This window comes from Taurulus bubalis (genome assembly GCF_910589615.1).
Source record: "Taurulus bubalis genome assembly, chromosome: 11".
NCBI lineage: Eukaryota > Metazoa > Chordata > Actinopteri > Perciformes > Cottidae > Taurulus > Taurulus bubalis.
The window spans coordinates 13,223,363-13,367,541 of record NC_136599.1 but is presented as its reverse complement, the minus strand read 5'-3'; the positions used below and the strand labels follow the sequence as shown (position 1 = coordinate 13,367,541).

The 144,179-nt window shown below is 41.0% G+C and overlaps 5 protein-coding genes across 5 annotated transcripts; 2 read left to right on the top strand and 3 right to left on the bottom strand.

Moving 5' to 3' along the window:
* Positions 1-6,977: 6,977 nt before the first annotated feature.
* On the bottom strand, positions 6,978-8,474 carry kcna2b (potassium voltage-gated channel, shaker-related subfamily, member 2b; the record flags this gene model as incomplete). The annotated part of the gene is made up of 1 exon (XM_079226187.1): positions 6,978-8,474. The coding sequence occupies one exon, from the start codon at positions 8,472-8,474 to the stop codon at positions 6,978-6,980; it is 1,497 nt and encodes a 498-aa protein (XP_079082313.1).
* A 13,737-nt stretch (positions 8,475-22,211) lies between these two features.
* LOC306743431 (potassium voltage-gated channel subfamily A member 3) lies at positions 22,212-24,005 on the bottom strand (the record flags this gene model as incomplete). The annotated part of the gene is made up of 1 exon (XM_079225938.1): positions 22,212-24,005. The coding sequence occupies exon 1, from the start codon at positions 23,802-23,804 to the stop codon at positions 22,212-22,214; it is 1,593 nt and encodes a 530-aa protein (XP_079082064.1). The 5' UTR covers positions 23,805-24,005.
* A 58,630-nt stretch (positions 24,006-82,635) lies between these two features.
* On the top strand, positions 82,636-100,823 carry ngfa (nerve growth factor a (beta polypeptide)). The gene is made up of 3 exons (XM_079226857.1): positions 82,636-82,745; positions 98,644-98,751; positions 99,552-100,823. Exon 3 carries the CDS (start codon positions 99,563-99,565, stop codon positions 100,463-100,465), a length of 903 nt encoding a protein of 300 aa, XP_079082983.1. The 5' UTR covers positions 82,636-82,745; positions 98,644-98,751; positions 99,552-99,562; the 3' UTR covers positions 100,466-100,823.
* Positions 100,824-105,466: 4,643 nt separating this feature from the next.
* Positions 105,467-115,057, top strand: LOC306743819 (CD9 antigen-like; the record flags this gene model as incomplete). Its single annotated transcript, XM_079226382.1, has 8 exons — positions 105,467-105,535; positions 111,350-111,452; positions 114,029-114,126; positions 114,294-114,368; positions 114,457-114,540; positions 114,652-114,708; positions 114,813-114,896; positions 114,992-115,057. The coding sequence occupies 8 exons, from the start codon at positions 105,467-105,469 to the stop codon at positions 115,055-115,057; spliced, it is 636 nt and encodes a 211-aa protein (XP_079082508.1).
* A 5,924-nt stretch (positions 115,058-120,981) lies between these two features.
* On the bottom strand, positions 120,982-125,296 carry slc25a55b (solute carrier family 25 member 55b). Its single transcript, XM_079226813.1, has 9 exons — positions 125,195-125,296; positions 124,525-124,650; positions 124,263-124,318; positions 123,718-123,808; positions 123,506-123,624; positions 123,217-123,412; positions 122,413-122,570; positions 122,217-122,292; positions 120,982-122,112 (listed from the first exon to the last, which is right to left on the bottom strand). The coding sequence occupies exons 1-9, from the start codon at positions 125,215-125,217 to the stop codon at positions 121,953-121,955; spliced, it is 1,005 nt and encodes a 334-aa protein (XP_079082939.1). The 5' UTR covers positions 125,218-125,296; the 3' UTR covers positions 120,982-121,952.
* Between the last annotated feature and the right edge of the window lie 18,883 nt (positions 125,297-144,179).

Below are 144,179 nucleotides of genomic sequence, written 5' to 3'. Positions count from 1 at the left end.
TATGTTCTTCAGTCCATACTTACTTACACAAGGTTCAGTTTCACCTCTTCAGGTAATTCATGAAAGCTGCAGTGTTAGCAAACATAATTATGTTTGTCTAGACACACTGAGTGTTGCAGGACTGCAAAACCTTACATTTAAAAAATAAAAAAGACAAGCTTTTTGCTCACTGTTACCCATTTATAGGTACTCAGCTTGCAACCTTCAAATGGGGTTGTCACAAGTAACTGAGTCTCTGTATACACTGCTGGTCCTCTTATTATGCAGCAATGTATATACTAAAAAGGAAGCAAAGTGTATTCCTTTACTTCTTTATTTTATCATACAGAGAGTTTTTTTTCTTTAACAATCAAAAATATTTAACATAGGACTACCCCCTAAACTACTGTAAGAAATAACCATCATAGTAAAATGTTACCTTATATCTTCTCAAAACACTATTAGTTATATAGTTAGTCATTTGAAAAAGAAGAAAAAAAGGCCCTCTATTATGCACTCCCCATTTCAACCATCATCATCCCTTCATTTGATGTATATTTTTCAACAAAAACTACTGATCCTACAAACAATCCGGTCCTCCACAATTAAAATGACTGTGAACAATGCACAGTTATTTTAGATATCCCCGTTAAACATAACAGAAAGATGCTGTTAATATAGAGGTTAATATAAGAGGATCCCACTGTTGGGACAGGAGTGATACAAAGGGTTTCCCCTCCTCCTCCATACACACACACGCACACACACACACACACACACACACACGCACACACACACACACACACACACACACACACACACACACACACACACACACACACACACACACCTACACACACACACACACACACACACACACACACACACACACACATACACACACACACACACACACACACAGATACATACAAATGTGCACACAGTACGTATACAGGTTTACCCTATGCAAACGTGTGGGCTATAAATAAAGCTACAGTTGACAGGCTATTAAGTGACTGTGTATTAGATTATAAATCATTTCATTTTTCAATGAAAAAATATTCACAGCATGTGAGGCAATCACTTGGTCAATTAGGTATTGCCTCATACAGCATACAAACACAAATGATCTTGTGTCCATCAAAATGATAGAAATTAGGCAGTCAAACCATTTACCATACCATTTTTTTCGGGCTACTTTAAATCATTAAATAAATGTTGCAGACAAAAACAGGGAACAACCTCACCTACATTGTTAGAGGGTACAACCCGCAGATGTGTGATATTGTTACAGGATGCAGGAATATTGGCTGCCTGGCTGGCTAAAAGAGAACTTGAGCCAAGCTTATGTTTAATACCTAAATAATCAGCAATCAGTGGATCAATACCCATCAGTTATCTGGAAGGATGCCGGGCTACTGTCCTTAGCTGGCATACCGGAACCCAGACAACTGAGGTGGACCGGAGGGAGCATTATACTCCTAATATAAGTCTGAGAGGAGAATCACATCACCCACTGTGCACCACTTTGATGCTTAGTGCTGGTGGAGAGGCAGAGATGGAGAGAGATGAGCACAAGAGAAAATGTGTGGGAAAGGAAATCTGAGAGGGTCAAATAAAAGTGACGGTAAGTGAGATCAAACTCACGCAGCTGCAATATGAGCGCAAGGATAAGACAATTAGAGGAGAGATACACATTTCCATCTCCTGGGGAAGTGTAAAACTCTATGAAATGGCACTGATGCAAAGTTTGTTTGTACTTGTCCCACTTTACGTTGAACCAGGAGTCAAGAGCATTTTGCTCTCCTCCCCCTTCCTCACTTTCTCCTTTGCTGTTTTTATAAATAGAGGCTTAGTCAGGGCATAAGGTCCACTTAAGAAGAGAAGTGGAACATTAAAAACATTGAGGTGAGGGTTCATAGTCCATTCAAATATTCCTTCTTTAATGGACACAAGAGCGGCCGCTCCAGTGATGCGTTGATCAATTTAAATTGTATATGATACCTCTAGGTTTTTCTTTCTCATGAGTTTATAGAGTCTTTGTAGAGCTGCAGGATTGAGTCCCAAAACCTGTAAATGAGTTCAATTCAATGTTTTTTTGTTGTTGAGATGGGTTAGGGTTAGTGGTTAGTGTGACCCTAACTTTGAAGCTTTTAAGTGTCTTAACAAAGGCGATTGTTTACAAGTTGCTAAATGAGACTACAACATGCCATCGCGCCGGCTAGACTGCCTTTACAGCTTTGTTGTGTATACTCATGCTCATGTGCCTGTAGTGTAGTTAGTTTATAGACAGACCTTAGCTTTCTGGACACTTAAAATATGTGTAAGATCATCTCGCTGAACAAAACTTGTTGCTATTATAATAACAACAATAATAATAATAATAATACATTTAATTTATATAGCGCTTATCCAAATGCTCAAAGACGCTTAAGACGTTTATTATGAACTTGTGATTGCCACAGAGCAAAAATTCCAAATCCTGTTGGATTTTTGTCGAGGGAATCAATGGGAAGCTAACTATCGGGGTTGGCCTCGAAAAATATGTCAGCCCTGCACAGCTCTATTTAGCTATAAGAGCACCAAAGAATAATTAGGTATGTTACTAACTCTTTGCTTCAGGGACTTTCCATGTTTTAACACAGTAACTACAGTTGGTTGCTGGATTTCATGTAAACAGTCACTGATTTTGAGTTTGAAGAGTAATGTCAGACATACAAATATTGTAATGGGGAAAAATATAATAGATAAAAAAAATCAGCTGGTTTGGGTTGCCATGATAATATATCATTATGAGACAAACTGATCTGAATCCACTATTACTGTGGACTTGCAAATATGTTCATCTTTTTGCCTAAATCTTCACAAAAGGTCCTTTAGATCACATGATAAAGACACAACAGGAGCTTGAGGTTATAATAAATATGTTATTATTGATATTATGATGATTATTCATAGTAGGTTTATAATTTACAATCATATTGAATGATGAAAGTAATTATCTATAAATATTCTCTATGAATCAGTTTATATTCACTGAAGGTGAAGGGCATGACAAGCATTCAGATCCATGTTTCCTTTCAGTAATAATGGACAGTTTGCTTCATTGTTCAGTCTTTTTCCTTACAATAAAACACATAGGCCTGATACTAAGAGCAGAGACTGCAAAAGCTAAAGACAGGTAGTGAAGAAGCTGAGGGTTATCTAAATCTCATACACACATTATTTGTGTCAAATAGAAAAGTGCCAAACAGTTGAAGACGGTAGAGGACATAAAGTAAGAGGAGGTGGCTGTCTGGGGTTAAATATGTATTAAGACAGTACAGATAGAATCTACTTGACAAAGGCCCTGCGTTTGTATTTTAGTTAAACCTCAGCCCCTGCACCAAGTGGGCCAATGATAACAGTCAAATATAAAAAACATATAGAACAAAACAAACAGTTAATTTCTAGTGTCTGATGACACAAATAAGTTAAAGTTCTCATAGAAATGATATTTCCTTTTTGATTTCTTAATATACTTCCATCCTTAGTCCTTGGAGCATATTAAACCTAAGAGATAATTCACTTACATACAACTTCCGTTTCTTGGATTAATTCAGCAAGCATACACATTTGACTCCCTGCTATACAGGAATCTGTACAAGCTTGTTTTAAAGCTGAAGCTTTAGGCATTTCAAGACATCATTGAAAGCAGCTGTAACTCGTATACATTGTTTACATGGCTACGTGTGTTCACCACCAATAGTTGGCTTGTTCAGTTTGTGGCCTTGAAGTTCAATAGGTGTGTGTCCTCACAGCCGTCGTGACCACCACAGGCAGTGTGTGTGTACACCGGATGTATGTGTCCGGCCTGTGTGAGTGTCCTCTTGTACATGGAGTACAGCAATGATGCAGCAAAGACGTGTTTTCCTTGGTTCAGATGATGCAGATGTGCTGTGATGTTGGTTTCTTCAAGAGAGCGATTTCTGTGTTGACAGAGTGTCACTTCATTAGTGCTTGGTAACGAGAGTGAAAACAACACGAGTTCAGACGACGCTTTCAAGCCACATAAAAGTCACATAGGTGTTCCAGTACACAAGGACAGAAGAATACAAGTACACATCAGATCAAACAGCAAAATAGGGTGTGGGCAGTGTTTATCTCCCTTTCATTATTATATTTCCCTTACCAACTTTTCATCTATTTCCTGCAATCCCCAGTACTTGGCTGATACTGCAACTTATCTCATAAGTCAACACATGCTCAAAGATCTCATCTCTATTGAGTGTGGCAGGACATTCCTTGCAGTTGTCTTTGTTGAATGTACTGTATGCATGTGTTGAAGATATATACAGGCTGTAAACAGTGTGCTAGGATGGAGTAGAATATGCAGAGCACCGGACCTGCAAGAAGACCAATGTTAACTGCTTAAGTCTGAGTCTAAAAGCTCTCTATTTCTCATAATCTCTTTGTCTCTTTCATTTTCTTTGTCACTCACACACGCGCAGACACACACTGCACACTGAGCGTGATGGGCCTATATATCAGAGATAAGCACACTCACACAGTCCCTTGGGGCTTTCTGATGCACTTGGCTGGGAGAAAAGTCTGCCCGACTGACTGTTAGAGTCTGTGCATCAACTGGACTGGCATCAGATACAGTAGTAGCTGTTTTTGTGCTTTCACTATAAGACACAGTTAATGGGTTGTGACTGCAACTGAGTATAAAGGCATTTAGCATTAGTTAACCTCTGAAATGTTGAAACACGTTCTGGAGTAGGGATTTGGACTCTACATCCTCTCAAACCTCCTGTTTCTCTCATGTTGAACCTGTTGTTACTTTCTCCATACATTTACAACAGTAAAAACTACCCGTGGACACGCAACTCTCTCTCGGTAAATAATTCACATGGATTGGGACTCAACAATATTTCAGATAACAATGGCAAGAAGATTGCTTATGCAAAGCATGACATACTTCTAGAGCATACAGCTTTTGCACATATAGTCGCAGTCGAGATATAGTAATATATTGATGCCAATTTGCTTTTTAAATATCATTCATACTAATGCATGCTACAATGAGTAGTTCAAAGGACATGCAGCACTACAATAGCAGAGTAGCTGTTTGATAAAAAGCTGATGAAGGATACATCGCCTCAGTCCTGCATAATGTGGGAACAAATGTGCCAATGGAATGGTTGTTTAAACTGCATGAGTATCACAAAGAAAAACAAATACTGAAAACAACATGAATCTCTTTTACAATTTAGGATACAGCATGCCAAGTGGCAGCACATTTTTCTTTGGGGATCTAATCATAGATGAGATAGTTAATAATTTAACTTGTTCCAGAGGCAGGCAAAGTTCACTAATTTTTAACAATTGTTTAGGATGGTCAGGCTGAGTGGATTTATCAGTTTGATTAGGTAAAAGTTATTTTGCTCTTATTGATAATGAGCGTCATGATATCACAAGTAAGCTAACAGTTGACTCAAAAGCTACCATTGCTTCTTGCCACTTATCCAGCAAATACTTTATTGATCCCTCGGTGAAAATGTGTGTAACACAAAGCTGGCATTAGCGGTATGACAAACCTTAAAGGTGTCATAGATTAATTTTAGTTGATCACTGTGCTCTGTCTTTGGTTGTGGGCCCTTAAAAAACATTTTAAACTGTTAGAATTAATACAGTACCATACAAGTATTTACTGTATATAAAACTAGTTAACTTTCCTGCCATAAACCTTGAACTTGGTTGAATCTATAGTTATAGTTTGTTCCTTAATCTCATTTGATCTATTTCTACATATTTCTACAAACATGGAATGCTATGAAGTCAAGAACAGCAACATGAATGCTGGGCAGTGGTGTTGAATTGAACACTTCTCACTGTACATCTGTTAGAGTGGACCAGGGTGGCAGCTAAAGAGACACTTTAAGGTAAAGTTAAGGAAATTGAGAAAAAGGCACTCACTCAGAATGCCACAGAGAAAACAATCACTATCGTTCTACATCACATATCTTAACTAAAGAAAAATGTAGATGAGAAGCACACATTCATCATATTACAAAAAAAAACATACATCAAATGAATACACATCAATAAATAAACATTCATTCTGTTTACTGAGACATTTTTTTTGTCCACCTGCTAGCCTGCATTGGCTGGAAAAAAAGGCAAAGTCTTGGCGATAGTGTTCTTACTGTAAATCCACTTGAGCTTCATTGAAGAAAAATGGCAGTAAAAAGGTGTGCTATTGTAGTCCGGGAGTACAGCACAGAACCTCATCTATCTGTTGGCCTCTCCAGAATCCTCTAGCTTGTACTGGACATTATCTAAAGAGGGCCAGGAGATGAATGCTCGTGCACTCAGGCTTTCTTCTGAAACAGAGAAAGCAACAAAGGACCATTTGGTCCTAAAGCGTATTAGTGTCGCTCTCTCTCGCTCTTATTGCGCACTTCAGTTTTCCCTTGACAGAAGAGCTGTGATCTTGGTGACTTTGTTTTTCTTTGATTCGGGACCTTGGCAGTTAGAGCGGCAGATTACAGTTGGTCGTGAATGCTGATAATATGGCTTGCTTTTAATCACAAGTAAATAAGTTAGGTTACATTTAAAACTAAATGTCACACTGATCTAAATTGTTGTTATCGTGCATCTTCTCCCAGCGGCAGTTTGAGCAAGAAAGTAGAAACTAGTGGTCCCTTTACACTGTTAATATTGGTTATTACTGGAAAGGCTACTATTTGGCTACTGTTGTGAGCAGGGTGACTACTGTCACAGAGGTAAGACTAACTCCATGCAGACACTGACAATGTCCTAAATAAGACGGGTGGCAACTCTATGATATGCACTGATAGGTCCACAGTATGTGAGACAACAAGAGGTCCTTTTGACTGACCTTTTCTCTAAGTTAAACCCACTCTTCTGCTAAGGTCAATATTGGTCGCCATAAGTTTTTCAATACATGGAGCCACACCATAATTCTCACCTTGCAGACCCGAGTGTAGCTCATATTAAACATCTGTACGCATCTTAGTGTTGTTTATATAGTTAGTGTTGGCCAGTGTACAGTTTCCTGTTTTCATGCCCTCTGGTCTGAAGTCCTCAGTGCTGTGGTTCACAGCCTCCTGGATCTCCACATAGTCAGATTTACTGAGAGTGGACCCACTGCCGCTGCGACCACTCTTCTTCAGATCGTCAGCTGAGCTAGCCTTATTCACACTCGGGCTCAGATACTGTGCCTGTTCCTCGCCCTCTGTCTCTCTGTGGTAGAAGTAGTTGAAGTTTGACACAATAACAGGTACCGGCAGGGCAATAGTTAGCACACCGGCAATTGCGCAGAGAGACCCTACAATCTTTCCTCCGATGGTTGTTGGGACCATGTCTCCATAGCCCACTGTGGTCATGGAAACCACTGCCCACCAAAAGGCCTCAGGGATGCTGCTGAACTGGGAATCTGGCTCGTCTGCTTCTGCGAAGTAGACAGCACTGGAGAAGAGGATCACGCCAATGAACAGGAAGAAGATGAGGAGGCCAAGCTCGCGCATACTGGCCTTCAGAGTCTGGCCCAAGATCTGGAGCCCCTTGGAGTGGCGGGAGAGTTTAAAGATACGAAACACCCTGACAAGACGAATGACCCGGAGAATAGCCAAAGACATAGCCTGCTGGCCTGCCTGGCCGTCCTCTGGCCTCTCTGCTAGCTCTGTACCCAGGGTGATAAAGTAGGGGATGATTGCCACAATATCAATGATGTTCATGATGTTGCCAAAAAATCCAGCTTTACTGGGACAGGCAAAAAACCTAACGAGGAACTCAAAAGAGAACCAGATAATACAGAGGGTCTCCACGATGAAGAAAGGGTCTCTAAAATAAGCTGAGTTGTCATAGATATAGGTGACATTGGACATGGAATCGATTGGATAATACATCTCCTCCTCATCGTTTCGGAAAACTGGCAATGTCTCCAGGCAGAAACTGACAATAGAGATAAGAATCACCATGACAGAGATGATGGCAATGATGCGCGCAGGACCTGAGCTCTCTGGATACTCAAACAGCAGCCACACTTGTCTCTGAAACTCATTCTCTGGCAGAGGCCGCTCCTCTTCCTTTATGAAACCTTCATCCTCCCTGAAGATTTCCATTGCTTCCTCACCCAATTCATAAAACCGGATCTCCTCCGAAAAAATGTCCAGGGTCACGTTAACAGGCCGACGCAGCCTCCCTCCTGATTGGTAATAATACAGAATGGCATCAAAACTCGGTCGATTACGATCAAAAAAGTACTCGTTCCGGAGAGGATCAAAATACCTCATCCTTTTCTTGGGATCCCCCAGCAGCGTCTCAGGAAATTGGGAGATGGTTTTGAGCTGTGTCTCAAAGCGCAAGCCGGAGATGTTGATGACGACCCTCTCGCAGCATTCGTGATCCAGCTCTGGGTCATACAGGTCGTGAGGCTGACCCGGGTGTGCTGCGGCCTCGTCCGAAGGGTCGCTGGTAGCAACCGTCATGCTGGAGGAAGATGGGACCTGCAGGTTTCAGACAGGGTGGGGCCACGTTGGGCCACAGGGAGATAAAGGCCACACACGCTCGTGGGTTCAGGTCCAGGAAGATCTGCCTGCAAACAGCTACAAAACAAAACAAAAAAGCAGAGAAAAACGGCAATGTTATTGTGATAACCACTGTGTTCCAAGTTTTGATAATGAGCATATACAGTATTTCTGAAACAATCAATTTGTTAAATGTAAGAACTGTTGCTGACTAAAACTGTAAGTAATTCCGAGTAATGTTATTCCAAGACCAGGCAAGAGAAGGGCAGTTGAAAATAACAAGCAGGAGACGGGAGGGGTGGGGGGGCTACTTGAGCACATTGGCTCCATAGTGGCTATGTGTATTAGGTTATGAGTTATCCCTCATATGAGAACACTGCAGGATCAATATCCATCCAGTAATACGGTATCAGCTCTCACAGGGTGCAGTTACAACCAACAAATCTGATTACATGCTGAGTGCTCCATACAATCTGTGAGATGAATTTCCTCTGTTTGTATGAGACTAACATTCCCTTCGAAAGCTGGGAAAAAACTTCATCAAATCAATAATCAAATTGTCAGTTTGTTGACAATATAACCTTCAAATTGCATAGGCCACTGCACAAAAGCAACATGATGATGTGTAGTTTCAGAAACTGGACCTATTTCAGGCCACACTATTTTATTTTAAAGACACAACCACATATGTGTGATTTCGTAGTTAAAGCAATAATATCTGAACGAAAAAAAGTCCTACCTATGTGCACTGACGCTTGTGATGCTTGTTTACAATGTGTCCTCTGGTGGTAATGCACCCAGCAGAAGTCAAAAGCAGCTCCTCTCTGCCAGACATATATCGCCCGTAGCTCCGGCTCTGCATCAGCGCGGGAGTGGGAGATGGGACAAGGCGTGAGGATGCAGGAGTTACCTCCTCAGTGACCAGCAGATAGTGACCAGCAGGCTACATGTTGGGATGCAGCTAAGGCTACAGGTTGAAGCTGGTGGGGTGTTTGGCATCAGCAAAATATGACGCCCCTTCTTCAGAACGATACGCTGCCGCCTGCAACAACAATGATAATCCTGTGATATCTGCAGAGACATATTGGGGAAGGGAGGTTGCGGGAGGCGTTGCTGTCAGTATTTATACTCGGTGGAACCCATGGCAGCTCGTCTAAAGCGAAATCACCTGTTTGATCTCCAAACAGGTCCGTAATCCTCCTTTGTTTTTAGCTTGTTAAAATGTTAATGATTTTTAACTTATCTCCACGTAAACTCCACCCTCTTTTTTCTGATGGGGAATATCCATATGAATACACCAATGATGCACATTAGTAACAAATGGAGGCTGAATTTCGCTACCCATGCCATGGAACAACGCAGTCCTCTGAGGGCGTTTTTCACAAGTGCAAACCTATTTCCACCCCTTTTCACCTAAATTGATAACAACACAGCAAGGTTCATGCACTGGGATGTTCAAATATAAAACGACAGTGTGCAGTTGACTGGCAAGCGCGAGTGAGTTAGTTTGGAGTGCAGGTGCTATACATGCTCAAGCCATTTGCAGCCCTCTCCTGTGTGGATCATGGACAGCCACAATAGACTCCATGCACTAAACAAAGCAGCACCGCGTTATCTGTCGGACTACAGCACATATTCAGAAAATGGCATGCAGGAATTCACCCTGGTTCTCTTGGTAGGCAGACGCATGTATTTTTTATCCAGTTGGTCTTCTCTTAAAAGGTGCCTTGGGTTCGTGAGTCCATTCCTTCATAGCTGTCCTTCTTCCCTTCATTTGACTAATCTGTTCAGCGGATGTGTCACCTCATCACGACCAACTGGTTTTGAGTTGCCGCCTCTTCCCATGTCTCTCATATTTCACCGTAATTCACCATAGTGGAGATGCGTGGGCTGCGCCACGGCATCGCAGCGCATACTAAGACCCTCATGCGCGCCTCGCCCCATCGCTCTGCGCTCCCCACTCCCCGACACGCTTGTCCTTTCTGCTCCACATTAAAGGGGAAGCATCCGCCACCACAGGGTGGTAAGGGTTTTCAAAAGAAAGACAAATATAATACGAACGGCATTGTTTTCTTTAAGGACTACTGAAAGTAGAGCAATGCATTGAGGAAATGAGGCATAATGAACCAGCAGCTACCTGTACAAAGTTCCTGCCTGAGCTACTTACCCAATTGAGTCATTTTATCATTATGCTTTTATATCTCAGGATTTGAGCACTTAACTGGGTGCACCGGTCTGAATGGCTGCTGTAAGTGCCTCTGTGTCTGTTTAAGGATGATCTATTTGTGTGCATCCTTGTCTGTGTACTTTGTTGCTTTAGTTTGAAGAATATTACAGTATATGGGCTCATGACAGTAGAACCCACGAGTTGAACTCTACATGTGTGTGGCCCCTGTGAGGTCCTTAATGTACAATAAAAGAATACAAAGGCAGGCTCCAGTAGATTGTCATGTGTCGCTGATTATGCTCTAAGCATTTACAGACCTGCATATATCACTGCCCAGACCTGTTAAGCACATGCAGGCACAAACTCACAGCGGACTGATTCTAACAGCTATTAATGCAATCATGACAAAAATACTGTCAAGTACACCATTTACAGTCATGTTTTCCAGCAGACGGTGTTCCCTGGCTTTTTTCCTCCACTGCTTGAAAGTGGGCCAGGTGATATGTCTTCAGGTAGAGAGCAGGAATCACAAGCACATGAAAGAAAAAATAAACGCAACTCCCTGAAGAATACATGAAGAATTACATGTCCTCCCACATGTGTTCTCCTTTGCTCTGGCATTTCTATTGTCCAAGGACAGGTTGAACATGTTATGCAATCCTTCTCCAATGAAAGTGTCAAAATACTGATTAAGATAATGACCCAACCCCAGAGGGACTGCATCAGTAGCTCACTCTGCACAGAGCTGATGGCTGAAGGTCTCAAGGAGCTATTGACACTTTTACATAAGCACATTGATTGACGGCCAGGGACTGTTAAATCCTTTTCGTCCATGAATGTAAATGAAGAAGGAACAATTCTAAATGGAGGGCAGCTAAGAGCTCAGCCACCAATATCCATTGCTTGCTGTCAGAAGTGTAATGAATCTTCATTTACCTCCACATTCACTTATCTAGAATTATTTAGAATACAGATTAATTTGCAGAATAGGGAATAGGGTGCATATGGGATATTGAGTTAGTTTGGGTTCGGGGGAAAGGCGAGTGATGATGTATGTTTCATTACATTATTATAACTCATTTGCTAAATTCACATCACAGTTCATGTTAGAATTTAGTGTTCATAATCTTAACCACACTCTTTTCTTTAACCTCAACCAACTTGTGTTACTAGCCATGTCCTACCTTATTGATACCTTATATTATATCTGTGATGATATCTTTATCATATCCAAACCATATCTTTAGCTGCCACCCAGGGAAAAAACAGAAAAGGAAACAATAGAATAACACTGGCCTAGAATGTTTTGCAGATACTGCAGGAATATATGTTGGATATTACTAGATATGATCAATCTGTCTTGAGTAGCAGGACATGTACTACAATCCTTCAAAGTAGCTGTAATTAAACCTCTTCTTAAGAAGCCCACTCTTGATCCCGAGGTGTTGGCTAACTATAGACCGATCTCTAACCTTCCCTTCATCTCTAAGATCCTTGAGAAAGTAGTCACAAATCAGATGTGTAACTTTCTACATCACAACAGTTTATTTGAGGATTTTCAGTCAGGATTTAGAAACATCATAACACAGAGACAATACTGGTGAAAATGACTAATGACCTTCTAATTGCATCAGATAAAGGACTTGTCTCTGTACTTGTCTTGTTCGATCTTAGTGCTGCGTTCAACACCATTGACCACCACATTCTATTACTGAGACGAGAACATTTGATTGGTACTAAATGAACTGCACTGGTTTAAGTCCTATTTATGAGATGAATCTACATTTACAAATGTCATCAATATAACCTTGATGAACACCAACATTAGTCACGGAGTTCAACAAGGTTCTGTGCGTGGACCAATTTTATTCACCTTATATATGCTTCTTTTTACCAATATTATCAGAAAACACTCAAAAAACTTGCATTGTTATGCAGATGATTATAGTTATCTTTGGTCAGGACTCGTCCTGTAACTCCCATGTAAAACAAATCTCAAGGACTTTTTTAATCTACGTAACATTTAAAATATCAGGCACATCCTGTCCTCAAGGTGATGCAGAACAATTTGTTCACACATTTGTTACATCAATACTGGATTACTGTAATTCCTTCATCATATTACTCCCGTATTAGATTATCTGCACTGACTCCCTCTGCAATCAAAAATCAAATTGAAAATCCTTCTTCTCACCTACAAAGCCTTAATTGGTGATGCACCATCATATCTTAAGGAGCTCATAGTACCATATTACCCCACTAGAGAGCTGCGCTCACTGAATACGGGGCTACTTGTGGTTCCTAGAGTCTTGTACTCTTCTGTGGAACCAGCTGTGGAACCAGCTTCCACTTCCACAGTCACCTCATTTAGGAGTAGACTTAAGACTTTCCTCTTTGAACGCACTTATAGTTAGGGCTGGCTCAAGTTTGCCCTGGTCCAATATGCTGCTATAGGCCTAGACTGCTGGGGGACATCCTAGGATACACTGAGTTTTTCTCTCTCTCTCTCTCCTCTTCTCCATCTTCTTCTGTAGGAATTCATGTCCCATTAATGCACTTTGGTAACTTAGCTTCTTCCCCGAAGTCTTTGAGCTTTCTCACCTCACAGGTTTACATGAATTGTACTTTTATCTAGACCGTGGTTCTGCCCGACACCACATTATTAATATTATTAATAGCTGCATTGCTTTTAGTATTGCCGATTCCATTACTGCTTTTATTATCAATATTATTCTACCACATCCACTGCTGCTGTTATTATTGGCAGTCATAGCCTTTTCATCATGCCTACTACTTTCATTATATAAATAATATATTATATATGCCATATGCATTGAATGTGTTGTAACTCTGTTATGATGTCCATTCTGTACATGACAGCTAATGCACTTATGTCCATCCTGGGAGAGGGATCCCTCCTATGTTGTTCTCCCTCAAGTTTCTTTCTTTTTTCTCCCTGTTAAAGGTTTTTTGTGGAGAGTTTCTCCTGTTTCGGATGTTCCAGGATGTCATATGTGTACAGATTGTAAAACCCTGGCAAATGTGTGATTTGTGATTTTGGGCTAGCCAAAAATAAATTAAATGTAAGATAAATGTTAGTCCAAAGAGAGCTGTAATTAGCCAGAGAGAGAACCCCTATATCCTGATAGACACAATTTGTGATAAAAAAAAATCTTACTTATATTTAGATTCAGTGTGCCCTACTACTACCTTTATGCTTCGAAATCCACTGCTAATAAAACCACTGAACCAATGAAGTCAAAGAAAAATGACGCTCCTAACACCTCCAGGACTTTGCCTGAGAATCATAACATTTACACCTTTTCTTTGGCATAAATGTAATCCAGTTATAGAATACTGAACAGCCAAACCGGAATGGCTAATAGCTAATACAAGAATACCTTTAATTCTGGCAAAACATAAAAGAATGTTTGCATAAAGAAAGAAAGAAAGTTGTAGCTCACATAATAACTAATTGAATCCAACCAATTTAGATCCTCAATTCTGTTTCCAGTTCCCTCTCACCTTTAGATTGTGCCAAGTGGGACAAATCTACTTGGAGAATAAATTTGTTTTGTATTCGTGACAGCTAACAGTTTCATTGCAAACCCACACAAATTGCTCAGTTGAGATATGTTGTCAGATGATCAGCATATTTGTGTGGCAGTGCGTGAGTCAACACACCTGCACACCTAACATCTTCACCCGTTTCTATGCAGCAGACTATGTGGAAGTGAGACAGGCATGATGAGCGTGAGTAACAGACAGACTGCGGGGGAGGGGCTCTGTCCTGGATGACCTCTGCTGGTGCTGCAGCAGGTGATCACTCACTCACAACACACTCACACAGATATACTGTATTGGCATGTGCATGCAGTCACGACTAGAACATGTGCACACACTGACACACCCATTTAGACAAAGTCATACCGAACCCATGTTTCTTTATAGCTCCAAGACAAGAAACTGTAATTTCACTGTGAACACAACATCCTAATTCTATTCCTAATTACTGTTGTGCGTGTTGCCTCTAAATAGCACTCAGCAACAGGCCTTCTTTTTTGTGACATAAGCTAAGAAACTTAATTACGACATCATTTTTTTTTTTTTGTCCCTTCATCGTTCTTCATTTTCTCTCCTCACTCATCTATCTCCCTGCATGTCTCCCTCTGGGGTCCCTCTATATTTAGAGATTGACCTTGGAAGTTGTCTACCTGCATGTTGAGAGCAGCCAGCCTGATGATGATCACTGCTTTCATGATGAGATATGTCCTCACCTTTGGAGTAGAGTACTCTATTATTGATTCTGGATGTGGTTTAACTTTCTGTTGTTCTCACAGCCTTCGAAAACAAGAAGAAGAAAAAAATCAATGACCCAAATGCTCTGGAGATGTGGCTTAGCTTAGGGAGGAAACTTGGGAGTATATTAATGATATCTATACTGCACGATGCACAGCTGAATATGTTTGCCATATGCAGAGATCTCCTTTACAATGAGGCTTAGCATGCTTTGAAACGTTCATGGAATGATGTGCAGCAGCAGTACTGAAGGGTTTTCTTTCCATACTGCAAGCAGCAGCTAAGTGCTGCCTGTCTAGTCAGTTCAATTAAATCAACAACTAATGCATATGTAGTCTGCTGCCATTTGCTCGGTGGTGTGTGTGTTTTACTTGACTGCAACTTGTGGCAACACTGTGTCTGAGCCAGCCTACCACAGCCTACCAGAGCCCCCTTGAGGACGGCAACACCTGAGCCCACCGTAATGATGGTGACAGGACCAGAGGACGCAAGGGAGGACGAAAAAGGGAGGACAAGGTTGTAATGACATATGAATATGACTATAATGACGTAGAGGAGAAAGTAAGGAGATGAACATAGTCAGCAGGAAATTAAGTTTAAAAGTGTGCAGAAAATGAAAATGAATGAAGGTGACGGACAATAGAGGTGGAGAGGGTAGCAGATAAAGGTTACAGTGACAGAGTGATGAGTCATCCAGTGGAGCACAGCAGCATCTCTTTCTCTCTCTGTTTCACACTATCACCCTCTCCACCATCTGTTTGTTTTGACAGCAAAAACTGAGATAACTGGCAGCAGTTCGCCCCTCCAACAGCTAGAAAAAAAGAAGGGTCTGAATATGCTGCAGATATTGTTTCAAATGTTTTTTATTTGTGGGCCTGTGTGTGTTTTAGTGTGTTTTCATATATTACATATGTCTGAATGGGAAGTCCCACCTTTTCTACTCTGCTTGTGGCTGGGAACTGTAACTGATCAGCCAATCAGCATCCAGAGTGAATCAGAAGCACTAGCAACAGCATCATCACCCTTAGCAACCATCCTTCCCAGCTACCAATGGTATGGCTCTGCTACTGAACAGGGAAATAACACATAACTGAAAGTCACGAATAAAGATGCATTGTAGGTGGCAGGTGTGAGGGAAATTAAAAATGGTTTATTTTCTTTTATCATGTTTTGTATGTTAGGGAATTTGTAATCATTATTGTATTCATTTCAAAAGGGAGGGAGAGTATTCGCTCTCACAATGTTGTCTGGCTTGGCTCAACATCAACGGCAAACAGACACAACTAGCAAACAGCTGGAACATTTAGCAGCTAAAGATACATCCATTTCCCTAAGCAGAGAGTGAATATTACCAGGTGGACACGAACATAGCGAATGCTCCATGTGTTGCTCCTTGCTGTAAATGAACAACGGTTTGCCTTAACAACTTAAAGCTGATCATATGTTGTGTTTCCACTTTGTTTCTGCTGCACCCATGGGCCTCCACAAATAAAATAAAATATGTTATTGGAGGTTTGAAGTCATTCCAACTTCTTAAAGATGTTAGAACATCCTTTCGTCATTAGCTATTGCTGATATTCAGCTCTGCGAACATCTTATGTTGACATCTGTGTGTGTTTGTATGTGTGTGTGTGTGTGTGTGTGTGTGTGTGTGTGTGTGTGTGTGTGTGTGTGTGTGTGTGTGTGTGTGCGTGCATGCATGCGTGCGCATACAATTTGCTGTTGGCATCATCTCCACTTAGACTGCCGGTTAAATGGAGTCACTGCATGGCGAGAGCTAATCTACCTATCTATCTATACCCCCATCCTCTTTCACACACACACACACACACACACACACACACACACACACACACACACACACACACACACACACACACACACACACTTGCCCATGTGCACATAAACACTGATGACATTATTACAGACAGTTTGATACCTTCAGTGCACCTGCAGAGGGTCTGAGTCTGTGCTATACAGTCTCTTCAACTTGCTCAACAACTCTCCCTTGTTGCTATGGAGATCTTCTGGTGTAGCGCCATGGCTGGCGGTGAGCGTTGATGACGTCATAGGTATTTTTGTGATCTCAAAGGCACATATCTTTCACAAACATTTTTGGTAGTAAAGCCAGAGAAAGAAAGAAAAACAAGTAAAGAGCCGGTTAGTTTAAAAGGAGATAAGAGTTTCACTTAATTGTGCTGCACTGATAAACATCTGGAGTATTTAGTCAACAACTATTACCACATTTCCAATATCCTTAAAGAAAGGTGCTTTGGTACTCGTGGACACACAATAGCCTAGAGATGGGGCAGAGTTATTAGCGAGCTGGTGGGCTCACAGGAGCAATAAAGCACACTTGCTCATACACAGGATGACAGTGTGATGGCTGTAAACGTCTGTTAGAATGTTAATATTTACCTCCTGCGGCACAGAGATGATATGAAGTTTTCCACTGGACTCGTACACAGTTCAGTTCTCTTCAGGGTTCAGACATGCAGCATAATGTGTGGCAATAATGTTCTCTTGAAATTGGGGGGGGGGGGGGGTCACCATTTATTTTCCAAATCAAATATAAATCCCTGGTGATGTTGCAGTTATTAAATCTGTCAAATAGAAATATTATATTTTTCAATATTATCTGTCTATTGCATTGATGTTTACAAAAAAAACGCAGTACACTCTCATAAATAATTGGCCCTGTCCTCCTGTGACAGAGAGGTTCCCTGGTTCTGTCTGCTCATCACAATTACGGTGGAGACTTCTGTTAGAGTCTGTTTTTCTGTACCAGCCGCCTAAAGGGCTGCGAGCCAAACACAGTGTTTCACTGGGAAAGGGCTGTCATTGTGTACATGGGAAACACTTATTAAACAGCGACAATTCAACAGCAGTGTCAACAGCTTATTTATGTACGCTAATTGAGAAATTAGATTAACATTGATTGATTACACCATTTATAATGCCACTATTGTATGTCAGTCACAGAATCACATGTTTTAACTGTAGAAGATATCAGATAGATATTCTCCAAAACATAAATTCTCTCAGTAATTGAGTGAAAAAAGACTGCAGCTCCTCTAAAATAAGGACAGCACAACTCAAAATCTCTTTATATGGGTCATGTTTAAGACAGCACAAAATAACACAGAACAAATACTGGCATATGCAGCCTTCCCCTCACATTATTCTGCATCATCCCCAAAAAAACACCAGTGCAAGCTGGGATAAAAGAGAGCCATTCACAGGCACGTGGATTGTGTGTGTGTGTGTGTGTGTGTGTGTGTGTGTGTGTGTGTGTGTGTGTGTGTGTGCACGCGCGTGTGTTTGTGTGCGTGTGTGTTTGTGTGCGTGCGTGTGTGCGTGTGTGTGTATACAGTACGTGCATGTCTCTCTATGTTCTCCATGTGCAGGTCAGGGGATTGGCTACAACTTGTAGATGCATGTAGTAAGGTTTTTTTCTTATTTATTTTTTTACATATTAGCAATACAGAGCACACAGAGCGAACAAAAGGCATATGGCTAACAGTCTTTCATTTGTATCACAGTTTCATATCAGAAAATCACGGTTGGCCTCAGTTGTTGTTGCCACTTTTGACTTGCCGCAAAAGCTGTTTGTCAGTTATTGTTCGTCATGAATATCATTACCAAGAAATATAATAACAGAACGTAAATCTCTGTGTAAAGTCCAGGAATTAAATGTGCTTTGCAGAATTGCTGGCTTTCCTTTTGAAGTTTATATTGAAAGCAGTATGGAGAAACATCAGAGTCCTTAACACAGCTCCAGTTGAATCACTGCCTGAATCACTCTCAATTGTTGATGGTTCCACTCACAGTGTGGTAACTTCAGAAGAAAAGCAGTCAGAAAACTGCAGCTACAAAATGTAAGATATGTTACATATATGTCTGTTTTTTGTCATTGTTGCGATTGCATTTTTAATTCAGTGGTGATCTTCTGGTGGGGAGCTGGTGTGCACTTAGTCCAGGAGGACAGCAGTTGGGAGGAGGGTAAAGGAAGAAAAATGGATCCAGTTAAGTTCTCTCCAAACTCTTGCCAATCTGGCCCAACAGGAAGACTAGAATCATCGTGCTCCTAAAGAGAAAAAGGGTCACTGCAGGTTGATAGGTCATCGATAAAGCCCTTTGAAAGTGATTATCAGTGAGTGTTGAAATTCACCAATGTCACATTTATTTTCCTTATCAAATGGAGTCCGTTTACCTAAATGTGAGGCAGTATAATTGGGTTGTCAGGGGTACCAGGAGGCCTGTGCAGACAAATGGAATGACCTTCACCTGAGAGCGAGAGGGGAGGAAGAAGAGGAGGAGGAGAAAAATAAAGAATTAGCCAGACCCCATTACACAGCTCGCTGTCTTATTAACAACCCAAGGCTGCTCCTCTTCTCCCTGCTTTCTCATGCAAAACTCAAACAAACTGTAAACACTGTCGGTTCAGACGGCGAGGCAGGCACCCTTTGGACAAGACAGTCTCTCTTAACCAAAAGTCCTATAACAAGAAGGGCAACTTTTTACTAGAACTATCCACACCAACATATTTTCCATTCAGCTGTCTTTGAGTGAAGATGTGCATCCTAACTGCTCGCTCGCTGCAATTTGCTCTGTATAAGAGCAACAACTAAATGTCAACCCTGTAGGAGCAGCAGAGGTTAGGAGAGGTAACAGAAACACATGTGAGACTGGATTAAGCTTCAGTGATGCACATTAGCAGAGGGAGGAAGGGTAAAAATAGAAAAGACGAGTGTGCATGGTAAAGTACCCTACTTTGTGTGGCTTTTTTGTGTGTCTCTAATAATCCATCCTGCCCATGAGAATAGCTTCCAGACTGACCAATCCAGTTCAATGCTGAACAAGTAGCTCTCGTCTCCTCCATAATGTATCTTTCTCACCGATCAATAGACCGGTGTTTCTTCTCATGAAACTTTTATGTTACCTAAGAAATGAGCAGGTTATTTAACAGAAGGCCAATATGGAGTTTTTCCCTGAAAATAGATGAAGTCAAGATCAGCGGTCAAAACGGAAAGAAATAATCAATAAATAGGTCATTCATTCTGTGGAACCTCCCACTTTGCCTTCAGGGTAAACCAGCTAATGAGAATGTCCTATTATCACTCAAACAAGACTGGAGAGGTAAACATACAGTAATATTTGTTTGTTTACTCTCTATACACACACACACACACACACACACACACACACACACACACACACACACACACACACACACACACACACACACAAACACACATGCTCGAGAGCACAAGTTCAAGTGCGCACAGTCACACTAAATAGATTCAGAACATGGCTGCTTGACAGATTCCCTAATCCTGCCCTTTTAAAATGGTTTCTCCGTCATCTCGGTTTGAGAGTCAGTGGACCTAGACATTGCAGAGCAGTTTTCAAAGACAAGTGACGAGTGAAAAATGGGGCTTAATCCAAATTCACACACTGAATGTACAATAAAGATGAATGTTATCAGCATGCAAGTGATCATTTACTGCTTTCAGCTAATAAAATACAGAAAATTCCATAATATCCAACAGGTCAAAATGTATTGAACAATGGCGTAGAACCATACACTCTCTGTTTGCTCTCGCTGCCTGTTATCTCATGGTTATTTGACTTCTGTGACTCTTTGATATCAATGACAAAGGAAGACAAATGTCACAAAGCAGGTGAGGAGATGATGGCCATCATTGCGACAAGCTAGGCCTGCTGTTGATGCTCGTATTCTTTTCATAGACCAAGCTCGTTAGCATTGCATATTGTTGGCATTAATACAAGCTAAAGACCAAAACAATTATGTTGTGATATTGAGTAAAAAATTAATGTAGGAATTGTTTGACCTGAACCTGTGAGATGTAACTCAATCTGATACCATTATCAAGATAAAACTGACCTGCCTTAAATGTAAAAAACAAAACTGTAAACAAAAAACACTGGTTTCATGGCTACAGGTAAAAGGGCTATCGTTCATGCTTATTTCGATCCCTTTACGTCTAGCCAGGGGCATGACAGTGCTCTGAACCTACCAGTTGTAGCAGTGGGAGAGCAGCAGCCTCTGCTGGGCGCCCGCAGTAGCGCAGCCAGGACGGCCAAAGAGATCCCAGTCCATTCATACTTCCTCACGCGCTTATCACCTCTGAGTTGTGCCTGCTCCGTTTTGGTTGGGTAACGCATGGTGGCAATTTGTAAACAGACCATCTTACTTCATCTTCTCTTTGTGTCAATGCTAAAGCCACTGAGTGAGCTTGGTGATTGTCGATGATTGGCATGTTTGGTCATGTACTTTACACAGGCAACACGTGATGACAGAACAGTCTTATTAGAGACAGAGGACACGTTTTTTAGACGGGAATCTCCAAAATAAGCTTCCAAGCCACATGGAAGATGTCTGTGGAAACAAATGAGCCATGGCAACGGTGACATGGGGTTACTCGGAAAACACCGTCGCCATGGCGACTGCATCACAGCGGGCAATATTTGAGTCATCCAAAGAGAAAGCTCCATCTTTGATCGCTGTGTGTGTGCGTGAAAGAGGGCTGTGTTCCTCCGCTCTGACGCGAGTCTAGCACCGAGGATGAGACGCTGACAGTCTGCATGCTCCTTTGTTTGTCTGGTGCCGTTTACGCATTAAATAGCTCACTTGGACACTTCATATCAAGGAATTAAACGGGATTATCTTCCGTTGCATGTGGACTAGACTTTAACGCACAATAAATGCATATCACAGAACGGTCTAATTGTAAAAAAAAATATATGCAGAACTGTGTTTTCAGACAATACAATGTGTTTAAACACACATTTTCAAATGATTCTGATATTACACATCGGCTATGACTACGACTCATAACGCATGTTAATACTATGTGTACTCATCTTTCACAGTCATAAAGCTTCTATGTTGTGATACACTATTGGCTATTTCACAATGCACAAGAGGTCAATTTCCTAACTCAGAGAATAATACGCCTAATACTTTAAGGAGCTCTTTCTCTCCGAGTGCGAAAGGAAAAACTAATTACGAATTCAGATCACCGAGATGGAAAATACTGATTATTTTAATGGAGCACAAAGCAGCGTCTCTGACGAGACAGGGGTTGCTCTATCTTTCTTTCTTCCTGTGATGTATCGCAGCTTCCACTATGTGGTGCGCAGCGAAAGCAGCAGCTGTGTTTACACACCACCCCGTCCTGTGTTCAGGGCCATGGCTCTATATTTGGCTACACGTCGGTGAAAATCGTTTTGTTTATGTTCACACAGTTCTGCGAGTTGTTTTGCGTGGTAGTGGGGAAGTTGGGCGGCTGCTTGAACGCGCTGTTGATACCGTGCTCCTCTATCACCATATACTCGCTCTTACTAAGCGAGGAAGAGGAGCGTGTCTTCTTCAGCTCCTCCGTGTCAGTTAGAGGCTGACAGCTGCCCACGTGGAGGTACTGTGCCTGCTCCTCTCCCTCCGTCTCTCGGTGGTAGAAGTAGTTGAAATTTGAGACGATGACAGGTACGGGCAGGGCAATAGTCAACACACCAGCGATGGCGCACAGAGAACCCACAATCTTTCCCCCGATTGTCACGGGGTGCATGTCCCCATACCCCACAGTGGTCATGGTGACAACAGCCCACCAGAATGCGTCCGGGATGCTGCTGAAACCCGACTCTGGGTCATCTGCCTCAGCAAAGTAGACAGCACTTGAGAAGAGGATGACACCGATGAACAAGAAGAAGATAAGCAAGCCCAGCTCACGCATACTAGCCTTCAGAGTCTGTCCTAAAATTTGGAGCCCTTTGGAATGACGCGAGAGTTTGAAGATGCGAAAAACCCGAACAAGCCTGATTACGCGCAGAATGGCTAATGACATGGCCGGCTGTCCGTTTCCTTGCCTCTCTGCCAGCTCTGTGCCCAGAGTGATGAAATACGGAATGATGGCCACAATGTCAATAATGTTCATAATGTCTTTGGAGAACGTGGCTTTACTTGGACAAGCAAAGAAGCGCACCAGCAGCTCGAAGGAGAACCAGATGATGCACAACGTCTCCACAACAAAGAACGGGTCAGAGAAAGGGCTGGTGAAATAGGGGAGTGTGCCATTAATCCCAGGTGCAGTGCCGATCGTATTCTTATCGTCCTTGAACTCAGGCAATGTCTCTAAGCAGAAGATGACAATGGAGATGAGAATGACCAGGACAGACACTATCGCTATGCCCCGCGCGGGACCCGAGCTCTCTGGGTATTCAAAGAGCAGCCACACCTGTCTTTGAAATTCATTCTCTGGCAACGGCCGCTCCTCCTCTTTTATGAAGCCCTCGTCCTCCCTGAATTTCTCCATAGCCTCCTCACCTAGCTCATAGAAGCGGATCTCCTCGGAGAAGATGTCAATGGGCACATTAACGGGTCTTCTGATGCGCCCGCCAGACTGGTAGTAATACAGAATGGCATCAAAGCTGGGTCGGTTTCGATCGAAAAAGTACTCGTTCCTGAGAGGATCAAAGTACCTCATCCTCTTCTTGGGGTCCCCCAGCAGAGTCTCTGGAAACTGGGAGAGAGTCTTCAGTTGCGTCTCGAAGCGTAACCCTGAGATGTTGATGACGACCCTCTCGCAGCATTCGTGATCCGGTTCATATCGGTCCAGAGAGAGGTGGCCAGGGAGAGCCGCCGACTCTTCAAGCATGTTGTCACACGCCACAACAGTCATCACGTCGGCCTCTGTCTCGGTGTATCCGTGGTTCACTAGGTTATCGCCCCGGGTTTGGGTTGCGCTCGGCGGAGGTGATCGCAGGAGGCTGAGGTGGTCGTCCATGCGCGGTTGAAGAGGCATTCAGGGGCGGCCGCCACCACACAGCCGCCACCACAGCCTCTTCTCCTCCACCGTCTCTCTCACTTTCTCCCTGCGCTTCACTTTCACTCTCTACTGTTGCTGTTCCCGCCCACGAGGAAAGAGCTGGGTTTATAAACAGACCATCCACCCGCCCACGGCGCGCCAGTGCTGGGTACCTTTTTCCTGTCCTCCACCAATCACAGGACGCAGCGATATACACAAGAAGAGACTGGCGTCATTCAACACCATCGTTTGGGCGTGCCCGCCTGCATTTGCCCCCTCTCCGTCTTGTAGACACGCGCTCAAGCACCCACACAACAGTCATATTGAAACAAGGTCATTGCCCACAGATGAGGCGTTTTCAAATAGGCTACTCATACATATATCAGAGCCTTAATTCTTTTCCGGGACAGTCTTAAAAGACACACCAGCATCACGTGTGACCCTTTGTTAGACATTATATTTTCTTCATCACAGAAACATATTTGGGTGTGCGATGGTTAATTAAATACGTTTGGAAGTGGACTATTGCACTTAACTCTGTCGTTAGTTTATTAATTACGCACAAAGAAATGATGGTGGAACAGACAGGCATCCATCTGAAACAAGTTGCCCATAATGCCCATAATTAAGGCCTGCGTCCCAACGTTGTAGCGAAGAAGAGCAAACAAGCAGCAGTGATTGTAAAGGAGAAGAGAGAGGTCAAGTAAAAATAATATCAAATGTATCATATACTACACACATTTGAAAAAACAAGTGTATGAGCTAAATACATACACATTTAACATGACATCGCGGGACATACACTCTTCACATGCACACTAGTGCCATGTCAAATGTAAAGGGCTAATATTGTGAATGTCAGAAGGGATGCAGTGCACTGGTCCTATGACAGATGTGATCAGATATAATCATACGGGAGAGAGGGAGAGAGGGGGGGGGGAGAGAGAGAGGGGGGTAATAATCCTTGCCTCTCCCATCCCTGACCCTTTTTTTTACTGTCTCGGATTATCATGTGCCCTTTAGCTTTTACAACCGTCGTTTTGAATGCCATGATATTCAGCCTTAAAAGATACAAGAATCCCCAAATGTGTCATTATGATACATGACAAATAAATGAATATGATGCATGTCATTATAGCAAAATTAAAAAGAGTGTGATGATTCTTCACAAGCAGTTTGGGGAGGTTTCAATTACACAACTGACCACAACATATGTCTTGGTGACACAATGTTGTTGCTCCAGTTATCTCTTCTAATTGCTCAATTTAGTTGGCAGACATTTATATTTTGGTTGCAGGGACTTTCAGCCCCTTGGGGTTGCTGTCCGAGGTGCTGAACAAAAAAAAAAAGTGAAAGTTTGCCGGAGACCACAAATTCTCACCTGCAGGTGAGAACAATTTAATTGATTAAGTCAACCTGAATGGAAGGAGCCAAACCATTACAGTACACTAGAAGTTGATGGAGAAGACTTGTATAGCCGCTAGCTGCTGCATCTGTATAGTCAAGATGATCATAAACACGGTGCTCATGAATTAATTGAAGAAAAAATAAAATAAACTGTGTTTTTTATTTTTATTTCCATTTTGATCAGAGTATTATAATGTTTCACTAAAGCTTAGAAGTGCTCTGAAAAAATAAAAGTGCTTTAGTGGCTCCACTTTTTTTAAGGTCCTGGGGGGGGAGGAGGTGGGGGGGGTCTAGTGGCCTAGGGTTTAACACTCCGACTACAAACTAACATAATTGCTGTACATGTGTAGATTGTTCCTTTATGATACCACATGTGCACTTGATCACCTGCATGGAGAGGTTGTAGAGAGGGATTTCCTCAATACTTAAATTTGAGGCAACACATTTTCACAAGGTTGGAGACAACAAGGACAATTCCCCAAAGTGAGGACATTGTGCTGGTTCTCACTTTTAAGTTGTCCATTTCCCATTTTACCTTCTACATTCTTAATACACCACAGTGCATGCTCATACGACATATCAACAAGTGGAGGGAAGAGAATATCAGAGAGAGTATCGGAGGAAAGAGACCTCAGACTGATTGTGAGGGATGATCGTTTGCTGCTCATGAACATCTGCTTCCTCCAGATTAAATTAAATGAGCATCGAATGACTGGACTAATCTGAGAGACGTTTCCCATCAACATGGGCAATGTGTGGCACCCATCTTTACACATGCAGCCACATCCACACCCAAAAACGTGTGCTTTAGTAGTTAGTATATTGCATTTACGAACTACTTTTACTATTACTATTTTAATGACCCTGGAGTGTAAATTTACAACATTGCCACAGTGTCTTCTGTTTCAACCACAAAATTAAAAGGTAATAAATAAATAAGCCCAGAACAAATAGTTACAGCATGAGAAACAGCATAATATTTTAACAACGTTAGCCATTAAGTTTAATTACTTGTACTTTACATTTTCTATTCAACTATATTTTATAGGGGTATATTACACTTGCTTTTCCACTACATTATTTTTATCTATAGCTACTAGCTACTTTTCAGTATACTTAAAGGGGACATATAAGGAAAATCTCCTATATTCACTGTGTATGCAAACATTTGTGTATTTGGAGTTCCTATACCAACAAACAAACTGTGAAAGAAGAAAAACCCTGTAAGTTTTCAAAAAAAGGCAAAGGTGCACCCAGAGATTGTATATAAGAACTGGATGTAGTCATTGTGAATGCCGTTTTGAAGCTTTGAAGCTTTGGCCATTTGGCCTTAGCCATCATGGATTACGGCCATTGCCATCTTGGCTTTTTGCAAACGGTAAATGTAAGTTATATTTGGAATGCATTCTGGAATGGAGGAGTGACGTAGAGACACCGTTTGGGGCTCTGTTAATAGTGGTGACTGTGACCTGTCAAGCACAGTAAGGTCACCCTAAAGCATACTCCGCTTTATGGTCAATTTTAAACTAAATGTGACAATAATCTCCCAAAATGAACATCATGCTGTATTGAAGAAGAATTGAAACTAGTAATTGAGACTGTACACTCATGTTTACCATGTTTACTGAAGTAATACATTAATTGAAAAGTAGGGTAATTTTCTCATAGACTTCCATACAATCAGAGTTCCCCTCTAAGACGAAAATAATGCATATTTAAGGGACGTCCGCATTGGCTTTGTCAGAACCAGACGGTTGCTGCCTGGGTGCACCCAGACGGAGCTTTTATTTATTTTTATTAAATAGAAGAAATACAGAGGACAACATTTAAATTAGCTACATTACAAATTGCAGTGACAGATCCCCTCTGACAGTAACTCTGCTAAATTCAGTGTAGAATCTGTTTTCCTATTGAGGCCACATTGAAGCTGTCTTGTATTAAAAGGGCCAGTCGGTCCACAGGGAGAGAGCTCAGAGACTGCCAAAGGACCTTTTAATGTGGTTTTGACTCTCCATTTTAAATATAGGACCCCCCCCCCAACTCCCGTAATAACCTCCGAAATTAGGCTACCTTGTACATTTCACTTGAATGCCTCAAACTGGAATGTGGCTGACTGAACGGCATTGAAACAGGCCCAAAGAGCATGTGAGGGGGAAGTGGGTCATTTTGCAGAAAGAACAGCTCAGCTGGCTGAGGTCATAGACATCTGGTTGCATTTGAGAAAATAGGCTGGTTTGGATCTTCTGCAAGGGATGCACAGCAGCATCCATTCACACAGTTCCTGGAAAAAGGGTGAAGGTAATGTCTTTAAGAGAAAACTAAGGGTGTGGATCATGTATCTGGCAAACGTCTGCCGATCAGCATTTATATGTGGTGTTACTGCTTTGACCTCACACGTAGCAGGTTTTGCATTAGATTCTCTCAAAAAGCATTTGATCACAGGCCATTGGCATAGGAAATGTTAACATTTGCTCCATTACCACCGACCCACCATTGCAACTGTAATGGAACATTTATTTTTCCTGTTGCTTGTGATATTTGTTTTCCTTGTATCTAAGTAGGCTATGCTACTGCCCATCCAGCCGAGTCAATGATTCTTCAGTTTCTTTCCTCTTAGGGTTTCTTCACAATGAGTCCCATATTGATCCCAATTTCCTTGAGCACTAATTGTACTAGTGGAACATATTTGCCTCTTATAGCATAACACATACAATATAGTGGCTCTGCAAGGCTGTATTTAGGTACAGCGATGCTTTGAGCTGAATGCTAACGTCAGCATGCAGACATACTCGCATGACATATATTCTGATGTCCAGAAGGTATAATGTTTACAATGGTCATCATCTTGGTTTAGCATTTTAGCTATAACACTGTTGGTACCAAACACAAAGTACACCTGAGGCTAATGGGTACATTATGTCATTAGTTTGCAAGTGGGACAAATTAAGATTTTGACCTGTGGGTGGCACTAGAGAAAAAGTCAGCAGATCAACAAAGCCGGTAGAATTAATTATCTGGGAAGCATGAATGTCTGTAGTACGTTGTGTGCCAACCCATCCAGTGGATGTTGAGATATCCCACAAGATATGTGAAAACTCTCATGTGCTTGTGGCGGTGGAAAAAGCACACGGTCACCAACGTCAGTAGAATTCAGTCATGAGTGTACAACATTTCATGGCAATCAATCCAATAGAGATATTTCAGTTACGGCCGGAGTGATAAACAGACAGACATTAGCGTAACAAAAAAAGTAATAACAAGTGTTTTTGCAATTATAAAGGATACTAATCAAATGGTAATGGCATGCCTGATTCTGTGTGAATCCAACAGATGAGCTTTATATGATGGGAACATTTTGTGGAGGTTGTCATGGTGCAGAGACATACCGGATGTCTGTGTGGCTCTGGAAATAAATGTCACTTGATCACATCTCTCTTGAGCTGTGGAGAAAGTGCTTCTCTGATTAGGGAGAGGCCGACTAACGTCAAAGAAAGAGACAGACAGACATCTTTTATTCACTAGGGAACAGTGGTAAGAGTCTAATTCATATGGTGTCTGAGTCATGCCATGCATTTTCTAATCATTCTACTTTTACAAGCAATGTCTTCCTGTTACTTAGCCAGTGACATGCCCTCAACCGTCCAACATCCTCTTCCTATCCACATACACAGACCGCAAAAGCACACAGGGTTACTGTAATCTGAATATTCACAAATGAAGGGGAGGCCCATATGGACATGGATGAATTAATCAACTGTTTATATTAGCATAACTATAGATATTAGGGCCAGAGTGCAGCTGCACAGGACAGAGGAGGCAGACAGGAGGAGATGCAGAGAGGGAGCGAGGACATGCAGGGCCATCTGTAGAGCAAAGCCTGACTGGCAAGGTACTGCTGTAACCCCAGCAACAGAGCGAGGGATGTGGGGAGAGAAAGGAGCACGGCTGGCCGTGGCACTCGGTTATTGTCTGAACCTGACGATCATGTCTGCATGCTGAGTGGAGAAAAAAAGATGAACAAACAGTGTGCGTAAGTGACAGCATCAGTCTTTGCTTGTTTTCACTTTTTCTCTGTCTTGAAGTGGACTTTCCCACTTAAAGACCATGTGCTGCTTTTGGGTGGCAATGATCCAGGAAAGGTTTCTGGACAGTTCCAGCATGACTGGAGTGAAACAAATGTGAAGATGTAGCAGTAGGCAAAACGTATACATAATAAATAGAGTTCCACCAGACCATATCAGTTGCAGCAGCAAGTGAGTGGGGGCTTCCCTGCGTCACACACCAACCATCAGTTCCATTTAGATACAGATGACTGAAGTTGCTTGAACTGAGGACTGAATGAGTTATATTGTAGCTATGGAGACCAGGCAGGACTTTGATGAATTACAAGGCCTTATAAATGTTTATGATTTGGAGTGTTTGTCTCTGGGTTCTGCCCTGGATTAGTGACCCAATCTTTCTCAGTCTGGAAAGTCAGAATGAATAACCGTCACAACCATGAGAACAGCTGCTGAATAATTGCATTACCCGACAGTCACTTCCCTTGTCAGTTTATAACATATAACCCAGAGTGTTCTTTCCCTTGGTGACAAATCTGCAAAGAGCTGGGGAAGCCATGTTCGTGGGAGTCTCGGGATTAGAAAAGCATTAATGTGAAAGCCCCAACCTCCTCCCTTGTCTCCACGCTGATATTGTTCGCACTTTAATGTGTCACATCATCTTCTCTTCTCTCCATGTCTCTCACTTCCACTCATTCCTTTCCACACCGTATAGTCTTTTTCTCATCTGCCTGACTTTTTAACGTTCTGGTCCTCAAGCATAATCGTGCATCTGCATCCCTTTATTTTAATTGTCCTTATTTTCCTGAGAATAAATGATACAAATACACAATAGTTTTCAAAGCTACGAAAAACACTCAGAAAGGCTCTCCATTTTTCTCTCTGTCAAAAACAAATTATATATAAACGAAAGACACACTGTTTGCTGCATATAACACCATATATTAATGTAGATCAAATTAATTAATGTCCAACCTGGTTGCAGCGAACAAAATCAATGAGGCTACAATTTATACTCCCACACAATAAACAAACCTTATATTTACAAATTATACCCCAAACCCAAAGTCCCAAATGTCCTTTATTAAACTTAAATAGTCCGATGATGAATAAATCCCAGAGGCCATAAATACAATTAACAGGTGGAACGTGGCGACCCGCCGCTGGTCAGTAATCTGTAGAACCCTCGGTACCTAACAACGATCCGCTTAGCTGGTGGTTTCTTGAAGCCAGTGAAGTTTCCCGATGTATAAACCACAATGTTCCTTTGCTGTACACGCAAATAAACACAAACACATTTCCCAATCACAACTGCCATACACCAAGATAGACTTAGACGATCATTACAACCACACACTTCACTTCAGGCACCGAAAACCAATTAAAGAAAACATTGACTTCAAGACAAAGGAAGTGCAAAAGTGCCAACTCAAAGATATACATATGCTGCATATAACAGCACACTAGTGCTATACTGTTTCACTACTCTGACAGACATTCATGTACCATTTCTACAAAACGCATTAAGTCCAAAAATTGCAGATCCAGCAAGTGCAGATATGCTCCAGAAGAGCAGTTGAGTCATTATGGATAAACAAGAAGGAGGCATGTGTCAATACGTTTTTTTTAAATTGTTTTTTATTGTTACTAATGAGGAGAGAACGCATGTGGCCGGATAGAGATAAAGTGCTGCATCAAGCATCTTTTTTCAGATTACTCCAACTAATTTGTGTGGCTGCTCCGAGCACTTCTATTTTAAAATCTCTGAGTTTTTGAAAAACGCACCAGTGTCGTCACTGTGGATGCTCCCAAGCAACCTGCCAGCACTTTTCTGCCAGAAAAAAACTATGACCATGAGAATCCAAATATTTCATGGCAATCCATTCAACAGCTGTCAAGATATTTCAGTCTGTACTAAAGTGGTAGACCGACAGACGTACAACCGGCAAACAGACATTGCCAAGCAGAAAGATATGATAGCTACAAAAACACACATTCTGCTACTTTCAATGCAACAACCGTGTGAGACTAATCTGTGGCCCTCTTTCCCACCTTGCCTTGTTCATGAAGTAATAGCATCAGTAGGTGGAGGGGTTGCTTCACGCAATATGAATGGAAGCTAGCTGAAGTATAAATGCATGATAGAGGACTTCAGGGAGGGATAACATCCATTGTAGGCCACCCATCAGCACCATTTCCATATTGCTCGTCGGTGGCTTTCTCCCGCTGTGTATTTTACAAATAGATGAAAAGGGAAAAGGAAGGTGTTTGGTCCTCTGGATGTGTGTGTGGTGTGTGCTTGAGTGATACCATGGGAGGTCTAATATATTTTCAAAGACTGCCTGGACTCCACAGAAGCCATATGTCATTAATAGAACACACACACGCACACACACACACACACACACACACACACACACACACACACACACACACACACACACACACACACACACACACACACACACACACACACCACACATGCTGGAGCTCTGGCCGTATCCTTGTTAAGTGGGCCAACCTCAAAAGCAACTGTGTGAACATGCACATTTCTCCTTTTTGTTTTGTTTCCTTCCACTCTTTACCTCTTAACATCACTATATATGAATCTTGTGTCGTCTATGTTTGCAGTATGCTGCCAATTTCTTAATCATCAGAGCTCAGCAGTACATCTTGTGAATTCATGTGAGTGTGTGTAGAGGACATTTCAGGAAGCCATGCAATAATTGGTAGTCCCCTTGAGCACAAGGCCAAGCAGGAAACTCTACTCGTGCAAATTCAGCAAATTTGGTTATGACAGTTTACTTTCATTAACATATTACAAGACGCGTGGCAAGTTAGCTTCCTCCCCAGTCAATATCTAAAGAGCAAGGCAAGCTTCTTTGTAAAGAAAATGAAGAAAATCAAGAAAACCCACAGTGAAGTGATTCAAAGGATGTAGAAATAATAAAATTAATAATAATAAATGTAATGCATACTCAGTCACAACCTACATGTTATTAGAATATTGTAACAAACATGACATCTGCTATAATTTACAACTTGTGATAAGATGAGCAGTCAGCTTAGTCTGTTGTTGCATGTTTCTTGCTGCATAATCATCACGTTTGCTTGGAAATTCTGAACCTTTCGCTCTCTGTATGTTGCTGTTGTTGCCCTGCACACCTTGTGAGGATAATATCCGTTGGGCCTTGCAATAGCAAGCAGCATGGTTTCTGTCCTGCTGCCAGATGCTTAACGGGAGGAAAGTTTCCTGTCTTCTACTATAAGAGAATAACTTTACAGGATTCAGGATGGGGATTTTTCCAGCTAGTCCAGTGGCTCATTGTTTGACTTAACAAGGCAGACACATCTGCCCTACTGCTTCCCTGCAGAAACATCTGCACTCACACAAGGACCCTTGTGTTCCACAAAAAGCATACACATTTGTTCTCACGGTTGATGGGTTTGTAGAAGTGTTTACGTAGGAATATGTTGGATCAATCTACTAGTAATATCCAGATTGATTGAAATGTTAAAACATAATACGGAATTCATCAACTAGAATAATAAATAGTGTTAACTTAAGCATCAGTCATCTGCACGCCCTTCAGTTTCCAAAGTGACTGTTACTCCTTTTGTTTAGTACTAACATTCCATATACGCCCCATATATATTCCATATACGCCCCATATATATTCCATATACGCCCCATATATATATATATATATATGTATATATATATATATATATATATATATATATATATATATATATATATATATATATATATATATATATATATATATATATACATATATACATATATATATGTATATCAACTGGTTGCAATTCTTTTTTAAACAATAATAATAAAACAAATATATATATATATATATATATATATATATATATATATATATATATATATATATATATATATATATTATTATTATTATTATTATTATTACGACGATGAAACGATACGATTTAATTTAGAAAAGTGAGTAAAAAATGTATTCGGCTCTATAGGTGTTGAAATATATGATTTAAGATTACTAATCTCAAATCATATAGATTTATTTTTATTATTATAATAATAATATAACAAATATATATATATATATATTTATATTTGTTATATTATTATTATAAAAAAAATTGCAACCAGTTGATATATATATTTATTTACTTATTTGACACAAATATAACACGTACATACATGATGTACATACCTAGGTTGCAAATTAACCATGAACATGAAATATCAGAGAAAACAACCAGCATTAAATATGTCTGTATCAATAACCTAGAATAGACTATATTGTTTTACTGTGTAGTATGGCCGAGATCAAACACACAGTTCACTTGACTGGAGTACATTTTTTCACAAATACAGTGTCATCATATAAAACAACATCCTATCATTGATAGGAAATGATAGGATTATATAAAAAAAAAAACTGCACACACCATCTTGTAAAAGTTTGCAGAAGAAAAAAAAGTGTATAATGAATTTATGTTTATATCCAAACTATTATGCTAAAAAACAAAGCAGACCTTCATCGAAAAATGGTTCAGGTCAACCAAAAGAAAGTTTTATGAGCATTTTCATGGTGTCCGATTTTACTAGAGGGTGTTGGGTTGAGTTGGGTGTGAAGGGCAAGTAGTTTGGGACGATGCTGTCCAAATAGTATACACTTGCTATTAGCCTGTATATAGACTGTAATATACATACAAATTGTGAAAATAATTTGTACATTTTCAGTATTTGTTTCTTTATGTCATGGGCATCCTAAGGGCAGACATCTCTTTGTTCTGACAACAAAAATGCTTCCTGGAAAGCAGTATCTAATGCATTCAGGATGGGGTTGAAGACTGTATCCATAGAATCTTGTCCACAAATACAGCAGGCAACTGTTGAGTAAGGTCAGGCTTGCTGGTACTCCAATACAGGTGACATGCATGGTCTAATGTCTCACTTGCTTGATTAGCCATGTGATTCACCAACTCAATTAAAGCCCTGAAGTGATAAAGAGAATAATCAGAATAGGAGGGCACACTGTAAAAGCTACTTTACTGACATTGACACTAAAGGTCTACTCAAAATATGTATACGCAATCACAAATGACTGACCATTTACCAGCTTCCTGACTACTTGACTGGAATGCCTTTAATATTGCAAACAGTGATATAGATGTGTTTGCACTATTAAAAGGTGCAAATCAATTAATGTGCTCCAGGGATGTTTCTTTCCTTCTGAAGTTTGCTGTTCTTGATTTGAAAAGCACAAGATGTGTAAAACAGCTCTCTCTACTGGCAAAGACTAAAAATAATAATGATAAGTACCAGCAATACCACAAATAACCATTTCTTTCACCAAGAACAAAGGCCAGGCAGTGCACAATGCATGATGTTTAGAGACTGCCTCAGCTGTTTGAACCCATGTCTGAACATGGACACATATACTATGCTGCCTGTGTAAATCCATCTCTGCAAGTAAAAGAGAATATATAATTTACTGATATTTTATCAATATTAGTATTAGGATTATCTACAGTGTCAGCATCCTCTTTTACTCTTTCTTCATCAGATTTCAGCTGACATTTATATACACATATGATGTGCAACTGATACCTTCAGTTTCGAAACTACTTATCAGTTTAAAAAGGCTTCTGGCAGGATCTCAGTATCAGTTAAACATCCATTAAACACAACAGTATGGCGTTGGCTGAAATACTCACTCAGTTCTAAATGTCTCCTCTTTTAATAAATAAAATAACGCAGACAATTACATTGTGACATCAGTTCGTACAATTGAAGGCGAAAAATCTATGAATGTGCTGCAGTCTTTATTTCTCATCACAGGTGGAAAACAGTAAAGCCCAAATCATATTTTAATAATAGAAAATTACAATAGCAAGACAACTTACAAAAACAATAATCATCATCCTTTATGATTCAAATAAACATCTAATCAAATGCATTAGTATAAAGATTTTAAAGACAGGTCGCTACATGTCACAATATTCATAACCTAAAGCTAATATATTATGTAATGGCCATTCCATTTCTTTGGTTCTTTGTTGTCTGATAGTTAAGTCATACTTATTGATGAGACTATGCTAGCCTGTCCTTACACTAATTAAATGAATATGAATGTTTATCAAGCCAACAGTCTAAATTCAGATGAATCCCTTTCTTTGGTGTCAGAACAGGGAAGGAAACAAGTACATCGATGGCATTCAGGTGCTCAATACACTAATAAATATACATTCATGTGTAATTAGGGTGATGACAATGACATACACACATGTAATACCTACTTTGAAATAACGGCTGGGTTCTTTTGTCCAGGAAATTCCATTTAGCTCCATTACAGTACAGACTGGAGGCACAGAACCATATAGAGCTCTTGTAGCCATTTGCTCTGTATGATGAAAACATTTCACTCCCACCTTATTCAACAAAGGTTTAGCTCACAAAAGACATCACAACTTGTTGCAAAATATTAATTATTAAAAATACTTAACTCCACTCAATCAAAGCTAAACTTCGCACAGATACTCTTAACATATAGCGCTATGTTATATATTCAATTAAGATATAGCAAATATAGTCACGATAAGGAAATACAACTATTAATTATTATTATTTTGCTAAATATATCAGATATATTATATATATAATATATCGGATTTTCAGAAAACAGGACTTAATGCCATACGGTTCAAACGGTGCCATGTGGTTTCTTCATGTCATGTGAAACTTTATACTTCAATAGTAAGGACCGACATCTCTTTGCTCCGACTGGTGTTCATTGACCGTGTGCCAGTGTGAGACCCAGGAACCTCTTCCTCGAAGGCAGACTCCAAAACATTCATATTGGAGTTGTGGACTTTATCCTTGAAATCTTGGCCAATGAACACATACAGCAGAGGGTTCAGGCAACTGTTGAGATAGATCAGGCCGTTGGATATATAGAGTACGATAGTGAGGATTAGGTTTAATGTTTCATTTCTATAAAACAGGATATGCAGCACCTCCAATAAAGCCATGATTTGAAAAGGAGCCCAGCACAGGAAGAAAGTGGTGATAACTGCAGTGATGATCTTGAAGGGGCGACTTGAGTGGCTGGCCAGGGTGCGGTTTCCTCTGATGCGATGGATTATCACAGCATAACAGGAGACAATAACAGTGAAGGGGACAACAAATCCCAGGAGGAAGCGGCTGATGAGCATGGCCTGATGATGAAACTGTCGCCCAATCAAAGACGCCGTTTCGTAGTTGTAGGAACAGGTGATATATGTATTGTTATATGATGACCTAGTGTCCATGAACACAAAGTGTGGAATGCTGAGAATCAGAGCCAGAACCCAAACCCCCAGACTCACACAGTATGCCTTGCGTACATTTCGGTGGTTCTTGGTCCAGACGGGCCACACCACAGACACTAATCTGTCCACACTGATCACCATCAGAATGTAGACGCTGGCAATCATGTTCATAACGGTTAAGCTATTCACTTTGCACATGAACTTGCCAAAAGGCCAGTGGAAACTCAAAGCTCCGTAGCTCACACTCAGGGATAGAAGTGCTGTGAAGAGGAAGTCGGCCACAGCGAGGTTGAGGAACCAAACTGTGTTAACTGTTTTCTTCATCTTGAACCCGGTCACCCAGATAACCACTCCATTCCCGAGCACACCAAGAACAACGATCAGGGAGTAAACAACGAGTGCCAAGATTTGAAGAGACTTGCCCAAAGAGACATTATTTCCAGATATACCTGTTGTATTGATGTGATAGGAAGGGGTAGCATTCATCTCCATCACTGTTTTGATCCCTGCAATGGCAACATGAAGAAACAGTATAAATATTTTCCTTTTTTCTTTTTCATAGATCTATAACGACGCAATAGACTACTCTTTGACAAAACTCACATTTACATTTACCAAGGGTGTGCCACAAGGATCCATTTTGTGCCCTCTTCTGTTCACTATTTGTGAATATACATTTGAGTATAAAATTAATCTTTAGATTTAGATTATACAGTTTTATACTGTGATGCTGATCCTGTCTCTGGTTTAATGAACTGCAAGATGAAAGTATTAATCTTAAAATAGCACCTTATTTTATGTAGGTGCATTCAACAAATCTTTGAAATTCACATAGCAAAATAGTTTTAAAACAATAAGTGATGAACGTAATTTCCACGAGACCAAGTTCATGACATTCTCGAGATTAAAAGTCAAAGAATGCAATAACATGGGATTGGCCAGTTCACAAAATACCAATATGTTGACATCTGGCTTAATGAAAAAAACGAGTCCATTCCATCCCGTTTTGCTCAACTTTCAGGTGTGGTAATAACGATCATTCAGTATGACAAGATGGTTAATCGACCCTACTATTCTCAAGAGCCCTGAACCAGAACCAGATTGGGAAAAACTGCGCTTGCTGTTTGTGTTACGTCTTGTTAAATGATAAGAATACAAACAGTTCCCCTCTGCAACTGTAAGACCTTTCAGACAATAACCGTCATCTTGTCTGACTGTTTCTGACCCTGAAACTTGTTTCCAGTCAGTGTTATTTTGTGTATCTATTATTCTACCAAAATGAACACGGCGTTGTTGCGGACAAATCAACATTGATGCATAGAAAAGGAACATATTTTGATGACCAAAAGTTTAAGTTCTTTTTAAGTCACCCACAAAAGCACCAAGCTCTCTGATAGAAGCGGTTTAGTCAATATGCTATACATTATTTATAATGCTGTATTATATCATTAAGGGTAATGGACCAAATCAGATTATTTTTGTGTCATATTTCCCTTTAACAAACTCGTCGGTTTAATCTCACACAAAAAACATGAAATTCTGAGAAGAAACGATACCTTTCTTGGTCGAGGGTGAGTCCGTGGCAGAAGTAACCAAATTGACAGATGAAAATCTTAGAAATGTGATGTCAGTCACGCCACTGCGCGTCGAGGAGGAGCTACAGCTGGCACGCAATCAGATCTCTTTTTTATTTTACATCTCTTGTCAAGACATTTAAACTATAAGTAAAGTGCAATTAAAATGTTTTCACAATTGCTCAAACAAAAATGTGTCTTCATTGATATGAGCAACTCCAGTATAGTACATTACACTGAGCAATCTTGTCAGTGCTGCTTTGCATTGACTGAGGACCGTTTCTGGTTAAGAGATAAAGATTAAGTTTGCATCAGGGAAGTTGCACAAATCTTGGTCGATCCTGTTTTTACACATAATCTGTATCCTTTAAACATTTTTGAAAGAGGCCCACCAATGTCACGACAGTTTGGCATTTCTAATTTCTAAGTGCTCAAAATTTAAGGAACTACAAAATGTGTCTGCAAACAGTTCGGGCATCACTGCTAATGATAATCATACTGACACCATGACATAAAACACACTAAAAATTATAATGTCTCTTTATTCTGTTGACATTTGTAGACATCTGTAGACACAATTCAAGAGTTCAATTAGTTTTTATTGTAAATAGTAGACTTATTCTCTTTCGGATCAAGCTATTGCACTTGACAGGGGGACTGTGTACTCCGACAGAATGGCAGACTCCGGTAAGAAGAAGGGAGACGGCCTGTGTTACATCTGCTCCTGCAAAATCGGAAGTGTGAAATTAACTCGTATAGTGTTAACACTATGGCAGTATGTATATAATCCACTCGGGTTCAGAGTTAAATTTACACTTTCGATAGTGTTAATATTTTAACTATTTCGTAGTGTTAATATGTAACACTCACAGTGTAGTCTTATGACACATGAAAATGTATTTTTAACAATACATTGTGTATTTGTGTCTACATGAGTTTAAATGTGTTCACCCTAAAGACGTAACAGTGAACAACTACAACAAATCAATGAAACACATTTTTCCATTTATTCAGAAAATATATTCCAAGCACCATGGACACAACTTAACTACATACCATATACACATTTACGAAGAAAATAATTATACATTTTATTGGCTCTCATCTTTACCATAAACACTTTGTAAGTCAAGTCTTTGATTACATCTTTCTCATCACTTTCACACACTTCGTAGGCATGGAAATGCTCACAGAAATGGTCAACCACAAGCTTGTTCACTTCAAAGTAGATAACACTGTTGACTAAAAATATCTTATTTTTTCTGCAAAACCCCCAGGCAACTTTCTCGAGATAAGGAGTTATTAAACATATCTCAAGTGTTATAAGTTACAGGCTATAGGTCTATATAACATCATGAAATGAATTAAACTACACTGAGACAGTGTTGCCAACTTGGAGACTTTGTCGCTAGATCTGGCGACTTTCCAAACCCTCTTGGAGACTTTTTTTGTGAAAAGCGACGAGCGACAAATCTAGAGACTTTTTTGTGTGTAAAAAAGAAAAAGAAAGGATCCTCAGCGAGCAGCGGGTGCTGCCGTGGGCCTCCTCCGCCGTCCCAAAGCACTCACAGGAGCCGACAGAGTCGCAGCAGCGGCAGAGAGGAGAGACCCACACGTCTCCGCGTCCAGACTAAAAATTAATCGCGCAAAGCCGCCGCTGATCTTGCCCTGGCTGGATGTAAATGTTTCTTCCCTGTTACACTAAAATAAATGACCTCAGACACCTTGTCCACTGTGTGTGCCTCTCTGTGACATCAGCTAAACATATAGTCATCATGTTTCAGTCTAAAGGTGCCGCGAAACTAGCAGCGCTCGAGACCACAGTGCCGCGAAGCTAGTAACATTAGTTAGTGCTCGAGATACCGCGACACAAGCAGTGCTCAAGACAGCAGTGACACAATTAATTAAACCCCTTTTTAGACCCCTTAATTAAAAATATTTAACATGCTCGCTAGCCAGCGAGCATGTTAACCTAAACGTGTGTTAGCTAGCTAGCTATTAGCCACCCGCTTCAATGACAAATAAATCACGTTACACCATGCACACTTGAATACAGCTAAACAACCCGCATAAGTAAATATATTCCGTTCTTACCTCCTGACATGAAAGAATACTACATATTATTTCTGGATATGTTTCCACTGTCACCGTCAGTTTAAGAAGTAAGACCGCGATAAAACCGGATGTGTAGATATTGTAAGCGAAGTGGGTGTATCAGCAGGAATAAATCAGTCCAACACGTTCTGGGTTTTCCTCATAACTTTAGTTAACAACTCCACAATCCAACAGCACCGCCAAGTGCACGTCTTTTCGCTCCCTATCTCTTCTTCTCCCCCTCACTTTACCCTTTCACCTCCAGACGCCCAAACAGCGCCGACTAGTGGTTATAACTAATACATGTAATTAAGTTTACATCATACAATTTCACTCTTACAATATTATAAAAAATATGTTTTCTTTGTGTCCAGTATTATTTTTCCCTTCATCATTCTTTCTTACCTCTTGCCCACCACTCACTCATTCATCAGACTCATCTTCCTTCCATCTTCTTTCATCCCCCCATCACTGGCCACTCTGAAAGGTGTTGCCTTGATAAATTATTCAGTTTTGGCATTTAGAAATCTCTGCCCTTGTGAACAGAGAGCACACATTTAAATGTGTGTGTCATCTAAACTATCACCTCAGCATGTGTTATATCCTCTCCCCCACCAAGAGATGCCTTATTATGTTTTTTCCCCTATAGACTTTGTGGTCGTGTCGTGTGGTATTTTTTCTAAATGAAAGGAATGCTGTTTCTTTCAAAAGAGAATTGAATATAATGTTCAAATTAGTACAATGATCACTAACACAAATATGTTAATTAGAGAAATTGATTAAAGACTCGCATTTCTTAAAAAAGTACAAAAAAGTACAAAAAAGAAACAGCAGTTTGTCCAGGAGCGTGGACAGTGGTCCTGAGAGCAGTGATACAATTTTAATTGTTGGACACAATTTTAATAAGGGGGTACTTTTGCAAAACATCAACCAATTAAATGTCAGTAAGGAACTGAGTCCTTTTTCCAGAAGCAATTCTGAAAAACAGTAACAAGAGAGGCACATCTGTAAGCAGTGGAAATACAAGGACAGGAAGGCCTGGCACTAATTACAGTAAAACGAGAATATTGGAGGAAATCGTATTTCCAAATGGATTGTTTAAAAGTGGAACATTTTGACAGTTAATTCCCACCTCACATAGTTGTCATGCAACTTGAGTTTTACTGGAGAACAAACTCTTCTAAATTATTCCACGAATGTCTCTCCCGCTTGCTCACTAAATCACTTCATCCTAATGACTGTTAAATAATTTGCTGTCACTGCTTTGTTAGTTTTGCATCTAAAGATTGTTTCATGAAGAAAGAACAAACTTTTAAAAGGATCTCGTCACTGCTCTTTTTGTCATTTACTGCATTGTGATTCGGTGAATCGGTGCTCGTTAATAAGACACACAAGCTCTCTGTTCCCTACCGTGAGAGAGGACAATGTGATGAAATAACTAACCCAATTTCTTGCAGCTCCCAATAAAAGTGTGCATATATGATTATACCAAGCATACACACACATGCACACATGCACAGTGACACACACACTTTCACATGAGCACACATATGATTAGTGTCAGCAGTTTAATGATTCATCCCTGTATAAGTATGGGGAGATAGAGAAAATGTCTTTGGATGGATCCAGGCTGCACTAAAGACAATACTTTACGAACCAAGTAACTCAAATCATTGGAGAGACGGGCACTTCTATAAAAATGTAAAAACTTTCAAAACAGTCTAAAAACTTAATGTAAGGTAATGAGTCCTGCATACTATTTTAGTAAGTGGCATCAAACTAAGATTACAAAGTCAGTACATCTGTGCTTTTCACCCACCTCTGGTGAATCAAAGACCTCTGTCCTGGGACACTGTGCTATTTATATTCAGAGGGAAGAGAAGGTAGGAGAAGAGAAGAGAAGAGAAGAGAAGAGAAGAGAAGAGATGAGAAAAGAAGAGAAGAGAAGATAAAAGAAGAGAAGAGAAAAGAAGAGAAGAGACAAGCTATAAAGGTAAAATAAGTACTGAGGGTATTTTTGTTTCGTCTTCCCCTTCAGAAGAGAGGGCAAAGGGCTAATAGCACTGAGACTGCAGGAGGCCTGAGCAACTGGAGGAATCAGAGCAAATAAAAACTGCACAAAGACCCACGGAGACCGGCATAGACATGCATGCTGTAGAGACACTCACTCACCACAGACCTCCCCAGCTATCCACTTTGACAGATGACTTCCTCGGGCGTCTAGGGGATGCGAGACAGTGTGAATTGAATTTCAGGGTGGGGGAGGGAACGCACACATACTAATGCACAGAAGTGCACACTCACACACATGGCCCATAAACAGAATGACATTGGCACCATTAAGTCTAAATTACATTATTGGTGCCCTCAATCTACATAAGGCCGAGCATCATTTTGTCCCCCAAATGCCTCTCCATCCTTCCTCCATTTTTCATTCTCGTCTCCTCCATCTTTAAATGCACTCACCACTCATCCACTTTTTTGGGACTTATCCTGGATGTATTTTGTGTGTTCTCTTTCGCATGGGTGTAATTGTTTGGTGCATCCATAGATGTTCATATCAGTGTATATCCTGAGGGAAGACACTTGTTTTGCAATATAAAAAAGCAATCTGCGACACAGGGGAACGGAAGTTGCAGAAACCATGATTGTTCTTGGGGAAGTAATTTCAGACTCATGTGGCGTAAGGAGGCCTCAGAGTAGTAATTTTGATTCAATTTACATAATCACACTTTGGCTAAAGGACTCCATCGGTGAGCATGTAGGTTACATGAGCGAATACAGCTGGGAGAAAGATAATTCATGTGAGGCTAACTGGATGTACAGGGGATTGGAGACTCATGTACGGTCTCCGTCCTCATCCTGCAGCAAGTTATTGTTGCAAATGGAGCTACAAGTCAAAGTGTATTAATTTTTACACACAGGGTTTTTTATTCATATGCTTTTCTTTTTATATTTTGGTTGGCTCTAAATATATGCTAAACCAATCTCATGCTGTGCGTATAGATAGCAAGACATTCCACCAACCATTACTTGTGTCATTAGAACGCAATTTGGGCTTTTTGTGTGTCATTTGTGTATTACAGTGGCAGGCCGTGCAAAACCTACCTAGGCCTGCTTTCTGATATCGTATACATACATATGCGCATGACGTGTATTTGTGAAAAACAATTACATTATAAAATAGATATGACTTTTCATTATTAAAAAAAAAAAAAATACAAAATGTAATTATAAAATAGCTATAACTTTGTGATTCTGTTTAGGCCAGCAGAGAATGCTTAGCAGGCCCTGACGGCCCGCCAATTATGTATTGGTTGATGTTATGTTAATACAACACGAGATGAGGAGATGAAGTGTGATTTTGTTGAGGCGGTCGTTCCATTAAACTGCTGACTCTCCTCTGGCCTGCAATGGCCTTTAGCTTAGCAACAATGCCTGATAGAGGTATGTTAATAATGTAACAGACAGGGGAAAAAGCTGCCAATCAAAGAGATTCAGTCCCCATTGCACTGAGTGAATTATTCACAACATGCACTGATTAGAACAGAGAGAGAAAGCGAGAAAAAGAAGCTGACAAAAGGTGTGGAGAGTTTGACAAAGGAGTGTGATGTCACTCGGGAGGAGAGACAGACAGAGAGGAAAAAAGAAAGGTATTCTCCGGTTTTGTAACTCAGGGGTTGAAAAGAGCAGTGGATTGTGGCTCATTTCAAACCGCTAAAGACGAAACAACATTAGTGTTGAATGCTCTCCTGGAACATAGTGCGCTGCCTCTTTTATGACTCATTATGTAGAAAACTGCTAAAAATATAACTTCTGGTTTTACATGCTGATGTATGCCTTTAAACCTTTCCTTGACTGTCCTATCACTTTTTATCTGATTCAGTTACAAATGCCACAAGATTTTCTCTTCTGATCACCTCTCTATTTGACTCTGTCTCCCTCCCTCCCTCCCTCCCTCCCTCCCTCCCACACACACACACACACACACACAGCTTCCTGCCTTTACAATTAGCAAAGCCTGAAACACAACGCTTCCCGGCAAACCTTCACTCATTTTGATGCAATTAGCAACTTTAATACATTGTTTAATGTATAAATATAGCCTTTATTACTTCATATGTAGCAAATTGCAATGCAGGGATGGAAAGAAGCTGATAATTAGAAGCCTGTGGAATAAAAGGAAATGTGCTACATAATCATTTACATGTGCGTGCACACAAGACAGACATGCGGGAACACACACACGTTTTTCATGAGCAGAGGTGAATTCAGCTCAAAGTTCACAGAGTTCTTTTGATTGTCAGATCTTCAGGAATGCTCCAGTATGAGTTAGAAACAATGGAGAGGAGTATATTTCTATCAGGAAAAAATTATTTGCATTGTTTTTAATATTTCCTGCAAAATTGTCCCTAAATGTATTTCTAACTTCTGGGTTCAACGGTTTGATTCTGATTTGTTTATTTTGATTTGCGGTGCAAAAACCTGAATAAGGTCAATACAAATGAGTAAGTTATGAATGATCCAACCAGGTTCACCAGCTTTTACCTTTCTGGCTCTGCACAGTCTGAAAACACACCAGTTTAAATGTGCAGCAGTGGTAAACCAACCAACCAGATTTTCCTTCATGACCCAGTTTACTGTTTTTCCAGGATTGTGGGCGATGCGACCCTCCGTGATGTAGCCCTGTTGGATGAAACATCATTTTTCCACATGCCGGGTGTGTGGGGGTGAGTGTGTGTTAGTGAGAGATAGAAAGAGTGTGTGTGTGTGTGTGTGTGTGTGTGTGTGTGTGTGTGTGTGTGTGTGTGTGCGCGCGCGCGTGGTAAGACACTGCTCAGCTTTGTTTTTGTCATGATTACACATGGTGGAATAACACTTCAGGCAACCAGATGGAGTCTCTCTGTAAAAGAGCTACACCCTCAAGTTAATCTTTGAAGTTGACCATTTATTGACTGTATGAATCGACATACTGCACAACAGCGAAACTGGCTATCAAGCAGCCTTCATTTGAATAAAAGCTTAGAAAAACACATCACTAAAATAATTGGATGCGCAAGAAGAGGCCATGTGATGAACCACTTGATGGGGATGTGTCCAACAACAATGTTGTGTTTTGCAAGACCAAAAACAGTATTAGTACTTGACTGGGTTGTCTTGTCACTTTTTTCTTGTCTTTTTTCTACACAGGAAGCTTAACCTCAACATCTGTGGGAGGTAAACATTTGCTAGTCTTTATTTGGCGTGTATAGCTGCATCTCTATTTGTTAATAGTTCCATAATCCGTCACAGTGTTCATGTTCAAGCATTGTCTTTTAATTTATGTTGGATCGGTGAAGTTTAAATTGGAAACGTGTCTTCTCTGCAAAAAATGATTGCCTGTGGTAAAGTGTTTGTTTGCATTTCAAAAGTACATAAACATGTAATTTCTCAGTTTCACAAATGGTTACTGAGGTAGCTTTGATGAAACCTGAAACAGCTTTTACTTCGTGTTCACCCGTCCAGCCTCGAGCAGAATACCCTTCCGCGGTGGAATATGACCTTGATTACACTAGGAAATCGGAATACGTTCCCCAAAACCTCACAACCACAAAACAACCAAACAGTATAATAAGTCACCCAGCAACACGAGATCCGACCGTCCCACACGGCCCGGTTCTCGAGAGAGGGACTGCCTGGGTTATCCTAGGATTTCGGTTCGGATGCTATCGAACTACCAATAATTGATAAATGAATGACAAACTCGTCCAAGAGAATTTAATACTTATTAAACCCGCTCTCTGCCCGTAAACGCCCAGCGGTGTCTAGCGGGCAGTCAGAGGTCAACCAGTCACCGTAACTCTCTCTCTCTCTAGTTCATTGCAACAAATATGTGGCTGTTATGTAAGTGTGTCCTGTATCTTTATCAGTATGTGAAGCCTTGATGGATTAACCTCATGCTTACCTCGGGGGCTGTCGGGGCGCCGACGTGGAGCTCTGCCTCTGGCTCTTTGATGGCTCGGTGCCAAGAATTGAGGAAATCAAAGAAATGGGCTACGAACGCGCGGACTTGATTTAAACTTTGATATCACTCAATATTTATTTCACCAAAGAGAAAAGGATTCACCAGTTACAAATGCAACTTCAAAAAGTACTTAGAAGAAAACTGAGAGGATAGGAGAACTGAGGCTCTACTGAAAGTACGGAGAAACCTAAAGCTTTACCTACACCAAAGTATCGCTATGTCTGATCACCTAACTCGCTCGAACGCAACTGCTCAAAAACTTCTTATTCTCTTCCAAATTTCAACTCGGACATCCCTTAATTTTAGAGGGGCTGAAGCCCTGAGCTTTCTTGCACCCCCGCTCTTTCCTGTGTTACTTCTCCTTTTCTCACCTGCAGTTTTATCAGCCTGGTTTCCGCTCATCCTCTCAGTCCTCACACATACACATGTTACAAATCAACTTTTTATCATCACTTTAATACAAAGGTCATTGAAGAGTCACCATAGTTTAATTTTCTAATCATATTTAACTTTTGCCAAGCATTGATATGTCAAGAGTATCTCCCCAGTATACCGTACTCTTAGGCAAAATTGGATCACGGTCTCCCCCAGACCCTCTCCTCGTTGACCCGGAGCATCACTAGATTATAGCATTATATATCATATTAAGGAAAATAAAACAAATACCCATCGCTTTTACCCTGTAAAGAGAATCAAACCTTTCTGGTCACGAGAACACACGTTCCTGTGACCCCTGTGACCCTTTAACCTCCATCCATCCATCCATTATCAGCCGCTTATCCGGGGTCGGGTCGCGGTGGCAGCAGGTTCAGCAGGCCGACCCAGGCTTCCCTCTCACCCGCAACACTTTCCAGCTCATTCTGGGGGATCCCGAGGCGTTCCAAGGCCAGCCGGGAGATATAATCCCTCCAGCGTGTCCTCGGTCTTCCCCGGGGTCTCCTACCAGTTGGACGTGCCTGGAAAACCTCTAATGGGAGGCGTCCAGGAGGCATCCTGACTAGATGCCCGAACCACCTCAGCTGACTCCTTTCGACACGAAGGAGCAGCGACTCGACTCCAAGCTCCCTCCTGATGTCCGAGCTCCTTACCCTATCTCTAAGGGTGAGCCCGGCCACCCTGCGGAGGAAGCTCATTTCGGCCGCTTGTATTCGAGATCTCGTTCTTTCGGTCACGACCCAGAGTTCGGTCACCCTTTAACCTAAACGTCTAATTTATGGCCCTCTGACCCCTGTGAGGATCCGGTGGGTCAGCTTCTCCGCCGCCTGGTTTACTAACGGGTCAAATCAGACCTGCCACGTTGTGCAACGTCTCACCGTTGCACATCTCAACGGCCTGTTCCCTCTCGCCTGTATTCCAACACCCTCTCTTGTGAACTCGATCAACGCCAACCCCCGACCAGGTCCCCTCCTCCCTCTCTCGCTCGCTCCTACATCTCCTCTTCGTTATGGCTCTGCACTAATCTATACTTTTGCCTCCGGCCTCACAGTATCCTTTTGACCTTTAAACCCTTAAAATGCCACACAACAGCTTCAGAGTACAGACAAGAAAGACACATGTCCTTTGTCCTTTGCTTAACAGTATTTTGGGATTGTGCATAAACTAAATTATATAAAACCCTTCTCACTTTGTGGAGAACACTGTAATAAAGTGAATACAAGAGCAATACGATCAGTGCAACAAGTACTTAGTTTACGCCCAATGTTTTCCAACAGACATATTTAGCAGATCGTCTTACTCGGATGGGTTTGGGCAGATGTAACACAGTCTTTCTCAAAGGTTTTGTTGCAGTATATTTGATCATGATAAAGATGCACTTTGCCGTTGCGGCTGCAGTCTGGAAACCAGCATGTTCCGTCATCTTATTACGTATGAAGCAGCATTAGTCATTTCCCTCTAAGCCAAGGAGCCAGTGTTTTAGATAAAATACCCTTAATTAGATGAGATAGTCTGTAAAGCCACAGCCGCTTGCTCATTACTCAAGTACCTGCACTCCTGTTACATAGAGAGCACATTTACAGGAAAGCCAGATGTTGGGTAACACATAATAAAGTGATAAGAGGCTCAACTAGTGAAAGAGGGAAACTGACACAATGGGTGGCGTCTATGTGTATATTCACTGCGGGCCTGAGACAGTAACCCTCTCACTAAACTATTCCGACATTATCTTAAAGAGACTCCAGAGAGATCAGCATTTGTAGTTAGTGCTGCCCTAAACAACAAACTGGCAACTCACACTCCACTTCCTAAACAGATCATTTAAACATTGAAGCAGAATATGGCACGACACTAAAACAGACATGCTGAGTCTACTCAGATTCATTCTTGGGGTTCAAGAAGAAGATCTAGGGCTTCATAAACCACAAAGGCTCAGACTAACTCTCAGTGGAAAACAGTGGCTGGAAAAAAATAATTGGGCAACAATCTACCTAAAATCGACACGACCACTGCTGCCCCATGGTGGTCTGTACTGGGAACTGAACGGAGAACCAACAGTAAAGACATTAAGTGGAACATTTTGCACATGCTTCACATCATAAAAACACAAGAGAAAAGTAGAAGCAATAAGGTACAACAAAATGAAGACATTATAAAAGGAGGGCGGAAAGGTAAAGTGAAGGGAGTATATCGTTTTTTTAAAGAACTGAAAGAAAAGAGATATAGCGGGAGACAGCCCGCCTTTGTACTCCAGTACAAAAGAGCAGACAAAGAACCATGGACACCTGATCACCAAGGCCTTGGACCAGAGAGAGAGAGAGAGCCCGCAGGAATAAAGAGAGAGACGGACGAGGGCATGGGGTGCATTTGAGTATATGTGTGTGTCTGTGCAAGTGTGTGTGTGTTTTATCTGGGGAAGGGGTGAAAGCCAAGAAACAGGTCCCCATTGTGCAGTATGGGGTAATGAGGGAGGTAATGAGGGTTTGGGTTTCCAGAGCTGCCCAACAAGTGCACCAGGCTGCTCCTGAGAGAGCCAGGGGATCGAGAGAGCAGAGGAGGGGTGGTGGGTATCAATGAAGATAGGGGAGCTTGATCTAGATAGCAGTCAACAGCCGTCTGTCTCAAACTACCACACAAGGATGTGGCTTTTGATCATGAAAGATAATGGATGATTATGATTTGATAAGTTGAAGCATGTTAAATATTACTAATTGCATATTTCTGTAAAATCTAAAAAAATAATATTTCCTGCAAATAATGTTGCTACTTTGGGTTTGATTGGCATATTAGTTTTAGTTTCGCTTCACTGTAGTATTATAAATGACCAGCTGGGGGCACCAAACAACACTTATGCGACAATGTTTCATCCCAAGCTCTGCAAATATTATAGTTATCATATTATGGACTATTCATTGATTTACCACCATAGTTAAGCATACATGTGCAGACACAGACACTTCTATACTATATTTTACACCATTATAAAGTCATGCACTCAACAATGTACTAAAAGCATCAAAAGTACTTACGATGGAGCAGAACAGGATTTTTGTTAGTGATGCATTAACTTGTGAGCAGCCTGTCACTGCTGTCGATGATTGAGGTGAAGCTCATTTTAAGAACTTTATATACCCTGTTGGCTACTTAAACCTTGCAATGCACTACACAAACTCATCATATATGTTTTGAGGAAAACTGCACCCGCCAAGTAACTAGTAACTAGCTGTCATGTACATGTAGTGGAGTGAAAAGTACACTCTGAAAGTTACAAAGAATGAAAACACAAAGTATAGGTGAAAGTACCCAGACAAATGTGTAAATGTACTCAATTATTTTCCACCACTGCTAAAACCAATACCTAATTAGAATTTTAACCGTAAAAATATGAGAACTAGCCAAATTGTTCTCACTTTCGAAAATGTCTTAAGATTTAATATTTGTTTGTCCTCATAAATAAATGTAGATAGAAACCAGCCATGTATTGTATTCTCATTGTACGTACAGGAGGTGACACGAGGAATGCAAATATGCCATGGTTGAATTGAACAAACGCGAATGTGACGGGGTCTTAGGGGAAGGGGGAATGGAAGGGAGCCTACAATGCCACCTGGGGACTTGCACCCCAAGAAATATCCATTTAACAACCCTAAGAGTCAGTTTAGGATTCGCTAAGGACACAGATTCATAACCGATATTGGGCCGGAGACGTGTTTTATTCAATTGTCCAAAAGTTTATTTCAGGAATTAAAAGAATACATATTCTACCGTAAAAGCCACAACATGCAAAATCAAATCACAGCAAAACCAGAACAGCAAAATAAACTTAAAATAGATAAAATGAATGAAGCAAAACAACTAAAGCAAAATAGATAAAATGAATGAAGCAAAACAACTAAAGCCAAACAAAGACAGAGCAAAACAAAACAGATGCACAACAAAACAGCAGCAGGAGAACCTACAAATGATAAACAAAAGGTTAACGACCTGCTGCAACATACAATTTAAGATTCCAATTACTTAAAATAACTGAACGTAAACTCATCACGAGCCACCACAGGACCAAGAGTGAATGAGGCTATGCCAACAGGTGCCTTTATAGTGGCATTGATTGGGCTGGCTCCTCCCCAAAGGCTGCGTTCAAACCCTTCTCTGGGGAGTGTTCCCCACTGCAATCTACCCCCTAATATTTTAATCGTCGTCCCGGCGATTGGGACCTACTGCCAGGGCCTAAAAGGGACAGAAACACTAGGCACAGGTACCCTTGAGTTTGTAGCCTCCATCGACCTCCTCCCGGCTGTCTGTGGTAGGTGATGGGGGTTAGGATGCCTCCCGGCATTGGTGCGTGTGGTCCTTCTGGATGGCTCCACGTTATCTGGAACAGCCTCGACGGCACCCGGTAGTCGATTTGTCTGGACATCGACTGGTGCAGCAGTCTGTCCAGGGACCAGCGCAAACCATTCACCATCTAACGACTCATCCATGGGAGGGGGTTCAGTCTCTTGGGGAGGCACACTAGGACAGTTAACCACACCAGCCAGTTTACTTTTGATTAGTGAACGGTGGACATGTTTTACCTTCTGAGGGTCGTTCATCGGGGCAATGGTGTACACTGACCCTCCAACTGCTGGGGCCCTTCAGCACTTTGTAGTCCACCGAGCTCCAGATGTCTGCAATTTTATGACGGCCTCTGACGCCAACATCCCGGAGATAGACTAACTGACCTTCCTGCAGGGGAATGTCTCGCACACGTTGGTCATAGTGCTTCTTACGCTGAGCAGCTGCAGCCTCGAGGTGCATGGAAGCACCCTCAAAAGCATGTCGTAGCCGGGTTTGGTGTTCCACAATCCAGTCATGAGTGCTACCAGCTACAGGTTCCTGAACTCGGCCCAAAAGGAAATCGACAAGTAACTGAGGGTCTTGCCCAAACATTAAGAAAAATGGAGACTCACCGGTGGACTGGTGTGCTGTGGTGTTGTAGGAGAAAGTCACTTGTGGTAGGTAGCACGACCAATCCCTCTTCTTGGTAACTGGCAGGGTGCGTAGGAGGTTATGTAGAGTGCGGTTGAACCGCTCACATTGGCCATTACCAGTTGGATGGTAGGGAGTGGTGTGGCTTTTCTCAATGCTTTACATACTGCAAAGCTGTTGGATGAGATGGCTCTCAAAATTCCTGCCCTGGTCAGAGTGGATACGACTTGGCACACCAAACTTGCAGAACCACTCATTGACCAGCACCTTGGCCAATGTGGAGGCCCGTTGGTCGTGTGTTGGGACTGCCTGAGTGTACTTTGAAAAGACATCAGTCATGACCAGGACATATTCCATCCCATTCGTCGACGGCTCCAGCATTGTAAAGTCAACAGCAAGGATTTGATTTGGGCGAGAAGCTAACAAATGGCCCATGTAGGCGCAGGCAGCCGGTTGAGTGTTTTTAGCTACCTGACAACGCTCACACTCCAGACACCATTGTTTAATGTCATGGTGCATTCCAGGCCAGTAGCACCGCTGATGGACCAAATCAGTTGTCCGTTCTCTGCCTTGATGTCCATGTTAATGATGTAGCTGATGAAGACCTGACTCTTGAGCAACATGGGTAGTACCAACTGGAGGACCTCTTCTCCCTTGGGGCGGCAGACTCTGCGATAAAGCACCCCATCTTGTTCCTCCATCCGGTCCCACTGTCTGACCAGCACAAGAGCTTCCTTGGAGGCCTGGCGTCGTTCAGCTGCATCAGGGCCCTTCCTTCTGATCCAAAACCCCAGGAATTCCTTGATGATCGGGTTTGCTTCCTGTAAAGCACATAGGTCAGAACGAGTGTGGCAGGGGAAAACTGAGATGGTGGCCTGTGTAGCCTGATTAGTTCCAATAGCCCGCTGGAGCGATTCTGGAACTTGGATGCCAGAGGCCGCACAATCCAATGCACTGACTGGGTGCTGCCGGGAAAAGGCATCTGCATTCTGATTACATCAACCGGGCCTATACTTGATGGTGAAATCAAATGCAGCGAGTTGTGAAGCCCAACGCTGTTCCGTGGCACCCAGCTTTGCTGTGGAGAGATGACTTAACGGGTTATTGTCCGTATACACCACACATTTCTGTCCCAGAAGGTAATCTCTGAATTTTTCAGTCATGGCCCATTTGAGGGCCAAAAACTCCAATTTCATAGAGCTGTAGTTGGTCATGTTGCGCTCTGTAGGCTTAAGGCCACGGCTTGCATAAGCTATGGGTCGAACCTTACCATCCTGTTCTTGTGAGAGCACAGCACCTAGTCCACTGTAGCTGGCATCAACCTCTAGGATGAACGGTAAAGTGAAGTTAGCATAGGTCAAGACTGGCGAAGCCATCAACCTACTTTTAAGGCCCTCAAAGCTTTGCTCACACTCATCCGTCCATGCAGGAGGTAGACTTTTTCCGACTTCCGTGATTTGGAGCCAGTCAGTTCAGCAACAAGGCGGTGCAGTGGGGCAGCAAGCTTGGCAAACCCTTCAACAAAACGTCGGTAGTAGCTTGCAAATCCTAAGAAGGAACGCAACTCAGACCCATGGTTAGGTCGCATCCACTTTGAGACCGCTTCAATCTTGCAAGGGTCTGTGGACACTCCATCCTTGGATATGATGTGACCCAAGTATCTCACCTCTGGTCTGAAGAAGGAGCACTTTTCCAACTTGGCTTTGAGGCCCTCCTGCTGCAGACGGCCCAGCACGGCTTCTAGACGCTCTACGCTACAGTGGAAGAGAAAACAATATCATCCAAGTACAGCAACAACGACTGACAGTGCTGGTCTCCAAAGATCCTCACCATTAATCTCTGGAAGGTGCTTGGGGCATTGCACAACCCAAATGGCATCCGGTTCCACTCAAACAGCCCAAAGGGAGTGCAGAATGCAGTCTTCATTTTGTCCTTTTCTGCGACTGGTACTTGGTTGTACCCAGCGGCCAGGTGCAGAGTCGAGAACCAGCGGGCCCCTGACAAGGTGTCAAGGGACTCTTCAATACGGGGCAATGGGAATGAGTCCTTGCAGGTCTTGCTGTTCAAGAGCCGATAGTCCACGCACAGACGAAGGATGGCAGCCTTCTTCTTCACCAGCACAATGGGAGAGGCGAAAGGGCTACTACTTTCCGGGATAACCTGTGCCTCAAGGAGCTGGTGAATGTGAGTCTTTGCTGCCTCATACTCTGACGGAGGAATGCGTCTATACCTTTGACGTACAGGTACCTCATCCACTACCAGAATTTCATGGGAAATGAGATTAGTACAACCTATGTCTCCCTCATGGGCAGAAAAGACACCACTGTACTTGTGTAGTAAGGACCTGACCTGACATTGCTCCTGATCATTGAGTGCTGCTAGATCTGATGCCGCAATCCTTACCTGCACTGAACTGGTTACAGTCTGGGAGGAAACTGTGGCTGATATCTCTCCCTCTTCAAGACCTGCGGGTAAACTCACCAGGTGAGCCTGACTCAAGGTACCCAAAACAGTGCGAGGGTAAAGTACAACATCCTGGGTCCCTACATTTACAATGGGGATATAAACAGTACCTTGTATTACACGGACTAGCGCTGGGGATGCTAGTAACCCTGAAGGTAAGCCATTGCTAAGGGGCTCAAACAAAGCATAATCTGCCAGGTGCTGTTGGGAGCATGTGGCTGCCACCAATTTCATGGCACCCCCCGGGACTCTGCAGACCCTACCTCCCTTCACTTTTACACGACCTGAGCGATCAGGAGGGACGTTAGCCTGGACTTGGTGACACTGCTGGAGAGCTTGCTGAATTGGGGTTGGAGCCTGCAACACAGAGGGTAAGTTAAAGAGTGCAGGGCCATGCTGTACAAACAACTCCCATTAACACTCCCTGAGAATGTTCATTCCTAGTACACCCGGAACCGCCGGCAAACTGTGTGGAGGATCCCTGACCACCAACACTCCCCGCTTTGTAATAACTTTATCACAAAGCCGCACATCCAACTCAAAAGTAGCCTACATAGGGTATTGCTAGCCCATTAGCAGCACTTAACCTCAACCAGCTGCAAGAACGAAGTTTTTCTGTGCCCCAGGGTACAAAATGCTGTACAAAGAAACTCTCCGTTATGGTAGAGACCATTGACCCCGTGTCAACGAGACATGGAACCCAGACCCCACCCATTAACACGGTAATGTTTGGGCAAGCTGACACCAAATTTTGAGGATCTACTGCGGACTCCGAGCCGGGTGAGCCCCCATCTGAACTTTGGTTCACTGGTTGAGGGTGAAAGTTTCCCTGGTTTTGAGGGCAGGGCCTATCAATAGAATTGGTGTAAACTGCTAGAGAGGTCGGCTGGGGCAAGGCAGCAACGTATTCTCCTTTACATTCTCTAGCAAAGTGACCAGGCTGTTGGCACCTCCTACATATGACAGTGTTCATGCGAGGCTTCAACTGAGTTCTAGGGGCATTGCTAAGGGCTGCAAGACTTCTGGTAAGCTGACTCAACTGCTCTTGCTGATTCCTTAGGATTTCCTTTAGTTCACCTAGCTCAGACCCAACAGAGGAGTTACCTGCCTTGCCATAACCAGGATGGCCTCCCTGAGCCGAGTGCTGAAAAACAAATGCTGTAGGGACAGAGTTACTTCTACTCCTCCCACCCCCTGGCATCCCTTCATGTTCCCACCTAATGGCCTCACTCCGGACCTCTATCAAGGTGGTCATGGGGTGGCTCCGGACAAACTGCTTGAGTTCTCTGCGTAGGTAACAATCAGACACATGTTCAACAAATTGGTCTCTGAGTAACACATTTTTGTTCATTGACCCAGGTGGAGCTCTTTTGACAACCTTATCCATTAGATGCATGAGAGCATGAGAAAATTCTTGTAGAGTTTCCCCCTCTTGTTTTCTGGAAAAGAACTCTTCCTGCAAAGACCCATATGACCTATCACACCCATACAATTCCTGCAGTATAGCCAGAACCTGGTCAGGATCTTCCCTTACCTCCCGAGACCTGTATTTAACCTCTTCCCTTGCGTCCCCCTCTAAATGAAAAGTGCTTTTTCAGCTGATGACAGATGACGAGCAAGTATACAAGACTGGACCTCTTCAACCCATTCAACAATGCTGAGACCTGTCCTACCCCGGAACGTGGGGCACTTCCTGTCTCTAGGAAGATATATCAGTCTCTCGGTTACTGGAGCATTGACTGAAGGGCGCCCAGGGGTGGTAGGACTTGATGTGGCGCTGGTCCCAGGCTGGTTGACGTCCCGCTCCTGACGCATCAATCGATTCTCAGCTTGCAGCTGGGCGATCAAGTCTTTTAGCTGGGAGAGTTCCTACTCCATAAGGGAACCGTGCAGAGGAGAAGAGTAGTACTGGCTTGTCTTTCGGGATCTGACCAGGCCCTGCTGCTGTTTTGCTCACACCTCGTACAAATTGAATAAACCAACTGGAATACGTTTAAAAAAATAAAACTACACGTCTCCGCCTTCACAGTATCCTGCCGACAACGCCAGAATGTGACGGGGTCTTGGGGAAGGGGGAATGGAAGGGAGCCTACAACGCCACCTGGGGACTTGCACCCCAAGAAATATCCGTTTAACAACCCTAAGAGTCAGTTTAGGATTCGCTAAGGACACAGATTCATAACCGATATTGGGCCGGAGACGTGTTTTATTCAATTGTCCAAAAGTTTATTTCAGGAATTAAAAGAATACATATTCTACCGTAAAAGCCACAACATGCAAAATCAAATCACAGCGAAACCCATGCAAAACCAGAACAGCAAAATAAACTTAAAATAGATAAAATGAATGAAGCAAAACAACTAAAGCCAAACAGAGACAGAGCAAAACCAAGGCAAAACAGATGCACAACAAAACAGCAGCAGGAGAACCTACAAATGATAAACAAAAGGTTAAAAAGGTTAACGACCTGCTGCAACATACAATTTAAGATTCCAATTACTTAAAATAACTGAACATAAACTCACCACGAGCCACCACAGGACCAAGAGTGAATGAGGCCATGCCAACAGGTGCCTTTATAGTGGCATTGATTGGGCTGGCTCCTCCCCAAAGGCTGCGTTCACAAACCCTTCTCTGGGGAGTGTTCCCCACTACACACACAAGCATATCTAAACACTTAATTACTTTATTGTGTACATTTGTACTTTAACAGACAGAGCTGGAACTTCCTCTTCCCCTTTAATAGCTAAACAACAGCTATAATACAAACAGTATATTTTGCCTAATCTGACAAGCTAAAATCCATGGTGGGAAAAAAAAGACACATTAATAGGTAGGTGAGGAGAGATTGACTGTGTAATATATGTGTACTGTCTGTATGTATACAGAGTGAACTAGAGAGCTGTCATCTTTAGGAACAAGCCAGTCAGCCCAGCTGGCTGGGAAATAATGGAACATTCAACAGCAGCACTGAATACAGATACAGAGGTTAATCTGACCTTTAGTGAAATCAGTTCAGCCACGTGAATTCTGTAGAGACTCTTTATGGCTTTAAAGTCTCTCTCGTCTCTGGGCCCTGAAGGTGTATGTCTTAAAGAGCTTTACAAACCCAGCTTTACAAGCGTTTGTCCAGAGACATAAATACCACCCGATTCATCTCTGTGTGTGTATCCATCAGAGCTGTAAAGCTTTGGATGTCACCTTGTCATCCCCCGGCTTGGTTGTCTGACTGTGTAAACTCAGGAGACTGACACCGAGACTTGGGCAGAACAAGCTAGCAAGTGGAATGTAAGCATTTGGGAAATGTGAGAACTTGTCTGGGACTTGCACTCTGTGTGCAGTCTGCAGCACTACTATGGTCTTTGCTTGCATGTGTGAGTAGTCTTAAACCTTGAAGTATACCTGAATTGTTTTTTTTACAGAGATTTTAGTTGCTCCTGAATTATGAACATAAGCCAGCAGTGATCCTGGAGGAGTCTGCTCACCCAGTGTAAAAACTAAACATGACAGTTTTCTTATATCATCGTACAGTAAACCCCAGCTCCCTCTCTTGCTACATTTGTATTCATATGTTCAAGATTAAAAAGGAGGAAACACCGTACGAATGTGGCCTGGGTTAGAAAGAGGTGGTACAAAAGAAGGTAACACTCTTAGGTTATCTGGCATCTTGCCATATCATTTTCCATTGCACTACTTCTAAGAAGACTGTGCGAGTGGGCAATTAATTATATCGTGGGGACTAAATACGTGCACGTCATCACATGTGGAGACTCGTCTTCCATATGGGAACAAGAATCCAGTCCAGTAACTATTTAGTTCAGTCTTAGGTTTTATATCTGCTTGTGTGTGTGCTTCATCTTTGTGTGGACTAATTTGAGTTTGAAACCTCAACAGAGAGGACATTTTTAGCAACAGTAGAACTCTGATCATGTCAGTGTCAGTTGGTTAGTCCACCACTTTGGTAGAGACTAAAACATTTCAACAACCATTACATGGAAGGTATACTATCTTTTCACAGCATTCTTGGTCCCCAGAGGGTGAATCTTAATGACTTTGGCTCAATCACTTTGTGGTTTTGTGTGAAATGGCTCAACAATTATTGGCTAGATATGACATTTGATACAGACATGCATGGCTTCCAAAGGTTAAATAGTTGATTTATCGAGTGCTATCAGGCCAAAATCTAAATGTGTTCAATACTTTGGTTTATGACTAAATATATGCAGAACTAATAACATTCCTATTCCTATAATAATAAAGACAACTGTTACCATTCTGTGGTAGTCTACAACTGCATATCAGCGTCCACACACGTACATTATATTTCCACAGCGTACAACTCCTACAGTGTAGAACAACAATGTACCTCCACAAAAACACAAACAAAATATGATCCGTCTGTATCTCGTCATTCACCACAGCTATAATTTGGAATGAAACATGCCACTGTAATTGAAAACAAAACAATAACTAAATTACAGTGTAGACTATCAGAACCATTAGCAGAAAGATTTTTAAAGTCCCAGAACACCAATCTGAAAACAATTAGTGGGGGCGGCAGAGAGACTAGAACAGAAACACACATTTCAATATGTGGGTTTGTAGCTTTTTGGCCGCCATCCATACCACCTATATTCCCCCGATGGCTTTCATTGTAACTCCAAGCAAAGCCCAACTGATTGACTTTGAGCTATGAGGCTGACTGGCCAGAAAGACTTTAGGGGTTTATGTTGGTTCAGCTTGATCAAAAGGAATTGATTTACTATCAATTTTCTGCGTAAAATTCATTGTGCAGAGATGTGAACCTTTTCCCAAGTTGCATATTACCTTGTTTTTTGCTCTTTGAATGCATTCCTAGAATGACCCTATACTGTGATATCCATGATTAGCCAATACGCTCCAGATGTGTATGCAAGTTGAGCTTCGCCACAAAATATTAGCGAAAGAGAAGACGGCAGCCTCCCTGTCAGCCTATTAGCTCTTAAATATACCCCCGACACTTAAAGTACACACCAGCAGCCACTGCACAGCTCCTAGTTGTAAATTCCCTTCCTTCTCTCTCTCTCATTCTTTTCTTCACACACACTGTTTGGCCCAGGTCCCAGTCATGCTACACCTCCATTAAGGGTCCTTTTTGGCAGTGGGGCTGCCTTTTGAATGCCTGCGTCCTGTTTGATCCCATCTTAGATTTCAAAGGGAGACACCTAATCCCCCACCCTGGGTGAGGTGGGTGCGGTAGGAGAGGGGTGGGCATGGGGAAGGACAGTGGGCAGGTAGTACGTTGTTTGTAATAGATGGGTATCGGCAGAATCCTGGTCCCCTCTCTCTGCCTTTCTTCCAAGGATCGCGTTTCAATGAAAAGGTAAAGCTGGACAGGCGGTCAGGTGGGCTGGGGTTGAGCTTGTGGTCTACTCGTATGTCAAATCCTCGACATGAGGGGCCTCATCTATGAACTGCAGAGTTGTGTGTGTAAACAGTAGCCTACCTGCCCCCGGTTCCACGCTTAAGATTTTTCAATTACTTCTTGCGCTTGAGAATGTGTGTACATTAAGAACCGCTCCTGACCATGCATATGAACAAGCCGTTCATGGTAGACAAGCGTATGTGTATATTAATTCCTAAATCACAGACACAAACCATATTATTAGACTATAGTTGGATAGGATTTAGCCCTCTACTCAATGTTGCTGCAATGCACCTTCATTGGTTGGTTTTGTGTAAATGGTGAGACATTCTTTTTAGCTGTTTTTAATTCACTTAATGTTCATGTTTTAATTGATTACTCCATTTGGGTTTTATGCGTAGTTTTATGCGTAACTTTACATTTGTTTATTTATTTTTTGTGCTGATGTTTGTGTATTACATGGTTCTAGTAGTCCTATTTGGAGTTATTATTGCATGTATTTGTTTTTTGCCATTTCCTGTTCATTTGGATTGCATATGAAGAAAAAGACAAGGAACAGACAGGGAGGAGAGACACAAGGTTGGCCAGAGATACTGGACAGTTCCAAACACCACAGAGTTAAAGAAGTTCTGTTGACGGTAGACAGAGCGGAAATAAGGCCCGAGACGAGGTACCGAACGGACAACCGTGGACGAGTCAGAAGTGATGCTATAAGCTTAGAAAAAGCAAGTGACCAAGAGAACGACACTTTTGTGAGTGAGCCCACATTTGTGTGTACCCGCGACTGAGGGTGCTCCCTTCTCTTCTGCAGCAGCCGCAGCATTTTGAGTGAGGAGGGGCAGCAGGACTGTGGTGAGGACGAGACGCAGAGGATCCGAAACCAGAGAAGCCAAACTGGACAACGGTCGCACGGAACCCCCTGCTGTTGCCCCCGGGAACATGAGGAGAACACTGTCCTTCCTGAACAATTGTATGACCCAGAGACATTCTAGTATCGCCATTACTAGGAGAGTATTTGTGTTTCGCATTACTGTCTATTGTTGTTATTTAACTGGGTACATTGTTAAACCCTTGTTTTAGCTAGAGTTTTATCAATTAAGTGGCTTCTTTTTTTTAATTCCGTGGTATTATATTTACTTTAAATTAATTATTTGAAGTCCTTCTAAAACTTCTCATTAGCTTCATAATATGAATGTGATATAACATGAGCACACAATTTCCTGCTAAAGTTGGATGCACTTTGGTTTTCACATGACTGCTTCTCATCACATTTCGTCACAAGCTTTATTTCTGGACAAGCCTCTTAAAAAGGTGATTCCTATTCATGTAAATGTTAAGGAAAATATTCTGCCTCATTTGTCTTTATCTTTTTTAGTTGCTGCATGTTATAGTATAGTGTTTTAGCAGAGGGGCATGGCTCATTTACATTAAGAATTCCAGAGACGATTGGATGTACAATATGCATGTGTGAGTTATGATCGCTCATCGGTGTGTGCACTCGTGCTAAATACCAACTTAATTGAGTAGAGGCAGTTCAGATTTTGAACTCGTTTGACGCACGTTTTGATAAATGAGGTCCCAGGTTTAGGTTGAGACATTAGGTTCTGATTTTCAGTCCACAGTAAACATCATATTTGCAGCTTTTCTCTCAATCATTACTTCTGCATCTGTTGCTGCAGCTTTTCTTCTTATACTGTGCATTTGTTTTTCTCAACAATTTCTCATTGCGTGTGAAAAGTGTTTTTAATGAAATTCTTGAGTTGGCGGAAGGTCATGTTGAACCTGTTATAAACATGGACCCCGGGGACATAATGTATTTTGGAGCAATGGTAGGAATTTTTACAGTTCAAACACAGGCCCCATCGCCTTCCAAGCAGGTGGAATTTCTGCCAGCAGATGCGGCTGTTTTGCACTCAGGCTTTATGACTGTGAAAGGACTACCTTGGCCCTGATTGTTGACACAAGGCAGTAATCTGAAGTTCTGGCTTCATCGGTCTGACATGTAAACTGATTATTAACACTTGTTTGCTCAGCCACAAACACAAATTGTGTGTAATCATACAGCATACACATTACAACATATATTCGACTGTACCCATCAGAAGTTGAAGTGTTTATTATGTTGTTTTGACGTTAACATTCAGAAGTTTAAGTCAGAGTGAAACACCACAATAGTTAATAAAAACTGAAAGCAAATCATGAAATTCGAATGGAAATGTTTATCTCAGAAGCATAAACCTGTCTTTCCCTGCCTTATAAAGCAATGGTGAAACCTTGTCACGTGCAATGATGAAGGCACATCCACTGGTGCAAAGCTTACTGTTCTAATAAACTGAACTCAATGATCTTTTAAGGACCGACAAGAGTACCGATTAGAGTCTTAAAGAAATCCCTAAAATTACCTTGATTTGTGCTTTTAGCTTAGTATACACCAAAGAAAGTCCTCCAATAATTGAAATTGAGACAGAAGTCATAATATTCTATATGCAGAGACATTTTCGCCATTGTTAAGAGTTGTACGTTTTTTTGTCTGGAAAAAGGTTTCTGAGAACCTGAAGAACTACAATTACTTTTGACTTTAATCCCCCACGCATCCATAAAACCTCTGGACTGCAATCAAGTGGAAAACCTCTGATGCAAGCTGATTTGTGCACATGTGCGTGAGTAAAAAGTAAATCATGCACGGTCAGACCCAGAGGTGTTTCTGGGCCAGGTTGCACGACTTTGTCACAGAGTCAGAGACTGTAAACATGCACCTGTGTCTGGAGCTGTGCCTGTAATGTGCACATAGCTCAAGTCAAAAGAAGAAAATAAAAAAGCGGATTTTTACCTTGGTTTTAAATTTCATCAATATGTGTAGCACATAAGCTGGCTTTACATATTTCATTTTGCAACAAGCAGCCATGTTAAGAAATGGTTAAGAAAGTGGCTTTCTCCCAGAGCAGAATGTTGGGATCTGTGGTGGTCCATATCCTTTTCTTTATGAGGTAAAGTAATGAAGCACACAGCAGCCATGTGAGACCTTTACAACATGGGTTTAGTCATCAGCAGCTAACACCTTCCATTTGTATGCATGTAATGAAGCATGCTTGCAGAAAATCATGTGCAAACACATACGCATATTTATAGCTCTTAGAGGTTGAGAAAGTTCACACAGTAGACACATAATGTTACAACAATTAACTTGAACTCCCACCGAGCAAATGTAATCTATCCATTTCAAGTTATTACATCACCATCAGTCATTTACATTGTGCTCAAGCGTTCTGGTTTTGGCAGTAAATCTTCACTGTATTTTCATATGTAGTACCCACAAAGCAGTGGGGTTTTATACAGTTCTGCTTATTTAGCTAAACTGTGCAGTAATGCCATTACTGTGGCGAAGCAGGCACGCCTTGTAGCTCCTTACAAGACCCCCCTCTGTCGTTAGCATTGTAGTATAGTCTATCACTGATTGTAACGCCTAAAAGCCTTATGGTAAAGCATGACAGCCTGCACATTCACTATTGTAGTGTTAAAAACATTGAGACACAGTGTGGGTTAATAAAAGCATGATCAGCAATAAGGAAAAACAGATCTGTCTCTCTTTTTGGAGTTTTATGGTGCTGCATAATCATGCCTTGTAAACCGTTTATTCATGCAATGAAAAGGTAATGAGCCACGCTGAACAAAGAGCAAGGTGGGGTTCTTTTTTTTTCCAAAACAAATCTCATAATTTGTCATTATGGACCATGTTTAAATTCACTTTAGCCATCCAAGCCCTCGTCTCCCCTCATCTCCAGCCACATTCCTCCAGATTGGAGCGGGTGTGTTTTAGTCTGCGCTCCAAGTTCTTGTGCAACTTCAACATATCACCTGGATTATCTGAAGTCAAATTGGCTTTCTGGATATAGTCGGTGGAAAATTCAGCTGTGACAAAAGCCATTTGATTTAGATCAAAAGGGAAAACAGTAGCCTAGCCTCCCTCCCCCTCCCTCAGCGCCGACCCATGTTATGGTTTCCAAATTGAAACTCAAGCCCACAAAATGTCATACAGTAATACAATGCAGTGTGCTGGCCATGCTGTGCTCAGCATATGTGGGCAGGATTGTTTTACTAGAGTCCAATGTTTTATTTAGCATGCGTCAGTTGTTTGTATGTGTGTGTGTGTGTGTGTGTGTGTGTGTGTGTGTGTGTGTGTGTGTGTGTGTGTGTGCGTGCGTGCGTGCGTGCGTGCGTGTGTGTGTGTGTCATGAGGGCATGCACCCCTGTGTTTAAAGGAACATGAAGGAACAATCAACAGTCTATTACAAATGTGATTGATGAACTTTGGCAGATTACTGCAGTTGAAACGTGTGTGTGTGTGTGTGTGTGTGTGTGTGTGTGTGTGTGTGTGTGTGTGTGTGTGTGTGTGTGTGTGTGTGTGTAAGCACATGTCTGTGTATCCATATGTGGATGATATTTTATTCAGTAGATGTCACTGCCCCTGGTCACACTCATCTGAACATGAAGACACACAGATGAAACCCCAAACCTGGGCTTGGATGGCTCTCTTGTAATAACCCTGACATCATTAAAAATAAAGGGGGGAACAGGACAATTACCACCTATTAGAGTCAGTCTACATTGAGGACACAGCCATGGCTGGTGGTTGGAAAATCTTCTGCATAGACAGATTTTATTTTAAATTGTTTCATGAAAGTAATTTTGGAAAATGTCCTAAGCTATCGAGGTCAGTATAACAGGACAGGACAACTGAGTAAATATGGTGAAAATCTGAAAATGTGATTCTCCCTTCTCATAAATAAAATTAATGTAAGATGTATGCCATGCATGTGTTTTACAAGCACATTCTTCCCCAACATGTTGATCAGCATAATCAAAGCAGGAATCCTCCAGTGAGCTGACTTCAGAGGAGGGGGGAAGTATTTGGTCTGAAATCTGTGCTCTCTGGCCAAAACCCTACTCAGAGATGAATATCTGGGTTACATTAGCTCCGATCTTTGTTTATCTCATCGTCCACTTCAAAATTGACTGTGATGGATGCTTGTCTCTGGATACATATACCTCTTTGGGTGTGTTAGGTGTCTTATGTTTCACTCTTATCATACTTTTGCCTTTCACCCTTGTACTCTTTTCCTAACCTCATTTATACTTCCTTTAACTTGATAACTTATTATGCATTAATGTATGTTGTCACTCTTCATCTTTAGTCAAACTCAAGGTTTGTGCAGCCAGATTATGACATTGACACTGGAAAGCCATTAATGCAGGCTCACAGAGCTCTGTATACACCTTTACAACCCCTCAAATGTAAACACTTTAACGATTCTTAGCTTACTTCCTATGTAGTGTTTGGTGGCAGGAAGTATACTGGACCTTTCTGGGTCTTTCTAGCAACACAGTTCCACTGAAAAGGTCCGTAAGCAAAAGCAGTAGTGGTCCAACGATGGCGTTTCAGTCCACTCAGAGCATGAATTCCACATTTACGATAAGACTGGAGTGCTTTTACCAGAGTAGGGAATACTTAACATGCTGTCTGAGTTATTTCTCAAGACTCCAGCATGCCTGGGTTTCTGACATGGTTACAACTTAGCTATATGGCACTGGTCGTATCCAAGGACCCCAATTTCACCCTTGTAAAAATGTAAATCATGAGAAGGAAACATGCACACAACCCTCTCTCATCGGCTTCACGGTCATGGATAAACACCTTTGACTCTTTTAATTTGGTCAATAAGTCTAATCTATAGGCATTGACATAATATATGTGCCAGTGTCTGGTAACAATGAGTTACCCACTCAATATGTATGACAGCACTTAGTAGACTTTGTTAAAATGTTTGCCTCTGGGAACATTGTGGCAGTGATTTTCCATGACTGTCTACCCAACCGCAGACATCAGGAATATGCTTCCATACTTGTACGAGTGTGAGGCAGAGTCATAAACACATGTTAATGGCTATGGACACCTGCAAATACTTCACTGTAGGGCCTCTTTCTCACACACATATCTGTCCTGTAAGCTGCTAAAATCACATCTGCGTCTGTCAGAGTGGGTGTACGTAGTGAAAGTTGGTGGTTTTCCATTTGATTATCTCTTTGTGAGTCATTTCCATGTGTGCAAGCTCTCTTTTTCTCTCTCTCACACACACACACACAGACACACACAAATCCCTCCTGCAGACTAGCGATGGAGACCACCTGGTCACAATCAGTCAGGGCCAGGGGTTAAAATCATTGTGTCTTTAGTGTGGTGGAAAAGGCTCATGAAGGGATTGGCAAGGCAGGAAGGAGGATTGAGTTGGACTTGACAAAGTGTGATGCAACCACACTTACCAGGCCTGAACACCTTCAAAATGCATTCATCTGCATTTGTCAAACCTACCTCTGAAACTTGACAGGCGCTCGACCATAACGGATGTGGTTACTGTGTCATGCTAGCTTAAATACGGAAGTACTGTAAAACCATACTTTCAAGTCTTGCATTTCTCTGATGTATTACAAAAGAAATAGCTTCGAACAGGAAGGAATTGTCTGGCTCAAAACGGGACAGATAACACATTTAATAAAAGAGCTATATGTTTCCTGTAAGAGAAACTGGGCCACGGGAAAAAGTGAACTGGCCACCAGGCTGTCTGGTATTTACTGTCACGGTTTGGCACAAAGGCAACAGGGAATGGACCCAAATGCTGATAGACACCTGGGAGCAGAGACTGATAAACAGTGCTTTTATTAAACAAATATCCAAAACAAAACTTACAAAGTAGGGCAGTCTAAAATGTGTAACTGAAAATCCAACAAGCAAACCACAACAGGAAAAACAACACAAAACAGGTTCAGATAATTCAGCGGTGCACACAGCATACGAACATAGCAGACGAACCAACACAGCGACCGTGGAACAGAGGGTTTAAACACACTGGGGAGCTGTAGATGATTAGACACAGGTGGATTCAATCAAGGCAGGCGGCAGACAATTGCAATGGCGGGAAAACACACAAAGGCAGGAAGTGAAGTGAGCACAGGGAGGCAGGGAACTTCAAAATAAAGCAGAAAACAAACTTAACCAAAACCAAGATTGCGACCCTTTTCAAACCTTTGACATATTACAGCAGACCTTTTACTCAGGAAGTAACGCTAACTTCACAGCGTATGGTATCTGCTACCATTGCACACTATTGAGCCCAGGTAATCATCCGCAGCTGTCTATAAACACACCGAGACCGAAACATTTGGGATTCTTTAAGATTTTTGTTTTAACCAGAGTAAGCCAGCAGATTGACACTGACAAAAGCAGACGGTAGAACAAAAGATGGCAACTATTGGGTTGATCCAAACAGCAGCAGCAATTTTCTGCCACCTCTGGCCTGTAGTGAGGCTCCGCCCCGCTTTACAGCGCAATATGTCAACCTCTCGTTAAAAGCTGGAGCTCGTCAAGAAAAGAAGAAAAACAGACTGTCTTGAGTAACATGTTTTCTTTTTGCAGCTCTGTGATACTGTACGCACTTTTAAGTTAGGACAAGTGCCAAAGGAGTCCATACGGTTTCCTGCAGAGCGTGGAATGTTTTTGACAGCACCTGCCTCGCACCATTTATCTCCATCTACACACTGAAGCAAGCTGATTATGTGTGTAGTTTGCACCCTGATTGTCTTAGAGTTGCTGTGTGTGTGTGTGTGTGTGTGTGTGTGTGTGTGTGTGTGTGTGTGTGTGTGTGTGTGTGTACCTGTAGACACTTAACCGTAAATGTGCTTTCTAAACAGTTTGACAGCGCAGGCCCATTACTCCGTTTTTGTTTGCCCACTTCAACTTCAGCACTCAGTGTGGTTTCAGAAGTAGCTGGAAGTCGTTGGCTTAAAATAGCTGTCAGTCTCTGTGTTTAATCCTGCACTTACATACTCCACTCTGCCAGACGCAGACTCAGTGCCATCTCTGATGTGGTGAAATCAATCAGTGAGATTGTCAGCTGGTTTTAATGGTCGCCTTGTTTCTGTGCCATGTCATTCTTTCCCAAAAAGTTGAATTTTGTCTGTGTCCCGTCTCTCACTCTCTGTCTCTATCTTTATATCTTCCTTTCTCTCCTAGATCTGTTTTCCAGTCAAGATGTAAACCAGAGCCGGTCCCGACGGCAACACACAAGATGAGGTTGGTGCTACAATAAGCATCTCTTAACAAACAAAGAAATAAGTGTGAAAGCTAAGGCTGTTCACTGTGCCCCGGCCCTCCGCCCGACATGTGGCCGACACTCTGCAGACCCTCGACCTGGCAGCAGGAATACGTGAGATCATCAAGGACTACCAGGACGTATTACAAACAGGACATTTGTCATTCAGACACTGTTTTGTCAGGTTGATATGGGCTGAACTTCATTGACTCTTTTCTGTCTTTGGTGGCTACAAATTTGGTTCCTTGAAATATAGCTCCCAGTTTTTCATCGAATTAAGATGTTTAAATATGTCTATACAACATCATGAGACTGTTCACCCCCATTAATTGAGAAGCCAGATGTGAATTTGACCTGACTGACTGACTTTTGCTCTTTTAATGTGTTTTATTTCTGCTGTTATACGTGCAAGCTTCTTGGTTGCCACACTATCTGCAACCAGAATTTACCCAAGGAGATCATGAAATTAGGACTACAATCTTGTATCTTGTTCATGTTTTGAGACCACGGTTAAAGACGCTGAAGCTTATTTCATCTCATCCCACCAAAGTGGATTTTGGATCTGACTTCCAGTTTTGGCCAACAGGGTGTGCTTGGGCAAGACTGAATGATTAACTAGTGTCTGGGCTGCTGCTGAAGAGTTGACCCTGTGCTCCGATCTCCCCAGCAATGAAATAAAAAGAATAAAGAACCACGGATATTGTTTTCACAATTAAAACCACAAGCTTTTTGAAGGTTTCTCAGCCGACAGAAGCAACACTTTCCTATTGTGTTTCTAAATGGGATGTTGTGCTGAGTTTGATTGAGTTTACGCGTCACCTGATAAAAGTAGGTCAGGAGAGACTTCTGGTTTGTCCACGTCTCTATTGTACACCAAGCTACTGGTGTTGATGATGTCATATAAATACATGACTCATGCCAGAACATTGTTATTGATCATCGCACTTCCCATTTCCATCGCTCTCTTTCACACGCAGACATGTGCACGTGGGCGTGTACTAGAGGCATGTGTTGTATGTGGCTTGGTTCATGGTGATGTCATTTTACAAACATTCAGCACTGCATGCTTGTCAAGATTGAGGAGATGAAAGCACAGGAAGTTGGTAAGACACTTTAAATCTTTTCCACAGGCAGAAAGGCTCGACTCTAGAATTACATGCACGATAACACATTCTTACCCAGATTGCTCTTCATATTCTGTGCTCTTCAGCGCATACCTAAAACAGAAGCTATACAGGCATGCAACAAACTCATGGTGAACTCTAGGCGACTGCATAGTCGAGTTAGACTGGTCTATTGACATCTGGAGCATTGCAAAAATCCTCATTTCCATATACAAATTCATATAAAGCCAAGATTGACGGTTAAGCATTGCGGTGCTTCTTACTATTTCTGTCTCACTTGTTCATTGCTGTTTAGATGTGGTAAAGTTTGTATGGGTGGAAAGTGACAGTTGTGAAATACAGCTTTGCAGTTGGTGGAGGATTGGTTTAGTCATTTTGGTGCTTGGTGTGGTCACATGATGAGGTTTATGAATGGAGTGAAGAGACATCTTTATGGCTCTGAGACCCTCTCTCGCCGCTAGACAACAATAAACACCAGAAGAACTCAGAGCAGCAGACCAATGGAAGTATGGATTTGAAGGTGTGCGTTTTGCCACCTCCACTAAGACTAGACTACATCTGAAGAACACATTTTGAAACGGCATCCATTGCTCAACAAGTTAGCTGAGCTTCTCGTCCCTTTCTCTGAACTCTAAGGGGTTGAGTGATAAAGTAAAGACCTTCTATCACCGAATCAAGCAAGACGCGGTCTTCATCTAATAAGAATGTTTTCTATGGCAAAGAGCGAGTGGAAAAACGCAGCAGCAATTACTGTGAAAGTTAAGCTTGGCCATAAACGCGGGCTGGAAATGCTTACTGCAACATTCAGCAGTGTAACACGGTAAGCACCTTCATTGCACAGACACAGGATATTGAAATCTCTTTGGCTTCCATAATGAAATGATTATGAAACAGTCCCCATCTGAGAGTGAAGTGACTGAGCTCTGCGCCGAATGGAGAATGAAGCCATTCCATCTTTTCCCAGTTAAAGAGGCTTAGAGAGCAGTCATCTAACTCCAGTGACCTGCGTTGATTAGAGAAGTGTCTGGCATGGAGGCAAGGTGTGTCTGCCAAGCTTCAACCACCCAAGAACAGTGCACACGCACTCTTTTTTTTTTTAAAGCATATGCATAAAAGCTGACTGTATGAAAACATAACCACTCCCCTAATTTGGGAAATTCTAACCTCAAATGAAAACCGCAGCCTCAGTAAGCCCTCTGGGTTCCACATCATTTCCAGTTATTCAGGATCAATTAGCAGCTTCATTCCATTCTACTGACGTTTCCTTCAATCTACGTGGGATGTCATGGGGTGAGCAGCATCTTGTGAACATTTTTAGTGATAGTCATGAACGTTGATCAGTATTTTCTTCAGCACAAAGCAGACTGTTGTATTTTACCACTGTTTCTATTCTGCTGGGATGACAATTGTTTATAAGATATATTCAAATTATATCAAACCATAAAGACGGTATAATTGCAGGGGGGATATCTCACTTATCCGCCATCTTTTCCAAGACACTTTTCTTTCTTTGTTTTATCATTTAATTATTGTTTGCCATTCAGCCCTTTAAAAACTGTATGAGCGTTTGATCCTGCCATTTCCACCCGTAGAGAAGCACAGAAAATATCTCAAGGAAGAAAAGAAAATAAACATCAGGCAAATGTGTTTCAAATGGAACATCTGTCCAGATTTGCCTCCATGTCAAATGAGATGTCAAGTACAATAAAAAAAACTCAGAAGAAAGTTTTTCTCAGAGGATGAAAAAGGAAAAAAATATATTTTGATGTTATCACTTAGCTTTATGTACCCAGGGAGTTCTTTTAGTAGACAATTAGACACCAATTTCCTCTCATAAGGCTCAGTTTCCTAGACGGTGACCCGAGATAACTGCAGTCAGAGTAGATTTGAATGTTGTGAGTACTTTGGCCAGAAGGTGAGACCTTTTTTAAATATAAAAGACATTGGGTGTTCAATATTACTTTGAAAAGAACTGAATGTTGTCTGAAGGGACCCCATTTTATTCAAAGGTTATTATTTAGAAATTGCTATGTTCTAACAGAGAACATCCCATAGCTGCCTTCCACTTGAATACAGCTAGATTTTAAAAGGAAGATTCAGAAGAATACATCAAATCATGACTTATTTGTATGGTTTTTGGCCATGATTTCTATTGGTTTGGATAACATGGTGCGCACCAAAGTTGAATCACCACAATTAAGTTTGACAGAGCAAACAAACGAGTGGTCAGATGATCAGACATTTTACTATAAAAGGGAGTGCCGTGTAGCCTTTGCAGCAATTTGGACAAGCGACACATTCAAGATGAATGAAGTTTGAAGTAACAAGTGAACAGTGTTCTGTGCAGTAGCAAGAGTGGGGTTTCAGGGTTCTGCAGGCTGAGTCGAGCATGTCGCCTGCAGTGGACCGTTCATTTTTGCTGCTGGATGCTTTGCAAGCATCAAAACCGGCTCTGAACGAGCACTGCACCAGTTAATTAATTAAGTCAAACTGATAATAAACCCACCAAAGATTGTGGTTGTGTGTGTGCGTGTGTGTGTGTGTGTGTGTGTGTGTGTGTGTGTGTGTGTGTCTCTCAAGAACGGTTCAACCCATTATGCATTAATAAGAATTAATCATTGGGATCACCACGAGTGATTCAAAAATAATCAGGAAATATAAAACTAATGAGTCATTCAGTAATGTCTGTCTTCAATTTTCCTCGCTCTTTTATATTGCACTTTGGCTCAGCGATGCTTGGAGCCAGATGCGAAGATGCTCACAAAGACAATACTAACACGCTGATGTATATCAGGACAACTACGCTAAAAAGTCTGTCAAGTGCAACTAAGCAGTTGTATTCTTTCTAGGCCCTTTCGAGGCCCATGCATCATGTGCATCAGCTCTGTGGCAAAGCATTTACCTTCTGATAAGAGCCACAACTTCTATACAGGCAACATCAAGGGTAAACCCAGCTTTTGTAAATGTATATATATGTTAATTGTGTTATAAAGCAATCTGATTGATTGATTAATTAATTAATTAATTAATTAATTAATATATGAAACACAACTTTTTGGGTGCACCTAAATTCCTGTGGTGGAGCATCGGTGCAAGCAGTGTATAAAGTTAGTCCCGAGCCCTGATAATGTTTCCGAAGTTTACCATCTTAGTGTCGTGTGTGAGCGTGCCATCAACTGCTAAGTAGCACTACAAGAAAAGGGGATGTTTCAGACTGGCTGCAAAACATATTTGAGACTTATTAGTTTCTAGACTCTGGTGATTTTGTCTTTTATTTATCAAATATATTTTGCAGTATATGCCTTAGTCTTATTCTTCATGATTTGTTCTCAACGTTGCAATGCTGCAAGATGTTCTCCATGCTCCACCTTCTGTCACGGCCCGTCTGTAGTGTTGTGAAACTGGCTTTTACCAGACATATTGTTCATTGCTCTCTCACTCCATACGTACAACCTTCACCGTGGAGCGGTAATGGCTTTAGCAGATGCAGTTTTGAAGCAGCAGATAGCTTCTGTGTGGCAGTTGATGTGTTCTGGTTTTTTGTTTATGGCTGTAACTAAGCCCTGTAGGCCAGCTCCAGCCCTGCTGTCTGTCAGATGTCTGCTGCAAGCTGCCACACACAGACCATACTGTGCCAGTGGTTTTGCACAATCAATCTAGTAACCCCTCCGCTATACGAAAACTTACTGTAAAGAAATCTATTTCCCAATTAATGAAAAGTGGTGCTGGAACACAATTTGCTTGGAATGAAGGTCTGACAACAGAGCTTAGTCATACAGCTGCCACATGAATTGCATTTAAATGCTATGATGTGTGGTAACTCAACAGTAAAAAACTAATGATTATGAAAAAACATTAATGTTATTAAAAGTTGTCAGAAATTAGACAATTGGTAATACTGTATGGATAACAAAAAGTTCAGATTTCAGATTCTAAGAAAGCACTCGCTACACACCATCCATCCATGTCCAACCTCTATGTGCGATATAAAAAAGAGCTTTGACAAAATAACACAATAAAATATAGCTGCGTGCTTCGGGAAGTGAATGGAACAAACTGAAAGTGTAAGCAGATGTTAGATATGTCTTCTAAATACGAAAAAACACTGGTATGTTACTTTAAAATTATACAGATTAACTTTTAACACACATACTGACATTCTGAATTATAATATTTGCACGAATCTGCAAGAGGACTGGAAGAGGAAGCTTACACTTTTCCTGATTTCAGAAGACGACTTATGCAATAGAGGAGTTTATTCTTCTGTTCAAAACATTCAAGAGGTATTTGAAGTGCGTGTTCCTAAAGCAGAAGAAACAAGTGCATCAAACCAAAGAGTTCGGAGGAAATCGTACTATTACTGATCCCACTGTTTATATCAGTAATTTATACGTCCAGGGACTTTCCAGTAAACTCTGTGTTGGATCTAAACAAATCACAAAAATGGTCTTGAAGACTTACACAAGCTTGGTCATGGTAGATCTGGTGTGTGTCCCTCTTGTGTGCCTGAATTATTTGTCCCTTCCCAGTTCGTTAGTGGTTCCACAGCAAGTTGGTGAGCTAATTTCCATTACATGTCACGCGTAATGCTGGTATTTCAAATCTAATCCCCTTGCAAACTCTGTCTGACACTGATGTATTTTTGTCTAAGCATCCCAAAGGATAGCTCAGGACAATGGAACGGGCCTAAAAGCGTATAAAACCTTGAGATCAAACGCACAGTTTAGTTTCAATATGTTTGTGTGAATGACGAAAGCCACTCAACTCTTGTGCAATCCCATTCTTCCCAGGCTCATTACTTGCTTTATAAAACAAAGTTTGGTGATTCTCACTTGTTTACACGTGTCTTCCCAATAAGTCATTGCTTTTTACTTCTGGTGATTGCATTTCTGTTAAAAAAATATCATACAATAGCATCACAAATGTTTGTTTACCACAGACAGATTTTTAATAATCCAAACTCCAATGGAAGAGTGCCACAGGCTTTTTTGCCAAGGGAACCAGTGCAACTTCAGGGTTGGCCGACAGAAATACGTTGTCCCTGCAGCACTGTATACTAAGTCAGATTTGTGTTTGGTCAAAAAGACCATAAGATATGAGTTGAGTTTACCAAGGTTTCTGGTAAATACCGGTGGCTTTTTAGACCATTTTGTAACAAAAATGTCAGCTGCTTAGATTTCCAGATTAATCTTATCGTCATTACTGCATGTACTTGAATTTTCTGCATCTGGTGAACAGGAAGGATGATGCTCGGAGTTACCAGAAACTGCAATAGACCAGACATGTTAGTTTGTTATAAAATTGGATACAAGTAACTGATTACTTAGTGCACCTTTAAAGTAGAGCACCTTGGATGCGAGATTGCAGAGGGAATGGCACATCACAGACTGGGAGTGTTTTGACTGTTAGAGGTGTGAGGTCATGCCTGGAGGTTTGCGGGGGCGGTAACGGAGCTTTTCCTAAAGAGTGTGATCTCAAATAAAGCATACCACTCTTGTTTTCTCTCTGTTGCATGCCAACTATGTACAGTAATCAGCCTTAAGGTGTTCACCAGCTTTTACCTGTTTGCAAATGAGTTAGTCAGCGCTGGAAACACCCTGGGATCTCCATGGTTGCCATGGTTGCCATACAATAACTATATCTGGCGGGTGTAAACAGGTAGGTTCCCAATTATGGAAGTTTCCTGCCCTTTAACCCTAAAACCCTAACGTTACAAACCATCACTAACGTTGGGTATATTTTACCCAATAAAAAATACTTCTCATCAAAATATATTAAAATACAACAATACATGGCAAATTGAAGTACCCTCCTTTTATTTTACACTATAGAACTTCTTATAAAACGGAAAACAGGTATCATGGGGCTACCCTAAAAAAAGCTCAAAATCGGGTGAAAAATTAGGGAATTGTCAATGAAACGTGATTCAAAATAAAGATAAGAGAGCTATGAACTTGTTCTTTGGTCGAGCCGTTCCTGGGACATGTTAGCCTTGTCCTGTGAAGGAAAAGTCTACCTTCAATGGTAAAACCCATCCGAAATGTTTTCACCCTCTATTACTAACATCGGGTGAAAATCACCTGAACATATGCCTGTTGAAAAAAACAGGAATTTGAGCAGAGAGCCACCTCAATACCTTCAATAATGTCAATGAGCAGCCCGACGCTACACAAGGACCCACACAACTCAGACAAAAGCAACACAATGAAAATGACGTAACCACAATTGCACGGGTAAAAATCACCCAACGTTAGTGTTCTAGGGTTAAGGGACGTTCTTTTTTATTTAGCCTGTAATCACTGATGTACAGCAACATATTGGGGTGCAATGGGGATGCAACTTATTGTTAATTGTGTCTTTGGTTGTCATGCCAGATACCTATTGACCCTTACAACAAAGACACACTCAAACACCTATTTCATGCTTACACAAGAAAAACACAACTTCACAGGTTGTGTTTGGACCTGTGCATGTGTGTGTGTATATATATATATATATATATATATATATATATATATATATATATATATATATATATATATATATGCAAGAGTGTACATGTTGACCTGGTTTAACCCTTTAAAAAGACCCTGTGGTGTTTCCAAGGAGTAAAGCCAAGCCAGCTGCTTCTTTGTTTCTCTCCCAGGTGTCTCTCTAAACTCACCCCTCACCACTTCCTGCCTTCCTTCCTTCCTTCACCTCCCCTTCTCACCCTTTACAATTCACCTTAACCCCCTGCCTCAACCCTCTTATCCAACTCAGAATTAGTTCATGTCTTCCCTCCAAACACCTTATTCGTTTGATTGAAAACACAGATGTGCGATTCCATATGATAAACATTTTACATACAGTTGCATCCAGTTGTCATCGATGTTTCGCAGCTTCTTCAGTATCCCTAATCACGCAATAGGTGTGGCCATATTATAACTGCATAGAGATTAGATGGTGATTGGTTGGTGACGGCCAACATGAAAGCTGGAATTATAGTATGGCTTATGAACAGCATATGGCTGGCTTAACACGGTCAGTCATCAAATGTGTCAGAAAGCTCCTAAAACTATGTTCACATACAACTAAATTGCATTCTCAAACACTTTTCAAGGGAAACTTTTTGTTTCTCCCGCATTACAATTACAGCTTTTAACATTGTGAATTGACACTACACAATTAAAATACAACAAAAGTACGTATAGTGAGTAAGAGATCATGGTGTGGCTTTAAATAAGAAAGTTTGTTACATAACTTTGTTTACATATGTAAGGTTGAGCGTTAATCAAATGTCAAAATAAACATTGACTTAAACAATTATAAATTATATGGGACATAAACAGCAGTCTCCCGGGTAAAAGGCATGTGTTTAGTTGACCCATCCATCCAATCTGACCTTTTTCCCATGCATAATGTGTTTTGTAATCTGGGAGAACACAAGTTTCTCTCGAAAGGAAACGTACAAAGCCCTTTCGTTGTATGGGAACATCATTTTTAACAGGCTAGGCTGCTCTGTAGTATTGTTACTAAATGCTGATGCTGTTATATTTAACAGTATAAATATATATTTACAACTTGGGAACAAAGAAAGCATTAACAAAATTATTAGTTGTTGATTTCACAGTGTACCAAGTATTATTTAAGGTGTCCTATGCCATGTTAATGACAGTATGTCTCCTTGATAAATTTAAATTATCATTATAGATCAAATAAATGTCACCTAATGACAACAGTCATAAACATTCTGGCAGTTCATCCATTGTTCTGGCAGTTTTACTTAAACTGTTATGTTGCCAGGAAGCATTTATGACCCTACATAAAAATCACAATGTTACACCTGCACAGTCATCTGGCAACGTAAACTGATTAGTATGTAAGAGGCAACACTTGTTAATTAGCAATACTAAAAATACCAAATAAGCAGTCTTGCAACAGCCAGAAGAAACTTGACAACAATGCAAAGTATTTCATGGGCAATGAAACATGGAATATTTATTGGGTTCTTAAGACATGATTGACTAAAAAATAAATGTGCCTTTCAGCTTCATCAGACATGGAAGGATATTAACACTCATATGAAATGTAGCACCTGGTGCACAAGAGGAAGCTGCATCAGTAGTGGAAAAAAGAGGTGCGTTGAAAGGTTTAATGAAATGAACAAAGAGGAATGTTGACTGCTTTTTCACAGGCCGCTTGCTTTTCTGCTGCTTATTTTAGAAAGTCCAACTGTACACGAGCATAACATGACAAGACATTAAGTTGGGAGTCATATTAAATTCCTATTTGCTCCAATAAAATAGCCAATCAAAATAAGTTTGAATTTATTCATCCATGCAGTTGGATTATTAATGTGATTGTATAAGGGTTTGTTTTTTAACTTATTTTCCCCGGTCGCATGTCAAGGGCAATCTCCCAACAACATGATCTGGCTTATTCACATTGTGGCATTGTGAAAACTGACTTTATTTTCTTTGAACATTGGAAATTATACTTGAACAGGACATTTATTATAGCGATCTCAATCCTTACTATACAGAGGTGCAAAAGTGCAGCTCTCCTGTCAGGTGTTTCTGAATGGGCCACTGCTGTATTGTGTGATTAAATGAACACAACCCACAATTCGCAAACCTATGAGTAAGCCATGCAATTGCATCAGATACACTCTTGTTTATTTTATGCAGAGGTCTGCATCAGCTTTGTGCATGCACACATCTCAGCTCATCTCATTACCTTTAGCACAAACAGTAACAATAAAGATGATATGATGAACATCAAGCAACATTGGAGCAAAATTTAGATGCATTTGAAGTTGTGTTTGTGTCCATTTGTTGTGTCTAAATCCAATTTTCACTATTCTTTTAGTTCTGGTCTGGTCTCCAACACCTGAACAAAAACTACGACTGCTCAACTGTTAAATACTCTGCCATGTCGTACAGTCCGGCACTGATCAGTGCGGTGAAATAAAGATACGTTGCGATTTTTATAAATAGTTTCAATGGTTGTCTCTTGTTTTTATTTTGTGTTTGTTGGCAACAGCACCAAAGAAGCAGGTACTTGCTTGAGCTTGCAGTCATTAGTGCTACGTTAATGACCCCAACAATTGAATGGAAAATTCTTTGACAAATTGAGGGGAAATAATTATCAGTGTAGCGTGATGTGTCGCCATTAGATGACATGTTCTTATGTGTGCCGGGGTAGGATGTGAGTCACAGAAATGGTTTCTGAGACCTTTTGGCTCATATCTATGGAATTTGCATTATAGTGGTAAACATATTCCTTTAAAAAAGTAGAGAAATGAAGGGAGGAACTGATGTAAGTTGGATTTAGTCAAAAATCATGAATGATTTCCAATATACAAACACTATCTTTGGAATGACTGTTTGATTGCTGCTAGAGAGTTGACCACAGATTAGATTTAGAAATGTGATTGAGGACGCGAGCCAAATGATTTCCTGCTCATAGCATGGTTCCATTTTGTGGCATTTACTACCCATGGGAGATGTATGCAACTCCATGCCTGCTCTAATACTTTTGAGCGTTTATGAAAAGCATTAATGGCTCTTTTCTATTATTGTTTTAAATCACGCTGTGTGGGTGATATACTGTATGTACTTTAGAGGGATTTCCAACCGCAACGATGTGTTTTGAGGCAGAGATCTAAGTCTACACTTCTATGAGTTGTGAGCTGTGAAGCAACAGACCCTGAGGCCAGGGCTCCATTACAGGGCACAATGCCCTCTGTGTGTGAGAAACAGCCAAGCGCTAAACAACTTTTCTATAGAGTTGGGCTATTCTGACGGGGTAACCATGAATCTATTGTCTCATAATGACTATAATGCTGACAAATGATTTAGATTAGCCTTTTCAGACACTACAACAGTCATATCTGAAATCCCCAACATATCTTCTTCTTGTTTTATCTATTCTTTACAAGCAACATCCTGACCAGTTTAACAGGTTGGAGATTAGGAGATGAAATGCATGGATTAACTTGAATTTGAAATTGTTTTAATTATTAGGGTCATACAACAATAACAGAGTCTATATCAGCGTCCAGCAATGGGATGCACAAAAGCATATGATTTTAAGATTATAGACGCTCTCATCCCATAACTTTGGCACAGACCCAGATACGAAATTAACACAAGATGGTAGATTCAACATTTTGCCAAAATCTCTGGGAACGGGTTGCAGTAGCAGTGGGGTATGTCACAGAAACAATGGTGAGAGAGGCTAAAGGTTAATACAGTTACTTATCCAGCACACAGAACCACCGCAACAGAAACAGGCACGCATAAACACACACAGGGACTTTTGGTTTAATGAAGTGCTCTGTTTCCTCTGAGAGGAGATTAGGATTGAAAGATAAACTGTGGGAACAACCCGGAAAACTATTCAGCTTGTGGCAAACGTCTTGATGTCACGTGAGCAACTGGTGGACATAAGTAAGTGCATCTCTATGAAGGTTCAGGTATGTTTTGCTGTTACTCTGAATCCATCTGTACATCCTGTGCATGGTGCTCTCAGTGTGTCTGGTGTGAGGCCGGCTGTTTGCTAGCCTGTTTACACCGCATGGTGGGACAATGGCGGGATTCTGCCCAGCAAGGCCGTGGGAGGAAGAGGACAGAAGAGTCAATGAGTGAAGAGGCTTCTGGGATGCGTCAGCGCAAGGCCATGATGAGGGTGTAGGAGGACGAGCCCTCTAACTCAACAATGCGCGGAGGAACAGCCATTCAGTCATCTCGCAGGATGACACGCACATGCATACAGCCATGAGCACACACAGTCAACAAAAGGTGCAGGTGAAACTAGGCCATTCATCCACCTTCCTCGAGATATATGGGTAGCCGGGCCAGAAACCCTCAATCAATGACTGATTCTTTGGTGCTGGTCATTAAGGAAAAGAAAAGATGAGCGCTATGGGAAATGTTAAAGGAGAGATGAGTCATCAATCATTGAGTAGAGTCTGATCAATGCTTTAGCAAATAAGAAAAGAAACGTCATGCAGAGTGCTTTTTGCACAATCTTATGCCCATTAACAGGAATAAAATGTCATGTCAGATGCATCAGGCTAATGAAGGAGTTTCATAATGTGTGCTTTTACGTTCATTCTGCAGGAACCTTTTGCTCAAATCATATCCTTTACAAAAGTGTCATTTAGTTAAAGGAAATTATAAGGTGGCTTATGTGACCATGCTGGAAGTAACGCTGTGACAACGTTGTTAGTCTGGACGGCGTTATCTTCTATTCCTCGCGTATGACGGCCATGAGACGGTCAGAAGTGCATGCTCACATACATTGGTGACTGGACAGGCTACTTAAAAAAAATTGTAAAAAACCCTGATCAGTCACTTAACTAAAAGGTCAGTTAAAAAAATTAATACATACACACAATTTCTCTTATACCCCTAGCTCTATCTTCATACAGTTTATTTGCCCAGGTTTTGAAATACCTTGTTTGTTGAATGAAATGTTATTGTGGCGTTAAAAAGAAATGAACATTTTCTTTTAAAGAAATTAAAGTTTTGGGTGAACTGACCCTTTTGGCTTGATAACCTAGATTACTGTGAATCTTATTAAACAGAGTGATGGTCAAATTCAGAGACGCATGACATCATTCCTTTTAGATGAATGGGGTTGTGCGCTTCAATAAGTGCATGTGTCTGTTTCAGCAGGCCTGTGCAGCACCTTTGTGCCAGGGAAAAACCTGTCCGACCGCTTCCTTCAGATATCACTGATATACATATCAAGCGTGGCTAAGGATTAGCCTGTTGTTAAGAGCTTGGAAGAAAAAAGTGTTTGTGTTTGGATGTGGATTTACTGGTGACCTACGGCAGAAGAGGATTACATGGTTTCAAACCATGCAAATTATGAAGATTATGTATTGTATGTATTGTGCAGAATGCATCTCTATAATTATGCACTGGGTGGTAGAATCAGAACAATACGTCAGGTCTTTGCAGGTATTCACTGGAATTTATAGAGTTGTAAATTGGAGACCACACATTAGGGCTGGATTGTGAATCCCTGTAACAGCATATTTTACAGCACCAAACCCTGACACAACCACAAACAGCTTCATAGGAAGGGTGTGTTTTTATTCGTTTGTCATAATTGCATCTCCCTGATATACATGTTATAAATTGCAGAAATAAGTATCTACAAAGTTAAAATACAAAACCAAAAAGGTTAAAAAACATTCAGAACCTAATCCTGAATCTACTTAGACAAGAACTTAACTTAGGTTAGGAAACCTCATCAGCAGTGCAGTTATTTTTTTCAAACTCATGCACACGGATCCTCCGAAGCAGCCGCGGTGGGATAATGCCTGAAACATGAGGATATTGGTGCACTCTTGACCTCTCTAGCCTCCCAGCCCAAAACGCTCACCCTTCCTCAGCATTTCTCACCCTTAACCAACCCGTGTAGGGTGCAAGGTCAGGGTTCACTGTCTGGGGGGTTTCCCCTTTCAGGCTCAGCCTTAATAACAAGGGCCAAAGCAGTTTTGACAGCGACAAGCTTGTGTGCGCACGCACGAAACACACACACACACACACACACACACACACACACACACACACACACACACACACATGTTGCCCACAGAAAGCCTAAAAACAACCCAACCAGGTTCAGAAAATGCTCACTTGGGTTTGAAGGCCTCAATGGGGTTCAATATTCTGGAGCAAAGAGAGACCCCTCTTAAGTTTCCCCCTGTGTTATTTCTTCCAGGACACATTTGCACACAATCATTCTCATTAACGGCAGCTCAACTCAAAAGTAAAATAATTTCTATTTTCGCAAGAGAAGGAGAAAAGGGATGACACTGACACGCAATCCCCCCCCTCCTCCCCTTCCCCCCGTCTGTCTGTCTGTCTGTCGGAGCAGAGGGGTGGGATGGCTATCTGCTCAGCGCCAGGGGCTCTGACAACGATACGGTTCAGGTCAGAGAGAAGCTGTGAAAGAGAGAAACGCATAGAACCAGAAAGAGGGTGAGAAGGCAAGACAGAGAGACATGAAAATAAAGATGCATAAACAAGAGAGGGAAAGAAATGTCAGAAAAGGACTGTTGTGATACTGGAGCCTGGAGGCCCTGCTGAATGCAGGGTGTGGCTGATCTCTGCCCAGAGTTAGGGGATATCGTAGTTGCATGGTTTGACTTTGCTTGTTGCTCCATCTACCAATTTCTCTAATTAGCCATTGACAAGTAATAGGGGCTGAATTTCTGGCTGCAACAGACCATCACAGTTCTATTCATGTAGCTACATGAATTTCATTGGACTGTAGACAAAGTCTGAATTGCAAAAGAATGAAGATTATTTACAATATAAAATGGTATTATTTATAAATGGTAGTGTACTACATTTCTGAAATGGTGGACCAATGACATTGAGGGTTTAACCACATGCATGGCAGAGGCACGTTGTTATCTACGTACGTATGACAAGATAGAAATTACTCAGGCGTGGAACAACAAAAAAAGCTGTCACTGCACAGGTCAAGCTGTTGGTGACGTCAAGTCTAAAATGAAAAGTAGTTGAATCATCCCAGAGTGAAAGTTTATTTCCACAGATTTGCGCAAAAGAGACCAACATGAATGGAGAGGATGAATAACAGCAGCTAGTTGCAAATTATGAGCAGCTGTACATTTTTTTTCTTTTTTGTCACAGACTATGTGCAGTAGGCACTAGGACCTGCCGTGAGCCATACAGGAGGGAGGGAGCAGCTTTGGGACTCCTCTTACTAAACTTTTAGAACAATCCATTTCCCAAAGAGTGTAGGAGGGAGACAGACAGAAGTGAATGGCACAAGACCTGGATTCACAGCTTTGAAAGCAGGAGCAGGATTTGGAGATTGGGATAATTCTGCCCTTGGCCTGGAGAGAGTGAGGTGGAATATAGCAGAGTCCATCTGGAAGTGTTCACTCACTGGGAGAGCAGAGAGGCAGTAACAGGGTGGTGAGTCCTACCTTATTCTTTTAAAACTCTAATTAAACATGGTGTTATTATGTGGGGTGTGTGTGTGTTTGCATATATGACAGACAAACAGAGAGACAGAAGAGAGAGAGAAGAGGAGAAGTTTTCTCCATACCTGTCATTAAGTGAAAGTGGAGCTTCTGAATTGAGATTGAGCTCAGCAGCAGCCAGTTAACTTCTCTGTTGGAGGGTGAACATTTCAGCTGACTACCACACACACACACACACACACACACACACACACACACACACACACACACACACACACACACACACACACACACACACACACACACAAACACAGGAGGTAGTAAGACAAGTTTAGATGGGTAATAAAACGTAAGTTTGTGCTGGCTCAGTACTTTCAAAATGTTCAGTCAAACAGTAGTTTTCCAGGTATACACAGATGGAGAGAGGGAATGGAAGAGGAGAAGATGTATGGTGGAACAGAGAATAGAGGTGAAGACTGCAAAAAAGGGGTTCTCCAAACTTCAATGGGGACCAGTTCACTGTTCAGAAAACTCCTGGGACATCAGGTTACCTTTATTCTTTCGCTCCCCTTTTTTCCTGTCTGTCTGTGTGTCTCTCTCTCTCCCCCTCTTTTTCTATCTGTCTCTCTCCGCTCATGTTACACAACCCTTAAAGGACTTGTAGATTCTGATGAGCTCCAATGTTTGACATGAAGTATGTGCTGCTGAGGTTATCCTCACGTCTGGGTGGGGCCCGGTGATTGTATGGGTGTGCAGCTGATCAATGTTTTACACTTCAATATGCAAATGTGTGTGTACATGCAAGCAAGCGTGTGTACTAAACACAGACCTCACGCCCGCCACTCCTACCAGGGAATTCCTGTTGGGCTTTGACAGGAGGAATGTCACCGCGGACCAACGTTTACACATACAAACAAACATCACAAACACCAACGGCTTCAATAGTGTCCTATTGACAATAATTTGGCCAGCCACGTTAAACCTTGTGTTATTATAGCATTGTTGTGTGTGTGTGTGTGTGTGTGTGTTTGTGTGGGTACATCTGCGTTGGTTAAAAAAGCGTTCAGCGTAGGCAAAAGAGTAAAGCTCTCTTTTAAGAGAAAGGTGCTACGTCCTGACAAAATAAAAATATTCAAAATTGTTTACGAGCTTCAATTTTGCTGCCAGTGTGTGCAGTGCGGGAGCCGACTGTGTTTTCATCACCTCTCTGTTGATCCATAGAGGAAGAGGAAGGAGAACACAGTCTGGCTATATATCTTACATGACATTCAGTTAACGTGTCCATGTGGTTAAACACGGGATAACTCAGAGCGCATTCTCTTAAAGCTCAACCGAAATGAAATTGCAGAGATCTTTGTGGCCTTCTATAGATTATCTTTATAATTTACATGTTCTGTCCCAAAAGAATGCCAAAGGGGAGGAAATTACATTTTCTATTGTAGGTCTCATGAAGGCCCCCCCTGGTTTTGCACATTAAATTAAACCACACGTAGAAGGAGAATGTTCTCATATAAAGCCAATCAGAACGGTTCATTGTTATGGTTCTGTCATAGTTGTTACAGTTACTGACAGTAGCCTGAAACACGGCCAACAATAGATGCGTGAATGGTAAACCACACCAAATATATAGTACGATTAACCACAAAGCCTCAAATATGGGAGAGCAGACAACAGAGAAAAATTCCACTTTCTAACAGCCTGTGGCCGAGATTGTAATCTACAGTAGAGCATTGCTGTTTGCAATCTATGCTGCTCCACTGCTGGCTCACGGGTGACTCACGTCAATCATGAAGAATGATCCAGAAGCTTCAGACTAAAAGGGCTTATGTGATAGCGCTTTAGTGTCAGTTTCAACCCCTTTATTCCATATTGATGTTACAGGATTTTAAGTTGCAATAAGGGATGATATCTGTATCTTTGGCTGGAGCTTAAAATAGAAATGGTTGGCCTCTAAATATTCGTCAAACCTAGAAGAACTCCCAATGGCAAAAACAGTGTGTGTGTGTGTGTGTGTGTGTGTGTGTGTGTGTGTGTGTGTGTGTGCGCATGCGTGTGTGCGTGCGTGCGTGCGTGCGTGTGTGTGTGTGTGTGTGTGTGTGTGTGTGTGCAGGGCAGATGGACACTGCTGTTTTCCCATGCAGACAAAGATGTCTGATTATTCATGACCCTCTCAGGTTTCCCTTTGAAGCTGAATTACAGCTTTCCCTATGTTAGAACCTGTGTGCATGTACGTAGATACAGTGTGTGAGTGTGCGAGAGATAAAAAGGTGATACATTACAATTAGTTCAATATTTGAACTCAGACCATGGGTTGTTTTCTATGTAACATTTACCCAAACAGAAATATTGAATGGTTGACCAATACAGGGTCCAAACAACCCATTCTTATTGGGTAAAGTTGAGCCAGTATTGGATCAGTTGACCCTGTGATTTTGAGTGTGAAGTAAAGTAAATCGTCAACCAACTAAAGTGGGATGTAGCGACTGAGTTTTAAATGGAAATTATCCATTAATTCATGAATGAGGCCATCAGGAGACCGGTGTTTGTGTCCCAAAGTGTTGAGTTATTCAGTTATATGCAAGTGATGTTTGTGACACATTTTCCGTCCTTATGTTCTGTTGCGATGTTGTTTACTTAGTTTACGTACTTATTTTAAGCACAGCCATGATGAAATTCATAAAACCAAGTAAGTAATTTTGTTGCCGAAACTTAACTGTAGCCTTTCCAATGTAACAACAGCAAAAAGTGACCCTTCCCACAAGCTCAGGTTTTATCTCAAGACTCAGAGTTCATGACAAATGCATATGCCTTAATACATAGTTAGTAACATCGGTGCGTTAATACATTGATTAATTAGAATCCTATCCGTGTCTAACAAATTATCATACAATTGCAGATATGTGATGACTAGTAGTTGTGCTTGTTCAAAAACGGCTCAATGGTCAACGCATCACACAGTCAGATTTCCAGATGTATTTGGATTCAACTGTGGCTTTGTTCAGTGCTCTCCAGTGTGGGGACTCAATACAATGCCATCAACTCAACAGGCATTCAAATTATACACAGTTTATGACAGAAAGAAGAAGCTCAACCCTCTGCCACAAAGGATGGAATAACTGAGTGCTGTATAGGACACCTGGGCAGGGGAGAGGCTGCGACAGCACACCTGGACAGTCAATTTAATTGCGTCTACTTAACCTGAGGGGCTAAAACCAACCACACTAACCTATAAACACAAATATTGTTAAAATGATCTTCTTTCACCCAATCACAGGCCTCCAATATCCCAAACATGTTTGCTCTCGTAACTCCTGTTGTGAAGCCCGAATGCACTGAGGTGGATTTTGTGCGTTAAGGCATCCTTACATAAAATAAGCATTTGCATTGTGGCATTTATTCAGCAAGTTCATCATTCCCTACAGTTTATCCATCTTTACGCTGTAAAGCATTAGGATTGTTCCTTTTATCACAGCCTAACATAGGCCGCTCTAAAATAGAACACCGATTTAGACCAGTAAGGATTGGAATTATGTGACGTGATTTAAAAGTCATGTAAAATTACATTATTAATGATGTCGTGGAAAAAGTGTCCGATAATGCCACACATTTGACCCAGGCCCAAAAAACAAATCGTTATCCGCATACCACTGTTTGATTTGACTATTGTTACAAAAAAATCCATGCTTAATGGCAAAAAAAAACAATCCAACGTAATAAAGGTTTGTTCACTTCACACAGAAACAGGATGCATAGTGTCTTATCAGGTCGCAAAGTTCCCTTATGGAATATGAATTAATTAACTACTTTGTACTTTGTTTGTTTTTTACAAAAGTACAAAAGTTTGTATGCATCTCTGAACAGACTTAATTTTATTATTGATTACATACTTTTTGTAATGTTGCATCATAGCCTCATGCTGTAAGGCTTTGTGTGCCACAGTCGTATGTCAATCAATCATTTCAAGTCACATTTTTCTCCAAATAAAAGAAAATGTCCAATCGGCTTGCTTGACGGAGCATCTTTTCAAACCTAACAGACAGTTTATGTTTGCCATTATCTAGCGTTAAATGCATGCATTTACCTGAACAACAAAGCGTATTAGGGAAAATAATGATCTCTCTCTCTCTCTTTGTGAGAAATAGGTGATGTTTAAACATCCCGAACAAAACTTCCCTTTTTGGAAAAAATGAGAAGATGATCATTTCTGCTTCAAATTGTAAACCCAGACTCGTTTGGGTCACTAGAGCTGTGGCCCGGCACAGGTCAGTGCAAAGACTTGGCTGAGAACATCTGGTGTGGAGTGAACCAGCTGAAGTGTTCCGTCGGAAACCAGTGGGAGAGGTAAGAGGTCAGAGTTGGGAGGAGGGGGTTACGTCTGTGTTAGTTGAGCAAAACGGGGATCTGCAGGTCGCCGCAGGTCAGGGTCCTAAACCGTGTTGCACTGGAGCAATGTGGAAAACACAGAAACCTGACGTCACTCCTCCAGAGCTGCAGTAATTCTTGTTGACGGTTCCTTTACAAACATCTTCTCACAATGTTTGGGAGAAAATGTATTCAACAGAAATCACAACTAACACTGTTTGACATTTGCAACGTACAGGGTTTGAACAGAATTGTGGTCAGACATGATTCTTTTGTCCCCGCACCTTTTCCCCTCATATGGACCTGGTTTTCAGCACGATACAAAATCAAGATAATCCACTCCGGTGTTTGGACTTCTCTATACATTGAAAATTGAATCAAGGACTTTTAATGCAAGTCAGTCTTTGTGTTGCAGATCTGATTTCCACAGGTGCTCCATCAAAAGGGTTGTTTGCCTGTGTCTGCCTGTTCTATGTCTCCACACGTGTGTGTGTGTGTGTGTGTGTGTGGGTGTGTGTGTGTGTGTGTGTGTGTGTACACGATAGATACAAAAAATTACAACTAAATGTGCAGACATGCTTGCTCATTCCACATTAAATGCCTCTATGACTTTTAGTTATGGCTCTCTCTCCTCTCATGCATGTGCTTGCAGCCCAAACACACAGTAGCCGATAAATCACCAAATTACCACGGCTGTTCTTAGAGTTAGAATAACAGGGTTGTGGTCTTAATCTGTTGACTCAGTGCATGTCTGATGTTTTGAACCGTTTCACTGAAACCACTTTTTATATGCGCTTGTGTGTACTTTTGGATTGAAGTGATGACACCATTTCACTCTCACTTTCCTTCCCCTTTATCCACATTGTTTGTCTATAGCTTGTCCGGACATGAAACTCTCCGTTGTTGCCATCAACAGAAGAAGAATACGTGATCCTTTCAAATGTTTGAATTCACTCCAAAGCCTCACAATTACCAGCTGCTATCAGATGCTTTATTATAAATTTAAAAAATACCATATAATACTAATCTAATCTTTACTTTCAATTTCCCCAGGGTGATCAAGTTTACTCGAACAAAGAAAGTACAAACAAAGCAGATACATAAACCACACCAGCATTGGAGATACTCAAACACACTCACTTTCTCCCCCAAGGATACAAGTAAAACCACTTTTATGCACTTATTTGGATTATGCTGATTTGGGAATGCAAAGTATGCAGGAGAAAGAGTCACTGGCTAGTCATAACAGACTGGTCTTCCACACAATGAGCAGAAATTCATAAATCTTTTAGTTGTTTTAGCAAGACAGGATCCTCAAAACTACAGAGGTGTGAAGGACTTTACAAGCCGTTTTATCCACCACCGCTTTCAAACAATCTGCTTTATGTGTCATCAAGTTATTGTTTTGTTAGAACTCGAGGATTAATGGTGTATCATGAGGAGTTTTGGGGAGGATGACGCTGTAGGAAGCAATTTCTCTCTGCTGGATTACGCCTGTGCATCCAACTCAAGCAAATATTAATTCATCTGAAGCCCCGCCGCTACGGGTCACATGCACACATGCAGTTGTGCTGGAAAGTAGTCTCTCCATCTCTTTCACCATAACTCTGGTCACACGCTGAACATGGCATGCTGCTAACAGACAGAGGATGGGCCTGGGAGGTCCCAAGCAGACAGGTGGTTGACATCAGCAGAGGGGGAAGAGAGAGAGGGAGGGCGCCATGGACTGAGGAAGGAGAGAGAGACAGAGAGACAGAGAGAGATGATGGAAGGATGTTCAGACCACACAGAATAGAAAAAAAGGCCAAGGGGTCAAGTCTTTAGTGAGAGGGGTGAGACTGTAATCAAACAAATGCTAGAAGTGACGACAAGATCGCATTTTTCCCTCTCTTCAGAGGATTCAGTACAGTCCTGACAAGGCCATATTTAACAAGAAGTGGATTGTTTTGTTTGAATAAATGGAGAACATAGCTTGGACACAAGTGGTTCTAGTAATAGTAGCATGCTCATCATGACAATACTAACATGCTGATGTTAAGCAGATATGTTTACCATGTTAGCGCTCAGATATGAGCATGCTAATAGTAACTAATCAGCAGTAATCCAAAGGTACAGCAGGGGCCAACAGAAATGTAGTTTGTGGCATTTGGTTAAAAACATAAATATAAAGATATTTCACATTCAAGAACATCTGTCCTCTAAAGACCATACATGTCTGCACAAAAATCACTGAGCCATGCCGCTCGCAAGACTTAAGAAACCTGAGGTTCGTATATGGTTCTTTTTTTACGTCTTTATTTTATTCAAGTAGTCGTATGAACCCCAAATGAGTTATATTACTTGTATTATTTTATATCATTTTTTTCAGAATTTATTTGTGAATAAAATGTATATTTAAAAAAACAAAAACTTTTTTAACATATTTTGATCATAACTATTAATGTCCAGCATGATCTGTGCTAGATTTCCCCCCCAAAAAGTAGCCAAACTTTTACAAACTCCATGGTTCAGGCCCTTATCAACATCCAAAATATTAATAGGACACCTTTTTGGAGGTGTCCTATGAGTAGGGACCTAAATAATCAGAATATGCAACAAAAACCACTGTAAAACCAAGCTTTGATATATTGGGAAGGTGTTTTAGTCAAAAAAAACTGTGTCGTTCGGTTCAAAAATAGAAAGGTTACTTGTTTTATGACAATACATTGTCTCACCAGAGGCTGCTGGGTATTACAATTTGCATAAGCTTTCCCCCTTGCTGTGTGAGGTGTTTCTAGAAATGTGGGGGGTACACGTAAGTCACAGGAAGCGGATTTGTGAGACAGAGAAGAAGAAAAAGAAACCTCCGGCCGATTTGTGATTTTACAGGTACTAATATTGAGTTCATAAGGATTTTGATTACTTTGTTAGACTCCCACAAGCCTGTACGATTACTGAGATGTGTTTGTTAGGGAAATCCGACTTTGTAAAGGGTATTTATCATGGATTTAGTGAAACCTTACGGCCACCGCGGCAAGCTGACGGAGCAGCAGTATAGTCGGCGGAGTTTACGTAAATACTTAAACTTAACAGTTACTTTAATCATGTTTTACACCATATGTATCTTCTCACAAGATTTGTGGAACTGTAGAACTTTAAATGAAGTTAAACAACGATGTGGTTCTGGAGATAATTAAGGAAACGTTCAAACAAAATAAAATAAAAATTGTCCGAAAACAGGCACAGCGGTGCTGCTTTGCCTTGCTAAAAAGGTTAAATATAACGGCATAAATCAGGATTTGAGGTTACCGCAAAGATGCTGACAAGTTATGCATGATAGCTCTTTAAAGCCAAATGGCAGCAGGTCGTAGTCCTACAAGTGAGATATTTACCCATTTTACTTCAGTATCCTGGAGTGAGATATTTAATCTTTACGTGCTTCAGGAGCTGCGGTGCTGGCCGGCAACTCTTTGCCCCAAACAACCGGGCCAAAAGAAAATTGAATTAAGTTTAATAAATGAAATCCATGTTGCAACAATTTAAAGTGAGAGGCAAAGCTCAACATTTTCCTGCAGCCTAGCACTTTCACTATTCCTCTCAAATACAGTTGAGACTTTCATGTTAATTTAGCCCATAATCACACAACTTCTCTCATGTATTAGCTCTCCTCCCCAGCCATGTCTGATGCAACATATACCCAATTTGCGTCTATGGGCCAACACCCATGCTCATGGCATCAGACGCATAGCACAAGTGGGGCATAATGGAAAAACTTGGGTGTCTGAGTTAGTACATCCGTCTCTTTTCATTACTCCCACGTTTCATTTCATGTTCTGTCGCAAATTTACCTGCGTGACTCACTCACGATAGCTTTGTTTAGCTGCCGGGACGGCATGCAGTCAGAGTGTCACATGCAAATCTGTACGCTCGATTTCGTCGAGGTTACGAGCTGTTAAAGACGCATTCAGAGCAAATATATCAGATCGTAAGACGAGTCAAATCAAACTCAAGGTAATGAATCGAATGACTCACCAACATTATTCAGTGATCTTTATCAGACACACAACTGAGATTTATTTCACCTGATCGGTGTTTGGGATTTCAATCACATGCATGCTGATATACTGTCGGGTGGATTAGTATGAATATGAGTGAACCTCTGCTTGGACAACATAGATGCTTTTGAAGTTTTTGCTTCGGTGGATGCCCTCGGAGAAAATAAGCAACATGAGCTAGAGCACCTCTGAGCCAGATGGTTTTCTGCCTGCTGAAGCAGGAGAAATGTTGTTTTCTGTTAAAGTTATTGGGAGTAAAGACACATCAATGAAACGCCATGTGTCTCTTACTCCTCAAATCTTTGCAACTCCCCATAGCCTTAATTCCTCCCTCCTTCCCCATCCTTGAACTCCTCTTTGTCTCCAGTTCTGCTCCCCTACAACCTTGTACTTCCATGCTCTGCTTCTTTGTATCACATGCTCCTTTATTTGCCAAATTCCCAAGACATCTCATTGCCCATATGTACTACGCCCCCAATTACTTGTTGCCTCTCCCCATCCCTTGATGTCTCCGATTCCTTTCTCTCCATCCCTTCCGTCTCCATCTCTGTCTGTGGCCAGACATGCATTCCTTCCTCTGGTCCTCCTCGTCTCAGTGCTCCACTGTGGGATGTTAGATTCTCACCAGGACAGGGGAGTGATTACCACGGCCATGCCAAAAGATTAACCACTTGTCATGAGAAGATTGTTGAATGTCAAGGTCATAAAAACTAGGGGTCTGGAAAACATGTTAATCATTGTGTTCATCCAGCTTCTAAGGCCTGGAGGACTGGCCTCCCACGTCTGTTGGTCTAGCATAGGGAGAGGGTGGGTCGACTGGGGATGGGCCCGGTTGTAGGGGGCGGTTTCTCTGGCTGCAGTTTTGCCTCATTACTAAAATAAGAACCGTATGCCTGGAGTTCTGCTGGGGTCCAAGACAGCAGCCGAGAGTAAATAATACAACATCATACCACTGACATTTTGTGAGGAACTGAAAGTAGAATTAAGACTGTCAGCTGATGTGTCACAAAGATCAAAGTTAACTTTATTATAGAAAAATGCCTCCTCTAATAATGTGTATATGATACGGCTCTGCCATTCACCAAAAGTAAAAATATGTTATACTTTGATCGGAGTTGTGCTGACCTTTGTGGGCACAGCCAATGGTTGTTGGCCACTGCTTGGACTGAAAGATGGCCGAAAAACGTATCACTCGTTTCTGAATTTCCACTGTTTGAGTCTCTGAAACGGAGCGATCTGCTGCTAGCAACATTGGCATTGTAGCATCATTGTTTACAGCTAAGAGTGCCGACCAATGTGGAACACAAAGCACAATATCCTTAATTTTCCGCTGCAATGTGAATATGCCTTGTGATATAAATTCACAATACTTCAAGCCAATTGTCTATACATTGCTACGAACACGCTCACTGATATTGCCATTGAGGCTTTTATTAAATACATTTTAATTATTTTCTATGAAAGCACAACATATTCACCTGTTCATGAACATCTACAGAAACATCTGTATTACATAACAGGCAGTTTGTTTCTAGGAACGAGCTAGAAACCACATTATTAAACAAAACAAATGATATTCCTTTGTGTACAAAGCACTGCATTGTTTCAGTTTCAATTTTATATTTGCTACTTATCCCTTTCTTCCAAATGCAATTAGTGCTGAATTTTGCCCTCAGCTAAAATGTTGTTTATTTTGGATTCCTTCACAAAACACCACAAGGATTCAATCTTTCTATTATGATGAATCACTGTTCAACTGTAGCACAATATGTGACAACAGGGAAAATGCTTGGGTTACATTGTAGTCACGTCTCTGCTTTGTCTCAGGGTTGCCCTTGCAAATAAGAAAAAAATAAACCCTGCAAATACTGTGCCAAGAGCCAACTTAAAAGTTTTACCACATGTTGCATTTCTGAAGACGTGCAAAGTCTCAGCTGAAAAGTAGATAAAAGCCAGAGAGATACAGTTTATGCCAAGCTTAAAGTCTGTGCTTCCTGGAACTGTGTTTCAGTATCCTGGAAGGGAATAGGAGCCTTGTCAATGTTGAGAAAGCAAGGCATTAAGAGTGTATGTTGACTTAAAATTCACATACATAATGCATGTTATTGCACCTATTGTCTGACAGGTGTGTGGGACAAATTTAGATGGCATAAAATAATAATATGCAGACATCCACGTCCAATAGTTTGAATTATGCCATTTCCAAAGACAAATTCCTTCTATGCTAATTTAATCCCATTGTTTACATTTTTGGCACGTCTTTCGAGACATACTTTTAGAGCTTCTGAAGCAGTAGCCAATTATTTGTAGCCCACAAATGTCTCAGATCGATAGAGCCAAGTTTAAATACCTGGGGAAGGGTGTTAAAATCCACAGTGAGACAGTCTATGGATATGAGCAGAAAATGGTTGTGTAATTTTCCCAAAACACAAGGAAATGATAAGAGAGAATCCACAAGAGCAGTGCTCTGCACCTGCATGCATACTCTTGCTCAGGGTTGAAATCTGTTAATCCTATTGCTAGACACAGAAACGGCCATGTATCCAGGAAGTTACCTCTGGCTTTTAAGCATGAGAGAGAGAAAAAGAAGATTAGATTCCAGGAGCAGAAAGGGGTATGAGCCTGGATAAATGAGAGAGACAGGCTGACAGACAGAAAGAACCAGAGAAAGTCACAAAACAGCAGGATGAAGACATTGGCTCATTGCCAAAGTCTGTTCCTTTTTAGTTTCCACTTGGCTCCCTACTTTCCTGATATTGTCAAGATGCCCTGAATACAGATACACACACACACACACACACACACACACACACACACACACACACACACACACACACACACACACACACACACATACACATACATATAGATATACACACCTAAGTTGAATATAAGGTCAGTCTTTTGAAGGATACTTGTTTCTTCGAGAAAGTTGGAAACACATTTTACCTGCGTGCTGAACACGCTGGGCATATTTTATTACAGCACCCAATAAAAGCATGAAGCTAATACAAGCTGATGTCAATAACTGCACATTACATTCCATATTGTAGCAGTGGGTTAGTTCATTCTATAACAGTAAATGTTCTTGTATTCTGCATATCTTGCATCATTTGTCATCGCACTGCGGAGTCAAGTGCTTTAACAGGTTATGTGTGCCTGTCACTCTCTCTCTGTGTCCTGAGGCCAGAGCAGCAGAGTCTTACTGTTTGAAGTATCCCCAATGGACAACAGTTTCACTGGTTCTCACGGCAAAGTTATTTTAAACATAAAGATGAGGGGAAAGGACAGGGCAGATCATCGCTGCTACTCAGATTAAAACTATCCCATTTCTAAAATCTGACCTTGTATTTTTTCTGCTAACCTAGAATTAAATCTACGGGCTGGTTTTGAACAGTAGCACTAACAGGCTCCTTTACCTGTATCCACAGTATTATCTGCCGTGTTTTGATGAGATTTAGAACAATTCGTCGTTACCATCCTCATTTAAAGCCACACTCTGTTGCAACATGCACAGTTGGAAATACTCAGTGATGCAAGTGAAATTGACCTCAAGGAAATATAAGAATAATCTATAGATGATATAAGAAGTGGACGTAATTATCGTGACGTCACCCATCAGTTTGTGGACAGCTGTTTTGAAGCCTTGAGTTTGTCAATTTGTTTGTTACCATCTTGGATTACGGCCGTCGTGGTGGCTTTTTGCAACCAGTGAACAGAATTGACCATATTTAGACTGCGGAGGAGGGACGTAGAGGTGCTGTATACGGCTCTGGTAGTGGTAGCGGACATCAGGCGTCCTTGGTTTAATTTACACAATTTGACTGCTATGTATTAGCATTAAAAGGTGCAATTATATTGAAATGTTTTAAACCACAGAATGACTGGAATGTCCTGCTCGTGGTTGCACAGAAACACTTGAAAAAAAATGGTTCTGCAATGGCTGCGTAACATACAATTAAGCAGAATTATAAGCATTGCGCCATTTAAATGTTGCATTGAAAGATTTTTCGGAAGGCAAAAAAAAGGGATTTTAAAGTTACAATTTTACTGCGTATCAAAGATACGAGGCTTTTGAAGTGGTTCCCAAGCTTCTCAAGAGTAACTTCATTGCACTTTTAACAGATTTTGCGTGACAAAAACTTGATTGATTGCAGTATTTTGGCTGTTGTATTAGTTTCACGAGTGGAACATTCTCCAGATTCTACAAGCATTGATTAACGAGTTTACACACCATTTATTTAGAGCAATTAAATATGTCTTGGATGCATGTGAAAAATGAAAAGAGAGCAGGTTGACCTGGCAGTGGTCCCTCTGTGATAATCATTTCCTGTGGATGACAGCAGGAGGAACTGGACTACACTGACTTGATGAGAGACATTGTTTACCTTGCTCTGTTTTCCTCTGCATCACTTTCCCGCCATCTCTGCAGCTGTCAGTCTCTCTCTCTCACCCCCTCATAATCGGATGCTGTTGTCATCGCTCCGATGGAGAGATGCGGGTTTGTTCGAGAGAACTGTTGACGTGCCACTCCTGCACATCTTTTAACAAGTACTTGTATCTAATGACTCTTGTATCACAGAGATAGGAAGAAACCCACTCTAAATGTAAACTAATCTCTGATTGATGGCAGGCAACACTCTCCTAAACTGCTCATGTTTTGTCCCACCTGCCTTGTTGCCATTGTACTCACACTCAACACACTGTACTGTAACCACATGCTGCATGCAATGTGGCAGCTTGTAGGTACCAGAGTTTGATCAATGAAGCATCTTGTGGACTGGCACACTAAATGAAAATGTGTTGCTGGCAAACACATTGTCAGTACCAGTAAATGTGGGCTGGTCTCCACTGCCGTGGGCAAAGTAATTAGTCTCCGTCTGAAGTGTTTTCCTCTCTTGCTGCCCAATGATTAGTATTCCAGGTCACGACCTCGAGGCGACGTGACGCATCTCTTCATTCCACATACTTCTATCAACTTTGGCAATCTTGTTAACCAGGTAGTGTCGTGTGGTGCCTTGAACACTCATTCCATGTAGCATTTGAAAGTGATGCATGACTCAACAACAGAGATGTTCTTGATTTACAGTTTGGCTGGGGAATCAGCCTGTTGTGAGAAAGGGAACCTTCTTACAGCAGGGGACACTCCAGCAAGCCGCATGAGGCCATTTTACAACGTCTCTTCTCATAAACATCCTCCTTGGTGCAAACTGTACAAGGCATGAATCATAAAAGGATATCCAACAACTGCTTTGTTTATGCCAATGTGTATTAATACAGTATGTTCAGTGTCTGGAAATATGAACCATATTGTGTCTGTCATTTCTGTGGTATTTGCTTAAACGGCTTGGAATACCTTTGTCATTTTTTGGCTGGTACATACGAGTAGAACTGGCTCCAACTTGTCAGGGTATCTCCCATGTGCATTTGAGAGATTTATTTTTCTGTCTGGACACTAAAGAGTAAAACAATTTACTGTCCTGTGCACGTCAAAGTGCGAGGAGCCTCACACAGAACTCTGAGACATCCTGTTTTATCAGTACCATATGGCCCCCTGTTTGATATAGGATGTACACTTGCATGTAAAATCCATTGCACCATCTCATCAAACATTTCCTATTCCACGCCCACTCATCCCCCAAAATAACTTCTGCAAAATGTATGGAGCAAAACCCGCAAACCCATACCACAAACAAACAACATTGGGAACATGTCTAAGCACTGTTCACTGAAAACCACAGGAGCATCTCACAAGCATGAATGTGTGTTATATTGGATACAATATTTGTGTGAGGGGGTCAGAGGGATTGCCAGACAGATTGTGATCCAGTGCTGAAGTAAACCCATAAGTCAAAAGGTGCTTTCTAAACCGCTCTGACCCCTGTGCTCCTACGCTGCAGTGTTTACGCTGGCTCCACTGGCATTAAACACGAGCCACATATTTTTAACATTAGAATCCTCCAGGCTCACCCTGGGCCATGTAAATAGTGAGCTGCCCGTCAGCCGGGATCAATCAACTCCCTGCTTGTTTGGACCAGCTCCATATGTGTGTGAGTGTGTAGGCGTGCATGTGTATGATTGTGTTTATTGAAGCCAAAAGATATCACTCGAAAGTCTCAAACGATGGCCCTCTCCAACTTCCCAAAAACTATTTTTAAAGTATCCGTGAACATATATCACAACAGGATATATGTGTAAAGCTGAATGCCATCTTAAAAATCGTATCCAGTAACCATAGTTATATTTAAATGTGGTGGGGTAAAAGTAAGGTATGGAAAAGAAGCACAAACAAACATTGAACATTCAAGTACAAGTTTCTTAAAATACAGTACATGTACACATTACTATAGTTTATCTCTACCACTACTGTTTAGACTAACAAGTACTCTTGGTTTGTGAGAAAATAACTGAAAAGGGATACAAGATGCAACATTTCTCTTCTGCATCAGAGTTTCTATTTCGGATGGGAACAGGGTCAGTGGCATCCTGATATTTCTCATCTGCCTGTCCGTTGTCTTTGATTTGTGGTCGATGCAGGCAACACTGACCTCTTCTGGTTGTTATGTGCTGCACTCTGAGGATTTCAATGCAAGTCATAAATCTAAAAGACCCGAGGGCCACAAAAGATTAAATAAAAAATTAGACCTTCGTAAACATGGCCATGATTCCCTTCCTATGTTTTTTGTTGGTACATATTCAGACAGGAAACTCTGTCTCTCTCTCTCTGTCTCTCTCTCACAACAAGGTTGTAAAAATTAAACGTTGTGGTATTCCAACAACGTACCAGCAAGGTGAGTTTTACAGAACATTGGAGATATGTTACAAATACCGGCAGTCCAGTTTCAACACACTTCAGTGTGATCTACTGAGTGTTTGTGAAAGTGTGTGTGTTCATACACATCAATGCAAACATGTGCACGTGTGTCTGAGGAAGATGATGCATGTTGAAGGACTTAACGGTCAAAAAACATCAGTGTGTATGTACATGTACATATATATATATCAGTGTGTATGTACATGTACATATATATATATATATATATATATATATATATATATATATATATATATATATATATATATATATATAAATGGAGGTGTGAAATGCTGCACATTTCAATGTATGGAAAGTCTAAACTTTTCGAGTTAAACATGGTGAGTGTGTGTGTACTTTGTATGAGATAAGGTCAGACTGGTAAATTGTGTATGCCTGTGATAGCATAGGCTGTCTGGTGGAATGTATGAGTGAGTACTTTACTCACTATTTTAGCACTTGTTGGAACTGAACAGTAAGTCTCAAAAGAAGAATACGATTTGTCCAATGTGCCATCTCAAGGATCAAAAATTAAGTTTCAGTTTTGTTTTCGGTTGTCGGTAACCAGTTTGAGTAAAATATCAAAAACACACAACATAGAATCCACTGCTGCATATGAAAGGCTGATTCGTGAATCAATGTGTTTAATTAAGTATTTTGTCTGTATTTGTGCGTTACAGAGCCGTAGTTCAGGGGGTCCAGATGGCAGGCATGAGGGGCCCGGCCTGCACTGGAGTCTGGCTCTAGAGTCCACAGGGGCTCCCACTTCAACTGGACACATTCCACAGGTAGGCTACACACAAACACTCAGCATAGCAACACACAAAGCATTTGTTTCTCAGCTATAGAACAGATTCTGCAGGTAATATAGTTGGCAACGTATACTCTATGGATCATATAAAAAGCATGCAAATAAATACACATGCATTGCAAATCAAACCAACACTGCATTAGAGATTTCAAATGAATACTCAGACTCAGCAGCACAGTAAAGTAAACAGCCAGCAATACATCAGCTGCAAGCAGCTAATAATGAATGAATGAATTAATTATAAACTGACTCTTGACCAGCACCAGCACAGCCAGCCAAGCTCAATCGAGAAATAACCAACAACTAGACCTTGATAGTAACAGGTTATAATGCCCGCGCTGTGCACCTGCATGAATTTGATTGGACGTCATAGTCTCGAGTCTCTTCTGTGTGAATGAGCCAATCATTTTGGTGCAGATTGCAAACACCTGATGCCAATCAGCCAGTACAAGCCCGACTTTGGTGCTCTGCTTCGTTAAGTTTGTTAAAGATAAAGCCCATCTCAGGTCTTCAGAGCCATAAGAAATGTTATAAAATTGCGTATTTTAACTGACAAAGTCTTAAAAGTTAAATAGCAAATCTTCACATTTGAGCTTGTGATTGTGTTCGCAATTTTTTTTTTGCATATACTTGCTTTTTATTCACTTTTTCAATACGTAAAAACATAAACAAACAACCAGTAAGATGTGAAACACTTAAGTTATTCTTTCTTCTTTCAATGTATGCAAGACATATAGCACAATATCTGAACGTGTTTCCCCTTTGTGCTCGTGTCAGGACGTGTGCCCATGAGGTCGTCACCACTGGTCCTGCTCCTCCTGATCGGCGTCCAGGCTGTACAGAACATGGGAGGTGGATTGGCCCGGTGCGCCGGGGCAGCCAACCACAAAGTCGGACAGCAGACATCAGCCAATCACAGAGCAGGACAGCAGCAGACAGCAGCGGGGGACCACCTCTCTGAACACCATTCTTCACAAGAGCATCATAGGACCAGCCTCCACAGGACCAAGAGGCCCCATCGGGCAGCTTCATACACCCAGGATAGGAGTCCTGTCGTCAGGCAATCTACGTCGGACTCCCCCCCAGATCCCTTCAACCCAGTAGTGGATCCCAAACTCTTCTCCAAGAGACGTTACCGCTCCTCGCCCCGTGTTGTCTTCAGCGAGGTGGCCCCATCACACGATGCCCTGGAAGGTGAGGGCTATGACATTGAAGGGGTGAGGGGGGTGAGGGTGAGACGCAGAGCCGGATCGCATACCATGCACCGAGGAGAGTACTCAGTGTGTGACAGCATAAATACCTGGGTGGGCAACCTGACACGAGCCACAGACATAGCTGGGAATGAGGTGAGAGTGCTGCCCAATGTCACAATCAACAACGTGGTGAAGAAACAGTTCTTCTATGAGACTACCTGCCGGTCCCCAACGCACAGAGGCTCCGGGACTGCAAACGGGGGAAAGCCAGGGGGAAAGCCAGGGGGACGAGGTGGCAAACAGGGGTCCAGATCGGGCACCTCGGGCTGTCTCGGCATCGACAGTCGCCACTGGAACTCCTACTGCACCAACACACACATATTCGTGAGCGCCCTGACCATCTTCAAGGAACGGACAGCCTGGCGTTTCATCCGCATCAACGCTGCATGTGTGTGTGTTCTCAGCAGGAAGTCTTGGGCGGGACGACTAGGGCACTGACTGGGGGGGATGACTCCTGACCACGGAACAATGAACCAAGCACACACATTTCTACTAAACAGCCACTGCAGCTTTATTGCCAATACTGTAATCCTCTTCCCCACCTCCAAACACACACACATGTACACACACATATACACACAGAAACAGCTTCATCTATCCAACCCTTTGGCCCCTGACCCTACCTCAGTCTGAGAAGTCCTGGTTGTTTTAAGTTATGAGGACTGCATGTCATATTTATAGTTTATACAGTAAAATATGAACATATATACAGTATGTGTATATATACAAAATGAATTTAAGCTTTTAATGTTGTTGTTATTTTTGTGTTGTTCAAGCTGTTATTTATTAAACACCTCAGTACTTGCCTGGTTTCTTGTTTCAGTTTAAGATAGTGTTGATGTTCATTTTTTTTCTTATCAATATTTTCATATTAATATTGAATTAAATGACCATTTAAAATATGAAAGAGGTCGGTTGCAGTGACAAAACTCGCACAGAATTATTACTCAACTGTGCGGTTCCCCTAAACAATAGATGGATTCTTATCTTTCAGCTCGTGGTTTGGGTTTTATGACCGACAACTTTACCTTTTTGGTTCAGTCTCATCGCTCGTATAAGCATTGTTCAGTGAAAAGGTCTGATACAATACCTGCCCAGCACCAGACAGCAGACAAACTTATACTAGCTGGTGGAGCATTTACCAGCTAAACAGCCATATAATTCCCTAACCTATAGTTAGTTAACTCTTCATAACATTTAACAAACACAAAAGGTTGTCAAATCTCATATCAGTGTTTATTGGGTGGAAAACTGGTGTCCGTGAGGGCTGTGAGCATATAATTCACTGATGTTTCAGGCTTATCAAACTATTCAGTAACCCCTCTTTCCCTTTTTTGTTATGTTTCTCTACTCACTCATTCAGGTTATGACTCTAATTTGACACAAATGTGTAGAGATGTAAAGATGTAGAGTGAAAATAAGGCCAGTGCAGGGCACCCAAGATGAATTGATATCACTCAGATTCCATCCAACGCAATATAAAACTATGTGATGGTTTGGTAAAGAGTGTTTTGTAACACATGGTGATTGTACTATTCCGTACCATATATGTATACAGTTTATGTAAACATATACACTACCGTTCAAAAGTTTGGAACTTAGAAATGTCCTTATTTTTCAAAGAAAAACACTGTTTTTTTCAATGAAGATAGCATTAAATTAATCAGAAATACACTCTACATTGTTAATGTGGTAAATGACTATTCCAGGTGCAAACGTCTGGTTTTGAATGAAATATCTACATAGGTGTATAGAGGCCCATTTCCAGCAACTATCACTCCAGTGTTCTAATGGTACATTGTGTTTGCTCATCGCATAGAAGACTAACGGATGATTAGAAAACCCTTAAAAACCCTTGTGGAATTATGTTAGCAAAGCTTAAAACAGTTATGGTGGTGAGAGAAGCTATACAACTGGCCTTCCTTTGAGCTAGTTGAGTATCTGGAGCATCACATTTGTGGGTCGATTACACTCTCAAAATGGCCAGAAAAAGATAACTTTCATGTGAAAATCGCCAGTCTATTCTTGTTCTTGTTGAAAAGAAGGCTATTCCATGCGAGAAATTATGAAGAAACTGAAAATGTGTCTGGGTGACCCCAAACTTTTGAACGGTAGTGTATATATATATAAATATATATTTATTTATTTTCATATATTTATTTATATATACATATACTGTATAGATCATGTATATACGTTACAGAAGATATATGTGTATATAACTCCGCCCCATTGACAATAATTAGCTGTGGGCCTTTATTGACTCCCTTTTAGTGGTAATTTAATAATCAAAAGTACATTTCGGAAAATGTACAAAATGTGCGAAAATCTGACACGTCCTGCAAGACAGAAACATATTAATGGTAACTTAGCTCACACAGTAACACCCACTGTGTAATTACATGTAATAATAATAAACGTAGCTCCCACAAACCAACTGACACAGTAAATATGAGATGCTCAGGGTCTCATCTCTACCAACACACAAATCAAGAATATGCTACTCTCCCGTGGTGAAGTTAAAAAACACCTTATACATGTTGAAATGACCAGAAGAGAAAAATAAGGAATGGTGAGACTGACAGTGTTCTCTCTCTCTCTCTCTCTCTCTCTCTCTCTCTCTCTCTCTCTCTCTCTCTCTCTCTCTCTCTCTCTCTCTCTCTCTCTGCTTTCCTCTCACTGAGAGTTGGATTCTGCAGCTCTCCTCACATCATCAGCCTCCCCAGGTTCCTGCTGTTCTCTCACCTTCACTAATGCTGCAGCTTCAAAGATCCTACACGATGCTATTCAGATCTGGTTGCGTTGCCAGGAAACCACCCTGCAGCAAGACTGTATGATCAAAGATTTTTCAGAAGGTGACCTCGGATAACCTCTCACTTTGGCAGAAGCTGCGAATGGGGCGGTGTTGTTTCTTCACGCATTTACAGTTTTCTCTCAGTTTTGCCGCAGTAGCTGTGAAATTAGAAAATACAGGAACATGCACGTAAGAGAAAAAGATGAAGTTCTTGCTGCAAAATCTATTATTTCTAAATTGTTTCCAAGTCAAGTAAGCAAACCGTGACGTGGATGAATAAACAGTGAATACACAGCACTCTCTGTCAAAGAGCCTTTAAACAGCAGCTTCTCATTTGGAAAACCCTGCATTTGTAACACTCAGTTCCCAGAATATAAATCAAGAGCACAGCTGCTCAGGTGACTTTCACCAAAAATACATTTCAATGTCTGCTACGTGACCAGTAGATGGTGGTGTGCTGCAACAGATAGAAATCTCTCCTACTGCAAAAGGCTCCTGCCACTTTGTTGTTGTATTAACTGATCGAAGCAGCACGATCAAGGCACACTTACAGTAGCCAACACAATAGTTTACATTTGGCTGAGTCACAATAGAAAACATTTTCATTGTAAAAGAGCAGAGCTATACGCCAACCCCAAGATGGACCTGTTTAGGCATCATGTGGCGCCTGTCTTTTTTCATGGGGGTCATGACCTGCACGCATTTTTCTTGTTCACATGTTGAGAACCACTCAGCAACTGACCCACTGGCGGCCAACAACAACCAACAAGCGGGGACACAGTGCTCTTGTCCCAGCCTTTCCTCTTTCACGTCCAAGCTAAACCTCATCTGTTTTCTCTCTGTCCTGCACAATTCACAGCGCAAAGTATTGCTGTTCTGAGAGTCTTAGATGGCTCGGTCCATGTGTGTGAAAAGAGCCACATGTTGATGATTATTCACATAAATTCATCATCTCAGTATTTATCCTAGCCAGTCTCTCCCTCGCTCTCTGTCGCGTCATTCCTGTCTGGCTTTTTCTTCCCTCTAGCATTAAGCTTGGCAGACCATTTTGTTCCTCTATAAGGACATTTTCTAACCAGTGCCTAATTTCCAAGTGATAAATGAACTACTCTTTGGACGTTGCCCCTGCTCTCCATGGTTGTGGGGGAAATATTTATATTGAACATGGTGTTGCTGCTGAGTTGCATGCTCCCAGCCACAGATGACACTGAGGGAAGACATCAGGTCTACTCTTTCCAGTCCACTTATACTAGACTTAGTTTGTATTTTAGCTGATTCTTTGCCCAAGTTTAGGCAACATATTAAGGAATAAGAGGTCAATTGTGCTTCAAATTAAGTGAAATATGAATAATTCAGTGGGTCATGTGACTTTTAGTGTGATGTCTCTTTTTGTCCATAAAAAGCATGACCTTCAGCTCCCAATATCTATCCATTGAGAATTAGTCAACTATTGATGAATGATTAGCCAGTTTGCTTTTTAAAACTCTTTGACACTTTTATAATGCCACCAACAGCTAGTTTGTATGAACAGGAAATACTTGGGTAAGGTTGTTTTGCTGTTTCAGTTATGAAATGCCTCAATTTATCACCCTATTATGATATATCTTGTAAAAGGAAATTGAGTATATCCTTTTGGTCAAATGATGTGATTACAACACAAACCAACTAATGTCTTCACAGAGGCTGGGCTTTCCCTTGTTGCTTTGTGCAGGAGGTTTGACTTTGCAGTAATTCTGTCATATAATAGGCTGTTTTCCATCTTCATATGTGCAGGATGACATTTGTTATTATTTTCTTAATATGTCTTAATCTAAAATATGCATGTGAAAAATAGCCCACTATATATCACAGTAAAAGACATGCTGTAACTAATGTCATCCTGGCTGACAAATATCTCAAGGTTTACTATCTTTGCTGAAGGGTAAAGGTCAATTGATACAGGGCTTCCATTTGAACTGTTTTACAGTTGGGGCAATAAATCACAATTTTAACTACTTCTTAATCGTTGGCATACCTGTATTGAAGGTGTGTAAGGATAATGGGTGGGTGTGCTTCAGAAACAAATTATGATGGTAATACACTGTTTACAAAACAACTAATAGTCCTTTGCAATTATTATGGGAGTAAGACATGTATGGTGAAACACACGTAGAAGAACACAACACAAACTCCCTAACTATTAACTAATGGGTCAACACACACCCATTTTAAGAATATTAGCACAGTGATAGTGATATCAGCACAGTGATAGTATAAGTGTTTCTGGTTTTCCTATTGTGTTGCTAAATATAATTCAAATACAAAAACGCCATGATTAACACAAAGTAAATATCAGTGTATGGGTAAATGGTGGGTTTTTGTTGCAGGGCAACATTTGGCAACATTTGCCAAGTCCTCATCGTGTAGTCTCGGTACCCCTTTCAGTTCCCCTCTACATTGTTGAAAGGGGCGGTCTGGAAAGAGTCTGAGATCCTGCGGTGTGTGTGTGTGTGAGTGAGAGAGGGAGGGGAGGGAAGGGGGCACTTCTCGATACACAAGTGTTGTGACCGGGGTGGACCGTCATTGTCACACTGCGCGTAGCCAACACAACCGTCAGAGCATTTTTCGGGGATAAAGGCAAACAAAACAAAAAACATCCAGCCGAAATGTCGAAGGTGGAAGGAGGAATGAGATGTGTCAAATACCTTTTGTTCGTGTTCAACTTCATCTTCTGGGTAAGTGCTCGCTGGGTATGTAAGTGCATTTGTGGCGACGGGATGCGAGGCGTGCGTAAAAGAACCCGGGGCAAGTGCAGCAGTGTGCAGACTACTCACTCTGCACAGCTGACATAGTTATTTCAGTACCTGTGCTTAGATTGTTTTCGGTGTTTGCTTCCATCCTTGTGTGTGCGTTATTTAGTTGCTGTGCGTCCCCGGCGTGGGTTTACCACGCGTGGTGTCGGAAACGGTGACAGCCAGAGAGGTTTTTAGTTTTGGCTCACGGGGTTCCAATCAGATTTTCCACAAGGGAAAAACCCGACCTTATTTCCCCGGTGAAGTGTGTTTTTGAAAGGAAGTCTGAATGAAAAGACGGAGAGGGAGAGAGATTGAGAGAAAGTATGAAAAACAAACTCAGCACATAAAGAAAGAGAGCTGATTGATAACATGATTCGAGCACAAGATCCACCCAGCTGCTGGTCTTTTTTAGAAAGCAGCACTTAGGCACTCAGAAGGAGGCACAAGAGAGTCACTGTACTCAAGACAACTGTCAGGTGGATGTGAAAGGTGCGCGTGTGTTTGTGTGTCCTGCACACATGTTTTGCACATGTCCTTTCATAAACCCTGCCATCCTTTTTAAGTCCATTAAATGCATACTATAAATGAACACAACCACTGTTCTCACTCCTCAGAGGGAACACTCCTTTGTGTGCGTGTGTGTGTGAGAGAGAAAGATTTTCCAACAAGCATCTGTGGAGTGGATCAGGCACTGAGTGCAGCGTGAATGGATCCATTGTGACAGCGGGACAATAGCATAACTTCAGTGTGCTGCTCCTGCCTGGATAAGCATCAGGCCTGCCGGAGCCTTTATGCAGCGACCCCACCGGTCCAATCATTAAGTTATTCTATCTCCCTTTACCACTATGGTTGTTGCTGAAATCTCCTTTTTTCAGTACATCTGACTGAATGTGGGCACTTGCAGAGACAGGGAGACGACAGAAAGATGGAAAAAGATGATGAATGACTGCCTGACAGACATGTTCATGAAAAACAGAGAAAGGAAGACACATTTGATAGGAGAGAAAAGGGTCATTGGGAGATTGAGAGGGATATTAAATGTGCGTGTGTGTGCGCTCACATGGCAAAAGCAGGACAGCTGACCCAGATAAAGATAGAAAGTCAGATCAGTATGAGGATAGCGGGATTTTGTGTGTGTGTGTGTGTGTGTGTGTGTGTGTGTGTGTGTGTGTGTGTGTGTGTGTGTGTGTGTGTGTGTGACATCTCGCACAGGACCATAGAAACACTAATACGGGAATTTTTTGGTGTTGACTGCATACAAGTTCTGCACATTCCCTGCACTTTTTCAGCTGCGAATGAACAGTGATCACTCTCTATTCATAATCACTGCATCCCAATCCCCCCTCTGTTGATGATGGAGTGAGAGATGATGAGAAGAGTGTGTGTGTGGAGGAAGGGCAGATATGTTATGTTTCCCTTCAAACCCCCTCCATGAGCCCTGAGTGGACAGAAGAGCAGAGACAGGACGGTGGCTCTTCAACACATTTACTGTAGTGAAACGTGCTGTGAGACGTGCTGACACACTTAAAACACAATGATGTTTTTAGCTGAATAAAGATGAGTGCCATACAACCATCGTCATCTAACACACAGAACATGCTCATAAATCAACACGTACAAAGTGGCTATGTGTTTATGAATCTCGCTGACTCATGTCACAGCATAGTGAGATTCCTGCAGGGCTCCAATACTAAACCGTCAATGTAATGCAGGACACACTCTTGTGTAAGTTACGCTGATAGCTCCAAATACCAGAGTGACAACAGAACATCAATACCTTGCTGGCTTGTCTGTAGTTCAGTGCCCTATTTAGTCAAAAAGCCTGGGAGGTTAACAGTGAGGGCCAAGCGTTACTTACTAGTGATGTTGTGTTCTTTCTACCAATCAACAACAGCCAATATGACACAGTTTGGGGCTGAGCCCTCTTGTCTGTATGAACCATTTCATTATTTGATCCAAGTTAAAAGGTTATTGTTTTTTCTAATACTGTTATTGTAAAGCCAACATCTTAACTCTCTGGGAGAGTTCAGAGGGCTGAAATGATCAACCTTGTCTCCAAAATTAGAATTCGATACATCTAAACAGCATTTTTAATTATCTTTTGAAGGAAACGTTTTCTCCCTTATTACCATCACAGTTTTGGGGCAAGTTCATGTCTTGGACTTGCCCAAATCAAACAGCTAAAATGTAAACTTTAATGTTGAGTGAATTAAGATATTGTTTTTAATCAAGAAGGTAAGATCAAAAGGATTGGAAGATGTATTTCTCTGATGCAAGAAATCATTTCACTTCCAAAATTGAAACACAGTGTGGATACTTATTGTAAAATGCATTGACTTCAAAATCAGTATTGACAGTATATATATATATATATATATATATATATATATATATATATATATATATATTTATATATATATTGTCCCAACATTCAGCCCGACAAACTGTCACACCTGCTAGAGCAGAACAGATGCAGACGCAGAGACTTGCAGATTCAGCGACGATATTTTGATACAACAAAAAAAAGCTTACAGAAAAGGTTCCAAATGTCAGGCAGGGACAAATGGGAAAAAAAAAACAGGTAGCACAAGGCCCCAAACGGGAACGATGAAATGAAGACGATCTGACATAAGATAATGGGAGCACAGAGACTAAATACACAAGGAAAGGAGGCAGATAACAAGAAACAGGGCGGGGCAAACTGAAAGGGGAAACAAACTAAAACCAAAATCAAAACCTTAGGACCACGACACAAACACTTTAGTCTGCATTGTGAAGGTTGCCGTGTGCCACCACACTCCCCCACCCTTGCCCCGTGGCAGAGTACAATGGGATTTACTCCACCCATAATGATCCCCCTCCTATTTACACTTTCCTTCTGCCATCATTTGTAATGTGTGCTTGCATATGTTTTCACAAACATATGCCAGACAGAAGACTATTTTTGACGAGCTTAAATCACTCACCAATTACTGCTGGGTTTAAAGAAGTAGTCCACAGATGTTTAGCTTTTGTTTACCGCTTTTGTTATAATTGTTTTTCCTGAAAATAAGGTCTAACCTAGAAAGTGGATCATGCATCAGACTGTGTCTGACTAAGACCACAGCCCTCTGACAGCTCAGCCCCTGTTTCCATGGAAATTCCCCTCACAAAAACACAATTTAACTGCACTGTTAAAAAGTAGGCCTTGTTCCTGTAAAATAACCTCAATAAAGCTACGACAGTAAGATTTTTATCCCTGTCTAGAAATATCCAGTCATAAAACTACGAAGGTGTAATCGGATAAGAGGACGTACGTTGAGTCTGCTATTCTCCCTTCCCTCCGTGTTTTAGATATAGACTATACAGGGCCTGTATAGGCCACAGGTGGGAGTTTCAACTTTGTCTCTGAATAAGATGCTTCTGTCTTCTGTGTCCACAGGCAAAGAAAACAGATGACGGGTCGTCTAACAACTTACACTCTCTTTTCCTTTCCCTCTTCCCTTCTTTCATTGTGTATCTGTTTCCCTCCCATTGGGCGCCAAAACGTATAGTCACAGGGAGACAGTGGCTCTTTGTCCTTTGGGTGAGGAGGGAGGGGGGCAGATTAGGTGGGGTATAGGGGGAGGGGGAGTACGTGGAGATAAATCAGGGGGCGGGGTGGTAGATTTGAGAGGCAGAGGGGCCTAAAGAAGGGAGGGCAGGGGTGTGTCTGGTGTCAGACGGGTAATGATGGCAGACTAAGTGGTGGGGGGTAAAGCAGGGGGTATGTAAGCAGTGAGGGGGTTAATGGGACCTTTGGGATGACTGAGTGCCAGAGTTGAGAATGTACTTAAGATGTCAGCAACTGCCTGCAGTGTTGGATGCATTTTTCTAAAATGAGACCTTTCAGTCCATCCAATGCCTCTGGTTTTGAAGAAGCCTTTTTAAATGAAGCCATAATAATAATGAGGTTCGGGTGAGCTCTGAGCAGCTGTGAAACAACCATCTGCTCGTCCGACACCACTAACACGACTTAGCTTGGGACAACAGCGACACTTGTATCCACACAATACAGTGGGCAGCAGTCTTCGCCTCACACCTCCAACAATGCCATCGCACCATCAGGTGCTCCGACAAATACCGAGTTAAATAGATCCAGAGCCCCTCGTCACACTAATCCCGCCTGGTTCAGTAAGTCTACATATCTGCAGCCTTCACTTTAATGTGCTTTATCACTTTGGATTTGCTAATCCTGAAGCCCCAAGGGCTCAGCTGTCCCATACATCACCACGCACAACACTAAATCTTTAGTTTTGGAGGAAGCCTGCTTCCCAACACCTGTCTTATTCCGATGCTTTACAACTGAGCTACTGGCTTTACTTCAGGCCAACACTGGACCTGGAGTGGAGGAAATGAGTGTAGAAAGTGAGGAATAGAAGATAAAGACTGAAACAAGAGAAATTGTGCAGGTTTTTTAAGTGGATTTGAGTGGACAGATGTGGAATATTTTGTTTTTGTCTGAACCTGGTTTTCTCTAAATAAATTAACCTAACGGAGCCAGAGGACACGGAAACAAACAGTCTCCATAAATTCTGATATCTAGGACACAGCGGGACCATGTGACAAGCACTCCTTAATACTCTCCATTTAGACAAATCATTTCATTTCTCCTCACACACACACATGGACACACTGTTGTTTTGAAGCTCAACTCGGAAGGTTTTTAGACGGCATAATCCTCAGGGGGCATGGGCTCAGTGATTTAAAACCTCTCAGTATTGATCCATCAATGGTGCGCCCACCACAGTCTCTGCCCTTGAGAGCATCTCAGATCTCATGAAAACAAAGCGTTTACTTCAAGGTCTTCTGACCACTTAGAGAATCAAAGTTTTGTTGTTGTCGGAGTGAGTTTGCAAGAGCATTGCAGGGAGTATGATTTAGTTCAATGTATGTTGATGGTGGTTTAGATGAAGGAAACTATGAGCCACATGGAGCCACATTTCCAAACAAACAGGCTCTCCTGTTTAAGCTCAAGGTGCCGCACTGCTGCCCACAGCCAAGCGGGTCATTTTCTTCCTACGGGGACGCCAAAAATCATGGAAGTTATTTTTCAAAGATACATAAGTTACATTTCGATGGGATCGGGAAAACACATAGGGGATTTCCCCATGATACTGATAAATATTCAATGCTGTTGGTTGGCCTATTTAGCCTAATTTTAGCCTATCAACTCTTACAGAGATTATACTCTCCTATACTATACTAAGTGCAAAGGGTGGAGGGTCGGAGTGGAAAATCCACAGCATAATTTGCTTTATGTGGAAAATCCCATTGAGGGAGAGCAAAAGAACAAGCCCTTAGAAGGCCTGAAAATCATGGACTTCTTCTCTTGTTTGGATGAAAAGAGTAATATATATTAGTATCTGAAAAATCCAAATGCGGCTGGATTGTTTTTTTCCCCCTACTCTCCTTCGCCATTTTCGACAGCGCAGACTTCTGTGATCGGGGATGTTTCTCAGAACACATCACACATCTTAAAGAATGCTGAAACAAAGAAAATGTATTTTCTACTTTACTGACTGTAATGAGGACCGTCTGCAACCATGTGACATTTCAGTGATTATTACATCTGTACTTGGTGTTTATTAGGATTCAGTTACCATTAAAGCTGCAGTCTCGATAGTGCTTGAGTGTGGCATTTGTCTCCAGAGGTCCTGTATTTGTTGTTTTATGCATTTTGTCTGAAATAAGTGGTGATTATGCAGCTTATTACAAGTCCTTCTCTCTCTACAGTTGATGGGATCCTTTGTTCTGGCAGTGGGACTGTGGCTGCGCTTTGATCCAGAAACTGTGTCTCTTCTCAATGGTGACAAGGCTCCAGACACTTTCTTCATTGGTGAGTACAATAACACACCTCAGGTAATCTCCACAGCCAATGTATACACGCAGTGTAGGTGTAGGTATTGTTGTTGCGACTAATTATAGATTTTTAAATTGTTTTTAAGTTTATGTTGCTCAGAAACCACTCTAAATGGGTCATGGAAAGTCCAGTTGTTTCACTTTAAAGTATCAGCAGTAAGACTTTTATGTTGTTATTAGACACACATTCGTACCATACAAGGTATTAAAATGTCATATTTCTCGCTTCTGTCATTCTCAGTCTGGAAAGGGGCAGTAAATATGTTTGATCAGACATTTTAATAAAACTCCTTTTGCCTGTGAATGAAGGTCTGTTTCGGTATTCCTCCACAGGCCTCCATGCACATCACACACACACACACACACACACACACACACACACACACACACACACACACACACACACACACACACACACACACACACACACAAATACACACTCCACAAGCATATATAAAAGCCCACACACGCACCGAAATTGTGTTGAAGGGGAAACTACTGAGTGCTTCTACGCAAGTCAGGCTTATTGTGTGTGTGAATGCCAAAGTGTTGTGAGTGTCATAGTGTGATGGGCGTCTCCCCAAGTTGGCCATGAACGGTGAAACGTCCGAATGCAACATGCTCTTGGGCTTTTTTGTATTATTAGGCGTGTGTCTGCTTCTTTCGAGCTGGAGATGAGTGTGAATAACAGGAAAGCACTGCTGTACATAGAGCTTAACTGCATGATGGTAAACCACAGGGCTGCTAACCACCTTACAATCAGTCACCCTGCCTAGATGGAAAGAGACGGAGGAGGAGGAGGAGGAGGAGGAGGAGACAGTTTAAAGAGCATTTGGAAGAAGTAAATCATAGAAACAGATGGGATCCATGGCAAAGATTTAAAGGAAAAACAAGATGGGACGTCAATTGAAATGACAAAGCAAGAGGAAACGAAAGAGGTGTTTAGCTTTCCTGTGTAGGACTGTCCTACACATCCTCTCTCTGATCACTACAATCAGTGTGATACTTCTGATAATGTCAGTTATTTTCTAACAATCTCCAGACTAAACTAGTTTAGAACAGTAATTTTGGTGAGTTATTTTCTTACAGAAGCCTTTTTAAGACATTTACTTTCCTTTTTCTGTGTTTGTATGAAAACTAGGACTCAGGTGTGTGTGTGTGTGTGTGTGTGTGTGTGTGTGTGTGTGTGTGTGTGTGTGTGTGTGTGTGTGTGTGTGCGTGTGTGGTTTGACTTGATGGGTGGCTTCTTGAAGTCAGGTGCTCTGAGGGTATAGAGCTGCACATGGCTTTGACAGTGAGTGTGCTGTCCCCGCAGACACAGCTGAGAGCGCTCAACAGTTTCTATGGACACAAAACTCCTCTTTTCTTTTGACTTTGAGATGACGCATTAAAATACATGACAAACAACTTCAGGCTGACCGATTGTGGACGCAGCAGCATCCCTTGTCACCAGCTGCGATAAGTTAAAAGCTGATAAGCAGGAAATCTGATTGTTAGATACCTTAAAGATGGAGCCAGAGATTCTGGAGGAGTGTTAATATTTGAATTCAACATACAAAGAAAGTCATCCCACCATATTTACTGTTCCTCTCTCTCTCCCACTGCCTTTCTCTCTCTATATCCGTGGAACATATTCGTGGAACAGTCATGTGCACGACCACAAACGACCCTGTCGCTGATTGGCTTGGTCCAAGCCACTTTGTTTGTCAATGTATTATTTTTCAGTGCACACACACAGAACAGTCGCACTGTGTCATACTCTGAATTTGACAAAACATGTATTGGATTAAAATCACTGACTGCAACTTTAAGGCTTCACCTAAACTCCTTTCTAACAAACAAAAGAAATGACGCTTCCAACTCAATTATTGTTTCACATTAAGTCTTTTTGTTGACACATCAGGATACTATGAACGGTCTTCCTCTCCTTTTTCCACCTGAGCGTGTATCACCGAGGGGCTGACTCCTCCTTTCTCACCCCATCCTCTGCAAAGAGGTCGCCTGGCAACAGACCCCACCTGTATGAGTGCAGAACCAATCTGTTTCCCCAATGAGTGGGTTAATGGGAGATCAGGGTCCCACATAGAGCTCCCCCTGAATAAGGCTGTTGGCAACAAGGCTGTTTACAAGGCATCTCAAATGAGGACACAATTAAAAGGCACAATTAGTGGGTCCACTCCTAAAAAAAAGAATCTAGGAAGCACAGAAATAGCACAGTCTTAAGTCTGAGCTTGTCTGCTCACTGATCTAGATAGTGACTGTTCCAACTTGCATTTATAGATCTATGCTGCCCCCTGCTGGTGCTTCTGTAGATTATAATTGCCAGATGAACTAGATGGGGAAAGCTGAGCATTTTAACAGATGTTGAGGGGAATCAAACCATTTTTACCAGCCCGTTTAAGATGGAATATCTTAATGATGTTGATGAATAGAGTGTATCAAATTAAAAAGTATTCTGATGGTTGATTACCAAATTACTTAAACAAATAAAAAAATGTTACCTGCATTTTTTGGTTTATCATTACATCAGTGTCTTTTCCCCTGTTCCTCCAGGTGTCTACATCCTGATCAGTGCTGGCAGTATGGTGATGTTGGTTGGCTTCTTTGGCTGTTGTGGAGCCGTTCGGGAATCTCAATGCCTGCTAGGTTCAGTGAGTACACATGCATACATACCACAAGAGTACACATGCATACATACCACAAGAGCAACATCTGAACGGAAATGTTTTTGTCCTAGTTGTCTTCAATTATCTTTAAGCAGAAATATAGTTCACCGTCCTATTTATTGTCTCTTTATTGTTTCTGTGGCTTTCTTCAGTTCTTTGCCTGTCTGTTGATCATCTTCGGTGCGGAGGTGGCAGCAGGGGTGTTTGGATTCTTAAACAAAGACAAGGTACATTTCATATTTGATCGCTTGAGTGGTGAATTGAGTTTAATGAATCCTAATGGCGCCACATCATTCACTGTCCGCTATCACACAGATTATCAAAGACGTTCAGACCTTCTACACAACAACCTACAATGAAAACTATAACAGCACATTGATCACCTCATACCAGAAAGTAGTAAGTATACAATTAAATATCTAGAGTAACACTATGTTCCTAATGCATACAAAATACATTGTAAAAATGTGTTGCTTTTACATCACATTATGTTTTTCTTCCCACTTTCAGCTAAACTGTTGTGGGACCATAGAACGCCCATGCCCTGATCCCCCAACAGATACTAAGGTGAGATTTGATTCTACCCCTTAATGAATGAGTCACGGCGTCGTACACAATCCTGGTTCAATACAACTCGACACTGCTTGATTCCTCTTATTTTTGGTCTGCAGGACTGTGAGACAGGCATCAAAGAGTTCTTCAACAGTAAACTCTACATCATTGGATACGTGGGCATCGGCATCGCTGGAGTCATGGTGAGTCAGCATCTGAGAAGACTTGAAAAAGAACGCAGATATATGCACATTGTGAGCAAGAATGATTTTGCTCAAAATCTGTTTCCCCTCAACAGATCATTGGGATGATCTTCAGTATGGTGCTGTGTTGTGCCATTCGCAACACCAGGGAGGTCATCTAAGCTGAACCCTTGACCTCTACCTCTTCTGTCTCCCAGCCCCAAAAGACTGTACATCCTTCAGATCAAACGTCAATCGTATTCCATCATTCATCCAGGGACCCAGGAAATAGATCATGTTCAAAAATATCCTTTCCACCATGGTGCTCAAACCAGCTCTCCTGGCCTGATTTTCCACTATCTTCTCTTTGTTTATTATTTGCACTCACAAGCAAAGTAGCACTCCTATCTTCCATAACATTCTGATAAGACTAAAACAGCAGGATCAGTGTGATTTCTGATGTTGACCTGACAGTCTGTCAAATAGTTTTCCTCCTCGTGGCCATTTGGTCACCATTATAAATTTCCACCCACATACTGTCGCAGTAGTGTCAATGCTTTTTCACACAGCCTTGCCACTGACCCCTCGACTGTGGGAAACTTGAGCCCCGAGAGAGCAAACCCAAGAGGTGAAAGCAATGTTGTGTTACATGAGATCACAGCCTTAAACAAAGGTTGGCTGGAATCTCAGAGGGAATCCTGATTGGTGGAATCAGAAGGGGGGGTGTCAAGAGGGAATGGCTAGTGAATGTTTAGGGAATGCATCTATAATGCAGCTCCAGTGCTCTTAAACACACACACACATACAGTATTCACTCTGTGTGAACTTAACAATTAACATAGATGTGTCTCTACAAGAAAAATCTGCAGTTATCTTAAAGGAACAGTTCAACATCTTGGAGAATACACATATTCAATTTGTTGTTGAGAGTTAGTTGAGGAGATTGAAGCCAGCAGTTGTTTGGCTTAGTTTAGCTGTAGCTCATATTTGTTTTAAATAAATGAGTGGTATTGATCTTCTCATCTCACTCTTGGCAAGAATGTAAATAAGTATATTTCCTGACTATTCCTTTACATTTTAGGCCATTTACAACAAATCATGCATACTTATATATGTTGTAAACAATGCAGGTATGTGGTGGATTACAAGCCTCAAAAGCTGCCTGCAAAATCTAAAGCGCACACCATCTGAACTAAAAAACACATTTTATTTTTCAGCCCGAAGAAAATGCTCCTCACATATAAATGCTCTCTTACATAAGAGAGTATCCTTGAGTCTCTGTCGACTGTATATATCACGATCATGTGGATGTTTACAGGCTAAATATATGCGAGCCAACAAAAGGCAGTCGGGCTGTGAAATTGGGTTATTCAAACCAGTAGGATCTCTCCCCACCTCCATCTTCTTTCCCCTCTGTGCCTTACAAGTACACCACCCACAACAAAACAAAAACTGAGAAATGTATTCCTCTCATCTCTTCAACCTCAGCAGATAAGAGGTTTGGAGAGACATACCCGACCTCCAATAACTTCCATGCATCCAGGTTCACTCAGGCCACTGTTAATTCTGTATTTTTATTTGTGGATGATGTCATAGTCCCTATTTAACAAGCTATGTGTAGATAGAAGCTTGCAATAGTTGTATAATGTTCATGTAGTCATGACAGTGTTTGCAATAGTCAAAGCAAATCCACACAACTAGCAGCTTCTTAATGTGCCTTTCTTTGATAACAAGCTATCTGAACAACGGGCTGTCAGAACGTAGCAAAAGATTGTAGCAGAAATGTACATATGTTTGTAGAGTTGGACTGCAAGTAATTGTCACACACATTCGACTTGCCATTATTGTTTTGGTGTGTCACACTTCTTATCTGCCAAGAGAGCTGGAGTGGTGGAAGCAACAACTTCTCTGCCAACTATTTCAAAGGCCTCTTGGTCATTTTTTGTACATTTCAGTGTAATATGACACAAGTGAGGAAACAAAAAAGTTTTTTTTTTCCCACTACAGCAGGCGGCGTTTACTCTGAGAGACACAACAGAGTCACTAGCCTGTTACTTCACAGGCTCTGTGGAGTTAAATTAGAATGAATTAGGAACAGTTAAGTGGGACTCAATCCACAAAGCTGTGGTATTTGTTTGAACAAATCTGGGAATGTAATGTACTGTGCACATAAAAAGACAGTGCACACAGTCGAGCCTTTCGTAGTTGATTGTGTGTTAATTTATTTTGATACCATTCCAGGCTTCTCAGGAAGATAGTTGTTTGAAGTTTAATAAAGCTTTTAAAGTTTACAATGTTTCCTGTGTCTTATTTTATCACAGAGGTTTACAATTTCTGATAGTTTATAGTTTTTTCCTGTTATATTTAAATCTAGTAATCTTTCACAGGAACTGACACAAGAACAGATTAGTTATTAGTAAAGTGATGAGACTCTAGTGATGCAGTTGTTTGCATGACTTTGTGAATAAAAAGACAAAAGAGCTCTTTGTAGTTGTTCCAGATTTAAGGGGGTTGTGTGTTTTTCTTGGCAAAACTATGCAGATAACTCCAGAAAGCTGCTTATTAGACAAGGTTGGTAAAATAATCTAAATAGTAGAGTTCGTCACCAAAGGCATGTCAAACTCCATTACACATGCAGCCTTAGTCACATACTCATCTGACTGAATCCACACTCGGTCTTCCAAAACTGAAATAAAACCTCCACACCTGACAGAATGTAATTTATACCGGTTGATACCTTCATCGGATCGGATCTGAAAGTGGTGCATTGTTTTATTTACCCTCAGCATTAATGTGGAAAGGCATAAGAGGAAGATATTTTTCTTTCAATTATTGGTTACTGAAAACAAAAATATATCCACATCAACACACATGAATTAATCAGTTAAATATTAAGTAGCTTTCCAAATATAGTGGGCCTACTGTCAAGGTATTAGAAGGAAACATGTGATCCCCAGGAAAGCCAGTACTACTTAACTGTAGCACATAAATATACAGTACGAGGAATAGTGTGCTAGAGATGCAAGAATGAGTTATATTTAATTGCATTGCTTTTAAACAGCCTGTGGTCCAAAATGATGTGGTCCACGCATGTGTTTCATATCAGTTTCACCTTTCTGCGCTTGAGCTGAAAGGGCAGCTGAATATTTAGTTATGCCTGTGATGTGACAGAGGCTCCAGGACTCCCCAGAGTCGAGTTACCCCAACATTGCAGCATGAGCATTTCTCTCAAGCGTATCCATGCATGTGTAGAGAAGCAGGGGGAAAAAAGTATTACACTGTCTACAGTCAACTTCTGCCGCTATTTCCTACAGCCCTACCTGAGAATGCAAGACTGAATTTGCAATTCTTCAGGCTGCACACATTCCACAAATAACACAACACTGTATTCATAAATATTTATTCAGCATTTAGAAATGTATTTACATCCGTAAGTCAATTAATGAAGTTATTACAATTAACTTAAAAAGTAATCATATGTCCTCGAAACTGGTTAAAACACTTTTGAACATGTTGACATCTCAATTGAAGTTTAATTTGGAAAATTTTAAGACAAATGAAAAATACAGGATACATATTTACATAAAACTGACCCATGACATTGTCCCCTTTTTAACCCCAAGCCCCGCGGCGCCCATTATCGGACAAGAAAAGAGACGAATAAGCAGAGGTGTCAAGTAACGAAGTACAAATACTTCGTTACCTTACTTAAGTAGACATTTTGGGTATCTATACTTTACTGGAGTATTTATTTTTCAGACGACTTTTGACTTCTACTCCTTACATTTTCACGCAAATATCTGTACTTTCTACTCCCTACATTTTAAAAATAGCCTCGTTACTATTTCATTTTGGTTTGTTTTCACTCCGGCTTGTCATCGTTCAAAAACACACACACAAAAAACCTCTCCGCCCCGTTGCCCACGGGATAAGTGCGCGCGCACACAGGTGAGCACTGATATGTGACAACACAGGTTGTCACATATTACAAAAGTACAAAGTACACGATATAAAACTAAGTCATTAATAAATACATGGACAAATGCCTGTACTTTCGCGTAAATGGTTACGGTACGCCGTTAACAGGTTACGCTTACGCATGCGCGATTTGACGCGACGCCGTGAGCTCCGTGAGCTCGTCTTTTCCTGCTGTTGCGTTTCTCAAAATAAAAAAACAGATCTAAGCTCAATATTGAGCATAAATTGAGAGATTCCGTATCAAATCTACAACCCCGTTTATAACATGTGTGTAGTGGAAAGCAGCTCACTGCAGCCACTAATACTGATACAACCTGATGGCTCACATATCTGCACTCATTCTGTTTTGTTTGGCAATTTTTTTTTAAAGCTTATTGTTTTTCCACAATGAGCTATTTAGTAGTAACTAAATATGGGGTTTTTTTTGCACAGATAGAACTTACACAAAACATTGTCTGATGGGGCAATCTGATTTACTTGAAAGTGATTGCAATTGTCTTTATTCTGTTATTTATAAAAGCACAGATGAGTCACACAATTATGTTATTTACAGAAAAAGTTTGAGAACCACAGCTTTAAGTGTTTGTGTCGGAGTCGCCGCCGCCGCCTATTTTGCACTATTACAATACTTATAGGCAACTAGTTATCATGTCTTCCGCTCCATGAAACGCATGTTAATGCTCAGTAGTACACATATGTTACTTTAATGTATTTGCATTGTAATAAAATGTGATCATTTTCAATGGGCATATATGCAGCTGAAACGGGTAGCCAAGTGCATCCCACATTTTTCAACATAACATTTTAAAATATTATAGTCATTATGGCCTATAGAAAAATTATTGTTTTGGGGGGAGGTGGGGTAGTGCACTACAGGCCCCTGAGACGCGGCTTAAGAGTTTGTCCTGAATGGAAAAAATTCCCCTTACATTATTTTCACTTTTATACTTTTAAGTAGTTTTGAAACCAGTACTTTTACACTTTTATTTAAGTAAAAAGCTTGATTTGATACTTCAACTTTTACAGAAGTATTTTTAAACCCTAGTATCTAGACTTCTACTTAAGTAATGAATGTGAATACTTTTGACACCTCTGCGAATAAGTCAAGTGACGTTACCTAAAGGATCTCAGGAACCAAAACGTTGATTAACTTCATTTAAATTGCTGAAATACAGTAAAGCCTTGTGGGAAGAGTTCTATCGGCTCAGAAAAAATTAAACTTAAGTACGTTAAGTTTATGTAACTACATTAACCCTGTAACCTCGGCGTCACTTCCGGACGGCGGCCGTAACCGTAACGTTTCACCAGATCGTTAATAAGTACACTTTACAAAGTCAGATTTCAATAACAGCTACCTCTTTGTAAACCTTTGAGCTTGTAGGAGTCTAATAAAGCATGATATATCATTGTGTGCAGTATATTAGTATCTGAAAAATCCAAATGCGGCCGGATTGTTTTTTTCCCCCTACTCTCCTTCGCCGTTTTCGACAGCACAGGCTTCTGTGATCGGGGGAGGTTTCTTAGAACACGTCACAGCTAGATACCCAGCATGCACCAAACCGACTATGTTTCGGCATAAAGGTAAATAAGGTAAATAAAATTTACATTTTTGAACCGAACGATACAGTTTTTTGACTGAAACTCCTACGTAACACCCCAAGGCTTTGTTTTATTTTCCAATTCTTTAGGTCATTATCTTTACAAAGATTGGTCTTACAACTCTGTAGGTTGTTGTTTAGGCCTTGGGGACTTGGGGTTCAAAAGGTTAAGAGGGTGAGTGCAGCCCAAAATTGCTTTCCGTTCTGGTTCTTAATACATGAAACACTCGTGTGGGCTCCTGTATCTCCAACAGACAAGAAAACCTGACCAGTCACGAACAACCAATATCAACGAGGAGAAGGTGGCTATTTATAGGTCATGATACACCTTTTCCAGAAGACTTGGTCCCAAAAGCATATCAAATCACATTAATAAAGTCCTGTCCCTCATCAGACCAGTTTACCACCATCTAGTCTGACTCAGATGTAGATTGTGGGTATAAGTCAATCATTGGCTGCCTATTTCAGCCAGCGTTCTCTCTCTATCCATCGCTGCATTCTGTGCTTAGTGCTGCCCAAGACAATTGTGATTTGTTTGAAACACAAGCCAGAGTGTTTTTCCCAAGAGCAGAATATTAATGTGTGGAGCCAGAACACAGCGAAAGGTCTGGCGAGACCAAACATCATTTACTTAAAGCAGGTCTCCAAAGTTAACTGCAGAAGGCCTTATTTAGTTGCAGACTTCCAGCCTGCTTGTTACATAAAGTATTTTTTTCAGCTGCCAGAGAGAGATTGCCCACAGTGTCCATCAACAAACCTCACCTCAACAACATTGTCCTGTAAAAGAAACACCAGGAAGCACCGACACACAGCTTCAGTTTAGTGACCAACTATGAAGCAGTGTAGATAGAGAGAATGGGCAAACAATTCCATAACACAGGAAATCCCTCCTTGCAACAGTAATTCGTTCAACACATGATTCCTGTATGGCATACAGGAAGTCCAGATGTTCATTCAGTCTAAAGCTGTGACCTTTTAAATAATCAGTTTTCCAGATCTTTTCCAAACCAGGTTGTTCATCGGAAAACACCTGACAATTATTTATCAACTTCCATCTGCTTTACACTACATACATAGACAGGGATCAACATCCATGGCCTAGTTTCACATGTAACCCTTTAAAACAGGATTGAAGTTATTCAAGTAATGTTTAAATATGCTGCCTTTGTTATTACATAGTAGACGGTCCCTTGCACTGTACGGTCTCTTTTGCAACACCATGTAACAGTCGTTAGACCTAGTGGTCTCCAAGATGGGGCAGTTGGAGGAGATATGCAGGCTAGGGAAGGGCAATGGGCATAATGAGGGATAGGAAATACAAGTTTCAATCTCTTAAATTAGACCAAGTCATGCTAAAGGCAAATAAAATGGCATCTCTCAGGTCCCTTTAGCGTTTTTATCTGAAAGAAAGTACACAGTAATAGAGAACTAGGTCCATGGCTATGCCCAGTGCATAGCTGCCTGTAATTTAATAAGGGGGCAGACAGTGTAAACAGCTTCTTTATGCAGAGTAGATGTTGTAGGGTGTGTACCCAAGCAGGCACTCTCCAACCCCTACAAAGTACACAACCTGTACAATGCCAAAGAGTGGGGCAATAACTAGGGCCCGGCAACCTGCACCCTTGAGGAACGCGCCAGGACCCTCCTTTCTCAGGATCTTTCTGCAATTGAGGAGAGTGTGCAGGGTTAGTGTGTAACCGGTGCCATTTATGCAAACCCTGTGGAAGGAAAGGCATTATGTTTGATGACTGTATGACTTATTTACCTGACGCAGTCCACCACTCCATTGTAGGTTTCCTCGTTAGCTCCTTTTTTGAGTGATTGTAGCCTTGTCTTGACCACTGCACAAGACATGCAAAGCACATTAGTTGAGAATGTATACAAATCTATGACACAAAATTAAAATTTCAGTTCATAATATTTATATCTGACCAGATATCTGCATAGATTGAGTCACTGACCGTCACAAGGGCTGACAGTCACAGCAGCGATGGATCCAGCCAGGCAGCCAGACATGAAGGACCAATAAAATGGCACAGATGGGTCTTCAGATGAACGCTGGCCCAGCTGGTGCAGATGTGCAAAAAGAGGAAAATACACAACGGAGAACGGGATGTCTCTAAAAAGGCAACAAAATAAGCACGTTAGCCACATTAAGAGACTGTTGACAAAAGATGTAAAACCAGTTGAAGCTGCGGTTAGTAACTTAAATAAAAATACATTTGTCACATTTATTTAAACTGTCACTATATCCTGACAGCAGTACATTAGAGAAATAATCTGTTCCTTTGCCACCATTGAGTGCTCCTAATGGCATTTGCAGGAATTAAGTGCCCGAAGAAAAACAACCAGTGAGAGCCGATGAGTCTCTAACGCATATCTCATGAACCGATCAAACTGTGAAACTGATAAAGAAGAATCAAGATTATTTTACTGCAATGCCTATTTCTCTTCTAAAATGTTTTCAGAAACACATTTAACTGTACGGTTTAGCTGCAAAATGAGAAGCGCTCTGTGGGCGGTGCTTGGTTTTGGCTCGACTGTTTAACATGGCGGACAATTTTACAGCTCAACAGTACACGTTTATTTGTGTTATATATCAGGTTGCTTCAGGCAGAGGAACCTGATATTTTTCACAGATTATCTGTCTCATGTACTACTGCCAGAATATACTGACAGTTTGAGCAAATATGAAAAAAACGTTATTTGTATTATGGTTATCAGCTGTGGCTTTAAGGCAGAGCAAGCATGAAGTCCCATCTGACCTCATCAATGTGGCTCCGAGTCCCCTGTACAGTCCCGTCACTCCTTTGGTCCTCAGCAGCTCTCTGGTGATCTGTGTGGCGGACACTCGCATGACCTGAGGCGCAGGGCTGGTGTTGTAGGAACGGCTCAAAACAGCGCTGGTCCCCCCCATCTTCAGAGTCGTTACTACACTAGGCACCACCCTCTGCTGGGCCGCTGGCAGATAGAGGAAATATTGGAACTGTTTTCACCAGGACATAAAGAGTATATCAAAGCATTATTTGATGCTGCTGATTTACTTGTAATTACCTAGCCTGCCAGCATCCTGCAACTGGATCTTGAGCATCTCCATGGGTGTGGTGATAATGACCTGGCACATTCCTGCACAGCATCCTGCCAACATCTCCCTAAACACCGTCAATCTGCCACTGAAGACACATGCACAGAGTTTAAAAAAAGAAAAAGGGAATCACATTGCCCTACATTGCCCTACATTGCCCTTTTTCCGTGGTACTACTCACCCATCTTTGCTCAACTGGTGACGGAAGAAGTCATTAGCAGCCAGTTTGATGGCCTTCTCAGGCACTACCAGGGTGAGATTTACTGCTGCGCCTGCAATAACAAGCATTGACAAATTGAATACTAATTAACCATTGATGCAGCAAGACTACTGTCATAGAATTTAATTCCACATTACAGAGGTTGTCAATCAGATAAAGCGGCAATGGTTTATGTGAGGTATGTCCATTGCTTCAGTGGAGTGAGTTGTGATTATGTGATCGCCATCTTACATGATGAACCCTTGATTAACCGATATACATGGAATTTGATCCAAGCACTAAGTCATGAAACAGCATGGAGGATGAAAAAAATAATTAAAGAAACTTGGCATTAGAAAAGTATCCTTCTTTGGGAGTCAGATGAAATTGGTCGGTTTGGTTTCGACCAATCAAAGTGTATCACAGGTCTCAAAAACAAATGTGATATCCTTGATATTCTATTCAAGAAAACTACCTAGGAACATCTAAAAACGTCAGTATGGTATGGACAATGCGACTAGTCTTACCTCTGTACATGCCAAAGTAGCCTTCTGATTTAACTGTCTTTATTAGGCAATCCATCCTGAAGGAGAAAATACAGCGACATTGATAGTTATGCAAATTATTTAAAGGATACCCTTATGTTTATACATAATATAATTTAAGAAGTATGAATAAAATACAATCAAGGCTTGTAAAATGTTAACCTCAGAGTCTTCATACAAGGAGATAGTTGTCAAATGATGTGTGGTAGGTAATTATTAAGGTAGGGGCTGGTGTGGCTCTTACATGTTCTTGTAAAGTTGCTGCCCGCTGCGTTGGTTCTGTAGGCGGGTCTTGGCCAGATCGATTGGAAACACACAGGTGACTCCTACCATGCCTGCAATCCCTCCATTAATCAGTTTAGCTGGGAGGCTGGTTAAGGACAAGTCAGAGCAGACACGTGCATAACAATCATTCCCTTTGTCACAACATTTCTATACATCTATTGAGTAAAGGTGTGGCATTGTCAAGTTATGTTACAAAACCCACTGAAACTGAACTGAAGAAGTACGAGGATTTGGTAATCTAAAAACAGAAAATTAAGGACATCATCTCCATAAGAAAGTAATTTATGAGGCCATTTAAGAGTGTGTATGTGTGTATTCCATTTGTGAGACATTAGCATTGCAACACAACTTGGTACAGAGTGACTGCCTCTGGGAATCTGCTCATCCAAAAATAACTTGTTGACAGAGTAAACATACACATACTGTATGTGCAGAAGGCATTACACACCCTCAGGCTTCTATGGTTTGTCAGATTAGCTGGAGAGAAACAGGCCAAACTAGAACTGTTTTATATTACATTAATGCAGTTAAAATATCAAAACAAACTATTTTTCTCTTTGAGTAGCATACATACTGTATCATGCTGGAGGGTTTGCCATTTTGTCCTAATGGACAGAGCAGGTTCATACCTAATCTGCTGTTGCTGGGCCATGGTTCTTGGTTGTTGTGAGTGCAAAAGATGGTCCGCACAGAAGGAGGCAGCAAAGGAAAAGCAGGCTGAGAGTCCCTGAGAGACACTAAGCAAGGCAGGAGTAGAAAGAATGTCAGTCTTATATAGAGAGAGAGGCAAGTTCAGCCCCGAAGATCAAGAGATACATTTCACTTTACTCTCCACCCACTGGACCGCCAGCCAAGAACTGGAGCCAGGGTCCGTCATCACCCTACGAAATCAAACCACAAGCCAACTAACTCCCAGGGATGCATCTTGTGAGGGAAGTTGGCAACAAGTCCTCTGTCCAAAGCCTCATGATAACAAAACTAAACATTTATGGATTGGGTTGAAATAAAAAGAATGTCAAAATGTTATTAAACTTGGAGCAGTCAAATGACTTGGGCTAAGGGGAGTCAGACAAGTTAGATGATAAGGCTTTGGCTATGCAAAAGGTGCTGCCATACAATGTCTTGTTAGTTTAAATTATGTATAGAGACACATTTATTGTCATTTATAGTAAGATTCAGAATCAAATCCACATCTACGCTCGAAATAATAAAGATCTTCAAAATGAAACTCGAAAACTGAAGAGCGAGTTTTCTTTCGAACCTTTACCTTTTTGCTTATTTGCCTAAATATGGGTCAGATTGAGCTCGAACGCACCTGAAGTGGTCTTTTTGTTTCACAAAGCCATTCTGTAACATATGATTTCGGGGCATATGGTACTTTGGTAAAACATTCAAATATATAAATTGAATAAAAGGCGTATGTTTGGACAATAATATGAATACTCAAAGATGCTTTGGAATCATTTGCCCACTGATGAGAGGAGCTACCATGCAAGGTGCCACATCAGGCCTATCTAACATTCATATACCGTAGGCACAGCTACGAGAGCAAATTAGGGTCTTGCTCAAGGACACATCGACATGGTTAGCGGAGCCAGGGATTGAACCGCGATCCTCTGATTGAAGGACGACCCCTGCTCACCACTAAGCCACAGTCACCCTGATGTTGAGTGCTAGCACCAATTTATGCAATCACATGTTAATTGAAAATTGGTGGATCTAATATTAGGATTATTTTTAATTTACAGCGAGTAAAGACTTTTGGTTTTGTTGCCGAAACTTCCAATATGTTCCAACGTCTGCACCAAACCAAAAGTTGCACATTTTGCACACCTGCCCTGCTACTTTAACAAGCTATACTTCTGGGCTACAGTAGGCGAAACTGACAAGGATAAAGGTAAAATATGTCAATGCAGCAGGCTATTCGAAGGAAACATAATTATGGTAGACTATAAACTATGTGCCGGTAAGAACATGCATGACCCACCTGAAAATGAGAGATTAGGTGCTGCTTTTTCTGCTAAGTTTAACAGCTGTCTTCACATAGCTGCAGGGACGAATGAATGAACAAGGAGGCAAGGAAGCACAAACAGCCAGGGGCGTTTGGGAGTCGACATCTTGGCCAATGAAAAGAGTGTATTTGTAAAGTGGGCGTGCCAACTCTGCTTAAGAACATAGTTCACTCAGGTGTGCATGATGCAACTTTTGCTAAACCTTTCTCATATATTAAACAGACACCTGGTGCCAGGGCCGGAGTGGGGACACTTTTCAGCCCGGCAATTTCAGGCTCAAGACCGGCCCACTTTTTCCATGGTAGTGGAAATTAGATAAATGAAGCAACAGTTCAGCTCTTACTATCCTGTAGTTTTTTTTTTATTAATACCATGGTCCAACAAATAATGTAAAGGTTAAATACAACAATAATAATCCACTTAAGATGAGAAGTTAACAAAACATATTCCACTATTCCACAAGGATAGGTTGATAAATTAACAAAAGCAGAAATAAATAAATAAAACATTTGAAACGTATCCCACTCTTCAACAAAGAGGCATATTGAACTAATGTTTACAGTTCAACTCACAGTACAGTATACAGTTACATTGTGAATAGCAACAACAGCATCTAAAGCATCAGTAACCGCCTAAGCAGTGCACTGGTTTCAGCCACTGTATCTATAACTGTGTCGTTGCTTATAGACATGAGGATTTCCTTCTCTGTGCACATTAACATGAATTAGGCAGTAGGCCAGATTTGTTGGAGTGAGACCTCATGGGGGCCGTCATTGTCATGGTCATTATCATTTTTCTGCATGAGTATTATATAGTGGTGATTTGCTCCTTTACTACACCCACTTCTGAGCAAACAATGCATATTGGTTCATCAAGTACTGTCATATACTGCTCTTTCTTACAATATATAACTTTAATTCATATTGTTTCCTCTGTTATCCTCTCTACCTGTCCCTGTAGTCATGGCCTCCTCATTGCAAATGTCGGGCTCATCATTTTCAGCAGGAGACTGTCTTATCTGCTGCTCCGAAGCTACAAAGAAAAATGTCATAAAGAGTCATATTACTGCATACTTCAATATCAATATCAATATTATATATCAATATTTGCAAAGTCTATGGATCGCCATATTTTGGGTGATATAAAAATGCTAATATTTTAATTTTAATTTAATATTTTGCTTGGGAATAGGTTGACAACGCTACAACGATATTAATCAAGGCTACAACGTTAGCCGAATAGTTACGTTGCTAATCATTAGGCCGTTGTCTCTCTTTACCAGTTGCCACTTGTGTTTGTCCTCTTGAAAATAAATGGGTAAGCTTGGCACATTTGACAGCATACTCCTCCAACGCCTTTCTTTTTTTCAACCTGGCTTTTTCAGTCCCTCCTGCCCTCTTCCTCCCATCCATCCTCCCTGACGCGTATCATTGCGGTCGGGCCAGCCCAGCTATCGGTAGCCTATCTGAGAAAACTTTTTGGAAAAGACTGGCTACGGACCGAACCAACTCTATTTGGGAGGGGTGAACATCCTCGCATGGAACAACCCATGCAGAGGCTGCGGTGTCAGAATGCGGAACGTGTGTAGCCCACTTTAAGAGAAGATGGACTAACGTGACAAATGTCAACAAATAAAATTCTCGACCGGTCCAGAAGTGAAGCGGCCTACCGGGAACTCTCCCGATTCTCCCGATTACCCACCCCGGGCCTGCCTGGTGCATATTTAGGTTACTTTGTGAAAACTATGTATCTTCATTATGCAAACAATAAAGAGAGCACATTTCTCATTTGTAAGTACAAATATACAAACTGAGAATTCATTTTTTGTTAGTGTTGCTCATGAAACTAGAATGTTTGGCTGCAAATCCAAAATATTTCCTCTCAAAAAAAAAACTGTTGCTCCAAAAAAAAACGTTGCTCTCAAAGTCTGGACGTAGTGGGTGGGGCATACGCTGCTGAATGAGCCAGGCGTTTCTATTGACTTGGCTCTTGTTACATTAGGCTCGTTCGAGATGAGCCAGTTCTGCGCAGAATCGATCGGCGGCGATCGGCGCGCATGGCATGCCGGTTAGATTTGTGTCCGACTTGGTCCCGACTTGCTCTGACGTCATGCACACGTGGTCAACGATACTCTCACGAGACCAAGCCGCTGTCGATTTCAGAGTCACAGTTGGGCCGTTTCTCAATACCCAAGTACACAGGTCTGGGCTTGTGAACTTCTGAAGTCTGGTCTTGGGAGTCTGGACTTGGAGTCCAGACTCCCAAAGACAGGAGAACGCAGGACGGTCTTTCTGCAATTGGAACAGCAGCTGACTTGATGACGTCACCACCTCAGCTGTTGTTGTCATGGTTACTCTGATTCTTCACTGTAAAGTATTTTTACAGTCAAACAAAATATGACAACCCTGCTTGTTTTGTACTATGTATATATATATATATATATATATATATATATATATATATATATATATATATATATATATACATATATATATATATATTATTGTGTTTATAAATATAATATATATATATATATATATATATATATATATATATATATATATATATATATATATATATATACACACACACACACACACACACACACACACAGATACACATCTCATTGTGTATATATTGTGTTTATAAATATGTATTTTATATAAATACTTATATAGATACACATATAATTGTAGATATAATATGTTTATAAAGGTGTTATATATATACTTATGTATTTATATAGATAAACATATAATTGTATATATTATATGTGTATAAATATGTATTATATATACTTATACCCGCGAGCAGGACCTCAACCCGTCGGCGTATCTTTTTAAGTCGGCCGATTCTTGAGAAAGCGACCACAGATTTGATGCTTAAACAACTAACTTCTTGCCTGAAAACGTTCTAAAATTACATTTTGTGACTCAACAACGGTAGTATTCAGAGAATGTCAACTTTCAGTTATGAGTTTTCTCATCCATCATTGTTCCCCGTTTGCTGGTCCGAAATGCATTCTGGGATATTGGCTCTCTCAAGTACGCTCAAGTCTGCTCTGATGCATCCTCGGTAAAATGGGCGGATCAAGTCACATCCGGGCATTTTCACCGTTGTGGCGAGAAGCGGACTTTTGAATTGGAACAGTACTTGGGCCGCGACTGATGACGTTTCACGAGTCCACGAGAACACAAGTACAGAGAAGAACACTGATTCAGAAACGGCCTCGCTCTCAAAATACTGCTTGGCCCAGTGCATGATGGGAAACGCCTGGCTCTCGCCACATCAGAGAGCTGATTGGCTCTTAGATCTGACAGCAAACACCACGTTTTGTAGAAAATCCTTATTTTATGTGTAGTTGTAATACTTAACCCTCAATTATTGACTATTCGTCTCATGTTTAATCTAAAAACACATCTTGTGTTGTTGATACTACAAAATCGTATTTTCATAACACATATCTAAACCAGTAGTAATGTATTTCACAGGCAGACATAAAAATACCAAAGGATGCAGCTACACAGTCATTTCTACATAATATATATATATATATATATATATATATATATATATATATATATATATATATATATATATATATATATATATATATATATTTATAAACACATATAATAAATCCAAACGTGATCTGTAAACTACAAGTAAACAAAAGTTCGGAACGAACAGGAAGTACTTTTTTCTGTGACTTCCTGTGTATACTTTGAAGGTAGCTGACAACTGTCCGACTTGATTGCAGTTTTTTGTCAACGCCTCCTGCTGCAGCCGCCTGCTCTCATCTGGATTCCAGGCGAGGCGCAGCTCTAACGAACGAGCCTATTAATGGGAGGTTATGGTGAGGAGGACATGGCGGAAAATTTACATTATATTGCTCTGTTTTCTTGTCTTTTTTGAGAGCAAATGCTGTTGTTTTTAGAGCAAGGTTTTTTGGGGATTTGCAGCTAAACATTCTAGTTTCATAAGCAAAACTGACAAATTCTCAGTTTATATATTTTTACTTACAAACATTTTTTTGTTTATTTGTGTGATAAGACACAAATATACCTTCATAGAAAAAACAAGTAAATCAATTCAAATGAACAAAATCAGTCTCCTCCCAAACTGATTATAGGCCTAATATATTAGGTATTAAGATGGATATACATTGTTATGCGCTCATTTATTTCCAATATTACACAATAAAGTTACAATGCATGTTCAACACAGTCTTTTATTGAAATACCTTAACTCACAAGAAAAAAAAATAACATGGGCAGCTCAGATGCTGGACAATAACGTCAACAAGCACTGCTAGTCCATCAGCTGTATCATTTGCCATCATTAGCATATTGTCAGGTTCCCACAGAGGGCTGGGTCGGGCTCTTCACACCACCAAGGGTCACAGTGCATCGATCATTGGAGGTACGGCTGGTGCGGACACAGTGGTGTGTGCGCATGTCGCAGTGCCTGCAGCTGCAATTGTGTGCAGCGGGATAATACAGCTGTGGGTTGACGTCCCGAGGGCAGCCCGGCAAGTGGGCGGTTCGGTACACCAAGGAGAGAGGCACACAGCTGCGCTGGATCACAAAACTCCTCCCAAAACGTCCCCTCAAGTTGGTGTCCTGAAATGATGAGTTGAATTTGGCCACACTTCACTACATATCATGTTCTCAATGTATAGACCCTACAAAGGTATACAGAGGCAGGTCTACGTGTACTTTACTTGATTATTTCCATTGTATTCTACTATACATCTACTCTACTACATTTCAGGGGGAAATATTGCACCTGTTACCACACTGCATTTATTTTAAAGCTTTAGTAACTTTGCAGATTTAGATTCTAAATACAAAATATAATGCCAACTAATACATTATGATATATTAGTATAGGTTATGCAACCCAGTAGTATACAAAGCAATTCAAATTATCTCTACCTTTACCAGCTGCAACATTGAAGTGATACATAACTACGTATTGTAATTCGTGATATAATGTATGTTATTCTCATATGAGCCATTCTGCATAATTAATACTTTTACTTTGGTTACTTTCACTATATTTTATGCTGATACTTTTGTACTTTAGCTTGAGTAATATATTGAATGCAGGACCTTTACAGAGTATTTCTAAACAGTAGTATTATTACTTTTATTTAAATAAAAGATATGTGTACCTCTTACACCTCTGTCGAATTTACAATTCAGCAAAATCATGTGATTCAGATTTAGGATGCTGACTTAAATTCTGTTGCAGTATGTTGCATCACGTATTCTCATCATGAGCATAACCACATCAACATCAACTATTCGTACACTTTGTGGAAGTATCTACAAAATGAAGAGTTTCCATGAACAGTGTGAGAGTGTGTAGTCACCTGTGTGTAACAGTAGCCGTTGCAGATGGTAGTGTTGATGGCCACACACTGGGCACAGTCGCGTCTCTCAATCCATAAGGTGTGATTGAGAGGCATACAGGCACACACCGCTCCATGCATCAACGCACACAGCAGCATGCATTTCAACACTAACAAAGGCATGCTGATTGCGCAGACAGTGAGACAGTCACTCTGACAATTGTAATGAAAAGACAACAATCAATGCATTGAAGAGAATACCATTGCAACAATATTGATGTGTTAAAGTTCACAAAAACATCCATTGAAGAGAAAAAACACACCTTGGCATATGACCCCCTGTTGTTCATGAAATTACAGAGATGTCCAATAACAACAGTGTGCATTTAAATGGGAAAAATATGTATGCCCAATAAATGGTTTCAGTTGTTCAAAAATCTATATTCCCTTTTTAAAATGAGATGATATTTCTGTGTCTGGATTCTTCCTCTCGTTGTGTCCACTCAGTTCCCTGTTCCTCTCTTTGTGAATATATGAAACGATTAAGGGTGTCCTTCCTCTTTTATCCACCCCGACTGCCCCAGTAAACTTCAATCTCCAACATCATTCCAGAAATCACATGTCAGCTACAATGTTCAGAATTAAGTGTAGTCTCAAAACACATGGGTAGAGGGTGTGTGTTTGTTTGTGTGTGTGTGTGTGTGTGTGTGTGTGTGTGTGTGTGTGTGTGTGTGTGTGTGTGTGTGTGCATGAATGGGCAGTGTTCATTTTCACAGGTCATATTGAAGAATATGGGATCAACCATTTGGCATGCAGGTGAGGATGGGGGTGGGGGTGTAACACAATACCACTGCAGGTTGAGGATGCTGCGAGACAATATCTCTAAAAACAACAACAAGAAGGACAAAAAATGTGTGTGGCTGGTCCAAGCAGATCCATGTGGTTGATTGCACACGTTTGAAAAGGTGCACCAAAACTGTTGAAAGTGAGTCGTTTTAAGAGAGACACCTTGGAATGTAATTTGTGTTGGCAAATTTGATAAATGTACAATACCTATCGGTAGTCATGCTATAAAGAATCAATAGACAAATCAGTAATACAAATATGAATCAGTTATACAATGTGATCACACAATTGATACATTTTGTTATTATTATTTTTTTCTTCAATTTTTTGGCAAAAAAGATGTGATCCATCCCATTAAAAGCGATTTAAGAAACTAAATTAAGCTAAATTAAATAAAATTATAATTTTAAATGAAATTATTGTCAGTCATCACATTTGACTGATGCTGGGTCAGCAAGCACATGTTTCTGTCTCTATGAGTGAAAAGGTTGCGCCCTCTTTGTTTAAGCCATTAATGCTCCCATTATTCCAATCTGTTCCTAATGTGAGTGGCCGTGACCTTAGATTGGCTGATGCTAGATGCAGGCTTGTTTGTATCAGTATTGTTTGGAAATATTGGAATATCTTTTTTTAATTATCTAGAGGTCAATATGTTTACAATTTGCATGATCAACAAACATAGAGACCTGGGCCCTATTTCTCGTACCTGGCTTACTGAGTTAGCGGGCTAATTGTCAGGATAAGATGACGTAGGTCAGGCGTTCTCGGTTTCTCGAAGCAAGCTTAGATTAATCACCATAGCAACACATCCAAAAATTTAAACCTGCTCCCGGGCAGGCTTACTGAACTTCACTGGATAAAATGGACACTCCCACCGGACAAAAAAAGCAGCTCACTTCCTCATTGATGAAGGAGCGATATTAGTTATATTAGTTTTATAGGGAGAGAGTTCTTCCAGATCGCCAGTATCCATCCTTTACATTATCATGACTTCCTGTACGCGGCTATATAAATTTTGCCGGCAAGAAATAATTTATTTACGAGAGCTTCTCGAGCCGCGGACATTGATCACCACAGGCGCAGCTGATCGCCCGTCTCAGACACAGACTATCAGCCGCTGCATGCCGCTGTTCTTAAGTTTATTTAGCTCTTAAGAAACTTATGGATGTGTTGAAAGCACTCATAATTATATGACAGTGCTATTAGTACACCATACATATCATTATTGTAGAACATGATTAAGGTGATCGTGATGAGAATACAGAGAATCACACACAATTTATTTTCACTGCTTCAATTGATTGAATTTCTGATTATGAATAATGCATACATACTGATCCGCCCATACACATATTCAAACTCATATACACATATATAGTACGTGATTCATACGTGCATACAGTACATATATCCTCATAAGTATATACTTATTCGTAAATATAATCTGATTGATTTGGGTGATGAAGCACTTCAAATTAGCCGATACATTTTCTCAACACTGACGCATTTAACTTGTCTGATATATTTGCGACGCTTATGTCTCGCAGTGGGGCGCTGTTAAAGTTGCGTTCACGGCAACAATGTTGCAAAAACGTTGGAATATTCGCAACGCGTTTGCTGTTAATGACTACGGTATTGACTTCCTCATATGCCTTGATGATCACCTCCTGCTTCTCATTAGAGAAATAAAAAGAGGTTCCTCTGAGTTTATTTGCCATTGTACTGTTAGAACATCATGGTGTCAGTGCTCCATTATTATCCCTTCTGAAGAGAAGCGGGCGCGCGCATTTATCCAGATGACTGACGTCTAGCTAGAATTAACGAGACCGTTTCAGCGCGGATCAGCCGTGAAGAAACCCAGATAGCCTGACGTCAATCATCTCGCTAATTTAAGATGGAGATTAGGACATTTGCTTGACTTTGTTTAGCCAGGTACGAAGAATACCCCCCAGGCTTCTTTTAGAAAACTGATGTAAATCTATACATAAATCTAAATAGTGACAGTTTAATTAGTATACATACACCATATAGTTTGATGTTTTGCCACTATTTTCTGCCTCTAACCTGGCTTCTGTTTTTTTTTTTTTTATCTTGCTGACTTTGTCATGTTAGGTCACATGTAACAAATCCATCAGATAATTTAAAAAAAAGTGGGTCGTGGTCAGTTCATCAACTATCTGCCCTGACACAGATCCAGCTTTTTTCTCGGACAGGTGGATTATTATTTGTGTGAGCTTTGTGAGGCAGAAAAGTTATCATGTTACAAATCAGGGTTCCAGACGTCATAGGTCATACCTGGATTTAATGCAAAAAGCAAAACAAAACAATGAACAATCACCTAACTTGTCCCCCAAAGTCAACTGGTTGTGCATAGACAGATACACAGCATATAAGACAAATCACAGAGACACATCACACAAATACAAATACAAAACTTTATAATTATAATACATAATAAAATATTCAAGATGTATGTCCTGTGTGGGAAATATGTACAATTTCCTTGCAGAGTTCAGGTAAGAGATGGCAAAGGGTAAGAAATATTGTAATTATGTCTGTTGGTTTGAATAATGGGACTCCAAAAAAATACTGAAACTCGCCATGCAAGAGTGAACGTTGCCAGTTTTAAGTTTGTTATGCCGTGGTCAACTCTGATCCCCAACCACTAGACAGAAAGGTCCCAAATTAATTTAGGAATAGGAATTCTGTTCAACCCTTCCCTTGTCTTCCTTATCATCATGACATCTACAGATGTTGTTTGAGGTATTAATTCAGTGGCTCTCTGTTTCAGATTGTACAGTGCGGGTAACTGTAAACGCTCTGATAAGGCCCAGAACTGGGTCAGACAGAAACATAAGCCATTCTGCTGAAGGGTCTGCCCTGCACATGCCTCCCAGGTCAACAGGTCACACTACACCACCACCAAGCCACTGTGCTTTCATTTACAGTTTGTATTGTATTTGACTTCATTATTGAGATAAGATGTCCAGGGTCATGGACTCTCACATCAAATAGCATGGGGTCAAATAAAAATTATTTGGTTTTAATAACATAAACAATTATGTTGTAGCTTACACACTAGACTCTAAGAGTGACAATCTCCTTGTACTAAGACTTATCTGTTTTAAGCATGTTTACTATGACTCTCTCGAAACACTTCATTTATACAGATGTTAAAGTTGCCGGTCTGAAATTATTATTGCCAGATGGGCATGTCATTTTAGAGACATGATTATGTACCTTTTCCAGTGAACTGCTACAGTATTACTGTCGAAAATAGGACACCATGCACCAGATAGTTGTGGCGAGCAATTCTTTAGCAAAAGGACAGGCAAGCCACCTGGCCCCTTTCATTTCTTATTGCATGCTTAAAAAAAAAAAGGTCTGTACTTACTGTGGGTCAACTTTCAGCCAGTAAAAGGCACGAGTTGTGGTACAACACCAAACAGAAGTGCACAATGAAACAAAAATATATTAATCTTAGGGCCATCCTTTTAAACAAAAAAGTAATAGTGAATAACAATTAACATATTTACCTGAATCTCCCAGTCTAGGTAGTAAGCACTGCCAATAATTATGCTTGTGCTATATTTGTTCTATAAAAAATTTAGCTAAATACAGCCAATAACATTAATTCAAATTGAAAGGTGGGTGGAGAGTGGTCTGAATTGGTTTCTGGGGCTGTGCCCCACCTCATACATCGCACTAGTTTGCCAGCCATGAGTGATTCCAAGCCAGTGAGTGCCACATCTGCTGTATGGCACCAAGCTGCACCACTGGGCTTCTCCTGTGACAGGCACTCACATTGGCCCATGTTTTCTGTTCACTCACCAAATTGAGGTGATGCCCTGCGAGGGCAACTATTGGCTCTTGTCTCAGACCTTCTCTGGGGTGATTGGTGGAGTGATGGGCACTCTGCATGTGACCTCTACAATGAGCTTCCACCCACTGAAGAGAAATGGACTGGCAAATCACATAAGTAGCCTTCTAAATAACACTGTAATCTTGAATGTGGTGCAGATAATACATAACTTAGTAAGGTGACAAATAGACTGATTGCAATAAACAAAACATTGGCATCGTACAATTTCTGTAAGTTTTGGTGGATTTGTATTTAACGTCTTGCTCGGTTAGCAGGGACATGGACTCCCGAGGCATGCTGGGAAACAGAGCTGTTTTCATTGGTCTCTGTCTTTAACAATAATAATAATAAATTGTATTTGTAATGCACTTTTCGTTCAAAAGAATCTCAGAGTGCCACAGAGCCAGTACATAGTCAACAAAAACATAGCTAAAACATGTTAAAACAAACTATAACAAAATTAATTGCTGACAGTGATTTAACACAATGTCAAAAATGCTTTCCTGAATAAAAAGGTCTTTAGGCCAGTCTTAAAAGAGTCCAGTGTCTGTATTGCCCTTAAGTGGTCAGGGAGACTGTTCCATGAGCGCCGCTGCTGAGCAAAAGGCCCGGTTGCCCATGGTGTGGAGCTTGGTGTTGGGGACCCGAAGGAGCTAGCTAGTTGTTTAGATATGAGGGTGCGGGTGGAGGTTTGGGGAAAAATTAGTATTGTAGGTATGGAGGTACATGTCCATTTATGCATTATGGGTGAGTAGTAGGACATTGTAGTTAATCCGGAATGAGACAGGGAGTCAGTGTAGTGAGTGTAGAATGGGTGTTATGTGCTCATATTTCCAGACTCTCATCAGCATCCTGGCAGTGCTGTTTATTTAAAGATATAAATAAAATATATAATTCTTATTCTTTCACGTGAATCTGGGTGCATTTCTACACACGTCACTTAGCATATGATTTTTACAGGAAACTTAAGTAAATCATACAGGAGTAAGACAAAAACGATGCTTTACGTAAGCTATAGCCAATCTTTGTTTCATAAACAATCTAATCTAATGTGTGTGTGTGTGTGTGTGTGTGTGTGTGTATGAAAGTGCTAAATGCAGCTAAATATAGCACATGGATAAAATATATGATTCTTTAAAATTAAACATAAAAATGTGGGTGGAGAGTAGTCTGAATTGGGTTCTGGGGCTGTGCCCCACCTCATACATCGCACTCATTTGCCAGCCATGAGCGATTCCAAGCCAGTGAGCGCCACATCCACTGTGTGACACCAAGCAGCATCACTCAGTTTCTCCTGTGACAGGCACCCACATTGGCCCATGTTTTCTGTTTACTCACTCACCCAATTCAGGTGATGACCTGTGAGGGTAACTATTGGCTCTTGTCTCAGACCTTCCCCGAGGTGATTGGTGGAGTGACTAGCACCCTGCATGTGACCTCTACAATGAGCTTCCACCCACAGAAGAAATACAGACTGGCAAATCACATAAGTAGCCTTCTAAATAACACAGTAACCTTGGTTGTGGTGCAATCTGACTTTATGTCAGACAGAAGAGAAACACAATTTCAGATCTTCTGTATGTTTGCACAAATAGAAGAAGTGACAAATACAACTGACTTTGACTTTGATAATACAAAACTTTTTAAGGTGACAAATAGACTGACTGCAATAAACAAAACATTGGCATCGTACAATTTCTAGTTCGTACGTTTTGGTGGATTTGAATTTAACGTCTTGCTCAAGTCGCATGGACGTGGCCTCCCCTGGCATGCTGGGAAACAGTGACGTTTTCATTGGTCGCTGTCTTCATGTGTATCTGGGTGCATTTCCGCACGTAACTTAGTCTTTTGTCTTTACAGGAAACTTAAGTAAATCATACAGGAGTGCTCCAAAAATATACTTTACATAAGCTCTCGTCCATTTTTGTTTCATAAAAAATGCAATCAGATATGTTCTATTCACTTCAAACACTTTAACCTGTGCAATATTAATATCAGAATCAGAACCATTTATTTGCCAGGTATGTTACACATACGAGGAATTTGTCTTGGCGGGTGGTGCATTATAAACAACAACAATCACAGTGCAATTGAAACATATTCAATTTACAATAGAATATCAAATAAAGTGCGCAGACAAACCGATAACAGTACTACAAACAAGTGTACTGTAGGTGTATGTGAACGTTTAATGTTAAAGTGACATGTGTATTTGAATATGAGGTATGAAGGGCTGTGCAGGGGAGTGACCGTTAGGAATTTGTCGGGAAAAAACCAGAGGATGGACTTAACGATGGCTGCGTAGACGTGCACCATCATTGTTTTTTGCAGGTTGAATTTCTTCAGCTGCCTCAGGAAGTACATCCTCATGTACATTACATATTAATACACTGTTCATAATAGTTATATGTATTCTGTCTGTCTATATATATAATTCAGTATTGTAGATTTTTACAGTTTTCTACCGTTTATTATTATATATTAACTCTTTTATTTTTACTATGTCTTTTGTGTGCATTTTACCCTGTTTGCTTCTGTACTACTTACATTTCCCCACTGTTGGAGTAATAAAGGAATATATAATCTATCGAAAACTAGACAGATTGTGTGGGATGGTGTGTTTTATGCAAAGTAGATCAAATATGAAAACCTCACAATGAAATCTAAATGTATTAATCTTGGGGCCATCGTGCATCCCAAATTAAATAACTTTAAAACAAAACAGTGCAAATACAGCTGAAAATATGACACTTAGGTCCTTAATATGGATTGTTTCAAAATAAACGCCAAAAATGTGGGTGGAGAGTAGTCTGAATTGGGTTCTGGAGCTGTGCCCCACCTCATACATCGCACTCATTTGCCAGCCATGAGCGATTCCAAGCCAGTGAGCGCCACATCCACTGTGTGACACCAAGCAGCATCACTCAGTTTCTCCTGTGACAGGCACCCACATTGGCCCATGTTTTCTGTTTACTCACTCACCCAATTCAGGTGATGCCCTGCGAGGGTAACTATTGGCTCTTGTCTCAGACCTTCCCCGAGGTGATTGGTGGAGTGACTAGCACCCTGCATGTGACCTCTACAATGAGCTTCCACCCACAGAAGAGACACAGACTGGCAAATCACATAAGTAGCCTTCTAAATAACACAGTAACCTTGGTTGTGGTGCAATCTGACTTTATGTCAGACAGAAGAGAAACACAATTTCAGATCTTCTGTATGTTTGCACAAATAGAAGAAGTGACAAATACAACTGACTTTGACTTTGATAATACAAAACTTTTTAAGGTGACAAATAGACTGACTGCAATAAACAAAACATTGGCATCGTACAATTTCTAGTTCGTACGTTTTGGTGGATTTGAATTTAACGTCTTGCTCAAGTCGCATGGACGTGGCCTCCCCTGGCATGCTGGGAAACAGTGACGTTTTCATTGGTCGCTGTCTTCATGTGTATCTGGGTGCATTTCCGCACGTAACTTAGTCTTTTGTCTTTACAGGAAACTTAAGTAAATCATACAGGAGTGCTCCAAAAATATACTTTACATAAGCTCTCGTCCATTTTTGTTTCACAAAAAATGCAATCAGATATGTTCTATTCACTTCAAACACTTTAACCTGTGCAATATTAATATCAGAATCAGAACCATTTATTTGCCAGGTATGTTACACATACGAGGAATTTGTCTTGGCGGGTGGTGCATTATAAACAACAACAATCACAGTGCAATTGAAACATATTCAATTTACAATAGAATATCAAATAAAGTGCGCAGACAAACCGATAACAGTACTACAAACAAGTGTACTGTAGGTGTATGTGAACGTTTAATGTTAAAGTGACATGTGTATTTGAATATGAGGTATGAAGGGCTGTGCAGGGGAGTGACCGTTAGGAATTTGTCGGGAAAAAACCAGAGGATGGACTTAACGATGGCTGCGTAGACGTGCACCATCATTGTTTTTTGCAGGTTGAATTTCTTCAGCTGCCTCAGGAAGTACATCCTCATGTACATTACATATTAATACACTGTTCATAATAGTTATATGTATTCTGTCTGTCTATATATATAATTCAGTATTGTAGATTTTTACAGTTTTCTACCGTTTATTATTATATATTAATTCTTTTATTTTTACTATGTCTTTTGTGTGCATTTTACCCTGTTTGCTTCTGTACTACTTACATTTCCCCACTGTTGGAGTAATAAAGGAATATATAATCTATCGAAAACTAGACAGATTGTGTGGGATGGTGTGTTTTATGCAAAGTAGATCAAATATGAAAACCTCACAATGAAATCTAAATGTATTAATCTTGGGGCCATCGTGCATCCCAAATTAAATAACTTTAAAACAAAACAGTGCAAATACAGCTGAAAATATGACACTTAGGTCCTTAATATGGATTGTTTCAAAATAAACGCCAAAAATGTGGGTGGAGAGTAGTCTGAATTGGGTTCTGGAGCTGTGCCCCACCTCATACATCGCACTCATTTGCCAGCCATGAGCGATTCCAAGCCAGTGAGCGCCACATCCACTGTGTGACACCAAGCAGCATCACTCAGTTTCTCCTGTGACAGGCACCCACATTGGCCCATGTTTTCTGTTTACTCACTCACCCAATTCAGGTGATGCCCTGCGAGGGTAACTATTGGCTCTTGTCTCAGACCTTCCCCGAGGTGATTGGTGGAGTGACTAGCACCCTGCATGTGACCTCTACAATGAGCTTCCACCCACAGAAGAGACACAGACTGGCAAATCACATAAGTAGCCTTCTAAATAACACAGTAACCTTGGTTGTGGTGCAATCTGACTTTATGTCAGACAGAAGAGAAACACAATTTCAGATCTTCTGTATGTTTGCACAAATAGAAGAAGTGACAAATACAACTGACTTTGACTTTGATAATACAAAACTTTTTAAGGTGACAAATAGACTGACTGCAATAAACAAAACATTGGCATCGTACAATTTCTAGTTCGTACGTTTTGGTGGATTTGAATTTAACGTCTTGCTCAAGTCGCATGGACGTGGCCTCCCCTGGCATGCTGGGAAACAGTGACGTTTTCATTGGTCGCTGTCTTCATGTGTATCTGGGTGCATTTCCGCACGTAACTTAGTCTTTTGTCTTTACAGGAAACTTAAGTAAATCATACAGGAGTGCTCCAAAAATATACTTTACATAAGCTCTCGTCCATTTTTGTTTCATAAAAAATGCAATCAGATATGTTCTATTCACTTCAAACACTTTAACCTGTGCAATATTAATATCAGAATCAGAACCATTTATTTGCCAGGTATGTTACACATACGAGGAATTTGTCTTGGCGGGTGGTGCATTATAAACAACAACAATCACAGTGCAATTGAAACATATTCAATTTACAATAGAATATCAAATAAAGTGCGCAGACAAACCGATAACAGTACTACAAACAAGTGTACTGTAGGTGTATGTGAACGTTTAATGTTAAAGTGACATGTGTATTTGAATATGAGGTATGAAGGGCTGTGCAGGGGAGTGACCGGTAGGAATTTGTCGGGAAAAAACCAGAGGATGGACTTAACGATGGCTGCGTAGACGTGCACCATCATTGTTTTTTGCAGGTTGAATTTCTTCAGCTGCCTCAGGAAGTACATCCTCATGTACATTACATATTAATACACTGTTCATAATAGTTATATGTATTCTGTCTGTCTATATATATAATTCAGTATTGTAGATTTTTACAGTTTTCTACCGTTTATTATTATATATTAATTCTTTTATTTTTACTATGTCTTTTGTGTGCATTTTACCCTGTTTGCTTCTGTACTACTTACATTTCCCCACTGTTGGAGTAATAAAGGAATATATAATCTATCGAAAACTAGACAGATTGTGTGGGATGGTGTGTTTTATGCAAAGTAGATCAAATATGAAAACCTCACAATGAAATCTAAATGTATTAATCTTGGGGCCATCGTGCATCCCAAATTAAATAACTTTAAAACAAAACAGTGCAAATACAGCTGAAAATATGACACTTAGGTCCTTAATATGGATTGTTTCAAAATAAACGCCAAAAATGTGGGTGGAGAGTAGTCTGAATTGGGTTCTGGAGCTGTGCCCCACCTCATACATCGCACTCATTTGCCAGCCATGAGCGATTCCAAGCCAGTGAGCGCCACATCCACTGTGTGACACCAAGCAGCATCACTCAGTTTCTCCTGTGACAGGCACCCACATTGGCCCATGTTTTCTGTTTACTCACTCACCCAATTCAGGTGATGCCCTGCGAGGGTAACTATTGGCTCTTGTCTCAGACCTTCCCCGAGGTGATTGCTGGAGTGACTAGCACCCTGCATGTGACCTCTACAATGAGCTTCCACCCACAGAAGAGACACAGACTGGCAAATCACATAAGTAGCCTTCTAAATAACACAGTAACCTTGGTTGTGGTGCAATCTGACTTTATGTCAGACAGAAGAGAAACACAATTTCAGATCTTCTGTATGTTTGCACAAATAGAAGAAGTGACAAATACAACTGACTTTGACTTTGATAATACAAAACTTTTTAAGGTGACAAATAGACTGACTGCAATAAACAAAACATTGGCATCGTACAATTTCTAGTTCGTACGTTTTGGTGGATTTGAATTTAACGTCTTGCTCAAGTCGCATGGACGTGGCCTCCCCTGGCATGCTGGGAAACAGTGACGTTTTCATTGGTCGCTGTCTTCATGTGTATCTGGGTGCATTTCCGCACGTAACTTAGTCTTTTGTCTTTACAGGAAACTTAAGTAAATCATACAGGAGTGCTCCAAAAATATACTTTACATAAGCTCTCGTCCATTTTTGTTTCATAAAAAATGCAATCAGATATGTTCTATTCACTTCAAACACTTTAACCTGTGCAATATTAATATCAGAATCAGAACCATTTATTTGCCAGGTATGTTACACATACGAGGAATTTGTCTTGGCGGGTGGTGCATTATAAACAACAACAATCACAGTGCAATTGAAACATATTCAATTTACAATAGAATATCAAATAAAGTGCGCAGACAAACCGATAACAGTACTACAAACAAGTGTACTGTAGGTGTATGTGAACGTTTAATGTTAAAGTGACATGTGTATTTGAATATGAGGTATGAAGGGCTGTGCAGGGGAGTGACCGTTAGGAATTTGTCGGGAAAAAACCAGAGGATGGACTTAACGATGGCTGCGTAGACGTGCACCATCATTGTTTTTTGCAGGTTGAATTTCTTCAGCTGCCTCAGGAAGTACATCCTCATGTACATTACATATTAATACACTGTTCATAATAGTTATATGTATTCTGTCTGTCTATATATATAATTCAGTATTGTAGATTTTTACAGTTTTCTACCGTTTATTATTATATATTAACTCTTTTATTTTTACTATGTCTTTTGTGTGCATTTTACCCTGTTTGCTTCTGTACTACTTACATTTCCCCACTGTTGGAGTAATAAAGGAATACATAATCTATCGAAAACTAGACAGATTGTGTGGGATGGTG

Bases quoted from the DNA above. Each gene is read 5' to 3' on its own strand.
- ngfa (XM_079226857.1), top strand. From the start codon at position 99,563: ATGAGGTCGTCACCACTGGTCCTGCTCCTCCTGATCGGCGTCCAGGCT.
- slc25a55b (XM_079226813.1), bottom strand. From the start codon at position 125,217: ATGGCCCAGCAACAGCAGATTAG. The intron at 124,651-125,194 runs GTATGAACCTGC...GTCCTTAACCAG, and splicing joins GCCCAGCAACAGCAGATTAG to CCTCCCAGCTAAACTGATTA. The intron at 124,319-124,524 runs GTAAGAGCCACA...TTTCTCCTTCAG, and splicing joins CAGCAACTTTACAAGAACAT to GATGGATTGCCTAATAAAGA.